Source organism: Condylostylus longicornis, unplaced genomic scaffold (genome assembly GCF_029603195.1).
Source record: "Condylostylus longicornis isolate FDR11 unplaced genomic scaffold, ASM2960319v2 ptg000004l, whole genome shotgun sequence".
In the NCBI taxonomy this organism is placed as follows: Eukaryota; Metazoa; Arthropoda; class Insecta; order Diptera; family Dolichopodidae; genus Condylostylus; species Condylostylus longicornis.
Window position 1 is genome coordinate 11,134,151 of NW_026577973.1, and position 125,006 is coordinate 11,259,156.

At 23.5% G+C, this 125,006-nt stretch overlaps 11 protein-coding genes across 20 annotated transcripts; 5 read left to right on the forward strand and 6 right to left on the reverse strand.

The window, feature by feature from the left end:
- Positions 1-1,981: 1,981 nt before the first annotated feature.
- LOC129609358 (uncharacterized) lies at positions 1,982-9,074 on the reverse strand. 2 transcript variants are annotated; one of them, XM_055521304.1, is made up of 2 exons: positions 8,912-9,074; positions 1,982-2,620 (listed from the first exon to the last, which is right to left on the reverse strand). In XM_055521304.1, exons 1-2 carry the CDS (start codon positions 8,930-8,932, stop codon positions 2,219-2,221), a joined length of 423 nt encoding a protein of 140 aa, XP_055377279.1. In that variant the 5' UTR covers positions 8,933-9,074; the 3' UTR covers positions 1,982-2,218. The 2 variants fall into 2 exon arrangements, with proteins under 2 accessions (XP_055377279.1, XP_055377281.1); XM_055521306.1 differs by lacking the exon at positions 8,912-9,074 and adding an exon at positions 4,864-5,138 and having other exon boundaries at positions 1,983-2,620.
- Positions 9,075-9,135: 61 nt separating this feature from the next.
- Positions 9,136-62,828, reverse strand: LOC129609308 (putative thiamine transporter SLC35F3). Of its 7 annotated transcripts, none has more exons than XM_055521274.1 (11): positions 62,406-62,828; positions 29,834-30,362; positions 29,199-29,607; positions 28,912-29,090; positions 27,857-27,985; positions 27,553-27,742; positions 27,376-27,465; positions 25,480-25,609; positions 22,979-23,048; positions 15,997-16,026; positions 9,439-9,617 (listed from the first exon to the last, which is right to left on the reverse strand). In XM_055521274.1, exons 2-11 carry the CDS (start codon positions 30,251-30,253, stop codon positions 9,600-9,602), a joined length of 1,665 nt encoding a protein of 554 aa, XP_055377249.1. In that variant the 5' UTR covers positions 30,254-30,362; positions 62,406-62,828; the 3' UTR covers positions 9,439-9,599. The 7 variants fall into 7 exon arrangements, with proteins under 7 accessions (XP_055377273.1, XP_055377249.1, XP_055377239.1 ...); XM_055521264.1 differs by lacking the exon at positions 9,439-9,617 and adding an exon at positions 12,303-13,732; XM_055521289.1 differs by lacking the exon at positions 9,439-9,617 and adding an exon at positions 13,952-14,061.
- A 1,508-nt stretch (positions 62,829-64,336) lies between these two features.
- On the forward strand, positions 64,337-67,573 carry LOC129610151 (ganglioside-induced differentiation-associated protein 1). Its single transcript, XM_055522560.1, has 5 exons — positions 64,337-64,388; positions 64,458-64,573; positions 65,847-66,039; positions 66,767-66,946; positions 67,081-67,573. The coding sequence occupies exons 2-5, from the start codon at positions 64,493-64,495 to the stop codon at positions 67,569-67,571; spliced, it is 945 nt and encodes a 314-aa protein (XP_055378535.1). The 5' UTR covers positions 64,337-64,388; positions 64,458-64,492; the 3' UTR covers positions 67,572-67,573.
- Positions 67,574-68,121: 548 nt separating this feature from the next.
- Positions 68,122-70,932, reverse strand: LOC129613217 (peroxisomal membrane protein 11C; the record flags this gene model as incomplete). Its single annotated transcript, XM_055527200.1, has 6 exons — positions 68,122-68,356; positions 68,413-68,481; positions 68,756-68,937; positions 69,004-69,050; positions 69,167-69,302; positions 70,870-70,932. Coding segments are annotated over 6 exons (705 nt in total), but the record flags the coding sequence as incomplete, so codon positions are not given.
- A 1,159-nt stretch (positions 70,933-72,091) lies between these two features.
- Positions 72,092-73,667, forward strand: LOC129611728 (omega-amidase NIT2). The gene is made up of 6 exons (XM_055525020.1): positions 72,092-72,225; positions 72,283-72,442; positions 72,749-72,923; positions 72,977-73,232; positions 73,294-73,440; positions 73,517-73,667. The coding sequence occupies exons 1-6, from the start codon at positions 72,207-72,209 to the stop codon at positions 73,603-73,605; spliced, it is 846 nt and encodes a 281-aa protein (XP_055380995.1). The 5' UTR covers positions 72,092-72,206; the 3' UTR covers positions 73,606-73,667.
- Positions 73,668-73,912: 245 nt separating this feature from the next.
- On the reverse strand, positions 73,913-78,558 carry LOC129609497 (CUE domain-containing protein 2-A). Its single transcript, XM_055521434.1, has 4 exons — positions 77,922-78,558; positions 77,512-77,689; positions 77,144-77,310; positions 73,913-77,079 (listed from the first exon to the last, which is right to left on the reverse strand). Exons 1-4 carry the CDS (start codon positions 78,233-78,235, stop codon positions 76,893-76,895), a joined length of 846 nt encoding a protein of 281 aa, XP_055377409.1. The 5' UTR covers positions 78,236-78,558; the 3' UTR covers positions 73,913-76,892.
- A 946-nt stretch (positions 78,559-79,504) lies between these two features.
- Positions 79,505-81,494, forward strand: LOC129609602 (uncharacterized protein F21D5.5). Of its 2 annotated transcripts, XM_055521625.1 has the most exons (4): positions 79,505-79,631; positions 79,694-79,942; positions 80,090-80,647; positions 80,710-81,494. In XM_055521625.1, exons 2-4 carry the CDS (start codon positions 79,738-79,740, stop codon positions 81,492-81,494), a joined length of 1,548 nt encoding a protein of 515 aa, XP_055377600.1. In that variant the 5' UTR covers positions 79,505-79,631; positions 79,694-79,737. The 2 variants fall into 2 exon arrangements, with proteins under 2 accessions (XP_055377600.1, XP_055377609.1); XM_055521634.1 differs by lacking the exon at positions 79,505-79,631 and having other exon boundaries at positions 79,833-79,942; positions 80,042-80,647.
- A 55-nt stretch (positions 81,495-81,549) lies between these two features.
- Positions 81,550-82,364, reverse strand: LOC129609615 (ADP-ribosylation factor-like protein 2). The gene is made up of 3 exons (XM_055521646.1): positions 82,214-82,364; positions 81,738-82,092; positions 81,550-81,684 (listed from the first exon to the last, which is right to left on the reverse strand). The coding sequence occupies exons 1-3, from the start codon at positions 82,276-82,278 to the stop codon at positions 81,550-81,552; spliced, it is 555 nt and encodes a 184-aa protein (XP_055377621.1). The 5' UTR covers positions 82,279-82,364.
- Positions 82,365-83,410: 1,046 nt separating this feature from the next.
- Positions 83,411-104,579, forward strand: LOC129613224 (homeobox protein rough-like). The gene is made up of 6 exons (XM_055527211.1): positions 83,411-83,420; positions 87,142-87,218; positions 87,276-87,343; positions 87,514-87,674; positions 102,902-103,136; positions 103,730-104,579. The coding sequence occupies exons 1-6, from the start codon at positions 83,411-83,413 to the stop codon at positions 104,106-104,108; spliced, it is 930 nt and encodes a 309-aa protein (XP_055383186.1). The 3' UTR covers positions 104,109-104,579.
- A 222-nt stretch (positions 104,580-104,801) lies between these two features.
- Positions 104,802-106,715, reverse strand: LOC129608604 (partitioning defective protein 6). Its single transcript, XM_055520235.1, has 2 exons — positions 106,599-106,715; positions 104,802-106,540 (listed from the first exon to the last, which is right to left on the reverse strand). The coding sequence occupies exon 2, from the start codon at positions 106,055-106,057 to the stop codon at positions 105,086-105,088; it is 972 nt and encodes a 323-aa protein (XP_055376210.1). The 5' UTR covers positions 106,058-106,540; positions 106,599-106,715; the 3' UTR covers positions 104,802-105,085.
- A 3,296-nt stretch (positions 106,716-110,011) lies between these two features.
- Positions 110,012-119,170, forward strand: LOC129608105 (heterogeneous nuclear ribonucleoprotein 87F-like). 2 transcript variants are annotated; one of them, XM_055519440.1, is made up of 6 exons: positions 110,012-110,229; positions 110,511-110,740; positions 110,805-111,049; positions 114,009-114,560; positions 114,625-114,738; positions 117,667-119,170. In XM_055519440.1, the coding sequence occupies exons 1-5, from the start codon at positions 110,179-110,181 to the stop codon at positions 114,726-114,728; spliced, it is 1,182 nt and encodes a 393-aa protein (XP_055375415.1). In that variant the 5' UTR covers positions 110,012-110,178; the 3' UTR covers positions 114,729-114,738; positions 117,667-119,170. The 2 variants fall into 2 exon arrangements, with proteins under 2 accessions (XP_055375415.1, XP_055375407.1); XM_055519432.1 differs by lacking the exon at positions 117,667-119,170 and adding an exon at positions 115,457-116,503.
- The last annotated feature ends 5,836 nt before the right edge of the window (positions 119,171-125,006 follow it).

Sequence of the window (125,006 nt, forward strand, 5' to 3'; positions counted from 1 at the left end):
ATAATATGAATTGCTTTAATTAGACTTACAAGTAATAAGAAATTGATTAATTTATTACGAAATTTTTTTATATTTAAATATGAATTCTTTTCTATATTATTTTATTAAATTTGATTATTAAAAATTCTTAACTAACAAAATAAAATTTATTTGTTTGTTAAAAACTAAAAAATAAATTATTATTTTAACAAATATTCAATACAAAATTTAATACTTTACAATTTTAAAATAAATTTAATATTATATTTATTGGAATTATAAAATAAATTAAATAAAATACATACATAAATGTGTAGAATTCTGAAATAATTTAACAAAACATATTTCAAAGGTAAATTTTACATTTCTTGATATTTTCATTTAAAATTTTTCTAACAAAATTATTATTTGATTTTTCTTTCTAGTTCGTAAATTTCAGCTACATGTACATATAATATTATATAATTAAAATATATATTAATAATAGGTGATCCGAATAAATTTTTTTCTCAAATATACAATTCACTTTCCATATATATCAATCTAAAATAAATATAAAACAATATAAAAATTATTAACAACAGAAAAAAAAATATTTCGAAAATATTTTTTTAAAAAACTTATAGTTTTCTTAAAAACTGCATGGCCAAAAATCAAAATTTTTTATCACTAATTCGGTAAATGCATTGAATAGTTAACTTTCGGATTTCCAAATTTATGACTATATTGGTTTTAAATTTTAATTAAAAGTTTATTGAAATTTATTATGAATATTTATTTTATGAATAAATCGCGAAAAAGAATCTAAAATTTATAGAAATTCGTTTTAAATTTGTTACAATGTTCTCGTTTCTCTTAAAACCTTTGAAAATTAGCCTAGTCTAAATTTTTTCATGTAGTTCATTTTTTTATGTTTTTCATGTAGAATTTAATATTTTATATTCATTTGTCGCATTCTTATATTCAGTCAGTTCTTTTGTGTTAATAGTAATAATGAAAATGTACGGATATTACAAGAAGTTCCTTAACTTTTCAACATAAAGCTATTAAGAACAAATTACATTATTAATAAAATAACATTGAACACAGAAAAATAATAAAGAGCTATCATAACCACCTATAGGTACTTACGTAAATTATATAATTGTACATTATCTCTATTGAAAACTTTAAAGAAATGTGAATATTATCTGATTGTATATTGTCTGCCTTAATTAAAAAAATTTTAGCAATTTCAATTTCAATTAATTTGCATATACAAAAAATATATTTAAATTTATAATTTTAAAACATTAGAAAATTGAGAAAATAAAATGATTCTTATAGAACGACGTGTATGCGACCCACAACCGTTAAAATTAAATTTTAATAATATAGAAAAAATAGCATAATTTCAGAAGTTTATATTTTTATTTACCGAAAGATAATTAATGATTACAATAAATTGTTCATTCTTTTAAATTCGAATTGCAATAAAAAATGTTTTGTATGTTTATTCAGTGTAAATATTAATTTTCTAATTATTAAAAGAGATCCTATTAAACAAGTTTAAATGTTTTCAAATAAATTTAAAATGGCATTTGACATTAAAATTTCAAAATAACATATCTATAAAATTAAGAATTAATTTTGAAAATTACAATTTTTATATTAAATTCCAAATTAGCTACATGATTTTTTCAAATAAATTAAAATCCTTCTAGAAAATCTATTGTATAAAAACAAATTTAGCAATTTATAAATAACTCGTATGTTATAAACTGAATATAAAATTATATACCTACATATATAAATATATGCATGTAATACTAATTAATATTTTTATTCACTATCAATCATTGTCGCTTACCATATAAAACTAAAATAAAACAATTACAAAATATTTCTATATTTAAAATAAATTCAATTCTACACATAAAATACATTTTCCATAATTAATTTAATTTTTTTTACCTTTGAATTTAATTATAATTATTAGTTGTAATGTTTTATTTATTATTTGTATTTAAATTTAATATTTATACATTATATACTAAATATAACTTATTAATATAATATTAAATAATTTATTAACATATTTTTTTTATAATATAATAAAACTTTTCTTTATATATTTTTCTTGTTTTATAATAAATATAATGTATGTATAATTTAATAAAATATATAATATAATATATATAAATACAAATGTAATATAATAATATATAAATATTAAATATAATTATTAATAATTTTAGATTTAATCGGTTGCTGCAAAAAATATTGTCGATTTACGTCTAAAACCTAAATTAAAGAAAGATGTTTCAGATTTCTTTCTTTCTTTATCTTCATTTCCAAAATATGACAGAAATCTAGCACCACCATGATTACTATTATTACCAGATTGTTGATGTTGTTGTAATTGCTGTTGTTGTTGTTGATTTTGGTGTTGTTGATATTGTTGATTACGATTTGGTGCAATAAATGGTATTGCAGCTGCTTGTTGTGGACATAATGATAACGATAAATCGGCCATTTTAAATTCGGTCATCTTACTCTCCCCGATGGCGAACGAAGATGGGACCGTATGTAACCCGTGCGATAATCTATAACCGTAGGATGATGACCCGTTAAAGAACCGTTGCGGGGACCTCTCCCCCATCTAAATTTTTTTTTTTATTTTTAATTTTTGCATTTTTTTTCGATTTGTTTTTTTTTGTTGTTGTTTTTTTTTACAAAATAATAAAATAGAAAAAGAAGATAAAAAAGAGAAAAAAAATAAAACAAGAATAATACAAATATTTTTTTTTTTAGAATATTAAAAAAATATTTTGATAGCATATTAAACATGTTGTCGCTATATTTAAATTTTTTATATATATATATATGTATAATAATTATTTTTATATATGCAAACATTTAAATTTTAATTGTTTTATATATAAGTTTTTAATTTTTTATTTAATTTTTTTTTTTGATTAATTAAAATTTTTTTTATTTGCAAAAAAAAAATTTTTTGTACATTGCTCTAATAAAAATAATTTCTAATATGATTTAAAATTTTTTTTTCTTTATTTAATTTATTTTATTTAAAATATTAAAAATTCAGAATAACTTTGTTTTATTTACATTTCAAAAAAAAAGGAATGTACAGTTGCTATGAAATTTAATTATAATTTTATAAAATTCGTGTAAAATTTTATTTTAAGAGTGTGTTTAAAAAATTTATAGCTATGCGTGATTTTGATTTGTTTTGCTTCTTTTTGATTTAATTAATTAAAATTTTATTAAAATAATTGCGCAAATAATTGTATATTTATCAAATTTATAGAGTTCGAACATTTAAATATTTTCTCTCAGTCATGTGAAAAATTTGTATATATTTGAAAATATCCAAAATTCAAAGGCCTTGAATATGTTCAAAATGGCAAACATATATTGAACAACATAATAGAACGTATATATTGCTAAAATATTATAGGTACAAAAGAAATATAATTTTCTCTAAATTGATTAATTCTTAAAAAAAATCTCAAATCAAATAATAAATGCATATTTGTTAAGCATACAACTTCTGACTAATGCATTCGAGGCCAATTTCAAAAAATACCCTCCACAAGATCAATAATATTATTATTATGATAACAGATTGCAAACACAGTTGCAAGGATTTTCTTCTTGCCACTGTCTAATACTTCTATAATAATCGAAAGATTCAAGTTCTATAATTATTAAATTTCAATCTTTTATTAATAATTTTTGAATTATAATTCAAAATTTTTTAATAATAATAAAAAAGAATTGTGTAAATTTTTACAAGAAATTTGCATATACAAAAAAAACAGTGCTGCCAATTCATAATTCTTTCGTTAAAACAAAAAAACAATTTTTTGTGATAATAACTTTTGTCATGTTCTTAATTCTTTTATAAATTATTCTGAATTTTTAACAAAAAAATAAAATTTAAATTTTATTAATTATTATTAATAAATTTACTTTTATATTAATTATAATATTAACAATAAACAAAAAAAAAATTTAAATATTTATAATAAAATACAATTTTTAATATTTTTTTTTTATTTTGAATAATATATATAAAATGAACTTAATACTAAAATACATAACATTTATGAAATTGAAACACAAAAAATTAAAAAATAAATAAATTTAGTTATTTTTATTAATTTAATTGCATTCCCAATTCTTATAATTATAGAACAAAAAAAAAACACAAACAAAATGAAAATTAACATTTTTAAACAATTTTTTTTATATCATAAATAAATTATACAATGAAATAAATTATTATAAATATTTATAATAAATGTATAAAGTAAAAACTTAATATTTTTATTAAACAAATAAATTTTCATTTAAAATTAATTGTGTGTTTTTTAAACAAAAAAAAATATTTTAAATATTTAACTTAAATTTCAAAAATTTAGGAGAAAAGAAACATGATAAATTAATTTTTAATATTTTATACAAAATAATACAAAATAATTTTTAATTTTTATTTTTTTAATAATTTCATTTTAAAAAATCAATTGATTCCTTTGATCAAATTAAAAAAATCAATAAATAAAAACATTTTTAGAAAATATTTAAAGACACTTTAAATATGTTAATTAAATTAAAAAATATATATATATTTTTTTATATATTTTCATGTTGTATATATATATAAGCATACATACATACATTTTCCTTTTTATTTTAATATATTTAATTGATATTAGTATATGTATATAGTATAAACAATACACGTGAAAGCAAATTTCAAAATACTCAACTACACAAACACAAACAATAAAGAAAAACAAAAAAAAAAAACAATTAATTAAGATAAAAATGAGAGTTATAATAATTAATTAAAATGATAATAAAATCAGAGATACTTACAACATCAAAAATGACAGCAACAACTATATTTTTTTATTTTATTAAAATATTTGCTTTAAGACTTATTAGCTTTCTTGTAAATTATATTTTCTCTCTATATGTAAGTATATCGTACATACATATTAAGTGTGTATATCTTTATTTAAGAAATTTTTTAAATAAACTTCTTAAAATTTCATTTTCAGTTTTTGTTTTCTTTCTTTTAAATTTCATTTTTATTCATTTTTATTGCGACAATTTACAAAAAATCTAATATTTTACTTATAGAATTTCTCTGTGCGCTTTTTTTCTATATATAAATATTTCATATACTTAATAATGTATATATATATAGTTTATATATATTATTTTTCTCTATTAATTATATATAAAATAAAGATTTAAAGTTCTATCTATGTATTTATTGTAATAGAATTTTAAAAGACATCACAATGAACTAAAAAAAAAAACAGAAAAAAAAAATAAAATAAACAACATTACATTACAATTGATTCAAAACTTCTTAGATACATTGTTTTCTGTTATAAGATCTATGTAAGAATCAAAAATTTACAAAAAACATATTATATAAATTGCATTCAATTTCACTTATTTAACATATTTTAATTTTAATAATTATTTTATTATAACGTATATGCATATGTACATACATGAAATATGAAAATGAAAGTTATAAACATTTATAAACTGCAGGCAAAATATACATAAGTATATACCATATAAAATGGAGTAGATAATAAAAAAATTTTAAAATTTATACTTAGCGTAATGAATATAGAAGGCATAGTTATTGAAGATAGCGAATAACATGTATTCAAAAATAAATTTATGTACAATTAATTTGTGTACGTGCTTAATATTAAAAAAAACAGAATTTAACGTGCTTAATATGAAAAAAAAAACAGAATTTTAGAATTTATAAAGTAGACATTAAAGTAATTCCAGAATTAAAGATTAAATTTTAAAATCGTATATAAAATCGTATATAAAAGTATGAAGTTTTAAACACAAAAATGGTTGATTACATTTAATAAAATTTAAAAATATTCATATAAACAAATATGCTCCCCGGATATGTACACAACATAGTGAAATTCATAGGGATTTGGGTGTGCCCGAAATAAATGATTAAATAAGGAAGTGCATGTAATATTGGGACTTCCCGACGAGGATTAGGACAGAAATACTGAAATGAACGGTAGTACTCTATTAAACTTAACAGAACATCCGTGTCTTTTTTAATGTAATGTAAACACAATAGCACGATAGGACAAACTTAATTGTTAGTCACTTTGACAAATTTTAGAAAGTTATAGCCTCTCAGGTGCATTTTTGCTTGAATTAAAATTCTTAATATCGATAAGTTTGGCGACAATTCGCATCCACCATTCTTTGTCTCCCGATGATTTTTAGCATTTGTATTAAAAAAATATCCATATATCAACAAAATGAGTAAATTTAATTTAGTTATTGACATAATATCAAAAGCTACGTCGTTAGTAACAAAAAATATTCTTAACCATAATAGATGTTTATCACAATCAGTGTAGGAAGTAGGGATTCTTAAAAGCAAAAAAAAAATTTTTACTGCTGCCTATGACTATGTCAAATATAACGGTATTTTTAAACATGCACTGGAATGGTGGTTCTACAAGCACTATTTTAAGACAAATTTAATCTTATTTTAAACTTGTAAATTTTTTGTAAATTATAATAAAAAAACTACTTTTATACATACATATACTTATATTATATAAATTAAACTAGCAAATTCTTGTTACAATAAAAATTAATTAATTATACAATTAAATTAAAGCATAAAATTGATTATTGAAATTAATAAACTAATAAATTTCATAAAAATAATAAAATTAAAAGTACAAAGCATACTTTACAATTTACGATATTGTAATACTTTTTAAATGTAGATGTGTAATTATGTAAGAGTATAATAAAAAATAATATTTTCTGTGAAATTTCTTTTACATACATATATCTATATAGAGTTAAAAGATTTTGGATATTTATATTATATGTTTTATATTTAATACACACCCAAATATTTTTAATACATTTTTATTTTCTTAATACATTGTATATGTACATAGAGATAATAATGCTCTAAAATAGAAATCCTATAAATATTATTTATATAAGAAAAAAAAATGAAGAAACGAATGAAGAAATAAATAAAATGTTAAAACAAAATAAAATCTTAATTAAAATGTACGTACTCGTAAAACATGTATTTAAGATTAATTATATATGTATGCATATAGTATACAGTCGGATCCGCTTTTGAACACATCGAAAATTGTACGATTTTTCGTTTGTTTTTATTCGGTTCTTTCCAAAAAAAACGAGGCCAGTTATAAGCTCAAATTTTTTTCTAACCGAGTTTTTAGCACTTTTCCAAAAAATTTTTGAAAAAAAGTGATTATTAGTTTCACCCTGTCCGTCCGTCCGTGGATATGTTTACAAAACTTCTACACATATACAAAGCTGAAATTTGATATGTACATAGATCTTTACTAGAATCTTATTTCCGCAGAACAAAATTTTTACCTATCTCGCCCTCTCTAGAAGCTATCGCCCCCAAAACGTCGCGTATAGTATGTCGCGATAGGAGAATGGCGATTCTCATATAGTATGTCGCGATATGAGAATCGCCATTCTCCTATCGCGACATACTATAGATAAACTTTAAAAAAACAAAATAGTCGTTCAAATTTATCGTTTGAAGGTTGTGGGAGCCTGAAATTTTAGCAGCTTTTAGGCATTAACAAATAGTTTATTTCGTTAGAAGAAAATTTTTTTCCATCTCCACCCCCTCTCAGGGTATCGCCAAAAATTTCTATGAAAAAGCTAACGGTAAATTCCGTGACATTAAAAAATATAATTATTTTTCTTAATTCACGTAATTAACCCTTAAAATCGACATGACAAAATAACCCCTCTTTATATTAATTTTTGCTTTATTTCAAAGACTGGCATAAATCGTTCATCCTAAATATATGCAATCCTAGAAATAGTTTCGTATATGAATGAAAATAATTTTCATAGTGTGGTAGGTATATATAGACTGTATTTAAAAGCAGTATTTTCACTTGCTGCAGGAATAAGTGCTACAATACAAACCATTGGTTTGATCCAACTTTATTTACTTCTATACGTGAAATGACAAAAAATAAAAGTGATATACAAATTACTTTCCCAGTAGATTACTTTATTTTTGGAACCGTATAAAAGGAAAAATATAATTTATGGAAATTGTAATGCCAGAATTGAGTTTTAGATGTAATTAAAAAGATGTTTACTCGTATGCTTATGAAAATCTTTTTCTTTAAATTATGACAATTTTTTTTTATAAAAGGATCTGAGTAAGAAGAGAAACAAAGAGGTAAATGTGACACAGTCATTTATGTTTATAAAAAGTTTTTGTTTGTGGTCGACATACTCATCAGTGAGTAAATTGAGGACAAAAAGTAAAAATGGTTTATTTTACTATAATAAAGGAGTTTTGCTTTTATACGAGTTCCTTAGATACGGTTCCGACTGTACACAGAATTAAATGAAAATAAAACAAAATTAGAATAATTCACAAACAATTTGTACATAAAAATACATAAATAGTATAAAAGTACAGTAAAGAAGTACAAGAATAAAGTATCAATTTGAAATATATAAAAACAAAATAATAAATAAAAAAAAATATTTAAAAATAATAAAATTAAATATTGAAAACTATATAGAAAATTTACAACACAAAAATTTTCAATAAATAACAAATAATTTTTTATTTTGTTTTTTTTTTTTTTTAATTTAATATTTAAAATTAAAATGAATTTGTTTTTAAAATTTTTCCTTTTTATTTTTTTTTCTTTGTCAAATAATTGTTATATTAAATTATTAATTCTATTTTTTATATGTTTATGTATACATTAATACACTATATATATATAGAAATGTATATGTATATTAATAAAAATTTTGTTTGTGAAAAGACAAAAAAAAAAAAAATAACTACACTGGCATTTAATTTACTTACCAAAAATGAAGCTGTTAACATTTTTAATATTTTCTGTTAGTTATAAATTAACAGTTTCTTTTATATGCAATAATTATGGCGTTTTTATTTTTTTTAATGAAAACAATTATCATCATTATATATTAATTCAATATAGAAGTATTTATATATGAGATATTAAGTTCAAAGTATATAAGTGTCCAAAATATATATATATATATATATAAATTTCTCGTATTGGCTTTTGTTTTTGTACATATAGACGACAGTAATAATATATGCATAGTAGTGGTTTATTCAAACTTAAAAATATTATAGTAAAATATTAGTCATAGTTATTTTCTTTATATACTTGGTTGATTAGCAGTGTAGTAGTTACGAATTTTTTTATATAGTTTGTTATATAATACTGTTGTTTTCGTTTTTCTTTTGGTTTTGTTAATTTTTTGTATTATTAATTTATACATGTAGGTATTCTTAAAAATTTGTGTTGAAACATTTGTTTTTTTTTTTCGTTTCCCATTGTATCTTTTATATATATAATATTTATTATATGTAATTTGCGCATTTTTATATATATATAAATAAAATTACATATATTTTTATTAATAATTTTTATTTTCATTTTTGCATTAATTATATTTTAGGTATTTGGTGGATAAACGCCTCCTTCTATCTTCTTGAAGGCGATGTTACCACAATGTCTCGTTTACAAAAGGCAGGCCGGCTGATAAAACGATTTTAAATAATGTTATGTGTATTTTAATTTATAAATTAATTTTTTTAAATAATTTTTTTTTCTATTTTTTTTTTTAAGTATAATTAATAAATAAATTATTATGATTATTTTTTAAAATATAAAATCATATTCAAAATTAACATGAAAATTAAAAAATTAAATAAATAATTATATAAAATGAGTGTATTTTAAAACAATAAGATAATAAAAAAAATTAAATTAAGAAAAAATAAAATAACAAAAATATAATTAAAAAATTAATATAGAATTTAAATATTTTACAATAGGATTTTTAAGGAATACAAAGTTTTTGATATATATATATAATATATTGAAAGATCAATAATATAATAGGATATAGAAGACATCATTACATAAGAAATTCATTTAATATTTTATATATTTAATAATAAGTATATAATAATGTATATAACAAGAGTATATATTAAGAAAATACGATTTATATTTATATAAAAATCACAATATATAATTTGAAATTATGAAAAATTTTTTATCTTAAACTCCTTTTTTTGTTTTTTAAAATTAAAATATATTTAAAATTATATAAAAAAAATATGTGTTTCATTTAAAATTTCAAATATAAATATAATATATATATTTAATTTTGTTATTATAATAATAATTTTGAAAAAAAAAAAAACAAATTGTGGTTATGTAAATAAAAAAGAATAGGAGAAATTTTATGTGTTAGAATTTAATTATTTGTTTCTTTTCATTTTTTTTTTGATATAGTATATAGTATAAGTATTATATAAAATGCACACAAATAACATTAAGAATAAAGTATGGTATTTTTGTTTTTATATCGAGAACCAAAAATAATATTGGCAAAAAAATTTATTAAACAAAAAATATTTAAAAAAAATTTTATTTATTATTAATTAAATTCCTAAATATTTTAATTTAATTTCCAATTTCATTTAAAAATATATTATCAATATTATAAAAGGAAAAAGAAAAACAAATTTCAAACTTTTTATTTCCTTTCCAAAAAATTCTAATAAAATACAAAACTTTTTTTTATATAAATAGAGAGAGAGAGAGAGAGAGATTTTTTATATAAAGAGAGAGAGAACGTAATATAATTGCAGTAATTATATAATCAAATTAAAGCGAATTTAAAATTAATTTTTATAAAATTTTATTAAAAATTTTTAAAAATTTTGCAGGAAAAACATAACAATTTGAGTGTTTATCAAAAATAAAAATAAAGAACAGGAACTCACAGAAAACAAAAACAAAAGTAAAGGACATACAAAAAATTAAATTTGAAAATAAATTTTAAAAAGAAAATTTTTTTTTCAATAAAAATATTTTTTAATGCAAAAATTAACTATTTTCAAACAATTTAAAAAAAAAAATAATTAATTAATTTTATAGTTTAAAAGCAAACTATTTAAAAAATGAATAGCATTGGCAGATGTTTCTTCAAAAATTTCATTTTTTTTTTCAAATAAATTACTCTAAATTAATAAAAAAAAATAATAATAACAAAAAAATAGATATAACAAAAAATGTGTTTTTATATGAATTTGGTTTTTTTAAGTTTATATTTTGGGTAATATAAGAGTGTAAAGCTAAAAGGTATGTGATTTGTATTTAAAAAGAGAGAATCGACATTGTATGAATAGAAATGTAAGAAGATTACAAACTGATTTTTCTAAAAACACCAACACTTTCCACATGAATTCCACTCGGAACTCCCAGAGAATTTCCATCTTTTTTTCAATTTTATTTTTTTCTACTCTTTTATTTTAATTTGTAGATTTTTTTCATAGAAAAATCTGCAAATAAAATTAAAAATATTAATAAAATACGAGTTAACAAGGCACCCTATGGTCCATGCTATCTTTCACTTTTTTCAATCAACCTATTAATAAAGTAGGTTTTCTTTATTAGTAAAGTTTTGACTTTTGATTAAAAATATGTAAAAAGCAAAAGTGTGCAGTAGGTATCATTTTCACCTATACTTATAAACTTCTTATATTATTTTGAAAATTTATTTATAATAGATTTTTATAGATTTTTATCGTTTATTCATTCTAAAAAAGGGAAAAGGACGTAATCCGAATAAAAACAAGTTTTCATTACAGGATGCCTTTAAAGTTGGAATAAAAAGAATTCGTTCGAAATATAATATCGTTATATCGATTCTGAAGTTTTGAAAATAGTGTTACCATTGCAAATTTATAATTTCTTCAAAAGAATTATTCATTTATTTTTTCTTCATTTACTTTTTTTTCAAAAATTTAAAAAATATATACAGTTCGAAATTAAAGAAAACAGGAGGAAAAAACTTCAATTTTTATCAAACTCTCATTTGCTAAGAAAAAATATCCAAACGAATTGATTACTCTTTTTTTAACGAACCAGATCTACATTAAGGTCATTTATTAAAAATACCCTTATAAAATTTAAATAACTCACACAAAAAAAATGTAAAATTTTTAAACAATAAATAGATCGCTCTCACACTTTGTAAAATAGAATTTGAAAAATCTTTTACAAAATTCCTGAATTTATGAATCTGAGAAACCTACATAACTTTAGGTAAATTATAAAGAATAATAGAGAATTTCCAAGATGAAGTTTAACATAACATTAAAGTAAAAAAAAATTTTGTTCAAAAATTTAAATCTTCTGTCAGACAAAATGTGCAAATTTGAACAGATCTAAATAATGAAAATTTCCTCATATATATTTTGCTGTTCCTATCAAATACAATTTTCTTTGGTTGTCCATAAATATAAATATATTTGTAACAGGCGCAGAAACTGACCGCTATATTATTGAGGAAAAATAAATAATTTAAAGAAAGTCATAAAACAGTTCGAAGAAGTATGGAAAAACGTGTATTTCCAGTTCTTTATTGCATTTTAATTTAAATTTTTATATAGTGTAAAATAACCCTTTAAATAGTGTAAAATTAATATTGTATATAAGTCTCTTTGGTTTTAAATCTGACTTTTAGGGGTTTTGTTGATTTAGGGATGTTTTTGGAAAATAATGAAAACTTAATTAAAGCATTTCAACATTTTTTTGGAAATAACAAACTTTTACTGCAATAAAATTAAGAAAATTATTAAAGCCATTATTACTTTAAATTTTTACTCAAATAAAATTTTTAAATTGCTTATAGGGATGTGCTAATGGGATTTTTTTTGTTTGTTCCTTTTGCATTACTGAAATACTGAAATTGCGTAAAAGAAAAATATTAACACCAAACTTTTGTTTTAACTCACATATAAAAAAAAAATATATAATTGGAAAAATGTTGAAAGAATTCAATTTTCTACAGTAATAATTTCTTAATTTTTTTATACATTTTCTTGAAAGCAAACACATTAAAAAGCAATGAGGAAGCATTTCTTGTTTTAAAATTTTCATAAATTGATTATTTGCAAAAATATACTTTAAAATATTAAAATTAGAAGTGTTACCACTCTCACAAACTGTTTTGTTTTCTTTTAATCAACAAATTGGCCACAAGTAGCAGAAGAAGCATTTTTTTTTCTTATTTTTTTTTTTGTATTGTGCACGCTTATACCACACAACAAAACAATTATGTAATATTACAAAATGTCAAATGAAAATTGACAAATTGAAATTTTCAATATTTAAATACTTTATTTAATTTTAATCATATCTATACCTTTTATTTGTTAATGTGTTAATGCATTTTTTTTTAGAATATATATGTACATGTTTTTGCATACATATATACATATTTAATTGTTTAAATAATATATGTGTATACTTGTATTTTGTTACAGGATACTATACAACTTTGTTTCAATATGCCTTTATCTTTTTGTTTTTTTGTATGTTTAGTTTGTTTTTTATTATTTTATTTAACAAATTTTAATTTGACTCATCAATTTATCATCTTTTTAATTTTTTTTTTAAATCCTTCTTTTTTAACATTTCATATATATGTATATTATATTCATTAACATTCATAATCTAATGGCATTGAATCAACAGAATCTATAAGTATTTGACATCACATTTCTTCCCCTACTTCGTTACTACTCGGTATGTAAATGTATTCGTAGCCTCGATTATATGTATAAGTTCTGAAACTGATTTAAGTATAAATTTGAAAAAACAAAACAAAAAATAAATAACTAAGCTTAGAAACTATATATATATTTTGTATTAAAATATAATTATACGTATATATATTTTGTTTTTTTAAAAAAAAAAACCAAAAAATATTTATGCAGAAGATTAAGCCGATTTTAATTAAAATAAAATAAAATAAAAAAATATAAATTATATATTTAACTACCTATGCCATCTAATCTACAAAAAAAATGAAGCGATTTGCACATTTTTTTGCGAACACTTAAACTCTTATTATATTGTAAACACAACAATATCATATTAAATTCACTTGTATATTTCAACTCTGAAATGAAACAGAAGATATTAATTATATAAAAAAAGATACATATACTATATATATATATAATATAGAAATTATTGAGTATAGTGCGATAATGAGATATATTAATATATATACTCATAAAACGTTATTATTAAGAGAGTATAATCAAAATCAATATGTGAGTTAAATGCTCATAAATTTTTTATATTTAATTTTTGCGAAACAAAAGCATTTCCTATATTTATATTTTATAATATTTTAAGAAAAATTCTCATGTATTTTATTTATCAAAAACATATACAGACAAGAATATTATGTAAGTTATGTGCTTAAAAAAAAATTTTATATAAATATATTATATATTATAAATGATATTATAATGACAAAATTTTGTATAACGAGACCAAAGTTATTAATAATTTAATTAAACTGAAAATTATGATATATTTAAAAATTATATTAAAATATTTTTACTATATATATATATATATATATATCGGTTCTAATTTTCAATAAAATGTATTTTATATATGAATTAAAGGAATTATTATTATTAATATTCATCTTTTATTGAAGTAGTCACTAATAATTATTAGGAAATTGAATAAAATGAATTTATATAACTTTATATAACACAATTTATGAAATAATTGAATTCTAAACAATATCGAAATATTAGAGATCAAAATTTCTCACGTAATTTCAATAAAATATTTAAATAAATCATAATTTTCATATTCTTTTTCTTTTTCAAAAAACGAAGCACAAAATTAAAATTTGTTTTTTATTCCTGCAATATTATTGAAATGGTGTTTATAGTTAGTGAATTCCCAATTATTTGAAATTGTGTAATTGTGTATTATGTGATCACATAGAGTGTATTAAATTTTTATAATTCCTTTCTTTCAATTCGTATTGTTTGACAATTAATTTGTTTTTGGACGAACGGAGGAGGGATTCGAATTTATTTGGTGTATATGAATGTGAATGAAAGTGTGCTTAATTCACAATTTTTATTTTTTTTTTTATAACATATAATTTTATTTTTAGTGTGTGTGTTTATGTGTAAACATCAAACATATTATTAAAATTTATATTTTAAATATATATAAATATAATTACGTTTGACATTTAAGTGAGAATCGATGTCTTTTTTTTTGTGTGTTATAGTGTATGTGTATGAATAAAAAATAAATTAAAAGAAGGCATCTACCAAAGCAATTTTAAGTTTTTTTTTTTTAATAAAACTTATTATTTCAATTCAAAATAAAATAAAATTAAAGTTTGTCAATTAATTGAGTAAAACAAAAATTGTTATTATCCAAATTAAAAAAAAATAATAATAATAATTTATAAAAAAAAAAATATTTTTTTTCACTTTTTTTTTATTAAATTTTATTTCAATATCAAATTCAAAAATGTAACAAAATGGGAAAAAAATTACTATAATTAAATGCGGATTCTTAATTAAGAAAAAAGATTATGAAAAAATCAACAATTTATAGAAAATTAATATAAAAATACGTGGCATGATAAAAAAAAACTTTATTAAAAATATTATATAGGAAATAATTAGGAAAAAATTATTTCAAAAATATGAAAATCTTATAAAAAATGTCTATAAAAAAATTTAAATTAAAAATTTGAAAAAAAAGAATCGAAAAACCAAAATTAGAAAAATCAATTATTTTAATTTAATCGAATTACTTATTAAAACTAAAAATAAAAATTATTAATTCTTTTTCTTTCTTTTCTCTTTTTTTTTTGTATATAATAAAATAAATTCTTTTTTTTAATAATTAATGAACAAATATTATTAAAAAAAAAAAAAACAATTTTTTTAACATTTTAATTAGAATTTTTTTTGTTTTTTAATTAAAAATTTCATTTTTACTTTCATAATAATATAATTTGCCAAAGAGAAGAAAAAAAAGAAAAAAGAAAAAAAGAACTCACCTCGCGTTGTGACCCAACAAGATGATATTTCTGCAAGTATAATGAGAGAACGAATTTATATAAAAAAGGCATAAAATTATAAAATTTAGCAGCTATTAATTATTAAACTAAACACTAATATAATTATTTAAAATTAACACTATTTAATTTACAATAAAAATTAAAAGAAAAATAATTTTTTTTCCTTTGTCTTATTTTTTTTGTAATTTTGATTAGAAAATAATAAATTTTATAATTATAAAATATAAAAAAAGTAAAATTTAAATGTGAGTTTTTTTGTTTTACACAAAAAAAAATCATAATTTTTATTCAATATAAAAATTAGTTTAAATAATTTATAATATTATTTTTTTATATAATAGGTTTAAAACATATTTTAGTTCTTATATTAAAATAAATTATATTATATACAGGGTGATTCAGTAATGAGTACAATATTATACACCATCATTTATGGAAAAATTTTCTTTCAGAATTTGGCGACAAAATTTAGTTTTTCGAAATACAGATATTTTAATAATATTTGATCAAATTTTTACCAGTTCGTGTTGCTTTGCTTATTGTTTCCCTTCCAAAGCTTATAAGAGGTTGAACCTGAACATTTTTAAAATGAGTTATTGAAGGCCTGAAATGAACATTATTTTTTATTTTATATTTTGTGCACTCTTGAAATATCAAGGATTCTTATTGTAGAGAAAATAAAAATGTTTTCCCTTTTCATCACTTTTATAAAAAAAAATGTGAATAAAAAGTGCTCATTAGTTTCACCCTGTAAGTTTAAATTTTCATTTAAGTACAGTCTAAGTCCGTAAAAATTTTTAAACTTTACAAAGCAAAAAAGGTAGCACTAACAAATAATTTACTTCATTAAAGGTGAATTTTTTTCCACTTCAACCCTCTATCAGGTTATCAGCTCTCGAAATTCGTAAAATTATAATTTTATAATACACTATATTTCAGAAACAATAGGCTTTTCCAAATCTATATAAAAGCGAAAAGGTAAACGGTGAATGTCATACCATTAAAAAGTATAAATATTTATTTGAACTGACTTACTTAACTGTCCAATTCAACTAAAGCTAATGATTTTTTTCACTTTTTTTTCTTTCGCTCGTCCTAAAAGTATGCAATTAATTGATATAACCTAATTTTATTTTTTTTCCTCGTTTACCTATAATATTTCGTATTAAATTCTTTTTAACTTTAAAAATTATATTTATAGAATTTTTTCCCGTTACCTAAGTTTTAATTTAAATCATAAAACGGAAAAATATCTTACTTTGTCCAGGAGATATAGCATTTTAAAATTTGAAACCATTTGCATTACAAAATTTGAAATACCTAAATATGAAATATAAACTGAAGCAATTGCCCATATTTTTACTTTTTATTCATTTTGAGTGCTATAGGTAATTATTAATTTTTATTAATTTTTGATTAAAATGATCACTTTAAAAAGTAGTTGAAATTTTTGGCAATGGTAACATTTATTAAAAAAAAATAATTTTAAGACTTTTATTGAAATACAATTGATTTTAGAGAAAAATTTGTATGGTTTTAGCTTTTCCTTCTTTCCAGGGTACCAAAAACGATAAAAGAGTTCCAGAGTAAGATCCGCCACCGTTCACTAGATTATTCAAGAACGAAACCAATGGTTCGAATCCAGTTCGAGGAGAAAAAAATTTTAATTTTTCTGTGTTTTACTCGTTCCTTTGATTACGTCATCCATCAGCTCTGCAGTTGTATGAAGAAATTTCCATTAAGTTAATAGGATTTGTAGATTTAATGTGGCTCAGATCTTATCATCAAATATTCTTAAAATAGCTATATCTCAAAAAACCATCGCGTTTTGACACCAACTCCTAAACAAAACGTTTATACATATTTCATTTTCTAAACGATTGTATATAATATTGCAATCATTACTAAATTAACCTGTATAAAAAATAAATCGTAAAATAAAATCATAATATATTTAATTAAAGAAAAGAATATTACACCATTCTATGTAATATATTTATATATATAAATATATATATATATGGATCTTAATATATATATACATGTATATAGTTATAAAAGTATACAAAAAATTTATATTAATTTATAAATTATTATTTATTAATATTATATAAAAATTAAATAGTTATACAGAGGTGAAAAAAAAGATATAAGTTGGTGAAAATAACAAAAGGTGAATTATTAGAATTCAGTTGTTTTCATCCCTTTATAAGCTTACATTTTTTTTTTGTTTTTTCTTTTACAATAGTGAAAAGTTAAAAACAACCAAAAATAAGAAGGAAAAATAAAGTAAAAGAAATTAAAATGAAAAATTAAATAAAATATTTTATAGAGTTACCAATAATTGAAAAAGTGGTGAATATAATAATTTACTTCTAGGTAACTTTTATTCCTTCAAATAGGTGTGAAGAAATAAAGAAAAAAAAATAAAATACAGAAATGTAATTATGCAATATTGTTGTTTTTGTTTTTGAAAAATGTTAATTATTCCGAATGTGGGGTAATAAAAACAATAACGTTTTTTTTTCGGACCGATTTTATATTTTTATATAAAGAAAAAAAAATAAAAAAAAAATTGCAATGTACACACATAAATATACAAGTTATAGATGCATTAATGTACCTGTATATTATATGTACATATTGAGGATATTACAGTCAAAATATGAAAATCCTTACAGAAATATTATTCTGTAGCTGTTCTTTTTATTTTTTAGAATTACGGTATTAAATTTGAACATTAAATAAATTTTAATTTTCTATTTCATTATTATAACGTATATGTAGTATTCACACAGTAAACAAATTTGAATGAAGTCAATTGGTTTGTAAAATAGCACGTTTCCATTGAATCAATGTAAACGCTTTTTGATTCTTTAAATTTAACCCTCTTTTTAAATTACCCTATTAATAAATTAAAATTAATTTACGCATATTTTTCGAAATACAATAAAAATTATAAAATATTAAAATATTGGTCAAATTTGACGAGCAATTAGGGTAACAGGGTGTTACGTTTTTATTTCTTTTTAAACTAAAAAGAAACAATTTTGAATTTTGTTAATTTAAAGCAAAGACTTTTGCAACTTATGATTATACAATCATCTAAAGACTTTTTTCTGCTTTTGCTGAATTTAAAAAAAGCTGTGAATTTTTACTTCAACTTACAAAAAAATTACATTTTTCGAATTTTAAGGGATAATAATTTTTAAATGGGTGCGAAATGCATAAAAATAATCATATGAAAAAATTAAATTTCCGCGGAGATTCATTTTTATATGAAATGTATACGTATACAAATGAAACAGCCACATGGATGGATGAACAAACGAACGAACGATCAGACGGTTTGATTGAATGGAAATTATTGGAAATGTGCTAAAAGCAAAATTTATTAATTTCAGTTGTAAAAACATTAAATTTGAAAACATTACATGTTTGTTATCTTTGTTGAAAAAAAACACATTCTTATTATAGGAAGGTACAATGCAAGTATCAAATTTTGACTGTTAATCAGACAGGTTATTTTAAATAATAATATTTATTTAAAATTCATAAAGAACATCGATTTACATATATAGTTTGTTGTGAAAAGCTTTAAATTTAATTTTATATTTTAAAAGCATTGTTTTGTTTGTATTTTTATTATTAAAATTGTTTTGTTTCTTATAAATTTTTTTTTATTAAATTTTTTGTATATTATTAAAATATCGTTTTTTTCCTTTAATTGTTTCTAATATTTTGTTCAAACAAAAAATAAACTACTTATGATATTTTGTAATGTTGTAACGGTGATGTAATTTCTGTAAAAAGCCAACAAATTTTTTTTTTTTTTGAATTTTAAAAAATTGTTTTATTTTAATTATTTCATTGTCATATTTAATGGTTTTGTATATATAAATATATTTATATATATTTGTGCAATATAATTATAACCTAAATTTAATATATATACTTTTACATAAAAGCTTCAAATGCACAATATCAACAGAAAGTGTTTAAATGTATATTTATTTTTTTTTTGTTATAATTAAACTCGAATTTACTACATTGCTCAATTTTACACTTACTCTCATTTTACTGCACTCTAATAATTTTTAGCGATACTATTGAATAATATTCTCAAAATTAAAATTAAAAACGATTTCCTTGCCAGAAATAATAATCATGTATTTTAAATCATGTCATAGTAAATTGATTTTCAGATTTATTCTATATTTTTATTGTGATTTGCTTTACAAATTATTTATCGAAAAAAGAATACAATAAATCAACACAAGCTTGCAAAATTTTATTCGAATATTCTGAAGAAGCGGCCTCTTGTGTCATATTTCAACGTGAATATATGAAAAATATTAATTGTAAATTTGTATGTGCAGTTCATTTGCTGCAAATTTCTAATATGCATTAAAGAACCTATTATTAACTACATACATGGTATAAATGTTATTTGTTTACTATAAACATTTTCTTTTTTATTTCGTATATGAACCGCAATAAATAATATTTTAATTTTGGGAACTAGTATATGTATGTATATAATTTATTTTTTAATAATTTTCTTGTAAATCAAACAATTGAAATATCTATAATGAAACTTAATAATATGATGCGTATACAGATGAATATAACAGAAAAATTCTTGTCAATTTTAAAAAAATAAAAGAAAAATTAAATTAATTTTCCAAATTTTTCCGTATACCACTCATCGGTTCCCAAAATTTTTGTTTTTTTTTAATGTCATCGTTTAAATAATACCTATTTCACGCAATTATTTTTTTTATAAATATTTTGATATTAAGTGCATCCTATTTTAAGCAAAATTAAAAATTATTCATAATGAGCCTATAATTTTCCTTGAAGCCCTTAAGATCTTATTCAACGTTTAATTATTATTTTAATTACAGATTTCTTTGCTGACGAATTTTATATTAGTTTATTAAATTTTCAATGTTATAATATTATAATTTAATAAAATTTTAGAATAAATATACATTTAATTTTTAAATATTTGGATGATTTTTTAAATAAATTTTGGTATGTATTTTATAATACTTTTTTTTAACAAAAGACTTGTTCAATAAATCTTTTGTGATTTTATATTTTTCTAGAAACCTCAAAACTCATCATGAATAATTCATTAAATATATGATTATATTTAATCAGTGTCTTATTTATATTTAATATTTCACTATATGAAATGTGAATTAAATTAGATTTTAGAAAAAAGTGTTAAGTGTTTGCTTGTATTCTGCATTATTCGATTTTATATTGTTGTACACGACCAATTTTATTTTAAAAATCCGACATTGAGTGTATATTCAGTTTTTGTCTTTTAATTGTAATATAGTTTGTAATTATATGTTAAAACATTGCTATTTACATTATGATACACAGTCGACACAATATTTGCAGTATTAAAATGCGAAAATTCTTTTTTTAAAAAAATAGAATTTTGTATAAATATATACAATGTATGGTTTTATTTTTTTAACAATAATTATATCGCAATAATGGTGAAAATTATTGACTCAGAATAATTATTATTGCAAAATTATTTATGAAAATGAATTACATTTTTAATATATTAAAATACTAAAAATTGATTTTATAAATTTAATTATTTAATTAATAAAATAAAAATTTAATTAATTGAACACATAATTTATTTCAACTTATTTTATAATGTAAATAATTATTCAAGAAATCTAAAACAATATGCGACAAATGATTCTTAATCACTTGAAATTTAATATCCAAAATTCAGAAAAGTTTGTGAAAATGCATTAGAATTAAGGCGAATTACCTATAATAAATAACTTAAAGAAATATATACAATAAAAGAAAACAAATGTTGAATTGTATAAACAAAATTAATAAATTTCAGAATTACTATATTTTTGATTTTAAGACTATGGCCAAAGTATTTAAATTTTAAGAGTATGGCCAATTGGCAAACTAATCGTGTATCTCGCTTTCTCATTCCGTTTTTTATTTACCTTCAAATCAGAATTCTCATTTTTTGTAATGAAATATCATTTTCTCAATAAAATTACTCATTTTTTCAATTGGATTTTCTTGTATTGCACTTTCTCTCAAATTTTCAATTGAACTTGTTACTTTTGAAAACAAAGTAATGTGTGCGTAATGGTGACTTTTATAATACAATTTAGAAAAACCAAGATACGCAATACGAAAAAAATGTTCTCACTCGAAAATTTATCTTTTACGAATACGTCATATATAAAATTTACTCACTTTTTTTTTGTTGAGCGATTTAACTACTAATTTTGTTAAAATCTTAAATTTTTAAGTTCAAAATTAAGGTGGAATCATTCGATTACGGTAATCAAATTAGAAAATATTTATTCGATTCTGAAATATTTAGAAATTTTGTAATTTCCAAATCCTTTCCTAATAATAATTATCCTGATTTCAATACTTTCACATATACGAGTATATTGTTTAAAAAGGAAAAAACCCTTTGTAATCAAAAAGGACCTATGTTTTTTACATTCCTTTTCAGAAAAAAAATTAAGTATAACGTAAATTTAGAATTTTTTTTAAAGAAAGTAAAAGAAAATAGTGATTGTTTTAGTTATACAAGAATATTAACAAAAAAAAAAACCAGAACTCAATTCAGGAATTTAGAAAAAAAAGAAGCGTTTTTAAATCTACAGAAATTTTTTTTTAATTGAAATTAAATTTTGTTTGAATTTTTCAACTATTTAAAATTATAATTATTTTTATAATTTATAAATAGAATTTTGTATTAATTTTTATTTTTTCGATTTTCATATTCCAAAATGAAATATTTTTTTTTTTTTAATTTTATTATTATATAAAATATAATATATATATGTATTTTTTTTATTATATTTTGAGATACTTTTTTTTTTTTATTTAATTAATAATTTGATTTTTATGTTTTGTTTTTTTAATTTATTTTCATTTTTCCTACCGAATTATCGATTTCAATTTCAGCATATTCACAACAACATTGGCAACGGAGTATAGCGTGACCAGTTTTTCTGGAAAATTAATTTTGATATGAAAAAAAATATGGAAAAAAAAGAAAAAGTTTTTATTTAATAAAAATATGCAAAATAATTAAAGTATAAAACTAAAAACTTAACAATTCATTAACAATACTTGTAAAAATACAATAAGAAAAAAAAACAATTGTTAGTTTCTTTTTTTATTCTCTTATTATAATTTTTTTTTTTAAATATGAAAAAAAAGAAAAGTTCATTACGAGCTTGGGATTTGTTAATATTTTTTTTTAAATATTTAAAAATTTTTTTTAATAAAATTTAATATAAAATATTTTTTAAAATATTTATTTCAAAAATGCAGAAATTTTTTAAAATAAAATTAGAAACAAAAATTTAAAGTAAGAAAATGTAATTAAAGTTTTTTTTTTTTATTCGTAAATTCTCATAAAATTTCAAGTACATATTTTTTAATTTACGTGTAATATTTATATTAAAAATTATATAATTTTTCTATTTACGGAAAATTGGTCCCCTAAAAATAACGTACTACCTTTCTTATAATTTCTTTTTAAATTCTAAGAATCAGTTTCCAATTGCCATTTCTTATTGTCATCTACTTAAGTATAATTACCATACTTAAATATGTCATATTTATTGAATATTAAATTTATAATTTTCCAAACGAAAATTTCATTATGTTTCTAAAAGTAAATCATTGATTTGACCCAAATGCGGCTCTTTCACTTATTTTCTTCGGCTCACTAAAATTTTCATAATGCATACAATGTGCGACTTAATATACAAATATTCTCATAAAAATTATTTTATAAAAATATGTTTTGTTTTGTTTAATTAAATCGAATTGTAATATTAAAAATTTATTCATGAACTATAAGGCTATTTGAGTTGACATTACATTTGTGGAAAAACCAATTAATAGAAAATGATTCCACACATTTTCGGTTGTGACTATTTTCGAATTTCGGATGTGATTCCACAAGAGAATATATAAATATATTTAAATTCAATGTGCACGCAAAAACCGTTTAAAACTCACGAACTATGCAATCACTGACCAATTAAATCTTTCGCTGCCTATGTATATAAATTCTCTTAATAACATAACAAATGTTATACTTTAGTGAAAGAAGTGCATCTCCAATAGCGAATATTTTACATAACTTTTTTAATATTTTTAATTAAAATAATTTTGATCGATGCAAAAATCGATGGACAAAAATTGAATTAATATTTCCTCCTTTAATTTTTCCTGAAAAATTTTTCGATTTATTTATTTTATAATAATTACAGTTAAATATAAGAAAGTTATAGCAATAATTGTAGTGTTACCATTGTCTATTTGATGACCAATGAAAATTATCTAATATTAAATCAATAAATATACAAGAATGATTTCAAGCTTCAAATTACCACAAATATATAAGTAATTATTTATGACAGATATAGCGATCGAAATTTATTTTGTTTAATATAAAATAAAAATATTTGTAAAAAAATATGTTAAGACACTTAAAATCAATTTGTTTCTCGAAGGAGATTTATGATTGAAATTTTACAACATTAAACTAAAAAAAAAATTTATAATTTTTAGCAATAATTTTTAATTTTTAGCAATAATTTTAATTATATGAAATTATGGATTCTATACAAAAATTAATTTATTATTTTATTTTTATTTTTAATTTTAATTTTTAAAGTATCAATAAATCTCCTCTCTATAAATGCTTTTATTACATCTTCCTCTTTTTGTATTATTTTTAAAAAAAATTAAAAAAAAACCCTGTATTTATAATGTAAATATGTTATTATTTTCTAAAATTTCATAATTCTATAAAAATTATTAAATAAAATTAATAAAATAAAATTTAAGATTATTAAATAAAATTTTATATAACATAGTCTATATGATAAAATATTATAAAATTCATATTTTATTAGTCTAACCAGACAAAAAAAAATTATTTGGATTATTTCATTTTAAATAAAAAAAAAGCTTATTTTTTTTAATTTCTATATGTTATTATTATTATATAATGTTCACAATATTGTATAGTATATAATAAAATTTATTTAAAACAGAAAAAAAATCGTATATAAAAAAAAATAAGAATATTTAAAATCACTATTATTAATAAATTAGTAAAAAAAAATTATTGTTATTATTATTGCAAAATAAAATTGACTGACCTCTGAATGTAAAACTTATTAATTTTATTATTCTTTTATTTTCATACTCACAAAATTATATACTTAATTACATATACATAAATGTGTAATATGTATTTTTTATTTAATGTTTTAATTAAACTTACATTATGTTTAATTAAAATAATATAATAATTATACTCTGAAAAATTATTCTTTTTATGTATAATTTATACCTATATATACGTATACGTAAAACCTAATAAATATTATAATTTAATAATATAATTAAAATAATTACCTTAAAAGTCTTGTAATATAATCAGGCCAATTTTCTGGAAACATAACAAGAAAGAATCCAACCGCAATTAATATAACACCAGCTAATTTCATACCAGCAAATGTTGCACTATAAAGGATTACATCTAGTGCTGTGATTTTGTTTATTATATATAATATATATATATATATATATATAAGTGTTTATGTTTGTTTCATTATGTCATTATTATATATAAGAATTTGTTGCATTATATTTTAATATCACAAAATAAAAAAAAAATATTATTTTAATAATGAATTATAATAGATTTAAAAATAATTGCTATTATAACAATAAAAATTACACTCAAAATTTAAATTTTTAGAAATGATATTCAATTATATTTTAAAATAATGTACTCAATTATATATAAGTTAAAAAAATTTCTTAAAAATTAAATAAATTTTGTATACAAGAATGACAAATTAACTGTATTAAAATTTTAATGATTTTTGAAATAATTTAAAAATATATCAAATAAAATTAATTTTAGCGAAATAAAATCAATTTTAAAATAAATCTTTAACGAGAAAAAATAGAGTTGACCGTGTAAACTCTGTGATACCCGTACGAATTTCCTATTCGTTATGCGAATAAATATATCATAGCTGACTATGGGACAGATGATAACTTTAAGTTACCATATTAATTTATGCAAAATTTCAGTACTAGGTTTTCTAAAATATGGCAAAACTACTATTGAAGTTGTATTGTAGCTACCAGAAAGAGCCAAGCAATTTCAACGAATTTTATAAAACACATTGGCCTTACTAATATATTCCTTTGTATGAAATTTCAATATCACAGCTTTAATAGTTTCTAATATATTGCCAAATAATTTTTGAAGTCGTATGGCAGCTACCCGAACCAGTACCCCGATCATATCCAATTTTAATAGGGTACTGGCTTCTACTATAATATATCATTTGCTAAAATTTGGTGAGCTTAGCTCAATTAATTTTTGAGTTACCGTTGGGATGGACGGACAGACAAAGCTAAATCGACTAAAAAAATTTGTTCTACAAGTATATATAGCAATACTTTCGAATGATCATATGATTTAATTAAAGGTAAACTCATGTTGACAAGTCTAAGTTAAGGCTGTAATCGCAGCCAGTTTTTATATATATTGTTAGGCAAAAATCGCAATCCGCTTTAATTTATTTAGTTCTGGGAATATTCTACAGCAGGATTTGTAGCTTCTGACTATTAATTAATATTAATTCTACTTTTGCGTTTTATTAAATTTTATTTCGCTTTGGCAAATCTAGCAATTCACAATCTTACAATACGGTACAGTTTTACTAAAAATGTTTTAATAAATTTAAAGATAAAACAATTGAGTATAATCAGATTCTTTTTTTTTTACTTCACTCGTAGGAGATACAAAGGGCTGGGGCTTGATATTGTAGAAAGCCATGAACCAGTTTCTTACGTAATTGCGTTTATAAATAGTTAAAAGAAATAAAATGAAATTCAAATATGTAAATATCAGAAATATGGACATATTGCTTGATTTGACTATGTTTTTCAATTACAGGTCCCTATATTATTTTTATGGTATAAATTTATAGATATAAATATTAAGAAATTTTATAATTGTCCATAGTACTCGTATATCTAATTCCTATATACATACATAGCATCAAAAGTTTAAAAAGTTAAAGTTTCCCGTTAGACTTTTTTAACTAACAAAATTTTCATTCTTTAACATTTTTTAAATTGAATATCATTTCTTAATTAATTAGTAGTATTAAAACTAAAACATAAAAAAAATATTTCTATTTAAAAAAAAATTTTAATTTTAATACTTTTAATTTTACAAATTAAAACGATTACAATTAAGGTACATTAAAATAAAACTAAAAATAGAACCTCCAGAAACTGGAACTGCTGTTATTAATCCCAATGTGACAAACATATTGTACGTTACTGCAGCACTAAATTGAGTTAAAATATGGAAAACTATAAGGGAAAACAAAAAACAACAAATTTTTAATATTTAATATAAGTCAATTAGAATAATTACACTTTGTAAAAGTATTATAATACCTAAAAGTAAAATACTGGCTATTAATAATATTATCCATGGCAGTCGATCAAATGGCATAACCTCTGTACCAGTTAAATATAATCCGACACATACTGGCCATAATAAGGTTGCATTTAAAAAACCTAACATTGAAAATGTAAATGCAATTTGTCCAATCGGTGGATCACCCATTACTTTTCGAAACATAACCTTGAATTAAAAAGAAAAATGTGTACATGTTAGTATATATAATTCAAAATATAATGTGTGGTTAAAATATAAATTTTTTTCATAATTATTAAAAATATTGTGTCCTAAATTTACCTTAAAAACAGCATAACCAGCTGCCGCCAATGCTGATAAAACGACACCAGCCAAAGTTGGACTACCGGTTATACCGTCCATATACGCCAATAGAGCAATTCCTGTATCACATAATATTACAGCTACAATCTATATTAATATAAAATTTGGTTAAAAAATATTTATTTAAAAAATATATAGAACGTTAAGGCGAATAAAATTTTTCTTATACCAGACATAATTTTAAAAAAATGGAAATAAAAATAATTTAGTAATTGATTCAGTGAATAATAGTAATAGAATTTAGAAAACATTCTTTAGAAAATTGAAGTTTTAAGTAATTCCATTTAAAATTTCTTAATTCAATAGCTAAAATGAGAGTAGTACACTATATTTAATAGTCAAACGACAAAATCTTTGTGATAAAAATTGATTTTTAGTTATACCAATATGATTCAAAAAGTGCAACACTAGCTAATTAATTCAGTATAATACTTAATACTTGAGTTAGGAACGGTTTCCTGCTAAATAGACAAACATCTACAAATTTAAAGCTTAATGCGAATTTTTTTGCATATATGCGTATTTAATATTGAATGTGAAGTAATACAAAAATCTTTATAAAATTCAAATTTCACATTGAAAAACATTAATAATTTTAAAAATTCATTTTAAGATTATGTTAATGCGCTTTTAAAGTGCCAGAATTAAAAAAAATAATAATAACCAGAAAAAAATAAATAATATTAAATTTCAATTGAAAAACTTTAAAACTCATTATTTTTATGGTCTTATAGGGTAAAAATAATTGTAATATTGATTGCAATAATTCACCGCTGTCGTTGTTATTGCAATAATAAAGTTCTTTTTCTGCATTTCTTTGCAAAATTTATACAACAAGTATAACACAAACACTATAAATTTACATTTACGTGCCTTACTCACAATTCAAAAAGTACATAAAATCTTTATAAATATAATTTTTGTATGTATTTAAAAAAGTATTATAGATATTTAAAACAAATTGATTATTAGAAAAAAAAAACAAATAAATAAAAAAATTATTTTTAACTTACCCTCACTCCTACAAACTGCTCATGCAAAATAACCCATGATAATAAATAGACACATGCGACATTGGTGGCGAATAATGCTAATACATCGGTAGCTAATAAAGAGCGCAATGACATAGCATATAAGTATGTTGTTAGAACCCATAGAATGCAAAATGTAATACAACGGTTTAAGAATCGGCCTTTTTTTTTTGTTTTTTGTTTTGTTAAATTTAAAAAGAGAAACGAAACGAAAAAATTTTTAAATAAATAACCAAAATTGAAAAAGAAAAGAAAATATTAAAATATACCAATCGTAAATCCTCTATCACGAAAACCTCGTAAAACGTCACCTAATATTTCACCTGGCTTATCACATTTCCGAACAGATATTCTGCCAAGAATATAAATTGGAAAGAAGAAAAAACAAAAATTTGTACAAAACCATGACGCAAAGAATGGTGCATTAAAAACTGACGCTGTAGTTTTTAATTGACCTAATTGATGAGTTAATAAAAATCCGGATGTTGAATTATCTTCATTACTGCCACCTCTTTCATCAATTTCTGATGTTAGAACAGATGAAGTCTTTTCAGAATCTCTTGTTGTTGGTTCGATTGTCGGTGTACGAAATACATTCAAATAAAGAAATTTTATACAATGGGTTGCACCAACCCATGATGCTGTTACTAAAATTGTAACACAAACTCCAAAATACATCTATAAAATAATAATATTAATATAATAATTTTCAAAATATAACAAAATTTTGTACATATTTTACAATATATAAATAAATACATATAACCTAATAATTCCCAAAAACAAAAAAGAAACTATAAAAATCATATAAAATATTATAAATTTAATCAAAATTAATATTATATGGCTGTGGTGAATACTAAATTGAATAAAACAAAAATTATAATAAAGGAGAAATAATCACCTTTTGTGCCAATTCAGAACAGCATGATTCTTTACAAGCTCTAAGTCTTCTAATATGAACATTTGGTGATTGTGGAATTTCAGTGCCAGGTGATTCAAAATCATCATTTTCACTAGGTGCTGTACCACCACCAGTACGTGGTGTTATTTGTGTATTTTGTTCAATGGGTAAACAACCACCGACACCGCCGCTTGGTGTCATCTGTAATGGTTGAGTATTACCTGTATTTTCGTTAGGTTCATTACCGCCATGACTTGATGTTAATGAATCTTGTTGCGTTAATTGTGAAGGATTATTTGCCTCAATTATATTTGTAAATCCACCATATGGACCATTCGGTGAATCACCAGTAACAACAACTGATGGTGTTCTAACCCGTTTTGGGTTGAAAATAGCGGGTATTTCCCCGTCCTTAGTCATTATATCATTTTCCGATTAACATCACTTTATTTTAATTCATAATATTATATATGTATACATTTATTTACTTATGTACATATTATACATAATAATGTATAAAGAAAACAACCTGGAAAAATATAAAATTCTGTTTATATTTATTTTTAATTTTTCATTTTATGTCATTATTGAATTTTTATAATAAAATATTCATACGAAAATATCAATATAAGCTCATATACCAACTACTACATATTCGAAATATTATTTTATTGAGTAAATTTAAGAAAAACTGAAATGTTCTTTCATATGTTATGAACATTAAAATAACAATTATTTATTTTTCTGGTTAAAGTAACGAAATCCACATACACAATGCAGGAGTATTAGAATATGGTAAATATTTTATTAGAGTCAGAACTTTGAGATTTTCAATTCAGAACTCAATCCAGATTTGATCATCAGTTTGTGACCTTAAAGAGCCTTTTATAGTACCTGATATGATCTCAAGATTTCAATTATTTTTTATAGCAAATACGTTTTTGAGTAAGTTTTGGAAGTTAAAGAAAAACTGAGTTAATAAAATGGACAAATTGATGGTAAAAAGTACATTTTCATTTTTCAAATTAGTATGGATGTCGGAATTTTTATTAACACATTCACAAAATAATGTGTAAAATATAAATATAAAGAATTATTATGAGATTTCTTATTTCTTTTTCTTAATAACTATACAGGGAATTGGTTGAAAATGAAATATTTTTTTATTTCTTTAAACACGAATACAAGAATAATAAATAAGAGAAATTGAATAATAAAGGTGTGGGTTAACTAATAATAACTTCGGCATGTATTTTAAATTATTTTATTGAATCCTAGTCATAATCACTATAAAAGTATACCAATATATAAATATTGTACGTATATATTTCCGTATATACAAATATCAAATCAAAAGATGGTAACGGGTGCGTATCACGACTTTTTGTACAAGACATTAATTTTAATAAAACAATTATCCCAGGAAAATAACAGTAAAGACAATAACAATAATTATAAAAATTTTTATTTTAAAGAAGATGGTAAAAGTTACGAGTAAAATAAATGTTTTTTACATTTTTAAAGTAAAAAATAAATTTTAATTTGAGCCATTTGAATTTAAATATTTTTATTTCAAAATATTCAAACGAATATAACCTTTTAGAAAGCTCAAACACAAATCCAGAATTACCAAATTAACACAACATTTGTAACCATTGATTCGTATCTTCATCAAATTCAAAATTCTACTCTATTTACTTAAATACGATGTATTTTCAATAAATTTACTCTTTTTATCAATCGAATTTTCTAATTTTTCTCAATTTATATAAGATGTTTGTAGTTGCAGCAGTCACATTTGGAACTAAATCACTAAATAAACGCCAGCTGCAATTGTGTATATTTGTGGAAAACGTCAGCCACATAATACAAAAAATATTGTTCTTACTCGAAAATTTATAATGGTGTTCACTCACCTTCTTCTCATTCAATAATGGCAAAATTTTATGGAAAAATTAATTATGTTTTGTAAAATTTATTAAAAATAAATTCTGAAAAAATTTAATTACAAACAAAATTTATTAATATTTTTGGTTTCTTGCATAATAAGCTCACACTTAAAAATTATTATTACCCTAAAGCAACGGTAACTTACGTTATCTTAAATTAAAGAACTTTTCAGAAAAAACATTATGTTTACCGCGATTTTACATACACACTTATACATTAAAAAAATCATATATAAAGGAACAGTTATTATTAGATTTATTATTTAAACTTTTAACATTTTTGACACAATTTTTTATACTTTAAATAAATTCAATATCCTGTGACATATTTATTATACTAAAGAAAATATTTAAAACTATATAACCTTTTACGAGTACAAAGCGTCGAATATTCTAATAATGCTATACATTTCCGCTCTTTATAAATAATAAATTCCCTAAAGTTTCCAAGCTAAAGGCAAAAAAAATAAAATTTTGAAATTTTTTTAACAAAAACACATAAAAAAGCTTAAATGAAATATAAATATACAATGTCCTCGTGCTGTGTAACCTCAATATTAATGAATGGTAGGTAGATTGGGCGGTTTTCCTTAAATTTTTGTGCAGAAAAAACAACATTAATTTTTTTTCTCTCTCTTTTGATTCCTTCTTTTCTCTTATTAATTTACTCTTATTCATCCTGTGAGAATTTTCATTTATAAAATAGCTAGGCTACTACCTATGTAAAATTTTTAAAAATTTTAACATTATTTGAATTACATGTTTCGAAAAGCAAAAAAAGAGTGGTAAGATAAAAGCATAAAATTAATTTAATTTGGTAGGGTAAAAAGTTTTTTTTTTAAATTTCTTTAACTGCATAATTCTTTAAATTTATTCTTGTTAATAAAGCTTGTATACATATATAACAAATTGTACTATATATATGATATGCATAATTATGTTACATAAGGGACAAATAAATTTATTCCTTTTTTATCTCATTCCCAACAAAGTTTTAAAAAAGGCGCCTTGTTAATTTGATTCTGTCAGTTCGTCAATGTTACGAAATTTCTACGCCTTTTAAGACATAAGGCTGAAATTGTATACATATAAAAGTAAACCTTTACTAACTATAGTATCCAAACAACAAACATTTTTTAAATTCTGCAAACGTCGAAAAGTAAGCGTGCAAAATGTGACTAACTTTTTTTACCGCAAAATGGAGTAGTCAAATATTTAAATGACAAAATTACTGTTTTTCTTTCTGGTTCAAATTTCTAACATCGCTATTCTCTTCTGAATCTAAAATATTACCGTTTAGACATTAATAAATAATTTATTTCGTTGGAAGAAATTTTTGTTCCTTTTGAAAGACTAGAAACTTGTAAGTTATCGCCTCTCGAAATTAGTAAATTTTAAATTTTCAAAACTATACTTCTATATTTCCGAAACTTTTCTGAATTTTCATGAAAGCACAGTAATAATTTTTCTATCAAAAAATACAATTTTACCAATTTAATTTAAATAAACCAATACAATTTTTTCTTATCGTAAATGTATGCAATGATTTCGGTATAATGAGAATGATTTTAAGTAAAAGATTAATTTCCAAAAAAAATTATTTACACTGTTTAAACCTTTCGGTTCTATTTTACAAAAATCATTGGTTTGATCCGAATTTATTTCTATTTGAATTATATTTAATATCACAAATCATGGCATTTGTATTATGAATATCTTATGATTTATAGAATATAGGAAAGTGATTTTTTAAAGAAAACTACAGAGTCTGTAATACAGAGTAGTATTGAAATACACCAGTTAAACATATACATAATTTTATGTTCAAGCCCTTTAAACTCTTATAGCTCCAAAAATATTTATAAAAATTATAATTAATCTGTAAAGCTAATCTGTATTAAGTTATATCGCTTATTTAAAAAGATTTTTTATTGTTTTTTTTCTAAATTTGATTTATACACAAGGTCCTATATAAATTTCAGTTCCTTATAAAAAGATTTCCGTTTTAAGTTTTAATGTTATATATGCTATGTTGTACATTATACATAATTACGTGTTAATATGGTAGAAAATTAAATAAAAATTTAAATACTTTTTTTTCCGAAAATAAAAAATTAACAAATATAATAAATAAATTCAACAGCTTTCTTCATTTTAGAACAACATTTTTTAGGATATCCCAGAGCGAATTCCACCAAAATATTTCAAAAAGTTTGTATAACATGTTACGTAGTGGCATGGTTGCAGAGCATTACATATTAAAACACAAACCTGTCAAAATTTATAAAATTTATAGACGAGCCTGTTTTTATACTGAGTTTTCAGGAAACAATTGACTAAAAGAAGTGAAATAATCAATTGTCAATAATAAATATTTCTGTTCGTCCTGTGGTTCCATTATAAATAAAATGTCATAACAATTGATAAATTTTCTATAATTAGAACTTTTGAAAAAATATATGACTTATTTCGCTATTGCATGCCTATTCCACTTGTACTTTCGTACACACTTAAAAAATAAATACCATTTTCTAATTAATACTTAAATTATTTTATAAATTTTTTTTATTTTTAATACATTAATTAATAATTATTACGACCACAAAGTCTAACATTGACCAGTACGTTTTCCCTTCTCATGAAGCTATAATTAAAAATTATATAGCTCTATATAAAACACAAACTTTTTATTTTCCAATATTTTTTTACTCTATTAAGGTGTACAAATACATTTATAAATGAAAGTATAAAACGCTATGAGTGTATTCGCAAATACTTGAGTATACACACAAAATATATAATTGAAAAAATTATAGAAAATAATTCCAAATAAGTATATATTATTATGTACATAAATAAAGAGCCATGATTAGACATTTTCAAATAGAAAAAAATAATAAATACATAAAAAAAAGAATCAAAGAAAAACTAGAAATAACAAGAAGGAAAAAGCACAAGTCACGCAATTGTAAATAAGCAGACATCAAAATATAAAAATATTTCGTTTTTTTAGTACAGTATGACATTTTATTTTACGTTTTTATAAAAAAATTTTCGAAGCTCTAATTTTGTCCTTTTACTAACACATTCCAACAACATGAAATGAATGACCTTTTCTATTTAAACTTTCAATTATTTATAAATATGATAATCGAATTTTTGAAAAGTCCTATAAGTATGATAGGTAAAATTAATCATTCAAACCCATTTTTAACAAAAATATTTCTAATTTTACTTAAAGTTACACGTAATTTTACATGACAAATTATTAATCATACATAGGAACATGACGTTTTATACCCACGTTAAATCACCAATTTTATATATACTGTATACGTATATAACTATATATACTTTGAAGTAAAAAAATTAAGCCTAGAATGTCATATATATAAGGCTGCCAAGCTAAGAAAACAAATCCAAAATAATTTGCAAATTCGTATGCAAATCACCAAGATTGCTAAAAATAGTTTATGTAAAGGAAATTGATTAATATTTTTAATCAATTACAACCAAAGTTATTGGTTTTTTCTAATAGGGAAAAATAAAAGAGTAATTAAAATATTTTTAGGAGGGTTTTGAAAACTAACTAAATTAAATGAGAATACTCAAAAGTTGACAAAACTGATTTCAATCGTAATAGTTCGGAACATAATTTGGTAAATGATAAGGTTTTGGTAAATGATGTTACTTGCACTGCGGAAAATAATTTCGGCTTTGTGAACAGATTGACATAAATGATATTAAGCCCTATTCATTCACTATTTTATATAACATTCAATGCTATAGCCCTAGCTATGTAGCTATAGCCCTAATAGTTTATAAAATATGTATAACTAAATTACTAGTTTAACTTTCCAAAGTACCTTTTTAAAAAACTTTAAAATCTTACGTCTTTTAAATTCTTAAAATTTTTAAAATTAACTAAGAACTGATTTAAAATAAAATTTGTAGTTTATCTTTCATATATGAGAGCTCAGAAACAGAGTGGCGTAAGCCGCAATGTGTGTTATGCCACTTTGTTTTTGAAAAATCAGAAAATTTTTACAAAAGCAAAAGTACTTTTATAAAAAATAAATAGGAAAAAAGCTAGTTCAATACTGGAAACTAATGTTACTGTTTTTAGAAGATGTACATAACCGACAGCACAAAAAAAAAAAATTATTTTATTTATGGTTTACGCCACTCTGCTTCTGAGATCCTCATATAATTCACGTTTTATTATTTATCATTCTTGAAATATAAGAGGATTTATTAAAATATGTATTAGTACGTTATTTAAATTATTAAAGACCAAGATTTTTTTTGAAAATAACTTTTTAGAAAAAAATTTTGTGTTTAAATTATTCACAACTTACCGACAGTAGGACACGATATCACCTATACGAACCTATCTCTCATAATTTTTTTTGAATTACATAATATACACATATAAATTTACAAAAAGATTTCTAATTCCCGAAACTCACTTTTTAAGTGACAATATTATAAAAATGTCAAAATAAAATTAATAAAAAATGAATTTATTCACTCAACCTTTATTTCAGCTTGATAACTTCAATCATGCAAGAATATAGATTGAACAAATAATTTTGCTTTAAGAGTATTTTTATAGAATTTTAGAGGATTTTCTTAAACTACATAAAAAACGCTATGTAAAGTCATAAAATATGACTCGAGGGCAATCTATCCATGTAGGTAATTCCTTAAGTTAATTATATTATGGAAGGCAAAAATAATTAAAAGTTGGAAAGTAAGAATTCTATAAATTCTTACTCTATAAGAAAACAAATTTAATTTTAAATTTTGTTTAAAACTAACTTTTGACTTCATTCTATACACAGTGAATTAGTTTATGGATTTTCAATTAGATTGAGAAAAAATATAAAAACTAATAAAATTTATCTTTCTTAATAAGTGTTTAACAATAATAAATTTTAAACTTTTCGTAATAATTACTGTCTTAGAGATTTCACACAATTTTTGAGACTTGATAACTCTTCCATGACACAAGTTTAGATATCTCCTTTGTTCAAAGCGATATTCATTAAGTTTTTAACGTAAAACAATCTCTTTTTAATTTTTTAAAACTACATTACCCATTTAATATTTTATACACGTTGAATGTAATGTGAATGAAATTAAAAATGAATAAATGGCCAGAGATAAGCAAAGCAAATTGGTTTTAAAGAGAAAAATGCCTACTTTATGCCCACGCATAAAAATATTTAATGAACCAGAATTTCTTTTTTTCTTTTCTTTATAATAATGGAAAAAAATAAACCCTAATAAACAATACTTCGCAATTATTTTATATTAGTAAAAAAAAAGACAATTTTTTTAATCCGATTTATTTAAAGAGCAAAGAAAATTTATTTTTTTATCGAAAAAAATAAAAATAAAATCTATGCTTTCGAGGATATTATTTTAAAAATGAATAAATATATTCTCATGTATAAGTTTACGGGAAAGTAATGTTATAAACAAAGAGACTCTTAACATATAAACAAGTACATACTTAGAAAATTCTATAAATTCAGAAAATGAAGGCAGCAATACTGAGTTGTACATACATATGTACATGTACTCGAATATATGTATTAATAATAAAATATTAGTATATAATTCCAATTATTTATTAAATTTTTCTTCCGTGACAATCATAGATTATTCCAATTTACACAATATAAAAATGTTATTGAAATAAAATTTACAAATGTTTGTATAAATATGTTGACATGCATATTTATACATAAAAGAATATAATATGGAGAAGAATATGTAGAAAAAAAAGAATGAGGTCGTCGTCATTTCATGTATATACCTATTAAATATATGTACATATACTTCCAAATATGGTTATATTCTTTTGTTTTTAATGACTATGTCAAAAAGTAATGAAATAATTGAGTAAAAACAAATGAAAGTCTAAAATCAAAACGAGGACAATATTATTTTCCCCTTAAAGAAATTTTTACTTTATAGCAACACTATTTATAATATCTTAATTTTAACGTGTGTAACTAAGAATTCATAAAATAAAAATTTTCAACAATACATTGGGGAACCCATGCAAAATGGAATCAAATTTTAAAAAAATTTTTTTATACATCAAGTAATTTAATGCAATTGAAATTATTTAATTTGGGTTTTTGTGAACTAGTGTATTATTGGAACATACTGACAAAATCTAAAATTTGATATGAACCTGATGAAAGCCGCCTATATAAACATTGCTTGACGTTAGACTTTGTTTGTGTCTGCAAATAATAGAAATTACTCTGTTTTTTTTTTTAATTTTCTGAAATTTTTCAATGTTGGCTATAATTTTTGTTAAAACTTGTTACATTTTGACGTAAAGTGTGATTTCCACCGGACAATTTCAATCTAAAATATAAATTTTATTGTATATGTAAATGACACCTAAATATTTGGTTTCGAAAAAAAAAAAAATTTATAAAAAAATTTTTAATTTGTATTAGAAAAAATTATACCACACCCACTGATTAACATCAATGCCTCGATAACTAACTGACTTATTTAGCTTGTGTTAAAAAAGAATTCTAACAAAAGTTTTATATCTTTCCTTCTCCTTCTTTCAGTTATGCTGCCTCAAAGTTTTTCCACCAAATTTTCAAAAACCACCAAATTTTTACATTGTTAAAGCTTACTTCGGGAATACAATCGAGTCTCTGATACTATATAGAGTCTCATATATAGTGTAATAATTATTAATTTCAGAAAATTTTTTAAATACTAACTAAAATCTACATTTAATATTTCTTAACATTTATTCGGTCCCGATGAAAATCATAAAATTCCCGGCTTATGTATATAGAAAAAAAATTTTTAACATTTGTTATACATCAATATAAAATCACACGAATCAAAATTGAAAAGTTTTATTTCAGTATTAATTTCACATATGTCAAACCTTATATCTTAAATTGTAATACAATTTACAATAAAATAAAATGATTTTAGCATGTGACATGTAATTTATTATAATATTTAGAAAAACGATCATAATTATAAATAAAATGTTTAAAGATAACCTTGAAATAAATTTTGATTCATTCTGATTCCTTATGCAAGTATATGCGTATGTGATAAATATTCTATCAAATTTACAAAATTCATGAGGTAGATTTCTTTTTTTATCTCTTGTTATAAATCTAAGATTATTGTCGTTTTTACAAAAATAAAAACTATTAATATTGAATTTCAATTTCAAGATGATAGCATTCATTTTGTATTTCTTTATTATGCCTTCTTTTCAGCAATTTTTATTATAAACCATGAAAGACAACAATAAAAAAAAATTGTTATATAAATCGTAAAAAGATGGTTTTCATCATTTTACAATGGAAAAAATTTATTATTCTAAAATGGTTTTTCATTTCATTTGATTAACATTTTGTTTAGCATTCAAATATCAAAATAAAAGAAAATTTAGTTATATGTATTCATTTTTATATAATTTATAAAAATTTTCAGAAACCTAAAAAAATTGCATATTTATAGGCAAATAATTTGATTTAAAATGTAATAGTTATGTAGCCACAGAAGCTATTTATACTGTTGCTAATTCTTTTGATCATATTTTTCGATGGAATTAAAAAATTCGAAATAAGGAAAAAATCAAAATTTTATACTTTTACTCCAAAATCAATGGAGATTCATATTTTTGAAAATAAAATTATTTAAACCTTTTTCAAATATTATTCAATATTTTAAAATAATATGTATGTGTACCTATATATTTACCTATATGTACACAAACTAATTAAAGAAAACGTGCAGAAAATTTCCAAGAAAATTAAAAATTATAAAATCAATATAAAAAAAATCTGATGTAATGTGATCAACTGATAACAAGGTGTATCATGAAAATGTCCTTTGAATACTTCTTTCAAGTTTTTAATCACGCTTTTAAATTAAAATGCCTAGAAAAATGAGAATTTAACTCTTGCAGAGTTTGACTTTATGCCATCTTAATTCATTGAAAAATTCGCCAGTTACTTCCCGTAACAAAACAGAACTCAAATATTGAATTTCAACAAATTCCGTCAATATGTTTGTTAGATATACGCTAAAAAATCAAAACTCGGCATTTGGTTAGGTTTCCGAGCCCTGGTATTTCATAAAATTCTACAATTTCATTGTTTTAATATCTTGAATTAATATATTTAATTTCAGCGAAATCGGTTATATAAGAAAAAATGTAAATTTGACCCGTAATAAACTTCAACTTGATATACATCTCTCTAAAAATAGTCTTATTACGCTTCACTAGCATAAAGAAATTCGTTTCCGCCGAAAACTCGATACGTGAAATTTAGTGATATCACTTAATTTCCCTTATTGTTTGCTTTGCGGTCGGTAATAATGTACTCCATCAGTAAAATAATGTACTCCATCCATTTCAATCGCTAGAATAATAATGACTTTTGAAATCAATTGACGTAAAAAAAAAAAAAAACAAAAATAATAAATTCAATTAGAATTTTGCAGAAAATTTTGCAGAAAAATAAAGTCCTGCTTTTAATCCACGAAATGTATGCTCATTTTTCAAAATAAATACGACTAAATCCTACCAAAAAATTTAATTATTTGACTTCATTTTTATTAATTTTTTTTTAATTTTTGATATACCTTTATTCCTATGCGAGGCATCCAGGAAAAATTATTTTCCCACAATTGTTTCTTTTACTCCAAAAAAATTTTTTCCCAATGTTGCAATAATTTTTTGAGCTATGAATATGCAAAATTATAAAGCATAATCTTTAGTAAAACTTTTAAAGAAATTCTATTGTGTACAATATATCGATTTCCTGCAACATTTAAATTCATAATTTAAAGAGGCTTGTATCATAATAAAAAGGTGAAAGAATTTTTTAAATATACTTTTTCTCATTAATTTAACCCAAAATTTTTAATTCATAACTTTTTGTTTTTTGTTTTCTTCTCTTAATTATACTTTACACAAAATTTTCAGTTTTAATGTTAATTCTACATTATTCCGTAAGGATTATGCACACACATTTATACCTACAAAAAAAAGAAATTATAATAATATGCTTAAGCTAATTATATCCTTTAAGAAAGGCAAAATGTTCTCTGCATTATAAAACAAAGAGAGAGTGTGCAAGTATGTATTTAAACAGAATTAAAGTTAAAAATCAGTTATTACAAAAAAGAAAACAAAAATAAAACTAATTAAAGGACTTAAATCTTATAAAGACCTTGAAAATTCTAAAAAAAAATTTTTTTTGGCTTATAACACAACCATTTAATATTTCCAAATATTTTTTGTTTCCTTCTTTATAAAATTAACAATAATGTGATTTTTAATATGCTTTCTGTTTCATTTTAGTTCCGCGTCAAATATGGCCAATCAATTTATATTATAAAAACTTGACAGGAAAACATTGTTGTAATTTTTTTTTTGTTTTGTCGTTAAATAAATAATTTCCGCTTTTCTAATTCTTAATTTTCAAAAATATTTATAAACATAATACGTACATATCTAATAAATAATTTAACAAACCACATACTTTCAAATAAAATGTAATTTATTTGCTACAACTTGAGAAAAATGGTAAGATCTTTTTATTTTGTTTTTTAAATTAATGTCAAAGCTTTATGTTTAAAGGAAATAAAATGAGATTTTACACACTATTTTGAGTGCTTATTGCTCCATAAGAAAAATATTCTCTCATTATATTAAAAATGAAGAAAAAAAAAATGGAAAAAAAGCACTTAAAAATTTCAAAGGAGCCCATGGGAGATGATGTTAAATTAAAAAAAAAATAAAAAAAATAAGAAAAATCTTTTATATTTCAGTAAACTTAATAAAGCATTTGCATTATCTCGTTCTATAAATACAGATATAGCGTTATATACACCTACAGAAATGAAAATAAATTAGAATCAAATCAATGGTTTGTAAAATAGCACTTTTCCCTTGAATAACTAAAAGACTCATAAATAACTATATGATAAAATTATTTTATTAAATTAAAAAAATATTGCATACTTTTCGGGGAAGCATAAAAAATTTAAAGAAATATAACGAAACAGACGAATTTTGTGATAATTTAAGTAAGATACAATAAATAAATATATTTTTTGACGAAACGATGTAATTACCGTCAGTTTTTTGCTTTAATTAATTTTGGAAAACCTTGCGCTTTCTGAAAAATATGAAAACGAATATTGAAATTTGAGTAGTTTTGAGGGAAAATAACTTTGAAAATAAAGCTTTTAAAAACGATATTAAAAATTTGGAAAAATAATGGGCTTGAAATAATTGTAACATGTGTACATGTTATTTCGCAATTCTTTAATTTTCTCAGATTGGAGAATTCAAAAGATGTTAGGAGTTTCGATACTCGTATAAATAATAATCTACCTAAGTTGCTTTTAAGATTTTGAAGATTCACAACTTTTAAATGGAGAGGAGAAGGAAAATTTTTCTCTTAACTTTCTCTCAAAAATTTTTTTGTTTGCAAGCAAATGTGTTTGTATTTCACTTTTCTATCTTAAAGGGTGTAGGAGTTTTATAAACAGATGCACTGACAAAATAAAACTAATGAGCACTTTTTTTTTTCAATTTTATTAGAAAACTGCTAAAATTTAATTTATATTTTACAGATTTTAGAATGTCTTGTGTTTCAAGAGAAAAGATATCTTATATTTTAAAACATTTCAAGATTTTACAAAACAACAACAAATTAATTACAGAGTTGATGAAAAATCTCTTCGATATAGTATCAAGAAAATTGTTGATTTTTACATTAACATAACCAAATTTTAAAACTTTTATTTATTATTAAATTCGATATGACAACAAAGTTTTACCACCTGATGATCATCTCTTATATAAAGAGAATTTTATGTTTTTACGAATTGAAATTTACATAGTAATAAATTGAATAAGGATTTGTTGTTGTATTATATAATTTAAATATATATATACAGGTTAGCTTTATACCAATCCTGAAAATAAAGTACGCTGAAAATAACACTCTAATGCAATACACACTCAAAATATGCTTATAGAATATAATGATGTATTGACGTACTATACACAAAGTTTCTTTACTCTGTTGAAGTTATATAACATTATTCATTTATTCTTATATAAAACACATTGACGTCATAAAAGAACAAATTCAATTGATTTATGTATCAAGTAATCGAATCATTAAAAAGTTTTTGATAAAATATTGCAGGTGTTAAAACTTTGAAAATAAAATATTTTTTTATTATTTTAATTTTTAAAGGAATACTAACTCATTTGATTAATTATAATTATGTTTAATCTGTTTAAGTTATTAAATTTATGATTTTAAGAGTTGTGGAATATTTTATGGTAGAAATTTGTGCCATAAAAATTTAGAATGATATCTAACTTCTTCAAGGCTTTATAACTTTCGGATACAATTAAGACTGTCTTAAGCGAGAGAATTAATTTACAGTAATTATTAAAAAAAAACCATTAAACTATAATTCATTCAATAACTACAATTATTTTTCATAATAAAATTAATATTTACGGGAAACCTTAATAAAAAATAATTATAACGTCCTCGCTATTCTAAATAATTAATATTTTACAGATTTTATATTTAAATTGAATATAAAAGTAAAGATTAATTTACAAAAAAAATAATTAAATCCTTACAGAAAGGACATTTTTTTTTATAAATTTCCGAAAACCTTAAAGGCTCCCAGGTGATCACGAATGGCGTTCTGATAAATTTCTTCCTCAACCTTTTCAAACCTAAAATGATAATACTAAATATTTATTTCTAAGGATCTAAGGTTTCGGGATCTAAGGACTGACATGGCTGATTTCTCACTCGTTGACTTAAAAGTTGTAGATTTCACCTAGAACTTTCGCTATAACCTCTGTACTAAAATTTCAAATTTTCATTTGTTTCAGAAAGCATTGCAAAAGTTTTCTAAAAAATTTCCAAAATTTTTATAGAATAATAATATTTAGAAGCGCATAACGGACACACAGATATGCATCCATTCATTTTTATATGCACATAGAAGAAGAAGAAGAAAAAGATTGGAAATAAATTCAAATTCAAAAATTAGAATACCAACATTTTCACGCTAACGAAAACAAAAAAATTTTGTCTTATCTCATGTACTCGTAAATTGTTTTAGAGAGATAGGATCAAATTTTTATTTCATCTATAGCTACAAAAGCTTCCGTACATACGTAAGATTTTTGATATACATATAAAACCACAGAATCAAATATATGTATTCAGACTTACTACAAATTTCTTAAATCATTGAATGGGAAGAGTATAAAAAACAATTTTCAACACATACTTTTATTGTGATTATATTTCCTCAACACCAAGTAGATTTAAAATGTATTAATAAAATATTACACACATACCTACCTACCTTAAAAAAAATTTAATATAACAGATATTTTATTTATTGTATATTTGTGTACATTGAATTTCTAGTTTATTTCTTTTGAAAAAAAAATTTTTCTGCCTTTTGCTTGCTTGCGTCATTGCTACTGTAAATATGTAATGAAATTTTCTTTACTAAGAACTTTTTATATTCTATAATATTCAATGACATGAATATGAAAATAAATCCATTAGATTATAATACAAACTTTTATACAATTTTTTTTAAACAAAAACAAAAAAGTTTTTCTCTTAAAATTTTACCCATCATACTACTACAATTTAAAATTTTTCCGGTTCCGGTGTTAGTATATATTTGAGCGTATTAGAAAAATAAATTATTATTGGCAGGATACATACAGCGTACAAATGTCTACAAAAAATTTATGAATTTATTATAAATTTTGATTCATTTAAATTCTGAAAAAAAATTATATTTAAATTGATTTAGTTTTATTATTTACATGATCAAAATATTTGCAATTTACATTAATAATGTAACATAATAATAAAATATATATATATATATATAATATTCACAAATGCAAACTTATATACTGAGACCCTCTAATTTCAAAATTTCGGTAATACGGCATTAGTATGTACGAAAATCAATCTATTACAATATTACTGAAATTTTCAAGTGACTGGAAAACGGAAATTTGTAAAATTTATAACAAAATATTAAAAATATAAAAAAAAATATTAAGAAAATAAGTAAAATTTCCTTTGAAATTATGAATTAATTGCATTAAGACAGATTTCTTCAAAAAGAAACCTCAAAGATTGAGACTGCATTTAGTCGCATAAAGAAGCCTTTTATCGAGACTGCAGAGTAGTCGAAGTCGAACTTTTTTCTTCTACACAAAATCAGATTTAACCAGGGGTTTAATGCTCTGTTAATTATCATAATTATATAGATATTTATATGGATACCAATATCGAGATGTCATTCTACAATTTCTTTTTTACAATTCGTACACAAATAATTTGTGCACTACTTAACTAACTCATTTAATCATTTTCTTTTTCCTTCTTTATTATAAATGAAAGTGATTTGAGTTGCAATCGAATAATTCTACTATACTGAATTCATATATTATAAATGATCACTAATATATTCAGTTGTATGAAAGTCTTAGATTTAAAATTTTAATTACCTTTAAAAAAAATATTTGAGGCCAAAAGAACAGTATCTAATACGAAATTTCAATTTAATTCAACTTGTTATAAAAAAATTTTTAAAGTTCTTAAAATAATCAAAAAAACATTCATTTTTGAAATTTATTAAATCAAAACCGTAGAGTAATATAAAAATTTTAAAAATATTTTACGAATAATGTTTCGATTGCAACAGCAAAATTAACACTACATTATTTTCCCAAAAGGAAAACGACATAAAACTGTAAATTCTACACCCAATTAGTAATTTTCTTAATAATGTGATGATAAACTTGAAACACATACATATACATATATAAAATATTTATAACTTTCAAAAAAATTTATTCTAATTCTCTTTTAACATTAGTTTGTATATCTTTAATTTAATATTCATTTCCTTTTTACGTATACGTTCTTTAATATTCATATTTTCTTTTTTTTACATCCTATAATTCTAATATTCTGTTATACATTTTATATTCATTTGAAAATCAAAACATAAAATCATATCAGCCCCGAAGTAAAGCCCAGTTAAGAGATCACTTGAAATTTTAATGTCAATCAAATTTTTGTATATTGCACGTACATATGTATATGTATATATGTATGAGTATACATAATCCATATATGTGCACAAACAACAATGAATGAATCTTTCTAACATTGTAAGAGGTTCGTCATCTAAACTTGTTATAAATTTAATTAGAATTTTTTATAATTCACCATTTGAAGGGTCTTAATTTTCATTCGAATGCAATTTTTTAAGTAAATTTCATATGAAAATAATTTCCATACTAGAAAATTAATAATAATGTTGATTATTTGAGCAAAAAATAAATTTTAATGTTCGATTCGTTGCCGTTGTTATTCGCCACTCGTTATTAATTCTACTACTTTAACAAACTTATCGAATGTATTAAGATCTTCCTTTTGATACAATATATGGCTATAGTAAAATTTTATTCAGGTTTAAAATTTGAGGTAACCTTCGCTTCAGGTCGTTATAACGAATGCCGTCTGATAAATTTCCTTTTAGTTAAATAACATCTGTACATGTGCATAAACCACTATTAAGGTTGTTTTTTCTTTCGAAATCCATTTATTCTAAAAACACGACTTTCGCAGATAATGGCTTGGGCCCATAACCTGTTGAATTTAATACTTGTGCTTTATTCAAAAAGTTATAAACAAAAGAGTGATTATGTATAACAATATGTAAAAAGAGTCATATATATTATATATGTTAATGTAATTAAATGTCAAAAAAGAGTTGGCGCTAATGTAGATCGTATTACGATTGATCTCCATGTAGTTTATTTAAGTATTTAAACTCCGATTTCCAAAAATCTCCTTTTGTTCTAAGTGGTTTGTTTTGCCAAAATCTTTGAAACCACACCCAACGTATGATTATATTTAATGATTTTCAATTTTAAATAATTTTTTTGTAAAACTATAAACTATACACAAAATTTGGTTTTACCTTTTGCTAAAAGAGAATGGATTGAGTTAAACCAATAGAAAGAAAATAATTTTTAATTCATCCAAAAAATTTTAATTCTGAAACAAAAATTGTATATATTTCTTATTCTCTTATGTTTCGAAAATTTTTCTAGCACTCAGTGTTTCCAGAAAAACAACAAAAAATTAAATTTAATTTGTCAAATTTCCAAAGAAAATTTTGTTTTATTTTACACTGAAATTTATTTTTTGAATTCCTTTGATTTTGCTACCTGAGTAGAAAATTTGAAGGAAACCGACTGTTGTTTTTCTATTTTTGTTTGATTGAATACTCAATTTACCTGTATACTTAAAATGAGACATATTCAATATTTGAAGAAAATATTTTTCCATAATTTTCCTATCGAAAAAATTTTGTATAAAAAAATCTATTTTTCCCCAAGTGTACTGCCTTAAATTAATATCTTTAAATTTGAACTGAAAATAAAATTCCAAATTATAGAAGTTTTCTATGTAATTGTAATAAAAATATGGTTCCATCAAAAAAAAAATTGACATACAAACATACATGAAACCTAAAATAATCTATCGGGTTTTTTAAACATTGTCACTTCCCCTTTATCCAATTTTCTGTTAATTCACCTGACTCAAATTCATTTGAAAGAATTCTTAACAAATTGATCTATGTATATATAAAAAATTGAATATAAAATATTTTGTTCAATCAAAAACTGTTACACTATACAAACTTCAGTTTTTCTCAATTTCTTGCCCATGCGAATTACTTTCAATTTATAATTTATAATTCTTCACATTTAATACACCAAAGATTTTCTATATAATTCAATCCTTGTACTATATTCAAAAACCTTGCATACATGTACATACATACATACATCCAAATTCTTACATTTTACGAAAATATTTTATATCTAGTAGTGTTTTATATATTATAGTAATTTTTTTTTTATTTTTTATATTAAATATTAAAAAAATATTTTATTCAAAACATGAATTATAAATATTGTCAACATTTTTCTTTCATTTTCAGTATTTTATTTCTGTTTTCGAATTTTAGGCATTTTGTGTTCTAAATACACATTCAAGTTGAATTTTGTGACGCTTTATGAAAATTCACTTAAAATATTAAATCTGTGATATCAAGTATATTAAAAAAAAACTAAAGTTTTTATTGCAGCTATATTTATTTTTAAATTGAACGACAAAACTTAAAAGTATTAACCTAGATTTTATTCTTGAACATATGGAAATATTTTAGTATACGGAATAAACACAAATTTATGTATGTAAATGTAAAAATATATATTTTCTTATATGGAATTTTTAATAACATTCTTTTAAATTTTAGAGAAGGAATTTACATATTTAAGAAATTATTCCTTGGCTCAGTGAGCAAATACTTATGCAAGTGTGCAGCTCTATTGTATGTCAAAAAGAAAAGACATTTTATACTATAAATGTCCTATTATAATATGACCGTTATAATTCGATTTTAAATAAAACAACTATGTATAACAGTCTACATTTGTGGAAATTTTTGAATTTTTGTACAAAATCTTTTTTAAGTTTTCATTTGGCCAAAAGCATTTCCAAGGTAAATTTTAATATTAGGAAACATGTTATAATGTTATTCTCCACTTGAAATTTATTTTATGTTTGACAAAAATTATTATGATTTATGGGAAATGCAATTTATTTGGCTTTAAAAAAGAAAAATCCTATAACAAATACTAAAAAACTTTTGGCAAAATGAGAAAAAAAAAATTGATGAAATCAATTTTTAATTTTTCAATAGATTTTTAATAAATTTGAATCCAAACTAAAGCAGTGTATCTAAGGCAACTAGTTTGATCTAGTGTATCTAAAGCAGTATTTCTCCCTCAATGTCATTTTAATTTATGTCTTAATTATTGTATGATCCCAGAATAAGTACAAAATTAAAAGAAGGCATCAATTTGTTTTTTGTTTAGTCAAAAATGAAGAAGCCACAAAAATTTCGGTTAATTGAATAATTTCGAATTTTTAATTACATTTTCTGATTAGAACTCATTTGTCTTTAATTGCTTAACAGATATTCGATAAGCTTAAGATTTCAACGAAATGAGTTTCAGAAAATTGAATTTTTTATAATTCTGAGAGTTTAAAGAAATTAAAAATTTCTAAATCGTTTTTATCTAATTTTATATATCAAAATATATAAAATTAGATAATATTAAGTTAAAAATAACGATAAATTTTGATGTTCGCTTTATTATTGTAATCTTTTCGAATTTAGGATGGTATACAACAATATATACTATCAGACTAAAGAACAAAAGTTTTACCTATTTTTGATTCTCTAACCGATGGCTTATATTTTTGTATACCTTTTTCTATATTATTTTCAAGTACGTTTATGGAATTTAGAAGATATTTGCAATTTCGACACAGAATAATAGTAAGTTTTTGAAGTTTGATAGATATTATAACAACTGAAAAAGGATGTTGTTGATAAAACAGTAAAAAAAAGATTATTTTTAATGTTATCACCTTAAGAAATTAGTTTTCTTATAAATCTACTTTAATAACTTTTATAGCTTTAAGTTGCGACCGATCCTTTAAATTTTCCTACTTATAAAAATTTTGATGGAAATTAGAACCAACAATTTTAAAATTTTCCTAATATATTGCAGTGTTTTCATCTCAATTATTAATATTCAATATATTATTACTAATATTCCTAATTTATGTAATAACATTTTCAATTTGAAATACATATACGACGTTGAGCAAGTCAAATCAAAAAAAAAATCAAAACAAATCTTTATAGGCAATCATCGTTTAAATACAAAGTATAAAGTATATTTTTCTGCGATTTAAATAATAAAATAATTCCTAAGAAAAATAAAATGTGATTTACATAATATTTATATTATACAAGCAAAATAACTTGGATGACGTCAATGAAAAAGTCTACGCAATAAATGAAAATAAAAGGTTTTGAATATTACTGAAATAATTATGTAAGTTGTCATATACTCTCATCTAAACGTGCTTCTAAAAAACTAGAAAGAAAAATTTGACACATAAAGCAAAATCGTGTTTAGGAAAATATTATTCTTCTGCAGTATACTATATACTTGATAATTTTCACCAAGTATAATGGTATGCTTGACATAAAAGAATATTAAATCTAGCAGAAATCAAAATAAAAACTTTATTATAGCTAGACTTTTAAAAATTTTTGCGAATTAGTCATAAGAATTTTCATTGTATTTATAAATAAGAGAGAATATTAAACAATTGTGATATTGTGATACAATCTTTAAAACCTATTGCTCCTTCTTGATTGCCATATCAAGAAAGAGCAATAGAATAATCAGTTTGCAATATGAAATTAAAGAAATTTTAATTCTTCATGAAATTTTGCATATGTGCAGGCGAAGTTATTTATTTTGATATTTTAAAGTAGCTATTCATATGAATAATTATTATTGTACCATTTTGTATATTAATTTATAATAACCAAATTTTCTGCAATTTCATGTTACATACATATATGTATATAGTTTTCAAATTTACTGATCATATTGTTATTACGATTCATAAAATTATTAACAGAACGGGAACTCACGTTTTTTTGTTCAAATATTACTTTCCATTGTAAAATTTTCTGAAATTTATTTAAACTTAGTTATTAGAATAATAATAGAAATTTCTTATTCAGGTATATATACATATATATATATATATATATATTTACAAACACATTAACATTGTCTTGTTCAGTAAATATTTTATAATCTATTTATTTAACATTATTTGTACATTCACATTACACATACAATTCTGCGTAAATATTTACTTATCATTAGCGATTGCAATTGTACAGGGCAATATGATTGATGAATATTTGATCACATTTGAATATTTTTCATTAGCTATAGTAATTTATCATTTGAAATTAAAATTTTTATTTTAAATATGTACTTCATAAACTAAAAGAACTTTAAAACCTTTAATACCAATAAGACTTGAATAGAAAAATTATTTTAAAGGTCTTAAAATTATCCTAAACTCTTTCTAATTGTTATATTTCTCATGCTGTATAAAAAATTCGTATAAAAATTGATTACTCATTCAAAACTTATTCGTTAGTTTGAATGAATAATTACTCATTCAAACTAACTTCAAAGCCCAATTATTCTCAAGTAACAATGGAAAAACAAAAATTTCTCGATTATTTTTTGTTGATCTGTACCGTTCGGAAGTACCATTGAATTTCGAACACCCTATTTTTATATTCATTGAGATGAAAATTACAAAGTTCCAAATTTGTTACTTCGATTTATTCTTATATAACATTACCATTTAAGTAAGAACACACAAATTTACATAAATTATTAAAAATCATTTATAAGTATCTATTAATTTCTAAACTAGTGGCATATTGATTATACAAAACTATTCCAATATCTTACTAAATATAGAAAAATTGCAAATTAAATAAATTTTTAATTTAAGAAATTGGATTAACGGTTTTATTAAAATATGAGTAAATTGGATTTCTGAAATATGTACATACACATTATACATACACATATTATAATTCATTGTTGAATTCATTCAAAATTTATTAAATGGCATTTTTATGTGATTTTTTATTTCATTCTATACCTTACTAAACGATTTCGATTATCACTTTTGAATATCTATTATCTTTTCTAAATTAATCTGTTAAATAATAAAGTGATTTCAATTTCAGGAAATTAAGTTTTTTATTAAAAGTAAATATACATTGAAACAAAATAATCGCTATTGTGATACCCAAAAAACATAACTGCAACCTTATATCAGAAGTTGCTAAACAAAATTACAAAATTAACAATATTTCTTCCTCAATATTGAATATACATTTATTCCGCAGTGACATACATCACTGATTTGCAACATACAAAAAGGTAGCGGTTTTATGACTATATTTTCAATTTAACTTGTGAGATTTTTCATGTGCAAGTGACAATGAAACATTTCTAAAATTACTGCGTAACATTGAAAATTTAGCTAAATATTATGACTGTTTCTGTAACAGAACATATTCAATTACAACTCTTACTGTAATACTAAAATATATGTTGACATTTTAGTCGATTTATATAGCTATCTTTTTCCATATACAAAAACTGGAAAGAGAATGCTTTAGTGTAAAGTTGCAGAGTCTTAACTAAAATAAACTATTACGAAAATAATTATTTACTTCAGTCAAGACTATATTATCGACAGTAATGTGTGGCTCTGTGTAAGGAAAACGACTTGCATTTTTTAGCAGCATAAGATAGAAAAAGTAGCAACTAATGTTAGGAATGCAGAGCAAAAAAACAAGACAGAAAATGTGTTTTTCCCACAGTATCCCGATTTCAACAAGGTTTTATAACTAGGAGCATGCAAAACTATGGCAAATGTAGTTTTTTTTGTTTTTTTGAGTGTAATACAAGACTGATGTTTAAAACTAAAATAAGATGAAATCAAAATGAAAATGTTTCATTTACTATAGTTATTCAAATGTAGCTATTTCACATTGAAAGGAGCAAAATATTCTTATATACCAACACCAAACAGAAAACTTTTACAACTTCAATTAAAATTATTTGTCTTTTTTTAATGAAAATTATTATTTTGAATATAGAGTATAATAATAAGAATTTTTATTGCATTTATGAGTAGAAAAAAGAATTTTAAGTAGATTCCAATCAAATATAACTTTCTATTTATTCTAACTTAAAAAAACAACACTAATTTCCTTGTAATAAAAAGTTTTAATTGCATATTAAATATAAAAAAAACTTTCATGCTTCAATAGTACTTAAAGATAAAATATTTATTATCAAAGTTTTAAGCAAAAAAAAAATTGATAATCAGGAAAAACATAATAAATTTTTTCCAATTTAACTTTAACCAGCTTTATTATTAGAAAAAATATGAAAATTAAAATCACATAAAAAGAATAATAAGGACAAATTTTACAAAGTTTTACTAAAGTGAAAAAAATGAATAAGACTGATAAACTCTGAACAATAAAAATGGTAATCCATACCATTTTACTAAATTAAATCATAAATTATTAAACTACCAAATTGTTTCTTCAATTTTTAAAAAATATTTGACATTTTTGCTTATAACCTTTACACCAAACAAATCATCTTGTTGGGTAACAAAATTTCTCAAAAATTCTAAATAAACTACACCATATTTAGCAACGTAAAACAATATTAAAGATTTATTCATTCATTTTAGGACCTATCACATACATTTTAAGCTTAACGTACCCCGCACACGCTCCTAACAAACTAATTGATACTGAACTATGACTGGACTAAGTTCACCAAATTTTTACTTATATTTTAGGAAACTATTTACATAAACAATAAAAAATGTCTAAATCCGCTTTAATTTGTTACGAATTGGTATACTTGAAAACAATCCCGAAATTATTACCCAAAAAAACTACATGCTGGTTATTAAATACTGGGGTCCATTCTCAAAAACTTTTGATAAAATTATTTAAGTTCTTCAGTTAATTACTTCAAGACCAAGTATTTTATAAATCAGGCAACTTTTGTCGAGCATATGGATAAATTAAGGAGGTAGATCTAATGCAGCTATTGAAATCAAAAGTCCTGTTCTGAGTCGTTTTTGTTTTTTTTTATTTTTACTAGTAATATACATTATTAATTTGTGCAGCATTGTACTTAGCTATAGGGTTGATTTTAAAAGCAACATACAATTAAACTAAATACATTTAAAATCATAAAATTTCACTGTAGATACAAATATTTTACTGCAGGCTGTATACTAATATATTTTTACTTATCAAGTATTTTTATACGACTGTAAGAGTAGTTAACTTGCAAAATGCTTATATTTCATGTCCTTCACGTAAATTCTTACGTTTTTAATTAAAAAATGTTATTTATATCTTATTTTCGTATTTTAAGTAAAACTCTTTTATATACATAGCTATATATATATGCATAATAAAGTTTACTCTCAATATATATATATATATATATATATATATGTATTATATGTATACAATCATTGAAAAAGTTCTGTAATAAAATGATGATGCAACAAACGGAATAAAATAAAATTGTAAATTCACGTTTTTTGCCATATTGTTAAATTTTTCTCCTTTTAGGTACCTCACATTTACTTTTCTATTTTTTTTTTTTCGTTTCTTCTTTTTGATTATTTAATACCAATGAAAGAATTTTTATTTATGAATAAGGTTCTCCTTTTAACTTTTGCCATTTTTCTTATTCTTTATTCATTATAGATTTCAATTTCCAGAACAATATTTTCTATCTTGTTCCAACAACAATTTATTCTATTTCAATCTTAAACGAACTTTTGAATTTCGCATACATATATACAGGGCGATTCTGAGAGGTATACAACAACATATACCATTCGTTTAAGGATCGTAAATGGGTAAAACATTTGTTCCGGACTGGGTGCCAAATTTTAAGCATTTCCGAGCTCCAGGGGTTTAAACGAATTTTCACGAAATTTTTACTTGTCCAAGTTTTTTTGATTTGGGAACTTCAGAACAAACAGTTTCTGAAAGGGCTAGTAAAGGGCTTAAAATAAACATGTTGCTTAATTCTGTACTTTATGTATCTTCGGAATACAAATGACTCGAACTTTTTTCAAAATCAAATTTTTCCCTTGTTTTATTTTTTTTCAGTTTTTTCTAACTATTATAATAATTTGAAAATTTTTTTATAGAATTTTGTCCAGCCGTTTAAGCTTTAATTTAAGTCGTCAAGCATTAAAAAACTTTTTATGGTACAGAAGATATAGCACAAAAACCTCAAATATTGTGAGCCAAAAATTTAATTAAAATCAAAGTAGATGTTGATGAAACTAAAATTAAATTCAATTTAATATTTCTTTAGCAAAAAATTTGGAAAAATACGAATTCATTAATTCGTTATCCTAAAATTTTACAAATTTCTCAAAAGTCTCCTATAGAATTCACCTAATTCGCCAAAAATTTATTTTTTTCTTCTTTCAAATTTACGTTATTTCTTTTCAATCGCATATTTCAAATTAATTGCTTCACTGGAATTCCTCTTTAGTTGCATCAACTGTGTACCAATTTTAGTTTTTGTAGAAATATCTTGAAAATTTATTAATTCCTATTAATTATTAGTTTGATAATTTTAATATCATATCATTTACAAACTTCATTTTGTTAAAAAATTAAATTTTCCTATTAAAAAAATTTTTTTTTGTAATAAAATAAATGTCAAAATTTATATGGCATGTCTTTAAAAATTCACTCCAGCTGGATAATTTTTATAACTTCAGATGGCAAATGGTACCTAGATTCCGAAAAATATTTTTTCAAATTTTTAAATTGCACCCAATACGAGAAAAATGCATTTAAAAAATTCAAACCATATAGGTACCATTTCTTATAAAAATTGGCAAAAATAAAAAACCTATTAATTTTCTTTACCAAGAAAAGTTTCGAAAAAAAATTTTTGATTACTAGATTTTTTTTTGTTTTTCCTAATATAAAATTCTATTTTTTTTTTTTTCAAAAATTTCAAATTTTTCAAAATCATTTTTTGTAAAATAAAACATTTCAATAAAAACATTAAAATTCAGATTCTTTATCAAAATAACGGCTCTTAAAAATGTCAACTGTTTTTTCGAGTGGCTCTCGTTATCCAAAATTAATGCTAGTTGATTCCAGCGCTTAAAATAAGTAAAAATCAAAAATAGTGAAAAATAGGGGCTTTAAAATCTTTAGATTGAAATGGTTTTTGTACTAAATTTTCTGTACCATAAAGATTTTTTTAATGTTTGAGGACTTAAATTAAAGCTTAAGCAACTGGGCAAATCTCTATAAAAAAAATTCTTGAGAAATTACGAGTATCTACTCGAAATTAGAAAAAACTGAAAAAATAAAACAAGGGAAAAATTTGATTTTGCCTAAAGTTCAGATGCTTTGTATTCCGAAGATACATGAAATACAGAATAAATAAGCAACATGTTTATTTTAAGCCCTTTACTAGGCCTTTTAGAAACTGTTTGCTTGAAGTCCCAATCTTTTTTAGAACGGAAGTTATAATCAAAAAAACTTGGATAAGTAAAAATTTACTGAAATTTCGTTAAAATCCCTGGAACTCGGAAACCCTTGAGATTTGGCACCCAATCCGAAACAAATGTTTTACCCATTCACGATAATCAAACGAAAGGTATATGTTGTTGTATACCTTTCAGAATCACCCTGTATATATATGTATATCGAGGAAATATACTTTGAGTCGTTAAAGAAAATCTAGATTTTATAAGAAATACAATTAAAAAGGAAATAAAAAATTCACGAACAATAAAAAAGTAAAACTTTATAAAAGTATTTAAAAAAAACGTTTATTACAAGGTGTTTTATTTTTCATTACAATTATAAAATTAAAGAGATATATTGGGAAAAATTTTTTAGAAATTTTCACTACAGGAAAATTTCAAGAGCTATTTACTATATGAATTAGCAAGGCTTTAAAAGGACTATGCAATTGGCGTTTGGAGCTTCGGGAACAAAGAACTCTTAGGTAAATACACTCGAGTGCGCCTTAAGGCGATCCTAAGGACTCCGAGAAATCATATGAGTATTGTCACAGGTTTCCTTACTGCAAGAACACCAAAACTGGGTTTAGAGACCCTTCCAAGTTCTTTGGGGAACGGGAAGACTTCCATATAACTTCCCAGTAAGGGTTGAGTGTTGTTTTATTAGAGAAGTTGAGTGTTGTTTCATAAGAGAATGAATTATTGAATTAATTATCAAATAATAAGCAATGGAAAATTTCTCCAATTTTTGACAAAGTTTTGTATTAACAAAAGTAATAAAATTGAATAGGTCTACTACTATTCATTCAAACCTAAATTCTACGGTGTACTAGAACTCTCATATATAAGGACGAACAACCAAAAATGTAGCACAAAGTTTTTTTTAAAAATTTTTGATGAAATTGAAAAATGTATGATACATATTCCATATACTCAAAACAATTCATTAAGTTGGCAAATTAGACATAATTTGCTATATCGAAAAAATATTCAATACCATCATACAACAAAAACTTTGGTAATCCAATATGAAAACCACAACACAACATTTTTATCAATATATGGAAAATGTGATGCAAAATCCAATTGGAAATCCTATCAGTTTGGTCAACTGGAACATACCTACTTGTAATGGTCTTATTTCAATCCAATACACTTTGTATGTCCTTCAAACTTCAATTTAAAAAGATAATAGAAAACAAGTTTTTTTTTCTTCTTCTCAATTTGAAACAATTAAGCGCTCATGTATTTCATCTAATAATAGAATAAAATTTCCATAATATTTTAATTAAGTTTTTGGAATTGCTGTATTTTAATAAGAACATAATATCATCTTCTTACAATTCATAGTCTTATTTTAAGAAAAAAAAAGGGAATTTACTTTTTAATTAAGAAATTTCAATATTGCAACAAGATTTTCGAACATTCAACATAACTATTTTTTTCTTAATTAGTATTTTATCGAAAAATCTTAATTTATTTTTATATTTCTATTACTACATTTATTATGATTTATAAATGAAAATAACTAAAACAATGTTTTAAAAAAGTATGTTCGAGTTTGTATAAATTCAAATTATATTTATTATTTAACTAAAAGCAAACTCAGTAAATCGTAAGAATAACACAAATTTATCATTGTCAGCTCTATGTCTATTCTCAACCAGAATTAGGCGTAGTAAGAGAAATTAGATAAATCATTTAAATTTATAATCCTAGTAATTAATTCTAATAATCAAATATCATATTCATCACTAAAAAAATTGTAAGTCATTTACAGAAAATTTATTATGGTTAATAAAACTTAATTATGTTGCCGTTCATTAATGATTTTATCAAATCAATATTATGCATAAAAGCAAATACTAAACAAATGAACATACCATCATAATTATATCTCAAATTTTTATCCTTAACAAATCCACCCATTAAAAATCTTTAACAAATTTTATAAAATGAAATTTAAACGTACATTTTCCATATATATTTTAATTATTTTGTAAAATTGCATAAAACTGGGCGGAACATCTGTATATAACTCATACTAATATATGAGCTGTTTTTTTTTTAAAGTGGTATAAATTCATTTTTTTCATATATTGTGATATTTAAGGTTTTCCATTTGAATTAATTTAAAAATAGACCATAATAACATATTTTGTTTGTTTTATTTGAAATTGTGATTGTAACTGTGGAGGTAAAGTGTCTATAGCTCATCAAAATCACCATTAACTTAGTCTTTTTAAAAAGTGGACTTATACCACTTTCAAAAAACCAGCTCAGATATGAGTATGAATTATATACAGATGGCCCAGTATACATTATTCAATAGATAAAAGAAAATACATACATTATGTATTTCGATATTTATTTTCACAATCATTTATGTGTTTATACAAATTGGTATAATATATGTATATCCTTTGTATGTATATACGGTTTTCGTGCTTTCAAAAACAAAAATTTTTGTGAACTAATATAAGTGAACTTTTTATATTAACTGTATATTTTGCATGTTATTGAACTAATGAAAAATAAATTCGAATCAAACTAATGGTTTGTAAATCAGCAAGTTTCCCTTGAACAAATGCAAATACTTTTTTTAAAAAGCACTCTGGACAGCTATTTTTATTGCATATATTGCGAATACCAAGGAAACTTTGAGAAAAGCGTATAGTCGAATTCGACGGTTGAATAAGGAAGTTAAAATAAATAATTAAATTTTTGATGGCATGAAATTTACAATTATTTTTTTTTCTATTAACCACCCAAAATTTAGATTTTACTAATTTCGAAAGGCAAACAAGTAGAGAGACAAGTGGAAAAAATTTATCAAATATAAAATTTATATTTCTGTTTTTCTTTTAATGAAATAAATTATTTAATGGTTTCCCAAAGCTGCTAAAAGTTTCATAATTCTACATATTGTCGTCTAAAAGGCAAACAATATCAAATAGTTGAAAAAGTAACGGGTTTCATATAACAGTTATTTTAATCGTAATGTTTGACTTTGCGATATCGCTGTAGAAGAAGCCAGTCACTGCTTTTTCGCTCTTGTAAATTTTAAAAAATATTTGTTTCGATTAATAGTCAAAAAATAGCTTTTTTACGAATTTAAAGAGCTATTACTTTAAGAAGAGGACGCGAGGTAAGAAAAATTTATTCTTCTAGAGAAAAGAGTTTCTAGCAAAAATTTATTTTTATCTAAAATTTCTCTCTTCTGCCTTGATGTGTAAAAATTTTGTAAACAGTCACACGGACAGACAAACAAAATGAAGTTACTAAACATTTTGTTTTAGTACTTTTTCGAAAAAATTATAAAAATTAAGTGTACAAAAATTGTACTCAAGTATACTCAAAGAATAAAAATGCTAAAAAATATAGCAACGACACGCAATAATTTGTAAGCATAATTTTTACTAATAATAAATTAGAGAAAAAAAAATACAATAACTGAAATGACATGACTATGCTTAAAAATAGACAATAGATACATTTATGAACAAAATCCACAATATAATTTTGAACAAAAAATTTAATGTAGTAAAAAAATTTCCAAGTTTGTATTAAATATTTTTATAACTTTCATAAATTAATGATTATCTATTTATACTTCGAATAATTACAATATTAAAAATGCTCTATGATTTCTACTTTATAAATATTGAGCTACAACAAAATGTCTTCTTTCATTATAATTAATAATAATTTATAATTAATGGAAATCGATCTATAAAAATTGAATATTTTCATATTTTCCATATTTATAGATTGTATTCATCTCCCTTAAATTTGGAAAAAACTTATTAAGACAGAATAAAAAACGTTTATATAAGAATTAAAAAATAATGTAAAGAGTAAAACGCTTTATAGAAATCCTGTAAAAATCCCGTATGAATTAATATTGGTTAGTTGGACTGCACCCTAAATAGCACAAATTTCCCGTTTTTCTACACTACCCCTTGATTACTATGCCGTTATTGAGCGAACAATTACAATCTAATTCACCCGATTCCCTTAAAGAATCTATTAAAATCCAAATCTTCAATTTAGATGAATTCGTATACCTTGTAGAGTTATTCTGTATGTAATTAGTCTGGTAAACATGTTATTAAATGGAACTAATAACTTAAAGTGTTTACGTAACCCATAACTATTTTCTGGAAAAAAATAATTTTTGCTCGAAAATTTCTTTGCAAAAAAATATCTAATTAAATGGATTAACACCTTTAGTAATCTTAAAAAAATTTACATTTTGCAATAAAAAGAAATTTTGCTTTTGCATGTTTTTGTCAAACACGTCGATTAACCATATTTTATTCGATATGTTTACACATTGCAATATATATAAATATATTTGACTTAAATATAATTTATTTTCACTATCTTTCACTTTTATTACATAAAATATCGATACTTAGCGTGTTTCATAGAGAAAAAAATTTAAGACTATATATGCGTGTCTTCTACTTTTATAAACAGTATATATAGCAAACAAAAAAAAAAAAAACAAGTTAAAAATAAAACACGTTCTCTAAACCGAAAGAAGCCCTTTAATTTCTGGAAACGATTAAAAATTCTCAATTAAAGAAATCTGAATATTAACATGTATAAAATACTAAGGTAAAAACACAATCGTTTTATAACGTTGTAAATACAATAATTGTCATAGAGTATGAACTACATCTCTACTTAGATATATTTATACATGGTGCCCGAAGCTCTATTTGGTAATTCGGAATCAGAGTGATGGGATGCATCTTAATGGGTATTAATAAACAAATTTAAATTTTTTTAATCAATTATATTTTACAATGTTTTGTTAAATATTTTACACTGGCGACATTATAATGTGCTATTCTTCTAAAATTTGCTTTTTAAATCCAAAGAAAAACAAAAAAAATCCAAAACTTTCTGTATAATTTTCGTTCAAATCGATAAATCAATCGTTGGTATTAATTTTTGAAATACAATTTTATATAAAAATTGTGGCTACGACCACGAAAAATTGTGGCTTATCTTTTCAACCCTGCGGTCACTTCTTCAAAGGTTACAACTTTGTGCCGCTTTTTGCATATTTCTTTTGTTGCCATATTTTTTGAAAGCTATAAACGTCAATACTACTTTTAAAAGGCGCAGTATATATCGACCATACCAAGAGATTTCCCATAATTTTAAATAATTTAGAAGATTGAATGAATTGTCGAATATAAATTAATGAATTTGAAAATATTATTTAAGTGTTACTTTCTCCATAGTGAAATGGTAAAGCGTATTGAGTCGACTAGACGTTAACTACTCATGAAATGTTAAGAATGAAAACTAGACAAATCAAAAAACAAAAATCACCCGTTATACTTAATTAACATTGTATAATTAATTTTCTCCCTCTTACTTTAAATAACAAATACAAAACATAAAAGAGCTAAATAATTTCAATGTTTGTAATGTTTTTTAAATACATATATAATTATATATTACAAAGTAACTATTTTGTAGGCCAGTATTAAATATTTACAAGTTAATGTAAATTATAATCGATAAATGTTGTATTTATTCTGAAATAAAGAGAGTTAGAATTAAAAGAGTTCGTTTCATCAGTTTTATGTAGATATACAATTATGGACTTGGTAAATACACGATACATATACGATACTACATATACGATAACAAATATTTTCATAAACAGTTCAATTCTTTTGAGCAAACCATAACTGCACTTAATGAGATTGAGATGGAATGAAATACTTTTATTTTGATCAAACACATTTTCGATTTGAAAACCTTATTATTTATTCATATTTAATTTGTAAATTTTTTAATTTTATTTATTGAAATACCAACAAATAATCAAAATAACTAGTTAACATAAAAATTTATACAAACTAATACGAGTTTCGACTTCATAGTTATTAGGATTATTACGAAATTAATTACAAAAATTCGACGACAAAATTTTTGTTTACGAAATATCAAACCATACTTTGTTGAAATATTGAATTTTATATATACATATGAATATATATAAAAAATTATAAATATTTAATAATTGAGTAAAAGAAGCAAAACAAAAAATAAAAACTTTCTCAAAAACTTTTGTTTTCTAATACTACTCGTATAATCCGTTGTATACATGTAAAACTCCTAAATATATGCAAAATTTTCGATTTTTTTTTTGTTTTTATTGTAGATAAAGTAAATGGGCAAACTTAAGTTTTCTCATCATCTTATTATCCTTTTGTATATAGAGCGTTATCTTAAGAAAAGTTGTTTTTTATTTTTTTTTTTTTTACTAAAATACTTTAAGTGTCACCAAACTGTCTGCTTAACAAAATCTACATTTCACATCAATTATTTTTTTTATTTAATTTCTTTTTAAAAAGTAAAATATTTGTACTTAATATATAGTGTACTTACCTTTTGAAAATATAATAATATTAATAAAATATATGTATATAAGAATAGCACAATTAAAAAAGGATAATTTTTTAGAAAAATATTTTGTATTAAAATTAAATTTAAAAATTATTTTTAATTAATCATAAATTGAACATTAATAAATGCAATTATATTATTATTTAAAAATTAATAAATTAGTATGATTTAAAATAATTTTTTGTTAAATATTTTAAAATTTTATTAATATGAAAATTATGGCCACAAAGAAAAATTTTATTTTTTCTTCACTTTAATGTTATAATAGTATACACTTTTTTTCAGGATTTCATTTAATTTATTTTAATTAACTCAATTAGAAAATTTTTGTTATCTAATACATTATTTTATACATGTATGTGTATATTCTTTTCTTTATTTCAATTTTATTATATTTTCGATTTTAATTATTCCCTTATTGTATTTTTTTCTTTCAAATCAAATAAATTTAATTTTCTTTGTTTAAATAAACTTTTAAAATCCTAAAGAAAGAAAATGAAATTTAGAAATTTTTACACAGCAATTATGTATATATATATATATATATTTTCTTTTTCCGTAAACGTTTCTTTAAAATCGTCTAACAAATTCTATATTCCTCAAAGAACTGGCTTCAAAAAAAAAAATAATAGCGCATGAATTAGTTTTTCTCTAAACTTTATAAAGTTTAAATTAAATATTTTTAAAGCTTATAGAAAATATAAAAAGCTTTCGAAATTTTCTTAAATTAAAGAGCATGTCCAAAATAAGAAAGCATTTTAATATTTTTGTTTACAATTTTTGTTTGTATTGAACACAGCACATGGTTAAATTATAGAAAATGATTTATTATTATGACAGAAGGCAGTAAAATGATTGTTTACATTTTTATAAACAGTTTATGTATAACAGTATGTAAATAACTATGAACGTTACTATATGTCAAAATTGTAAATATATTTTCTGAAAAATAAAAAAAACAAACAATTGTTGTATGAATACATTTAATTACAGTGTGTGAGTACAGTAAACTTTTTGTGTAAACCTCCCATATTTTCAAATTACACTTGATTCTTTATTCTTCAGTATTAAATTTGAAAATTTGAATATTATTTTAAATTTATACAATAAAATTAGCAAAACTTTTTCAAAACAAAACTTATTGTTTAACTCATTTTGATTAGAATTATCTTATATTTTCTGCTAGTATTCGTTGAAGAGTTTGCAAATATTTTAAAATTTTTTTTTATTTCAATTGCCTAGAAATGTCTTAAAGGTTTGAGTATTAAAACTATCATTTAATGAATTTTCTTAATTTGCCGGAATTAATTACCTATACTAAAATGCAAATGAATGCGATTGAAAATTTTTATATTTTGTACTACTCTCTGTTTTCTAATGAATTAAAAAAAGTTTAATTCTCAATAAAATAAATTTTTTTTATAAAGTTGTAATTTAAAGTTGTATATGGCCTAAATTAAAATAATTGTATAAATTCTTGTTAACCGATTGCAAAATAAATATTTATTTCTTAGATTGCTAAATTTAAACAAAAAATATTTATACTCAAAATCAAATATTTATTTTGAAAAACATAATATGTATATAAGGTCAGATATTTCAAAAAAAATATAACACTAAAGACACTTCTTGACTTTACTTCTAAATACACATATTTGTATTATTTGAATATACACATATTTACTATAACGGTACCAATATTTCAATATCGGTACCAATATACCAATATTTCTTTTCGATATCAAATGCTTAAATTGATTATTTTTCTCATTTTTAATAATTTTTATATCATTATAACTAATTTTATAATTTTCACAGTCATTATCACTGAAAATTTTTTTCAGTGGTACGAACTCGAATATGACTATTAAGGTTTTTATACATTTGAATATTAATAAAATCTCAGTATATAACGAACATTTAAATGAATCACATCCCTTTAGAGTGATTTTTTACTATATTATTGTTAGTTATTTAATATTTATATTTTGTATAATTAAATATTTGAATTTTTGATTTAAAATTTTGGAACAGATATAATACGATTAAAGGATACTATTTCCGTTGCTATGGATATTTTTAAAAAACCAGAATTTACAGAAGAAGGGCTTATTTTTTATTTTCATCCATACAATTTTTACTCTCAAAAGGTAAAGTAAAATTTATTTCATTTTTTTATACATACACTTACATATAATATATTTTGTTAGTGTATAGTGCGATAGAATTAATTCTATTTATGTTTGATTATGAAAACTATTATTAAAAAATTTATACAAAGTAATTATTTTCATATTACAAAGCAACGAAATGAAAATTTTTTTCTTGACTATATATTTTCACGTGACATGATCATTTTTATTTGATTTTTATTATGATATTAAATTAAGGCTTACCAAATCTACAATAATATTCGCATCGAAAGTTTAATTATAATTCTAAACTTAATGTGTTAAATAAATAACTAAGAATATTAAACATTTTCTTTGAAAAAATTATCAAATTTTAAAATTTTACCAATTGTTTGGTCATATTTTTTCTTACTTCATAACAACTCCTCTTTTCCGATTTTTAACAAAAATGAAATCCATGAACAATATTTCTATGCACTGTGAAATTTATTCCACTATTTGTTTTAATAGAAATGTCACACTTAATCTCTATACCTAAAGAATAGATTGTTTTTTATTAACCATTCATTTTTAATTCATATTTTATATGTTAGAGCTACACATATTAGGTACATCGTAAGTTTTTTTATTTATTTTATGACGGCAAGCTCAACCATAAATTTAATTACAAACACACACTTTTTTTTAACATCACAAAATTTAAATTAGATTATCTAACGTGATTAAACTAGATATACATATACACATATTTGGAAAATTAGCACTATTAAAATAATATAAATTGAAGATTCATATGATATACATATGTATGTTCGTATTACTGCACATAAACAATTTAATGATTTTCGATTTAGGCAACAAAAGTTATAACTGGATGAGTAGTTAACATCAACATTAATCTTAGATAAATAGAGTAAAAGATGCATTAAGTACTTGTAAATCTGCCTCCAAATTATTAATAAACATGTAAAAAAATAAATGTAAAATTAATTTCCAACACGTAATTCTAGATTTATTAAATATTTTATAAAAGCTACAAATCTTATTGTTTATTATTTAATTTATGATACAATAATAAAAAAACATATTTAGAAAAATTAAGAATCAGACTGTAGTTAAAGTTTACATACATATGTATAAATATGTAATTGCATATCAAATACATTTATAACATAAAATTGTTCATTAATAAAATTTAACTCAGAATTAAGTGCACAATATTTTACTAAATTGTTATTTTAATTTAGAAAATAAGTGATTGTAATAAGTGATTGCAAATAATTTATTTTAGGTGTTATTTGTTTTAAATGAAAAAAATATTCCTTTTATTCCATACATTGTTGACTTATCCCGAGGAGAACAATATTCGGACTGGTTTCTAGATTTAAGCCCGACAGGAGATGTACCAGTATTGCAAGATGGATGTTTTGTTATACCAAATTCATCAAATATAATTAACTATATACAAGTTAAATATCAAACAGGTAACTATGTTTCTCGAGGAACGTACATTTTTATAAACGCAAAATATAGATAGTTCGACATTTTATATGTAACATTGTAACAAAATAATTGAATATACTGAAAAAAAAGAAACTAATTTCTATTTGTCGAAAAATTTATATCGTTTCATCTCCGAAGTTGTTAAATATACGCATCGTAATAAACACAGAATTGTTTTTAATACAAATTATTTAATTTGTTCATCTATGAAGATATGCGCAGTGCTATTGGATAACCTTTACCAAAATCTATATTCTAAATCCGTATTATTTATAGGTATACTGTGTATACCTACAGATACTGTGTATTACATATGAAGCTAAGCGATGGGTAAGCTACAAGCGCATAAATCCAAAGACAAAGCTAAAGTTTTTTCATTATGTACAAGCTCGCACTTTAAAATTAGTCAAATCGGATTATAATTTTTATTATTTTAAAAGTTTAATTTTAAAGCCTAAAGAAAAATACATACATATGTACATAATGTACATATGCATGTCTTTCGCCCTTTCTAACAATATAAAAAGAAACGATATAAAACGAATAATACATACCGCATGTTTGCTGTTTGCAACAAACTTAAATCATAAAGCTTGAATTATTGCGTTACCTTCTGGAATTAGCAAATAATTAAATAAATCTGTAAAAAAAATGTAGAAATTTATCGCTGAAAAAATGTATTATTAAATTATATGTCTTTTATTTTAGACAAAAACTGTATGCTGTTTCAAAAATCCCCTACTGTCCAGAGCGAAAAACTGAAAGTTGTTAAAAATTTATTAAAAAATTTACCTATTGGTGCTTTAGCACTGGGATCTTTCATACATGAAGATTTGCAACTGAATCCCAAGCCACCTTTCATTGGACCAGCTAGGAAAACCTGTTTAAGTAAGTACCTATAATTGCTAGGTAATGTAAAACATATTTTAGTTGAAATATAAATTAATTTTTAGTAAAATATACATTTATGAAAGTTTTTTTCAATCTCTTGAATATATTTATTTCTTTTTAAACTATTTTAGACAATAATGAAAGAGTTACATCTATTTTAAAGTCTTCTATCGACAACGAAAACATTTCATCGACTGTATTATCAAAAAAGCTAGAACAACAAAATCAACGCCGTAAAATATCAGAAAACCGCGAAGAATTTCAAAAACTATTGGACTGTGTAAGCCACACTCTGCAAATCATTGACAATGAGTTAGGAAAAGACATAGAAAATCAGTTTTTATGTGGTTCTTATTTAACAATAGATGATATAAATCTGGGATTATTTCTTTATCGTTTATATACTTTAGGTTATGAAAACTATTTTTGGGGTAATGGAAAATTACCTTATATCGAAAAATATTTAAAATCTTTTAGAAATAGTAAGTCATTTGAAAAATCTGTCCCAACTAATATTGATATACTGAAAGAAGTTTGGTCAAAAACCCCAGCCAATTATAAAATTGGAGCTGGAGTTCTGGGAGTTGCCATGTTTGCTGCTGGTGCTCTTATTCATAAATAAGCATAAGAGAATTGAAAAATTTGATATATTAAAATAGGTATCCATTTCAAATATTTAGACGAAAAATTTATAAAAGTTGTTTAAACCCTTAGTATTTCATTGATTCAAAGAATATTACATTTTATTTATTCTTCTACGGTTTAAAAAATAAAAGAAAATAATTTAGTTATTCAAACGCCTTTATGCTATAAATTTGTAAAATCTAAACATAAGTTTTAATAGTTCATAATATTGCAACATGTGAAAAGTGAGAAGTTATTAAAATATTAAATTTTACATAAAATTCTAAACATACATAAACTGTAATAAATTTTCCATTACATAATACAATACAATTTATTGCATATGTAAACAAAATTCAAAATAAAAAATATTGTATTTGGACAAACAATTTGATATTATTTAAATTTTATGAATATTAATTTAATAAAAATATAATCCAGTTTACAACTTTTTTTTTTACAAACATAATATACCAGAGATAAAATTTTATTTTAGATCAAGAAAAATGCGCAGTTACTCAAATTAATCATAAAATTCTTAAACTTAATAAGTAAACTTTTAAGCAAAAACACTTTTAAGGCATTTTTTTCTTCTTTATATACTGATAAATTCCTATTACGGATGATAAAGTTCCTATTAAACCAGCTTGCCAAACTTCTAATTTTCCTCCCCATAAATAGCCCTTCGGTAATGTATTTACAGCATACGTAAAATCTAACGATAATCTAAGAGCAGAAAGAATTTCCATTTTTTGTTTTATCATAAACTTTTCCAGTAATTCCCTTGAACAGAAATAAATATAATTTTAATTTCAAGAGACTGATCAAAATACACTTACTCTGCATTTTTATCATTTTTTTTCATGCATATGAAATGGTCCTCCATATTTGAAATATTTCGTAATGTTCTGAAAAGAAAAATAATAAAAGTTTTTTTATCTAAATAGATAACTACTCAAAAAATATTAAAAAAAAAATATATGCTAATGAACGATTGAGCTTAACTAAACTTAAATGACTTAATTTTTATGGCAAATGTACGCAACACTTTTTTTGATCCAAAGGTAAACAATCAAAACACTATAATTAACATAATTTAAAAACTTAATCCCCATTTTTATCATAACTCCGTTATTGTTACTTTCGTTTGATTAATATACGTACATATTTTATTTTTATTACCTTACTAAATTTAACCAAATTGATGAAACCCAGAAAGTCGAACTTATCACATCCCATTTATCTGGATTTTTTACATTTAAAACTTTATGTTCAATTAACCAACACATTTTTTCTACAGGATAATAAAATAAATCAACAATATTGCTCAAAACTCCTAAAGCTGCCATGGTTTTATCATGCTCCTAAAATAAAAAATGAAAAACTGTAAAAAAAAATGTTTTACAAGGATTACAATTTTGTATACTCACGTGTTCTCCTAATCCATATTCCATGATATATTGTAAAGTAGGAACATCTGTTTAATGGAAATATGAAGAAGTAACAAAATTATATTGTAGTAAATTAGAAAATTCAATACAAAAATAATTTTAAATGAAAAAAAATTAGTATAGAAAGTTTTTGTTTTCGTACCATCTATCAGTCTTAATGTCGCTCGAGCTCCTGATATTTTTGAGCTTATTATTGCAAATTTTCTTGACATTTCTGGATTGTTTTTTATTTGTACGCCAGAAATTAACTTGGCTGAATAACACAAAATTTTCATTACCTAAAAAAAAAAACAAAATTAAAACTAATAATATCAGTATACGCAGTAAATAACTCTAAAGATGCTTTCTAAAAAATTTTGGAAAAAGATTTTTAGAGAAGTTTAAAAGAACCTACCTACCTATTTAAATTTTTAATAAAAATTTAAAAATGTCATAGTCATTTTCTATTTAAATATTAAGAACTTACAAAAATTAAAACGCTTTGGCTATAATTTTATAAAAAATTTATAAATTTATCGTTTTCAAAAATTAAATATTAACTCAGGTTTTTACTTGTATCGTAACTTATAGTCTAATAAAATCAAAAATTATGGAACTAATGTATAAAATTGTAATATCAAGCTTTATTTAGTTTGTATTATAAAGGACATAGGACCTATGCATCTACCAAATCACAAATTATTGAAAATTTATTTGATTATTTTAACAGTCTAACATACTATTACTTATAATAAGTAAAATTTATAAAAAAATTATTTTGCTCCTAAGTCTATTTTAGAATTGAAATTAGAAATTCTCTACTAAATAAGTTTAATATAAAATTATTTTTATTGAACCTAAGTACTATTCTTTAATTGAAAATTTGAATTTTTCCAATAGCCTTATTTGTGAAAATACATACATACATATTAAAAATTATCGTAGTCATATTTACTTTGCATTCCAATATAAAAGGTTTTCCTAAATAATAAGTTCAAATTAGGAAATTTCTTCTTTATCAATTTTTATTGATAAGATAACATAGTTTAAATGTAAGCAAACTACATAATCCAATAATAACACCATAATATATACATATATTAAAATATAAACATATGACAAGCGAAAATATAAACTATTAACTGGTTAGCATTTTTTCACTAATGCAAAAATATAATTTAAAGCAATTATAAAACCTATTTTCTTGAAAACCGAAATCGCAAAATTTATAGTATTGTTTAATATTCAAAATTATTCAAATGGCAATAGTAAATTATTCAAAAGATTGTATGAAATTCTAAAAGTCGTTTTGTATTTACAATTACAATAATATGCGCACATAAATCAAGTTAAACATACATAGCTACATACATATACACGTGTATATTATGCAAATACACATTCTTTAATTCCAATCCTACTTTGAATAAATAAACTAAATGTGAACTAGAATCTGGTTCAATATTTAACAAACTAGGTACGTGAAAATGTAGATATGTACTTGAATTTTACGACTTTTTCTTCTAGACACAATATAATACTTAAGTATAGAAACCCGATTTTTGAATAGATATTACGTAGACTTTTCTAGTTAGAAACTACATTTTAAACATTTAAAATTTAGCTTGTTTTTCTACCTGTTCTGGATTATCTAATATTTAAAATTTTTTTATTGGCACATATAATTATGCTTTAAATTTATAGAAACAAAAAAGTGAAAGTAATTATAAACCCACATAATACGTATTTAAGAATGAATTTTTTACGCCCGTCAATATAGCACTTCGAGGGTATTTGTTTTTAATTAATTGTTTTATATTCTTTGAACTTATAGCTAAGTAAGTGATATTTTCCTAAAGTATTTACCTTATCTCTTCCACCATAAGTGTTGATCATATCACAAAATTCATCCATATTTATTATTTCCAATTTTAACACAATAATTTACGTGTATTTAGGTAGATGTATGTGGTTATGACTATTATAATAGTCTAATTTATAACAAAAATAAATAAATACTTTTAAAATTAAATATAAAATTAAAATATTAACTATTTACAGATTTATAGATGACCGATAATTTTAATTAAACATGATTAATCTAAATAAAAGCAAAATTAATAAATATGTACATTAATTTTAATTAAAATTAATACTTTATCTGTTAGGTAAGACAGCACTAACAGAAGTGTTGTGTTGATAAACAAAAAACAAAATAAGATATATGACATTTAAAAAAATTCACTCACTAAAAAAAACTCATATGATAAGAATAAATGGCTGGGTTTATGGTGTAGCACGAAAACACCTGTAACGTAAAGTTTAAGCGACAGTACAGCTATCTCTTTTAAAACAATACCAGTTACATCAATAAGTAAAACTAAAATTTATTATATATTAATTATAATTAATAACACTAATTTTATTATTTATGATTAATATAAAATTAATTTGCACTCGATTTGTTTTCTCTTAACTTATTATCTGTTAAAGGACAGTACCAGAATATTTTTGACACTAATTCAAGAATGGTTAATACCGTTGCATCCTTATAAAGTGCTGTTAAATTTAGCAATTATAATGAAAAACATTTAGCTGTTCCATCTGATTTGAATTAAAATTTCTTAATGTAATATCTCAAATATCGAGAAAAAATATGTAAGAAATTTTAAATTGAGAATCCGCATATTACTTTAACTCTCTTACAAAAATTTTAAAGTAGTTTATTTAAATTTGTATTTTTATTAAATTCATTGACGATTCATCATAGATAATATAACAATAAGTGCGATTCATCGAGTTAGTTCACGAATTTATTTGGCATTTTTAACAATATAAAAAAAATTACAATCACATATCTCACAGGAAAAGTTTGCTACACTTTCAAACAAATAAAATAAAACCATTGTAAAATAATCGATTTATTAAAAAATGAAAAGCCAGCAAATTTAAAACTTCAATTAAAAAATAACTGTGTTATTTCTTGTAATATGAAGATACAGACGAATAATAAATGCAGTTTATTAGATAAATAAATTAAGACTTTTCTGGGGCTGGAAACACTGTGAAAAAATCTTTATATTTTGGCATAATCAGCTGATTCCATTTGTTTGTTATCACAATTTTTTTTTTTTCATTTTCAAACATTCAATTAATAAAACTTGTAAAAATATAGCAATATTGTTTTCAATTTTTTGTGCAGTATGTCTAAAATTCAAAATTGTACGTAAGTGTAAATCAATCGAAGATATAGATATATTATTGTATTATCGCTTTCAGGTTTAAAAGTAGCGCTTTTGCAACTTCAAGGTGGTGTTGATAAAATTAAAAATGTCGAAAATGCCGTATCTAAAATTAAGGAAGTAGCCTTGAAACATAAAGCAGAATTAGTAGCTTTGCCTGAATGTTTTAATTCACCTTATGGAACCAAATATTTTGCGTAAATACTAAAGAAGATTATGTGAAAATATTTTCAAGTTACAAAATTAAAAATTTCAATTAGGTTTATCACTTAGAACAAAGTGTAAATTGAAAGCATGTAATATTAATTTAACACCTAAGGAAGAAATGTATGTATTATACATTACATTATTGTATAGTTAAGCATTGCGATATTCCCATGTAGTAATTCTTTTTACGATGTTTTTTTTCGAAAATTTTGTAACTTAAAATGATTTGCACGAATCTTTTTTTTAAATATGTGATCAAACCTATTAACTTAAATAATTTAATTTAAATATATCAGGGAATACGCTGAAACTATTCCTGACGGATATACTAGTAAAATTCTTTCTCAAACTGCTAAAGAAACTGGAATATATATAGTTGGTGGAACTATTCCAGAAAAGGATAATGAGAAATTGTTCAATACCTGTACAGTGTGGGACCCATCTGGAAATATGATTGCAAAACATAGAAAAGTAAGATTTTCATAATTAGTCCATAAACATTTAAAAATATTAAAAATTTATAGATACATTTATTTGATATTGATGTTAAAGGTGGAATACGATTTAAAGAATCTGAAACCCTATCTGCTGGAAACAATTTCACTATGATCGAAATATTCGGCAATAAAATTGGTATTGGAATTTGCTATGATATTCGATTTGAAGAAATGGCTCGAATTTACCGAAATGAAGGTTGTAAAATGTTAATATACCCAGCAGCATTTAATATGACTACTGGTCCGATGCATTGGGAATTATTGCAACGCGCTCGTGCAAATGGTTTACTTATTGAGCTTAATTAGTAATTAAAATTTTTTATCATTATCTTAAAATATTTCAGATAATCAATTATTCGTTTTAACTATATCTCCAGCAAGAGATGAAAATTCGAGCTATGTAGCGTGGGGTCATTCTATGGTTGTTGATCCGTGGGGAAAAATTTTAGCATCAGCTGATGAAAATGAAAAAACGATTGTTGCAGACATAGGTAGTTTTATAATAAATATTTTAATTTTTGTATTAAAGGTGCACATATTTTACATTTGTATTTTGAATTCTTATAGACTTTAGTATGGCAGATAATGTCAGACAACAAATACCTGTAGGATTCCAAAGACGTACTGATTTATATGAAACGATAAAAAAAAATTAATCTGATTTATATTTTGTAAATTTGTACATAATCGCAATGAAATATATGCATGTTGTCTTAAAAAAAAACAGTCTTTAATGATATTTTTTCGTATTTTAAGAATAATATAGCCAGAATTTTTTTAATTAAAATCATAAACTTTACTACTAATTCAAAAACAATTATATACCTGCAACACTAAAAGTTTAGGACGAAAAACATTACATTAAAGAATGGACAAACACTTTCAATGCAATTTTTTATTTATGCGTTATTTCATGAAAAGTACATCAAATATTTAAATTAAAATTATTAAAATAGGTTTATGTAACTATTACTTACGAAAGTTTATTGTTTTATTTGAAATACAATATGTAGTTTGTAGAAATGAGTAATTTTTTTTTTACAATAAAAATATATTAATTTATATTCTTATTAACATAATTAAACTATTTTTTTTTCATAAAAAATAAGAAAAGTTCCATAATATGCCATAATTATATAAATATACAATATCATATCGTAATTATTAATTATTTGAAGAATAATTTACATAAATTTAGACGATGCATCCTATGAAAACGATACTGACCGACTTTGAAAAAATTTTCATCAAGTGCCTATACTTTCTATGTAACCATATTTTTATTATAATGTATAGTTTTGCACAATATTTATGAACATGTATTAACTGTTTTATTTATTCATTGAAATCCACTAAAATTTTAATTAAATTCATATTATCTAACTTAAAAACTATTTTTTTTTTTAATTTTTTTCCTTGTTTTAATACTAAAAAGAACGAAAAAAATACTGACAAATTAAAATAATCTATACTACATTATGTTGTATGAGCATTCTTTATTAAACATTAGCTAGACTAGACATTTTTTTTTATTTGATAAGAGTTTTATGTCTCAAGTTCTTTAACTTTGTGTTCCCCATATATTGTTTCTGATTTTATTTGGGATATATTTTTTAGTGCTTCTTATAAGAACTATTTTATAGCATCATTTTCCATTTTTGTGTCAATGATAAGTAAATATTTTATAGCTGCAATTATTAGATATGGTGCAATATTAATTGATTATATCGGTGTTTAACTATGGTGAAAAAGTTTTATGTGGAACAGTTTTTATTCAATGGAAGTGACAAATCAATAAATAGGTTATGCAGGTCTTATGAAAAAAAACCTATATTTTCATTAAAAACACAATAAAACTATGTACTTTCAATTTGAAATTAAAAACAAAATTAATAATTAGTGTAGTTTAAAAGTAAAAAAATCAATACTAAATGAAAATTAATTTATTTTCATCACTTTCTCCTATTGCTCCCTTTATAAAATTTCTAACAAAACCCTATGTATAGTGCGTACATATATATGTACATAATATATTCTAGGTATTTACATAATGGTAAGGTAATTTAAAGTCAATTAATTTAAAAAGAAAAATATTCCTTAATTTTGTAAATTTCAAAAATGTATAAATAAATTTATATAACTCCTATACATCATGTTGCTTTTCATTACTTTTCGGATAAACCAGCATATATGTATATAAATAAGAATGTGCTTATTAGTCTAAAAATACAAATATGTAGTTTAAATGCAAAGGGAGTATTTGAATTTACAAGTGCATTTTATAAAATTTTTAATAATGTTTTCGAGATTTTTATATATCTAGATACATACTTATCTAATTTTTAAAAAATACTTTTAAGATGATGTAGAATATAAAGCAGAAACTTCTAATAAGTACAAAATTAATTAAATCAATAACAAATATTAATTAATTATCGATTGAAAATAAATTTTCCTTATCATTTTTGTCACTTGTTCTTCAAATATGCTAGAATTAAAATCTGAAAAACCATGCTTAACTAATATTTTTCATTTTTCCTCACAAGAACAAGAAACTTGATTTTATAAGGAAGAAAAAAAAAAAGAAAACTAAATATAATTTCTTGAAAACTAAGAATAAATTTGAATTTTCGTACAAGCAGGTATGTACACAATAAAAACAAACATCCAATTTTCTTGTTTTCCTAACTTTGAAGAGCTGTATGTCTTTATAAATCACATTCAATTAAAAAACTTACGTACTACTAAATTTACTTTGCTTTTTTTATTATGCTTAAAATTCTTAATTTTAGAATATTTAAAAAATACATAAATAATTTCGATTTTCTTTGTAGAACAAATTTATGTTTTACTCTTAATTTTTAATTTATTAAAAATAAACAATGAAAAGCCATGAAAAGATAAATGATTGTTTTTAATAAATTAAAGATCTGAATTTTATTCAAAACTTCTTAGGAACTTGCAAAAAATAATAAAAGAAATAATTTCCATGGCAAAATTACAGAAATCATACAAAAATTTACTTATTTAAAATAAGACAATTTGATTTAAAAAATGAATATTAAATTAATGAACAAAAATTGATTACAAGCTAAATACTGCAAATTATGTGTGTGTGTATATCTGAGAAAACAAATATTTGTTTATAAATTTTGTTTTTCCTTTAAATTTTTGTAACTTATGCAATAAGCATAGTAATGATGATTTTTTATTATTATGCAGATTAAAATTTCATTTAATTTTATTTTATCATACATAATATTATTTAGAGACTTATCATCTAAATACGCATATACTTCATAAAAAACTAACTAAATTATTAAGAGAGCCACCGTTTATCAAAAACTAATGTTAATATATTGTATTTGAAAGCTTTTAAATATTAATTCAATAATAATAATATGTATTCTAATTGTGCATTAAGCATTTCAAAACTTATTGAGGCTTAGAAAGACCAAATATGTTTTGAATCAAGAAACGAATGACTATAAAATACATAAAACAATGAACATTTTTATTATTTTTGTTTCAGTTTTGTGAAAATAGAAATTTTTGTAAAGTATTAATTATAACTACTTTTGCGTTAAAAGCTAAAATTTAGTTGGTAATGAATAAATTTAAAAGCAAAAAATTGGATCGTAAATAAATAGTAATAAGACTATTTATAGCCACCTTTTACTTCCACTAACTCTGTTCCAACGGAACTAGATATACTACTTAAAAAAGTTTTTTACCTACACAGAACTACATCAATACTTTTAATTTTTAAAATATGTTATTGTTATCTATTTTTTAATTTTAAATATGAATGAATCGTAAAGAGAATTACTTTCAAAGGGAAGATAAATTGCCACCTAATAGATAGATACTATACTATTTTAAATATTATATAATCGTAATGTCATAACGAAACTTCAGTTTTGAATACAGTAATTGCCATTAATTACGGATGTATAGGTTTCTTTGGTTTTTTCAAATCAGCTTCATTGTCACCATGAACTTCTGTATATCTTTCGCCTCTTAATGAAACGATTTTATTATCACGATATCGAACCAATTTTTTTGGTTCAACCTTAGGGGCAACTGGCTTATATTCTTTAGTTGCCGCATTTTTATCAACATAGGAGTATCTGTAAAAATATTCAAAAGATTTGCTAGAAATATATATTTTTTGCATAGGCAATGTATACCTACCTCGCAATTATACGATTTTTTAATTCGGCATCATCAATTACGTTACGTTGCGGATTTTGAAGACCACAATTGTTCTGATTTAAACTTTGTCCATTTTCTTGTCTGTGCAAAAGAATTTGAGTAGCCGTATCTATGTCCCCTTTTGCAATTGAAATGCAATGCTTAACCTTAAATGTAACAATTTTAAATTTTAATAAAATCAAATTTGATTGGGAAGATTAAATTTTAACAACTGAAGACTAAATTAGTCATTAAAATAGCATTATATACTATTAATTTCCAAATTTTTCCAATCAAACAAAATTGTAAAAAAAATGAAAATCATGATCTTGTAATGGTTAAGCAATATAAAAAAAAAATAATCTTACCTCCAAGTAACAAGTATCTGGAAACATTTCTTGAAGAATGTCACACTCTTCTGAAAAGAAATCACAATTTGAACTGTCTGTTGAACCGCCATCACTAGTTTCAGACAAATGCTTAACTCTTTCATGCTTTTGGTTAACCAATTTTTCTTCAGGAATAATATCTGATAAACTCAAAGAGCTATAATATAAAAACATTTTGGTTCAAATTTGGCCGTTTAGAGTGCAATTTACAAAAGAAAAAAAAATAGTAATTGTAATAAACATATAAAAGAAATAGATCAACTCTAGCAATCTTTGCTGTTGACTATATAATTTATTGAAATGTAATGAACTTAAAAAAAAAACGAACCTAAGCTTTAAATATATTTATACATACCTTTAAATGTTATATTAATATATGTATTACTTACGTTAAAGGAATGTCAGTTGAAGAACGATTTTCAATACTTTTCCTTTCTTCCGTTAATTGCTTCTCTAATTGAAATATCCATTCACATATAATACTCGAATTAATTTCAGAAAACTTTTCAAAATATGCATTCATCATTTCGATAAACCCGTCAATATCAAATCCTGGATCGTTGGCGGCTTCTTCCAAAATTGAAATAATGTAAGATAAAATAATTTCATCCACTACACTAAAATCGGCTTCCGGTATATGACCACTAACAAACTTTATTAAAGATTCTTTAACAATTTGATGTTCTTTTTCCACAGTAGCCATTCTGTTTAATAAATTGTTGAGATATGTTCCTAGTATCTTATACTATATATTTTGTCCTACTTTTTTTTAATTAATTTTTTCTTACAAAAAAATTTTCTATTATTTATGTATACCGAATCCCAAAATTTTTTGCATTGATTTTTCCTATTAATTTATGTATTATGATGTCAAATTTTATTTACAAACTCTATAAATCTTTTTTAAAGAAAGGTAAAAATTACTTCCTAATAGCGATATCAGTAAGTTAATAAACAATTTTAATTTAAATTACAGCTTAATCCTTTTTAAAATTATTTTTATTAAATTGTCAACAAATAAATCGATGCAAAAACCAAAAGACAATTCCCCTACTTTCTTCTAAACAAAAAATTACGAAAATTCGAAAATGTAAATGTCAGTTGTTTTCGAATAGGGAACGTTTTAAATTTAAATTTGTACTTTTGTGTAAATGAATTTGGAACACTCTCCATTGAGTTAAAGTGGATTTCCACTTAATGTCCAAACGCCCTTTAACACAAAATAATACTTCTGCATACTAACAAAAATGTTGATTTCCACTTAATTCAAAGAACTTATCTTTAATCAAGTTATTTAACAAATAGTCTCGAGTTTTATAACAAATTTGTTGAAATTTAACTTAATTATTTTTTAATTTCGGTCTTGTTCTGAAGGCACTTATAAAATGACGGAGTAAACTTTACAATATCCGTATTAAAATCTGAATTTTTGGATTATAACTATTTTTTCATTTGGTTAGAGTATGCTCTAACAACTCTGAGTCTAATTACATTCAACGTTTGAGCCAAAAAAGCCCATTTAAAAAAAAAATTAATGTTACCTATATGTTCTTTTACATAATATAAACTGTTGATTATGTATAACATAGAAAACATAGTCTGTCATATTGTTCCATGTTCTTTCCCTCAATTACTTTGTTTTAATTTATTTAAGCATATTATGTCAAGTAAAATTAAAAACACCGTTTTTTACTTAAATTATCTTTAAACTACATAGCTTTTAAAATTTGGAACAATATGACATTATATTTCGCATAATAAGCATAATTTACTCGACCAAATCAAAATCACAAAACTGCATATTATGTCTGTTGTTCCTGCTAAGGAAGCTTCTTCGAATTAATGCTTAGGGACTTAATTCAGTTGATCCAAAATTTCTGCATGAATTTGATGGCAGATATTTTTTGTAAAACCAAGGGCTGTCAAAATCATACGTCTATTGTCAAAAATAGGCTTATATAAATATGTACATAATCATATATCTTTTTGAACATTCGTGTTTATTCTTCAACCGGGTTAAAGATCATGATATCATACAGATGCAATATCTAAATAAGAGGTTCTCCTAACTTAACATAAACAGAAATTAGTACAATTAGGTAACTTGTGAAAATACAATATATTATTGACCATATTAAATTTTTAATAATTTCGTTTGAAGTTTTTAGATTTTTGAAATATAAAGGAAATATAAAGAATTGTAATATGTCAATAGATAAATTTTTTGGAGCCAAAGTTAAACGAAAATGCTTGTTAAAAAGCTTAAGTGAAAATCACAATAGTATTGTGCTTACAGAAGGGAAAAATATTATTGGCCGTTCACGAGAAACGCAAATTGCAGATGCATTCTGCTCTAAGAACCAATTAAATTTGGACGTTGACTTAGATGAATGTTGTGTAAATATTTTTGGTAATCATTTTCATTATTATTCTTTTATAAGGTCAAATATTTAAAATTCTAGCAAAACTAGAAATTTAAACTAACTAAATATGTTTTATGCTCACTAAGTATGTTTGAAATGATAGTTGACGCTTTCATTACCATTTTTTATGCCAGTTAACGGAGCAAACGCTAGTGGTTTGAATGGGTTTATGATAGAAAATGGTAAAAATGTTAAGGCTGTGCATGGAGATATTATTGAAGTTTTATACGGAAAATATAATTATAAAATAGACTTTGAACCTCCTCCTGACACAAGTAAAAGCAAAGATTCGTCAATAAAGGATACATTAAATTCCGAAGCAATCAGTAACTTTTGGGAATGTATTGATAATAACGACTTGGTTGTATACACGAGCTCGTATTCCGTACCATCAGAAAAAGTAGCTGGATACGATCTAGATTGGACTATTGTTAAAACCAAATCTGGAAATGTTTTTCCAAAGGATACAAATGATTGGGAAATTATGTTGCCAGAAATCCCAAAGAAGTTAAAACTTTTGGTACAAGATGGATTTAAAATTTGCATTTTCACAAATCAATCGGGTATAGGCAAAGGAAATTTTCCGTTAGAGGATTTTAAAAAGAAAATAGAGGCTGTACAGAACAGATTGAACATTCCTCTTCAAGTGTTTATTGCGACTGGAAGAGGAATTTTTAGGAAACCATTACCAGGTATGGATAATTTTTTAGTAAAATGTTGATTTTGAAATTTTAATTCGAAATTTAACTTAAAGGAATGTGGAACTACTTACAAGATCATAAAAATGGTGGTGTTGAAATTTCTAAAGAAAGAAGTTTTTATGTTGGCGATGCGGCTGGCCGTCCTGAAACAAAATTACCAGTAAAACGAAAAAGAGATCATTCCTGCGTTGACAGATTATTCGCTTTTAACATTGGAGTTTCTTTCTTTACGCCAGAAGAGCATTTTCAGGGAAAGAAAAAGTTCGAATGGGTTGCACCCGAATATAATCCAAAAACTAAAATAGATTCCTCAAATCTTTATGAGCCAAAGACAACTCAGGTTCCTTCTGAAAATTGTGAAATCATAATTATGGTAGGGCTTCCTGGTTCTGGTAAAAGCACATTTTCAAATGAATATTTAGAACCAGCCGGTTATAAGATAATTAATGCAGATATTTTGGGAAATGTACAAAAATGCCTATATGAATGTGAAGAAAGTATTAAGTTAAAAAAAAGTTGTGCTATTGATAACACCAATATTGACCTAGAATCAAGAAAAAAATTTATAAATTTAGCCAGAAAATACGATGTTGATTGCAGATGCTTTATAATGAACACAAGTTTTGCACACATAAAACATAATTTGGTGTTTAGAGTATTAACCGACAAAGATCACTCAAAAATTAATGAAATGATACTTAATGCGATGAAAAAGAAATTTGTCGAACCCTCCCTTACAGAAGGCTTTAAAGAAATTGTGAAAGTTAATATAGTCGATGGAATCATAAAGGATCCTGAGCAACAAAATTTATATAATATGTATCTTACCGAGAAATAAAAAATGCTTTTCAAAAATATTTAAAGTTTAGGATTTCTTACAAAAAAATATTTATTTAATCTAAAGTAAATATTCGTTTTGCAATATCATCTAACATCCAATCTACAGCTGACAATAATTTATCACCAGTTACAGCACTTACTCCAACTACTATCCAGTGATGAGTTACAATAGCATCTAAATTTAATATCTGTAATATTAACATTTTAAAATTAAAATAACTAATTAAAAATTTTTCGCTACTTCTTTAATTTCTTGCGAAGATAACGCTCCTGGCAGATCTTGTTTATTAGCCAAAACTAATAAAGTAGCCCCAGCTAAACGCTCTTCTTGTAAAAGTACTTGTAATTCTGCTTTACATGTTTCAAGTCGCATTCTATCAGCGCTATCTACCACCCAAACTAAACCATCGGTCGACTCAAAATAATTTCTCCAATAAGATCTTAAAGATTTCTGACCGCCCACATCCCACATATTTAATGTATATCCCCTATGTTCTAAAGTTTTAATATTGAAACCTAACGTTGGAGAAATTGTATCTATAGGTTCGCCATTCAAACGCTTCAAAATAGTGGTTTTTCCCGCATTATCCAAGCCTCTGAAAATATAAGAAATTGTGTAATTCAATTTGCAATAAAAAAATATATAAGTAGGCATATATTTAATTTCATAAACTGAAAATATTATCAAACACAAATTTTTGATTATGAAAATCTTACAGGAGCAAGATTCTAATTTCTTTTTCTTTTTGTCTCATTTTTTTTAATACTGTTAAGAACCCCATTTTAAAGAAATTTTATTATTTTAAAAAACAAAATACATATGTTACTATGTTAGTAATGCAATTTAAAGTAAAATTTTTATGTTTTGCTGTAAATGTTGACAATTTCAGGAATTGTCAATTCTATTATTGCCAGAAATTAGAGTATTCAAAATAAAACAATTCACAATAGATTTTCAAATATGTTACCTATTGTGAAAAGAAATATTCTGATATTTGGGAAAATTTAGGACATTGATGAAATTAAAATATAGTTGCACTTTTTCGAATTGAACAGTTTTCAAATAATAATTTAAAGGGGACTCGGCAAAATATCAGTTGTATTTAAAAAATATTTTTGAACTCTAATAGGTTTCTCGACGTTTGCGTCAATCCTTGGCACTTTTAAAGGGTATGTGAATACATAAATGTACATAAGTTAATATGTTATTGTTTTTCGCTGAGTTTCATATCTGCTTCTAAAGTATTCGACTTACCAAAATGTTTTATGTCCCTTAAGCTGTAAAAATATTTGACATTCTTATTTTAAGATATTCATCTGTAATAATGAATATTTTGGTCAGCAAATATATACATACATATAAGGTATATACTCGTTTTGGGCCATATTGCCATTTAAATTGAGCCTATAAAATTTCTACAATTTTAGAAATACGTAATGAAAAACGAAAATAGTTTTGATTTCTTTTATTATATTTATAGTTTTATACATTCAAATAAGATAATATAGATAATGGAGTGCTAACATATGTACATATGTTATATATTATATAATATTTCGTATTAGAATATAAAAATGGTTAACACATGTAACTTTTTTTTTTAATTTACATTAGAAGAACATTGCTTATGAACTCATTGATTATAATCTAAGGGGTCTACCAGTTAATAAACGATCTTACATATATAAAACTTCAAATTACATAACATTCAATAGTACCTTATGGTTACACACAAGTACATATTTATTTTGAAACAATTTGTAATTTCAGAGTTATGAATTAGATTGATATGAATTAGATACATACATAGTGTACTTATCTGATTAAAGTTGAATCTAAATAAGTATATACCTATATATATATACATATACCCATACCTGCATTATTTCTGGTTCTTTAATCCTAGAAACGGAATGGACCTAAGTTTGTTTTATTAAAATTATTAAAAAAAAAACCTATTTTAGTAAATTTATTTAAATTTCGCAAGAAATTCTAATATGTGTTATAACAATTTCGTTATAATAAAAAAAAAAGCTGGGTCAAACCAATGGTTTGTATTGTAGCACTTTTCCCTTCAACAAGTGAAAATTCTGCTTTTAACTACACTATGTACACCTATCACACTATTAGAATTATTTTCATTCATATACAAAGCTATTTATAGGATTGCATATATTTAGGATGATGCATACATGCAGTCTTTGAAATAAAGCAAAAATTAATATAAAGAGGGGTTTACATAATGTTCGATTTTAAGGGTTAATTGTGTGAGTTAAGAAAAATAATTATATTTTTTAATGTCATTGAATTTACCGTTAGCTTTTTGCGTTTATAGAAATTCGAAAAAGCTTGCGGTTTCGAAAATATTAGGTGTCAAAAATTCAAATTTTACAAATTTCAAGAGGCCATAGCTTGAGAGGGGGTGGAGATGGAAAAAAATGTTCTTCTAACAAAATGAAGCATTTATTAGTGTCTAAAAGCCCCTAAAATTTCAAGCTTCTACAGGCTGGGGTCTTGAAGAAAAACGACATCAAAAATTTGGAAAAAAAGGACTTTAGATAACGGTAAATTTGAACGACCATTTTGTTTTTCTAAAGTTTAACTATAGTATACCGCGTTAGGGGAAGAAAGCCACTGCCATTCTGCGTTTGCAAAATTTCAAAAATGCTTATGGTTTCATTGCAACAAATAGTTAAAATAGGCTATTTTTAGTGCTTTGGGGGGGTATAACTTCTAAAGGGAGGGAGATAGGTAAAAATTTTGTTCTACGAAAATAAGTTTCTGGTAAATATCTATGTACGTATTAAGTTTCAGCTTTCTATCTTTAAGAATGTAGAAGTTTTGTAAACAGACACACGGACAGACGGACGGACGGACGGACGGACGGACAGAGTGAAACTAATAAGCACTTTTTTTTCAAAAAATTTTTGGAAAAGTGCTAATAAAAAAATTAATTATAAATAATTGTTACATTTTGTTATACAACAATTATTTTTACGTACATCCTGCAGTAGAACTTTATTTTTATTAGAAATTTTTTATTTTTTTTTTTACTTTTTCGATTTTTTTTTTATTTTTGTGTTTAGTGTAAGTTTTATTTTAATAAAACAAGAATTTGTGTAGAAAACTCCGACAAAACAAGAGTCAATCAATCAACGCTTAAACTATGTATATTGTATACATATAAAGCCATTATATGTATAATAGTGCAAAAATTATAAATATGTTAGTTCAAACTTGCTTTATTCTGAGTCAACCATCGGTCCAATGCAGTATTCCAAGCAACAATATTAATAATATGTTGCTTGTATAACTGTGTAACGTATAGGTACATATTTCTACCTTTTTTAATATCCTTCAGATTCTAAAAACTGTTATAAATCTATATACCTAATATAAACAAGGAGAATAAGGATATGAAAGATAATTATACCCTTGCGCAAAAAGGTGGAGTTTGCATATATGTATGAGAGTGTATATAAACCTATACATTCACATTTTCAACTTATAACTTAAAAAACATATCCATATAAAACAATCGTAATTCGTAAGTATTAATATGTTTATTATCGCCATTTTATATTACTAATAAAGGTATTATTTACATATACGGAATTATATGAAATGTTATTGGATTCAACCAATCCTGAGCGGAACGCATATATTAGAAGATTTAAAATTTATATTTTTAATTAGAAATTTTTGCAACATAAATGATTTTTATCAATAGTTGAATGATTGTATTTTTTTCCTGCATATTTTGGTTTTCAGTTATGAATTTTGTCGTATGCGTGGATGTGTGTATCTTGTATTTTTTCTTGTTCCGACAAATTCTTCTATGAGCAATAATATATTGGTATAATACACTTTAAAAGTTGTTACAAAAGTTTCAGATTTCGCAAGGTACAGCAAAAATACCTATGGTTATTAAAAAAATTTTTGAACAATTTAAAATTTAAGCTCATAAATTTAGCATAAACATAATGCTATATCTATATATCTAATATGTATCTAAATATTAAGACAAAAGTTTGTTGAGAACTCAAGACTATAGTTCTTATATTATTTTAATATAAAAATTATGGTATTTGTTTATAAAGCATAAAGATTTGCAAAGTTACCACATAAAAAATTCTTAATTGCAAACTTATAAAATTTTAAAGGTAACTCTCAAATTGTATCCAAATGCTATCCATATTAAATTTATTGATTTGAACAATATGTGAAATGGTATTCCTTTCTATGTTTTACTGAAATAGAGATCTCATGAATGCTATATGTATAGTATTAAACCTTTAAAATATTTATTTTACTCCAAGAAAATGTCTCTTTATAGAACTTGAAGATCTTTCAGACAGAGAAAGATCTTTCAGGGTCTTTGCGAGGAAACTTTATTTATTCAGAAGAATAGGTCTATTTTTCTTTTCCACCATTACCCTCTACCCTATCACTCCTTCTCCATCACTCACCTTCCTAAAAGTTGTTAACATGAAAATCCTAAAAATACGATTTTTCTCTCTATAGGACGGTAAGTTATATTAGTCTTAGATTTTAGCGGTTTTGTAAAAATTTCCAAATTGCGAGCTTTTCCGAATTTCTAAAAAAGTAAAACAGTAACGGTAAATTTATTTCTTGTATTTAAAATTGTAAGCATTTATCGTAACTCAACTAATTAAACTTTGTTTTTTAATTTTTATTTTTTTTTTCCGAAACGTATGCAATAATTTCTCAAAATATAAAATATTTTGTTATTAATGACTAAAAAAAAATTTTTATCTTATGTTGAAGAATCAAGGGAAAAATGCTTCTTTACAAACCATTTGTTTGATTAGAATTTATTTTATTTTATTTTACTTTATAATTATTAATTTATTATTATGATAAGTTCTACTTATTAACTCAGGTTTTGTTAATTATATAATATGTTAATATATTTAATATATGTACTTAAAATTGTACTACAATCATATCTAAATACAATAACAATTTACCAAACTATTTTTAATTACCAATGGCATCAAAAGGAAACTAAATTTTTTACTTCTCTTTTGCATTCTATCACCCTATCAATGTATATTAAGATAATATCAAATAATATACGAATATATCTATATATAATATGTCGTTATGTATATAGGAGGAATTTAAAACCTTTAAGCTTTATTAACCATAAAAAAAATATTTTTATACACGACATTGAAAATGAGTGATGAGCGCATATTATATAAATTAAGGTGATAAAAAACAATACACACAAAGCCCGTTTTTTTCATCATAAAAATATTCATATATACCTTAGTTTTTTATGTCGCATGATCACGCTTTATGTAAAAAAAAAAGAAAAGAGGAAAAGAAATTTAAGGAAAAGGATATGAAGGACTATCAATAAAAGTGTCAAAAATCTTTTAGTATACTTATATCTTTTTATCAGTTACGAATTGTTAGTCTTTCCGTAAGGACTTTATCGGTTAAGAATATCGGAAATTTTCAATGTGCAGATTTTGAAAATTATTTAAATATATTTATATAACAACATTTACTTGCAACATAAATAAATTTTAAAATTTAATTAAAACTTAATTAATTAGAAATATAAAACTAAAAATGTCAGACACTTCAAATTCAAAAATTATTAAAACAATAGGAATAAATCGTCCATCTTCGCCAAGGCAATTTTTTGAACGCCTTTATGGGCATTTGGAAAATACAACAACTCATTCGGTGAATGAAAATAATAATGATTTTGAAAAGGATAACAATATAATTGATATTCAACAGAAAAATTTTCATGAAAATTCTTCATTACAAAGTGAAAATAGTGTATCTCCAATTAATGAAGATGAAAGGTGCTTATATTTAATTTAATAATTTTAAAAAATATAAGGAGTTCTTAATTTTATATTATAGATAAAAAATAATAAAAATTTAATTGTATAATTTAATGTATTAAGATTAATTATTTCATTATGTTTATTACTGATTTATTATTATACATATATAAATATATATATTTAAGGCAATATGATATCGAGCGGATTTATAATTTTAATCAAAATCATTTTGAAGGAATTGGTTTTAATTCGAATTCTGGAACAACTAATTTTCAAATATTTCCAAATCAGAAAGCATTTCCAACTTTTCCAGAAGGACATTTTCCCGCCGGACTTTCAGCATTTCGTAAGTGTAAAAATTATGATAATATTATTATTTTTTTATATAGCCAAAGGATTCACAGTCAGGTTTTCACATAAATTAAATAATGAAAAATACAATTTTTTTAACTATGTAATATAAAAATTAAGTTTTTAAACTCAAGTATAGCATTCCGCTTAAGTATTCAATTTATGGTTATTCTTTTTTTTTCTGCAATTATTTTTCATACGGTGCAAAATTTGTTATATTATTATTAATTATTTAAAAAGTTTGAAATCAACTCAAATATTATTTATTCTATCTATAGTGGATTTAGATTTACTCTTGGATTTTTACCTTGCTGTGCATATATACTATATAGTAAATGAGCTATTAGAATTAATATTTTAGTTAATCATTTAAAAAATTTTATTATTCAATTTTCTAATGGTCTCGAACTAATTCGCTATAAATAAATATAATTTAAATATAAAGAAGATTTTGTGCATTTTAACAATAACATTTTTTTAATTCTTATGAAAATAAATTGCCTGTTTAGGAGTGATATTATACTAATCATTTTATGGGGAAATAACACCATCTCTAAGAGACTATATACATAATGCTACAGAGACTATATACATAAATAATATTGCGATAAATCAAAATGAAAGCTTTAGTCACTGTTTCGTGGTCTAAATTAAAATTTTATATGGAATATGAAATTTATTGTATTTGTAATCGAAATGTGTTTTCGACTCCAACGCAACGAATTAGTGAATTTAATTTGAATACGGTTTTATTATTTTAAGTCAAATCTCTATAATTTACAAGTTATTCATAAAAATTATTATTTCAATATGTATTTGTTTTTCAGTTTTATAATACATATTCAATATGAACTATGCACTTCAATCTCTGTACATAATTTTCTCGTTTAATGTTTAATGTTTACACAAATAACTGCATACATATGTATATATATATATCACTTATTTGTATAAATAAAAAAATCTGATAAATTCATATTATATAAGTATTTGCAATGAGAAATTATATTTTTTGAATTATTTAAAAATTTTCAAAATATAAGATACAGGATTTTTCCCATTAGCCCTCGATAAGCTAATTTTCACAGAAAACCTTTACTGGTTTTCGCCTACACCATATATAAATTTATGAATTTGGAAAAGATTTTATGTAAAAGTTATACTTAAAGTAATAAAATAAAAAAATTTAAAATTTTTTCTTGAATAAATTTCCCACCAAATATTTGTTATTCAATTTCAAAAATATTTGTTTTTTATTGTTTTTTTTTAAATTTGGTTCAAAAATTTTCATAAAATAAAATACAATATGTATGTAACTATTTGGTAGTGCCCAAAAGCTGCTAAAATTTCAGGCTCTCACAATCTGGGGTCTAGAAGAAAACCAACATCAAAAATTTTGAGAAAAAAAGTGATTTTAGATAACTGTAAATTTGAACGGCAATTTTGTTTTTTATGGTTTTGGGGGGGTATAACTTCTAGAGGGTGGGGGGGGGGAGATAGGTAAAAATTTTGTTCTACAGAAATAAGTTTCTAGTAAAGATCTATGTACGTATAAAATTGCAGCTTTCTATCTTCAAGGGTGTAGAAGTTTTGTAAACATGTCCACGGTCGGACGGACTGACGGACAAACTGAGGAAAATTAATAAGCACTTTCTTTCAAGAGTTTTTTGTAAAAGTACTAAAAATGAAGGCAAATCCCTACAAATTTTAACATTTAAAAAAAATTAAATCAAAGAGGATTTTCGAAAAGTCCGTTTCAACTTGGATGTTAATGTAAAGCATTTTTGAAAAACTAAAACCACAGAATCTTCAAATACAGTCTGAATTATCACTTTGTTTTCGTGACAATTTGTTTTCTTGTAAAAATTTTTAACTTAATTTTGTTACCTCAAACAAAACGCCAATTTGAATTGATTTCATTTTATATTATATTCTGCAAATAGAACAAAAATTCAAAAAAGTCAAGTTAACATAAAATTTTTATTTTGGTAAGCTGCCGTGGTCCTTTTTAAAATTAAACCTTAAGATTTGTTCAAAATATATATGTTTATCTGATGCATTATATTTTGAATTCAAAAATATTGAAAACATTTTTAACATTAAAAAGTAAATTAAATCTTTAAGATTTTAAGGGCAGGACAGTTGGTTTTTCCATAATAAAATCAGAATCTTAAATATTGATCAAATATTCCCAGGTTAATTTTTTTTACATAAAATTTAAGCAATACTTATAGATATGTCCATTAAGTACTTGTATATTTTATGAAAATTGTCGATTCTCAATATTTTTACTATTTATTTTAAAGCATACAAATACATATTTTCTATAAAAGTAAATTATTATCGACAAACACATATATATACATGTATATTATGTATGTGTTTCAGTTTATGTCGCGAGTTGTGTCCTTAAAAATCTTTTATATAACTGAAAGCATGTCATATATATCGCAGTCATCTTTATAGATAGGACATTATAAGAGTTTATGTATATATACAAATTTTCACATTGTATATATACATATATATATATATGTGTGTGTGTATATATAAGTATTGTAAAGATTTACAACTTTATTTTATTCATTTTTATTATTTTTATTAATGAGAAATTTTCCAGATGTACAAAAATTCGAATTTTAAATTTTTTGTCCGTTTAAAGAAAAATACACTATTTATTTAAAACGGACAAAAAGTTAAGGTTAGTATTCTTTTGTAAAAAATATATATAAACCGGACAACTTGTAGAAGGAAATGAATATTTTGTTTTAGAGTACAAAATTACAGTGGTATTGTGCGCTTGCCATAGTTGTGCAACCATGTTGTTCGCTCGCAAACACTCCTTTGGGTACCGAGCCACCGACAATATAGCGTGAAATGTACGGGCGAATGACTTGGCTAGGTGTGGCTCAGCCATGGATATTTCCGTGGAGGAACGGATTTTTGTTCCCATCAACAAAGTGAAAATGAATAATTGGTCAACCAGTCAACCAACAAAATTGCCTCCAAACATATTTTGGTATCAAAATTATTTCCTTTTTCAAATTTGATTTCTTAAGAAAGCTTAGTTATCATTGGACTCCACAACGTACACTATATTTTTGAACCTGATTCTGAAATTCCCTGGTTTCAAAATTTCAAAATTCAGCAATAACAACTAGTGAGTTTTATTATACCGCATTTCTGAAATTTTTGGAAGCAAATATTTTATATTCAAAGCTCAGCTCGGGTTTTAAACTCAATTCAATTTAAAAATTATTCTGCATGAAACTGAAATATTGTGGTTAAAATTATGAAATTTTTTTATGACCCGATAAAGTGATTTCGAAAATAACCCATATATTTACATAAGTATATACATATAGTATATAAAAGTAAAAAATCCAATGGAAGGAAGATAAATACGTACATTAATATTTTTTTTTAATACAACATCCCTGGTTGGTTAAGAATCGATAGAATTAGTACGGATGAATTGATAAAATTTATTTTCGAAATTTTATTTTTACTTGATTTATTACCTTTTTTTTTATTTATTGTGGAATTGATTTAATCTTTTGATGATAATTTAATATAATATTAAGAATCCGGAAAATATTTATTGAAATTTTTATTTACATATTTTCTTTCATAATAAAATTATAATATGTTTTTTTATATAATGTTGTATGTGTATGTACAAATAATACAATATTTTCTTAAAAGATTTCCAATTTAATTTTTAACGTCATATAGATTTAACTAATAAATATAACTGTATAAAATATTGTATAATAACTTTGGCTTATATAAAACACAATAATTTAAAAAGAAATATCCCTAAATTTGAATCTACTAACAAAAAAAAATGTGCAATTGTTTACACATTACTATGGATACAATTTTTTGAAATTTTAACTTTTTCTTGGTATTTTAGTTTGCAATTCTAATTTTAAAAACATTTTCAGATTTGGATCTGAAATTTTTTCTAAAATAATATTTATTGCATCATCCCCTTCGATATTGCACATTTTAATAATTTGCTCCGCATAATCAATCCATACACAATTAGCACAGCCAGACATGCAGCATGTTGTAGGTTCAGGTGGTAGCTTTTTTTTCAACAGCACATACATACATGAAATTCAAAAAATAAAAAACAAAAATGTTTTAATAATTATATATGTAAATTAAAGAAGTTTTGAGAATGTTAAAATAAAAAAAATCCATTCACTACTATAGTAGTTTATAACACTTAAATTACCAAACATTTCCTTGTTACAGAATTTTATTGCATATTGTTGTTAGAAATTTTTATGTTATTATTGCCTGTCTGTAATAGGGTTTTACTATTAATAGGAGGATAGGATTTACAAGAATATATAATAGATTATAGAAACTTAAATTTAGAATTTAAGTTATGTGCTTATATAGACTTATGTTTAGAAATTTTAACTTATGTTTGCAAGAAAAATATTTGATTTCTATTCTACAAGAAAGTAAAATGTTTCTATAGTAAGCCTTAATCATATAAAATAAAATTTATTAAATATCTAAAAATGAAACTTCACACAACTAAAGGTTAAATATGAGAAATATTTCAAAAAATTTGTACAAGTGTTATACAGTTAACACTTTTCTTATTTCACATGAAATTATTTATATAAAATGTGATTATAATCAAATTTAGTGGCGTAGAACTAACATAGCACTATCGGTACTATCAATAATTATCAAATATCTAAACTAAAGAGGTTTTTAACGGTACGGTCATTCTATTTAAAATCATATCATGGCATACGTTATTATTAAATTTTTTAAATAGAAAATTTGAAAATCAAGAACGTGTAAATATTTCTATTAAATTTTTTGTAAATCAATAACAACAATTATGTAAACTTATATCTACACATAAGTTTATATACAAGGTTTTATATGTTTCCCGTTTTAGTTAATGCGAAATTTAAAATTTTTTTTTCTCCAGTTATGTTTATCTCACTCACTATGAATATTCCATGAAGCTCTTGCATTGACTCTTCTATCATTTTTTTTTTCTTTTTTTTTGGAATGAACAAATGAGCTTGTAAAAGTCATGCTAAAACTTAAAATTAAAATTTAATACTCTATAAATCATTTGAGTACTAAAGTTAAGTTTATATGCTAACATGATTCGACTTTCGGTATAAGATATTGTGCACAAAAATTTTAAATTTAAAGAAATTCAGTTTGTGTTTTAGTATTTTAAAATTAGCTTCATGACATTTATGAAATGCACTAAAGATTATACTATCCAGTTTGCATATTGTAAAAGTATCGATAAAATAACAATAGTTTTGCAATGACATATCGAAAATATCAAAAACTAAATATATCGACAGTTCTCCAACATTAATCAAAATCCGAAATTTTCTTTTGAATACCCAATTGCTATAATTTTTAAGTTTATATACTTATTGGTTTTTTTAAAAAAGCCATGAGTTTTGTTTTTTTTATTTTCATTACATATATCCATAAAATGTGATAAATTTAATGCTCTATTAAATTACATACCTCGATATCATTACCAAAAATATTTTTTTTATTATCACTTCCATCCGGATTTTTACAAAAAAATCTTCCTGTACTCGACAATACCTTCAATTGTCCAATATCCAAATGTTTTTTCATTATTTTCATAAAAAACATCCTCCTATAAATAAAAAATATAATTGATTAATTACACATAATTTAATTTTTTGTTGGAGGCTTCCTTTTTGAAAAGGGAACAAAAAAAAATATTTTCAACAAATTTGCAATTTAGAATAAAAGCAAAAAACAACAATTTTTTTTTTATAATTTAAAATACTTGCAGTATCACGTTACTTTGAAGTACTTAAAAAATGATTCAATCAAAATAAAATCAGGTGGACAAAAAGGACGAAAATTATTTTTTCGAAAAGAATTGTTTGAAATTATCACAGTAAATGATTTTGTTTTATATATACATTCTTACATGCTCATATTTATGCGTTAAGTAAGTTAACCAAACCAAAAACATTTAGATTAGAATACAAATCTGATCAGTTTCAGTAGCTTTAATAAAAAAAAGGAAAATTATAAAAACATAGCATAAAACTTGAACCAATTTACAAAAATTGTAATTGAAAACGAGAAAAAATAGAGTTGACTTTGTCAACTCTGTGATACCCGTACGAATTTGTTATCCTATGTGCGAACAAATATGCCATAACTGACTATGGGACAGACTATTACTTTAAGTTGCCGTATTATCATATTACTTTATGTAAAATTTCAGTACAATGTGTTTCAGTACAAAATACTGTGTGTGCCAAACTATTATTGAAGTTGTATGGCATTTACCAGAAAGAGCCAAGAAATTTTAACGAATTTTATCAAGCAAATCGGCCCTACTAATATATTCGCTTAAGTAAAATTTCAATACCATAGCTTTAATAGTTTCTGAAATATTGTCAAATAACTTTTGAAGTTGTATGGCAGATGCCAGAAGGAGGCAAGTAATTTCAACGACTTTTATGAGACACATTGGCCCTACTAATATATTTGTTTGTGTAAAAATCTCAATACCACAGCTTTTATAGATTCTGAGATATAGCCAAATAAATTTTGAAGCTGTATGGCAGCTACCCAAACCGGTACCCCGATCATGCTCAATTTAAATAGGGTTCTGGCATTTACTACAATAAATCATTTGTGAAAATTTGGTGAACTTAGCTCAATTAATTTTTGAGTTATCGCTGGGACGGACGGACGGACGGACAGACAGAGCTAAATTAACTCAGAATTTGACGCTGATCAAAAACATACACTTGAGTCTATATCTAAGACCGGTATTTCTTAGCGTTACAAACGGTAAGGCAAATTTAGTATACCCTTCGAACATACGTTCGTACAAGTATAAATAGTGAAAATAATAAAACTAATTCTTTATTCAATTGTCTTGTACTCACTCAAAATACATTAGTTTTTTTTATTTTGCATAAGACGTACATAAAAAATTAATTTTCACTATATATATGCAGAGAGAAAAAAAACTGATCTTTCAAGAGAGAGAAGCAATTTAGGAAGTTTATAAAAGCGTTCATAATATCAGATTTTGGTCGCGTGTAAAAAAAATACTAAAAATTTCTTATATGAACAGATGATAAAAAAAATCATTAAAAAAAGTGTTCTGTTTTTTTACGATCATTATTATGGTATTGTGCTTTTAATATAATATCAAAGCCTAATTTAAATGAGTTGCTTAACTTTTATATTATGATAGTATCGAATTTCAATATCCGATTTTTTCTTTTTATATTTTTTACACTTACTTTTATTTAGCTCATAAACAGAATGTTAAACTTAGTAACAACTTTTTTTATATACAATGTTTGATTATAGCAATTTAAGGGTATATTAATGTATTGGCAAAATCATAAAATTTTACACAAAAGATATTTTGCGTTTTTTTTTTTTTTTTTCAAATAATTTGATCAAATAATTCGTAAACTAGTGCAAAATGTCACAAAATGAAAAATTTTACACTTCTACAACAACAATTTATAAGTAAAACAATTTCTTTAACTAATGCATATTAGCTCAACCAATAACTTTTTAAATATTTCCAAATAAACTTCTTCAAATATTTTATTAATATAATCTAATAATTTTCATCAGTTGCTCACTAGTTGCTACTCAATTATTATTTGTCCGTTTTTTTGTCACTAATATGATAATAAGCAGAAAAAACTCTAAGGATTTCAATTCAATATTATAATTAACTTGATATTGAATTATGGAAAGAAGCAGTTGTTCTTATTTTAAACTTATAAAAATTTTCCTTAATTTCTCTTCGATTGCTCCCGAAATGCTGATCTAACGATAATTTAAATTGTTTAGCCATCAAATTACATTTAGACGTAAAAAGTCTGCATTTTGGTTGACTCCCTGATATACGATATCCAATTGTCAACAGTTTTTTAAACTGTTGTTAAATTGTTGTTTGCTTTTGTTTATTAAAGTCGTTTAACGTACACATTTTTTAATAAATTGTGTCAAGTAGAAAGTTTTATAGGTGAACTGCTGCATTATAGCCAAATTGTAGCAAGAAGAAATTCAACATCTGTAGTTCTTACACAGTGGAATATATGCAAAATACAAATGTATTTACGACGTTTTATATTTTTGATAGCTGTTATAAATGAAAAATGAATTTCACACTTTTATTATTAATAAAGAATTTTGGAATCATAAAGAACAACATCTAAAGGTCAACATCTCTTATAACATTTTTTAAATAATTTTAAAATATTTATTATAAAATCGCAAAAAAACAATGAAAAAAATTTTATAATTATTAAAAAAAAAAAAAAATCACCAACAACAACGAATTGAATTGTTATAAAAAAAAATTGACCACATGGTGGCAGAAACATTTAAAAATCTTTTAAAAAATTTTTCCAGTTGTTGAACTTCTTTTAAAGAAAAGAAAACAAGGAAAATTTAATGAAAAAGAAAAACAAAATCACAACAAAATTATTTTTTTTTTTACCTTTGATTTGCGCAAAAGGATATCCACAATTTTGTTTTCGGTTTTCCTTGTTTTTTTTTATTTACTATAAATATTGTTGTGTAATTAATATGGGAAGGAAACCTTTAAATTTACTTAATACGAAATTCATACAAAATCAAATTCACATTTCTTATATACACAAAATATATGTATGTTTCTTATGAAGACATTTTTTTCTTATTCATACAAATTAGAAACAAAAAAACATACTATCAAAAGTGTAATTTGGTATGAAAAGGATTATACTAAACCATAGTAAAAGAAAAACACAACATACTAGAAGAAAACACAAATACAATATAATAACAATTTGGCCTTCATATTTAAATAAAAAGTTAATTAAGCCATAGAAAATTCTATAACATTATTGTATATTGAACCAATAACAAAATTTAGAACTGTTTAGCTAAGCCTTTCCGCTAAAATTCATGATATTTTCAATTATTGTTTAATGAAGCCTAGAAGTTTAGAAGTCTATGCCAAGTTAGGTTTCTGTTAACACTATAAAATTTTTTTTTGAGCTTTTCATTCTTAGATTATTTCGAAAAAAAATATTTAGATATAATTAATAGTATACCTTTGAAGTATAATAGATATTTTAGATTTAATATAGATTATTTTGATTTAGAGCTATTTGATGCCATCAAACCTTATAATAAGTATACCTTGAAAAATACTAATTTGACTTTAAAAAAAGGTTTATTTGACTGTAAGTGGATGATCCAATTTTTCTAAAAGTTTTTTCATTTTGTTTCATTGAGAAACAGGACTCGAAAATTAAATTTCAAGAAATTTCGTTATTTCATTCCTTAAGTAAAAATTATAAAAAAATTTAAAATCAGCTTCTGATGAAAATTTGGTTCCTTAGATGTGATATATTTCTGGAAAATAAGGTAGTTCATTCTCTTCATTTGTTTTTTTTTTTTTTTTGCAATATCTATACACAATTTTGCAGATTCATTAGTTAGTCTTTTATAGGGATATATATATATATATATACATATATATATTTGTACCTAAAATGAAAAATAGTCATAATTCTTTGTGTTTACACAGTTATTTAAGTCCTTTAAAAACTAGACATATAGAAATGTTTTTTTACTATATCTCTTGTATCATAAAAGATATTTTAACCTTTAATAGCCTAAATTTAAGCTTAAGCAGCTGGAAAAAATTCTGTAAAGAGTTGCAAGTTTCAAAAAAAATTAATGAGAAGTTGTCGAGACACAAAAGTAAACAAATAAAATTAAATAAAATAAAATTGAATTAACAAATAAATTGAAATTTCCCTAAAGTTCGAATGCTTGTATTTCAAAAAAAAAAATGTAAAACAAAATAACCCGCTGTTCTTTATTTAAAGCCCTCGTAAAACCCTTTTAATAACTATTTGTTTGAAACTTATATCTTTTTTGGAACGTTAAAATTTCGCCAAATTTTCTTAAAATCCCTGTAGCTCGGAAACGTTTCCGATTTAACATTATGTTTCGAACAAAAATTTTAATTATTTTCGACCCACTACCCACTAATATACAGCTCCTAACTTGTTGGCGGATCACTCTGCATATATATGTATATAAAATGTATAGTTAAATAGCAAAATTCCAAGTTTTGTTTAGAGTTTTTAATTTTAATCCTTATACGCACATTTTAATACAAATTAAATAAAAATTATCGCTTATTTATTTTTTTCTTGTTGAATCTGCCGATATTCCGTGGTACTCGTAGAGATGTTTAAATAAAACTTGAATTTTCGTTTTTTTCTTATGTTAAAGTATTAAAATTGCAAATTTTTACTAAAAACAGAAACATAATTATAAATAATTAAAATATAAATTATCATTGATTTTAATGTTAAGTCTTGCAAAATTATCATATACAAATTCGAACACATCAATAACTGCATTACTCAACTGCACCTTAAGTTTTTTGCTTCCAATTTTCATATACAATTATCCTCATTTGTGTATAGTTATTAAATATATATATCTTATAATAATATTTTTTTTGAAATATGAAACCCAGAATTTTAATCACGGTCGTTTCTTTAACGGTCAAATAAATCCTTGTAAGAATTTCTTATTTTTTTCTATTTCTAAATTTTTATATAACGAGTTTTCTTATTTTAATGGTTGAATAATTTCTATTACTCTTTCATTTCTTCATAATTATCGTTTTCAATTATTAAACCAAGAACTTTCCTTTTTGATTGCTTTTGTTCTTTTATAATATTTTATGGTTTTACAGAGTACTACATTCCAATTTTTAGTTTTTAGATAAAAACAAATCAGAAAAAAACAAAACTCAATATTTTCCGTATTTACAATATCATTACCGTAGTCCACTAATTTCAATATTCGCCCTTAATAATTTTCAATTTAAAGAAAATAAACGTGTTTTTAATGTACATACATGCCTACATTGGGTTCATTTCTCTTTATTTTTATGATAATATTATAAAAAGTTATTCAAGTATTCTTTATTATTATTATTACTTGCAGGGCAATAATTGAAAATGGGATAAAAGTAAGAAATTTTCTTGTTAATAGAAAATGAAAAAAAAAAAAATTTTTCGTAAAATTTTAATTTTTTAAAATATTTTAAGTCATTGCCGAATCATATCTGTCTAGCTTGCCTGAGAAAGTAAATCAAAAATAATTCCTAAATTTTTTTAAAAATCGCAAGGGGTGTTGCAAATTATTTGTGTTATGGGAATCGTATAATATTTTTAATACATTTTTAGTAAAACGTGTGGAAAAATTTGTTATACTCGTAGTTAAATGTATTTGAAAAAAATTATAACAGCAAATTAGAATGCCACCCGGACCTTTTCTGTCTTTCAAATAAAAGGACAGCATACTAAACTACAGATAAATTTTTGATTTAGAATTTAAGAAAAATATTCAAACACCCTATTGGCTATTGTAAGTGACCTTGTTACAATTATTTTCATTAGAAAAAATAGAAAAAAAATAGTTATAATAATTTACTACCTATATTACTAATTTAGTTTCAAAATACATTTTCTCATATTAAAATTTACTATTTTCATTTTGAATTTTTTGTAAATTTTGCTACTTTAAAATATGTACTTCAGAAAATAATTTCAGCTTCATATAGGTGCTGATAGATATACATATTCGGTATTACTAAAAATGATAAATAATTCAAATAGCTAACGCTATCTGAAACCACGGCACTATTGGGCCAACCACGTTTTCTTCTTCTTTTACTTTAATTTTTTAAAAAAATGCATTTTCTATTAGATACGATTCACTATTATTTTGAGCCTTGGTGTAACTGAAATTTTGCCAATTTTTTTATTAATTCATTAACAAAAAGAAAAAAATGACTGGTAAAATAGAGCCTAAAATAAACTCTTAAATATTCTATATTTATTATTATGTAAAAAATAAAGAAGAATAAAAACTTAACATCCTAAATATATGCAATTTTATAGTAATAAAAATTTAAATTAGTAGTGTTGATGAAGTATATTGGAGTCTATTAATAAAAATGTTTTAATAAAAATTTCCATACTTGAATGTAATACTTGAAATGTAGAAATGTAATTACTATATCGTACATACATACATATATTTATTTATTAATACTTTTTAAAAATTAATTATCAATCGTTTCAAATATTTCTTCACATAAATCTAGTGTATGCAATATTATTAAATATTCATATAACATTGTTTGTATGTATTCATATATAGATATAATAGTTATTTACATTATCCTTATACACATTGTGTGAATATTTTAAATTAACAATATAGTTTTTATTTTTAATCTTCTTATTATAACAAAATGTACTTGAAAAGGAAGACAAGTGAGTACTTTACTAAAATGTACATAAATTTGAAAAAATATGTAGAAAAGTATAATATGTAAACATATGTATACTTTTTTATGCAGATATACTCATATACAATTTATATATGGATACACATTGTATGTTTATACCGATATCCTTATATATAATTGATAATAAAAAATAAGAGCGGAATATAAAAATATTGTATGTCTCTATTTAAATTGAATTATAAATTTAGAAAATTTTTAAAAATTATATAAAACAGATGGGAAAATAGCAAGTGAATTTTTTAAGGTGCATTTAAAATTTTCTGTTTAATTTTTTAAAAAATTTTCGTAAATTCTTTACTATTATTTTCCTTTGTCATTTTTGAATAAGGGAATTCGTATCCCAACATAAATACATACATATGTTTTGTCTGAATTTTTAAAAAATTTCTAACAGTATTATTTCAATATAATGCAAAATCAAAATATTTATTCTTTCAGCATAAAATTTGAAAGCTATACGAAAATATGATGCGAACTTTTATATATTAAATGTCAATAAAAATAATAAATTCTCTTAAATATTTACGAATTACAAAATAAAAACAAATAATTGTAAATTTTTTACAATTTTCAATCGAAAATTTACTTCCGTCGCTCACTAGTTCAAGAAGTGTTATTTACTTATAACCTTTTTTTTGCAATAATGCATTATTATATTTCGGAAAATGAAGCAATGTGAACATAGTTGCTATTTTGAAATTAAATTTTTTTTGGCGAGCTTCCATAATATTTTATTCGGAATAATAAATATTTTGATAATATCATACAAATTTTATATTTTTATTAATATTTTTCATCTTCTGAAAATGGAGTTAGTTATGCAAAATTCTAAATAATAAGCTATGTACATAAATAACAAGTAAAATTTCAGTTCAACCAAATTAAAAATATTATAATTTTAACCGTTCCTTAAATTTCCATTTTCATTCATTCATAATTTTTATTTTTTTTTTTGATACGAAAATCACATAACAATTAAATGGGTGTTAAAAATAATTTTTAACAATAAAATCATTATTAATGTTGTTATAATAAATTCTGACAATTATTATATTATCATTATAATATGTATTTACATAAAAAGTATCACATTATATAAATACACATATAAATTTTTTTTAATTTGCGGTTAAAATTTAACATTGTTTTGTTTATACATACATATATACATATTATGTTAAATTTTCCGATACCTATGAAAACACATTCATTTTTTTTTTGTAGAATACAATCATAAAAAAAATCCTTCCTAACAGGATATTTTTCTTTTTTTTTCATGCAACTGAATGTTAAGCTGTTATTGTAATTAGGGATATATGTATAGCTTACAAAAAAGAAATTGTTTTTGCTTCTTTCTGAATTTTTTTTTTTATTTTCCGTTTGTTTGATGAGTATTTATCACGCATGGTTCGTTAACATTAAATTGATGAACATCATCATACCACACATAATAATAATATTTTTTTTTTTATGTGTTAATAAATCATTTTTTAATAAATATGTTTTGATAAAATTATTTAAAGAGAATTAAAAAAAAAAGGAAGTTATAAAAAATAAAGATTTATTATACTTACATAAATATATAAGTATATACAAAATATATGTATAAGTATGTATAAAGAAGTGGGTGCAAATGTTGCGATGCAAGTTATACTTAATACATGTAATAAAAAATATAGAGTAAAAAAAACGTATGCGCTTATTAATTTGATCAAATATTTGTATAAGATGAATTAAGAAATTATTTATTAAAAAATATTCAAAAGAGTAATATTAAATGGATACGTACAAAATATACATCCTTTATTCAGTTTTGTTTAAGGTGTCCTGACGCATTTATACGTCATATATAATTTTATATAATTAATATAATTTAAGAGCTAATCCCCATTTTAAACACACAAATATATAAATATACATATATATAAAGTTGTACAACTATGAAATTATTTTTCTGAAAATACCATATTATTATATCATATGCATTACACTTATGTATGAAGATACATTCCAATACATCAATTTTGTGTTTATTATTAGCAAAAACCATGTATAAAATATATATAATAATATATAGGTACATATATTATAATAAATTCTTCATCAAGCTTAGAACTAGATAAAGAATATATTCCAACCAAAACTTAATTATAAAAAATTCAGAATTACAAAATCAATATTTTGGACCAATTTAATAATATAAAATTAATATAATAAATTTAAAATCATACAACATGTAACATAATATAATTTTAAAAAGAATACAAAATGCAAATGTTAATTAAAACTGCAAGTTATTATAAAAATATGTATATGATTTCAAGAAACATAACATTCTAAAGTAACAACCTAACAGTTCAAGAGATACTTATTGAATTCTTATTACCTAGCTTGAAGATTTTGATAAAAATAGTAAGAGATACTTTATTGTTCGAGGGGACAAGTGTTTAATTCAACATCACTAAAATATTATGCGTAAGCGTAACTTTTGTTTAATTTTAATAAATATAATATACATACAAATATATATATAGGGTTTTTGCTTATAGTTAAGAAAACACATTTTCATTATTTCTTTCAAGTGTAAATTACTAATTATTAATTTCTTTACGTTTTACGTTATTTTATTTACATTAACAATATTTCAATATTATATATAAATAATATTGACAAAACTATAAACAGTTAGTTTTTTTAAACTATTTCAAATTATTTAATATTTTTTTTGTTTCAATTTTCAAATCGTACGTAAATATGTACATATATATAAATTTTTATTAATTGTATGGTGTAATTTTCAGTCGCAAGACGTCGCCGAAAAGAGTCCCGTCCAAGGCGCCAGCGTACAACCTTTAGTAGTGAACAAACTTTAAGACTTGAAGTTGAATTTCATAGAAATGAATATATATCAAGAAGCCGAAGATACGAATTGGCTGAAAGATTACACTTAACAGAAACTCAAATAAAAATTTGGTTTCAAAATCGAAGAGCAAAAGACAAAAGAATAGAAAAAGCTCATATTGATCAACAATACAGGTAAAGCAATTTATTTAAAATATTTAATAATCTGAAATTCCAGAAAGCCAAAAAAGTAATATGTGCTTGCATTGAAAAACCAAATGTGTACGTACTTAAATTGAAAATATGATCTATATAGGAAATTATAAACCATTTGTAGATTTTTACCAAATTTAACTTTAATGTATATACTTGTTTTTCTTTATTAAATTACCACGCAAATGTAAGCAATTACGAAAGCTATTAAATGAAAATAGATGACAAAATGAAAATAGATAAAATGAAAATAGGTAGTTATTTTCATTAGAGACAATTTTTGTTTTTAATTGCAACAATAAAAGACTTCTTTAATTTTATACATTCACTCTTATTTAAGAAAATGAGATATTTATATGAATATAAATTGCTTTTTGCATATTATAATAAAAATAACACTTAAAATTTTTTTTTAATAAAAATTACATCCGTTAAACGATATTTACATATTTTTATTTATAGAACAGTTTTACTACGTTACTTAAATGTAAAAACGTATAATCTGGTATAATATAAAATATTCTGTTTATGTTCATTTAGTGTATACTTGTAAAGTACATATTTTTCCATTTCAGAAATTTTGTGGTGGCAAATGGCTTTATGACATCTATTATAACACCTAGTAGTTGTTACCCACCGATAGCATTACCCAATTTGCAGCAATTTAGTTCTACCAATAACAACTTTGCAACTAATAATTTCAATGCTGTTAATGGAGTGTTGTTAGAAAAGCATTCTACACCATTAGTATCCGGAAATAAAACTCTTCAAGAAAAACCTGATGATGTCAACCGCATAAATAACACCCCATCAATTGGTAATTGTACAAATAGTTTATTTAGCAATCCAAATCTTTTCGAATGTGGATTCGAAAAAGGAGTATCAAATGACGTTAGTTACAATGAAATTGACGGTTATTATAAAAGCTCTCAAGACCAAGTGAATATATGCTAATTTGTTTGATTTGTTAAAATTTTTAGCTAGCTACATTTAAATATTATATACAAGTGTACGCCTTTGTGTATATACATTGCATTGTCATTTGCCTTTAAATATAAATAAAATTTGTATTGTATCATGAATCTAATAAAGTGTCATGTATTGTATTATGTATTTCAAGTAACTATCATTAAAGTATTAAAAAAGTTTGGCGTACAGATGTAAGAAACCAGATTTGATTTTTCACAATGGAAATAATAAATAAGAATAATTGCTTTTCATTTATTCTCTTTTTCTAATTTTATACAGAATTACAATGTTATAAGTTAAATGACTGGATGAAAAGATGTGTTGACATATAAATTAGTATATTCATATTTTAAAATTTAACTTTTCCATAAAATTAGTTTAAACCGAATAAAAATGAGTATGCATACTTCAAAGTCTTTAATAATTGTTTCTTCGAATTTCAAGTTTTAGCTTAAAATCTGTATAAAATTTCCGTAAATTATAAATGCAGAACAAATATAATTTGATGTAATATATAAAAAAATTATGTCCACTTCAAAAAACATAAACTTATCAACTCTTTTAACATAATTATAGTTTTATTAATAATTTTAAAATATGAATTATGTAATGGTATAATAGTTTAAAATAGTTGAAACTTAAACTTTTAACATTGGAATGCAAAATGTTTTCAAATTGAATATAATACTATTTATAATAAAATAATGTGTGTAAAATGTGATAAATTTAAATATTACAAAACAACCTTATTATAATTAAAAATGTTTTTTTTTTAATTAAGTATTTTACCGTTCTTTTATAACAATTCAATCTAAGTAAAAACATTTTTTAATATTTCTCTGGAATGATTTTTCTTTCATCATACGTTATATAAGTGCACTTTTCTGCATTATTTTAAATTTTTATTATTTTATGCTTTTTTTATTGAAAAATCTAGTTTCAAAAAATCTTGCAATAAAAGTTTATAAATGTAAAACATTGTCCTTCGAATTGGAAGTTAAAGAATTGTCTCCCGTAATTGTCCCCGTTCCCCCAACCAAATCAACAACTTCATCTTGATCATCTTGTTCTGCTTCATCTGAAGTATTTGTGTGATGAGATTGTTGCGAACCGCCGGATAGTTGACTGGCTCTAGACATTGAACCACGTAAATGAGTAGTTGCATTAGTTGTCGAAGAAGACAACGCCCTTTGATTGGCCGGTTTAACAGTAATGATTAAATTTGAACTATTTGCTACCATCATATCAGTTACTTGATCCAGTGTTTTACCAGCAACTTCTATACCATTAACCTCAAGTACTTCATCATTGACTGCCAATAGACCTGTACTTTCTGCCAGACCTCCTGGAACTAATCTTGATATGAATATTCCAGGCTGCTTTTCTAAACCACTTGCTGTAACTCTAACAGATGTTCCATCTCGTATATAAAAGCCTAACGGTTTGTCACTGCCATGTTTTAAAAGTCTTACTCGGCGACATGTTTCTGGTAAAATATCTACATCTATAATGGCAGACACTTGTCTAAAGTCATGAGGATTCGATATTGTAGGGCCTTTCGCTTTCATAGGAGTTTGGCCAAGTAAAATACTGCTAATTATATTACGAGATTTCATCGTTCCATAACCGGAATAGTCTTGAATACAATCACCTTTTCGTTGAACAATAACACGTAACAAAGGTTTTGCTGTTTTTAAAGCTCTACCAAAATTGTCGTCATTGTTTATTGGTAACAAATCGTTATCACTAGGATCAACGTAAAATATTTCGAATTCCAAATTATTAAGCCTATGCAACTGTTCAACTAGAGACTGAAAAAAATCAAAACTCGTTCGATTTCTGCTAAAACCCCATCTACGAAATTCAGCATCAAACTTGGACTTTATTTCGATCATTTCACTATCAGCTCTGCAACTAATTTTACTTCTAGACATTTTCAAATAATATTTGTATTTGTTAAGTACACTTTAAAATATTTAAATTAAACTTGCGTATTCATCAGTTAAGATATTAGTTAAATTCTTATACAATTTTTTTCAACTTTTGTCAACACTCATTCATTGTTTTATGTTATTGAATTTTTCTAACTTAAAATAATGTAATTATGGAATGTAGTTTACTATTTTTAGATGGATATGTAATTTTTATGGACGGAAATTTGTATCGTGCTGTTATCAGTTCAACTTATTTATACCTAAGGCACTCATGTAAATAGGACTCGCCCTTTTCTATATAAGGAATATTCAGTTGACATAAAACAAAATAAATCTCGATAATTTCCTTTAAAGTTTCATTAAATATAACAAATTGAATCTCGAAATCAAATTTAAAACTAAAATATAATATTTTCGAAGGCAGCGGATAATATTCTGTGCGAAATCTATAAATATGCTAGTGTAGAGTTGTAATCATTAAACCTTAAATAGAAATAAATAATGAAATATCTGTCACATAATAATGAAACGACTTACTTACTTGATAACTATATTTTCTTTTTTCAAAATTGGGGATAAATTTTAGGCGAAATAAAACATTTACAAATTTAATTTCTCAAAGACTATTTTCTAATAATCAACCAAGTCAATTTTTTTATGAAATGTCAAAACCGTCAAAATTTTTAACCTAACGAATGGGGGTGCGTTCAAAGTTTTTTCAATCATAAGGTAGTGATTAAAAAAATTTACCAAATCATTTCATATAAAAAAGCGGAGTTTTCGTTTAGCAGTATTTTAATTTTTCTAGCTTGCAATTCCATTTCTTTATAGTTAATAGAAAAGAATAATTATTAGGTATTACGTATCTCTTTTTTTCGTGTAAATGTATACAAAATTTATTCACCTTGTTTTTGACAATTACCTCGTTTATATGGCAGCTTCAAGCTTACTTGAAACCTATTTTATGTACATATAAACACTGCTTGACTTGAAATCGGCTTCACTCAAGTCAATCAAAAAATTTTGCCTACTTGACTTGAAATGTTGAAGTAAAAACACCGCTTGAAAGCTTGAGAGCTTGAAAATGACAGAATTTAATATTTTGTCCTAAAATGACAGTAGAAATAGAGTGCTTTATGAATTTGAAACTATTAAGTGTCAATACAAATGAAAGGTAAGTTAATTTTTGAACATATGTACATGATATTTTGTATTTTTATTTTGATATTTATTATTATAAACTTATAATTTTTTGTAGAATATGTCGAAAAGAAATATTTGGAGCAATGAGGAGACGCGGGTTATGCTGGAGCTTTTTAAGGAACAAAAAATTATAGAAAAAATCGATGGCAAAAAATATCCTTCATCCATAATTTTCTGCTTCTTTTCTGAGAATTTTGTATAATTTCAATATTTTTCTTCATGTTATCACTATGTCTTTTAAAATTGATATTTATTCTATTTTTTAATCTTCTTAAAAATTTCACTCTATTTCTATTATTTTTTTTTATAAAAACTTTGATTATATTTTCCTGATGGATTTTATAATTTTCCATGCACTTTATTAAGAGTTTTTGTTTGTTTTTACAATCCATATTTTCTAATATTAATTACAACTTCTTTTTTTTTGAATTACTTTGTTTTCTATTACTTCAAAGACTGTCAAACTCAAGCTGATTTCAAGCTAAATGTCATTTTCAAGCTTTGAAGCTGACATATTAAAAACGCTGCTTGAGTTTCAAGCTGATTTCAAGTCAAGTACTCAAGCTGCCATATAAACGAGGTAAATGAGACCTGAAAGCGAATAAAAAAAGAGATGAAAAACTAGATAACACTATTAGGTTGTAATTTGTCATATTCAATTTTTCAATCAGCGTACAGTCGATTTTCAAGTCAGTTAGTGATTTCTTTTTCAAGTCATTTAAAATTTCAAGTCAAGTAGCGTTCATAAGAGCTCGAATTCCACTTGAAGCTGCTTATAAACGTAGTATATAACACTATACAGTATATAGTGTACATATTCGGTTGTTTCACGAAACAGATTTTAATTTCAGCTCAATTACCTTATTAGAGAAAAATAAGCTTTGTCTCGTTATTATCATTTTCATATATTACAAATGTAAAAAAAAAAGGCAATAAAAAAAACATTGACGAAGTAATTTTGATATGATAATAGTCTTTCCAAACAAAATTAAAAAAAGTACGTAAAGTAAAACAGAAGAATTGTTTCCTTCAGGCAGTAAAAAATGTAAAAATTTGTTAGTCAACCTTTTAAGCTTTTTAATTTATCAATTTTTCTTTTTATATAGAGTTCGTTATTTCTATGGATATTTTCAATTTTGACTTTTTCTTCCTTTTATTGAATAAGAATATTGTTTTTTACATTTAGTTTTGAAATATCTAACTTTCAATTATGTATAATTTTTAATTATAGCCTGATCTTGTACTTCGCTTTTTTACTCACTTTTTATTCACTTTCAAATCAGAATTCGCAGTATTTTCTAATGGATGTTTCACTTTTTCAATAACCCAGCATTTACACGTACAAGTTACTTGCAAGAAAGTTGCAATACATACAAAAATTTTACTAACACATTGAAATATTTCTACTTGCTTGTTTACTTGCAGTTCAACTTGCAAGAAAATTTTGCTGCCAGTAATTTGAGCAAGTAATTTGACATATTGAGAAATTCACAAAAAAAAATTTGTTGTTTTGATTTTTTTTTAATTTAAAATTTTTGAATTTTGTTTTGAAAAAATTAAACTTAGCAAACTTATGGTTTCTAAAATTTATAAACAATTATATATATTGCTAGTTGTTTTCTTCTCAAAGAAATTTTCAAAAATTAACTTGCTAAACGCCTACGTCATAATAGCAAGTAATTTGACATTTCGAAAAACTAATTGACAATTAATATTATACAAACTTGCTTGCAAGTAACTTGTATGTGTAAATGCTGGGTAAAATTACTCATGTTTTTTAATTGAATTTTTGCATTTTTTCTCAAATTATCGAACGTCTCATTTTCAAAAACAAAGTGAATAAATTTTGTATACATTTCAGAAAAAACGAGGTACGCAATACCAAATAACTCTACTCCCTCGAAAATTGCATTATACAAGTATATGATAGTTACTCACTTTCTTCTCACTTTCCGAGTAAACAGAGGAAAAGGTAAAATTCAGAATTGAAAGAAATTTATTCTTTTCAAACTGCTACACACATAATTACATATTTTTATTATAATTGGAAAGCTAATTATGTCATTTTGATAATTCCTATCATGAAAATTTTTTTTCAAGTTTTCTGTTACTGAAAGAAAATAAACTTACTTTTCTCTAACCCAGCATTTACACATACAAGTTACTTGCATGCAAGTTTGTATAATATTAATTGTCAATTAGTTTTTCGAAATGTCAAATTACTTGCTATTATGACGTAGGCGTTTAGCAAGTTAATTTTTGAAAATGTCTTTGAGAAGAAAACAACTAGCTAAGTTTGCTAAGTTTAATTTTTTCAAAAGAAAATTCAAAAATTTTAAATTAAAAAAAAAAAAAAAAAAATCAAAGCAACAAATTTTTTTTTGTGAATTTCTCAATATGTCAAATTACTTGCTCAAATTACTGGCAGCAAAATTTTCTTGCAAGTTGAACTGCAAGTAAACAAGCAAGTAGAAATATTTCAATGTGTTAGTAAAATTTTTGTATGTGTTGCAACTTTCTTGCAAGTAACTTGTACGTGTAAATGCTGGGTAAATCACTTTTTATTATGCAATATTTTTTAACCTCATTCTATTTATTAAAATTTTTGTTTATTGATTTCACACATTTGACGTTTTATAGGTTGTGGGAAAAATTAAGTCTTTAAATGTGAAATTTTAAAAAACAAATCTGGCAATACTAGTCATATGTCTTCAAAATAAAGATTGCCATTCGATTCGTTCCATTCTTCTTGCGACCGCCGTTGAGTTAATATATAATTTAGGTGTGTGATTATTATTAATTAATTAAACTTTCAGAAAAAAAATTTTAAAGTGAAATAGTACATAATTAAAATAGTGTTATAAGTTTCTTTTTTTTTGTAAATTTTAAAGTATTAAATTGAAATAAAAATCTTCAAAATGCCCGCTGGAGACAATCAAAACGGAAATTATCACAATGATGAGGATGACGTAAGTACATTGGACTAAAAAATATTTTTGTAGTCTTTTAAGGCGCAATATACATTAGGGATAACTCTATTATTGAATATCGCTTTGGTTTTTAATCTTATTATATTTAAATTTTGCAAGAAAATTAATATATATTGTTAATTGTTAAATATTTAAGTAAATTTTTCCTCTTTGCTAAATATGGCGTCTATTAAAGCCGCGTGGGTAATATCGATTTTTTTTCCAATATGGCGTCGCTTTTTTTTCTTCTTTATAATATCAATTAATTTCTAAATTTATAGGATATTCGTGAGCCAGAACATTTGAGAAAGTTATTCATTGGAGGGTTGGATTATAGAACAACTGATGATTCTTTGAAAGGACACTTTGAAAAATGGGGTAAAATTGTTGATGTGGTAGTAATGAAAGATCCTAAGACAAAAAGATCTCGTGGTTTTGGGTTTATAACTTACTCCAGGGCATATATGGTGGATGATGCCCAGAAAAATCGGCCACATAAGGTTGATGGGAGGTAAAAAGAAATTTCTGCAGAACGTTAAAATATACTAATACATATATTCCTTAACTTTAAACAGAGTGGTTGAGCCAAAGCGTGCAGTTCCACGTCAAGACATTAATCGACCAGACGCAGGTGCATCTGTTAAAAAATTGTTTGTCGGCGGATTAAAAGATGAACATTCAGAAGACGATTTAAGGGATTATTTTGGGAAATATGGAAACATTGTTTCTTGTGTGGTTGTAACAGACAAGGATACTGGGAAAAAAAGAGGATTTGGTTTTGTTGAATTTGATGATTATGATCCAGTGGACAAAGCTGTTTGTGAGTATAAAATTAATTAGTGTAGAAAAAAAAATCTTAAATATTTTAAAATAATGTTTATCTGTCAATCTATTTATTCGCCTGGAACATTCACAATGTGCAAATGTTGAAAAGGATATCAGTATAGCCAAATAGAAAATTGAAATAATTTATATTCTTTTCTATAATAGGTATTGGCTTTTATAATTATAATATATACCTATACTTATACCTATCAGTCATACGTACAGTCTCAGCTCCACTATATATATTTAATACATATTAGTGGCGTTATGACTGTGATATTAAAGCATTTAGGTCTGAATTTCATTTGTCTAAATTTAGTTCATAATCGGACAAAACCTTGAGATTTATTGCTACAAGATACAGCGGGAAAATAGAAGTGTAATAGTTTTATTTTACTTTTATAACTGTGTAATTGGCTTTATATTTTCAATATATGCTAAATAATTAAAACTTTAAATTTCAATGTGTTCAACAGAAAAACCTTTACATAAAAAAAAATTAATGCCTGGACCTTTATGTTTTTGTGAATGTATGTTTTAAAAACTGCAAATGTATTTTTTAGCAAAACGATATTTCTAAATGATTTTTTTTAAATAATTTTTACCTGTTTTCATTTCGAGTTTTCTATGAAAAAATTACTAAAATCTAACAATTTTTATATTAAAATGAAATTTGAAATTTTCTTAGACAAACAAAAAAATTAAATTAACTAAAATTTTGATTGAATTTCATACATATTTTGAAGTTTTTTCGCATTGTTTTTGAACTACCATGTAAGGCAACATGCCTGCCAGAATTGAGAGTAAAACATAATACACTGAATAAAAAAAAATTTGGTGCTATATTTTTTTTAGTCCAGAATACTCGATATAAAATAAATATTTTATTAGATTTTAGGTAAGAATTTAATTTTGTAATTATTAGATTTTAACTTGTAATTATTATAATACATACTTTTAAAATTCTATAATGATTATAAAATATGCGTCGTTTCAAGTTACCCTCTATATAAAAACGAATATAAGAAAAAATTTCATTTTATTGCAACAAAGAAAGTAATTCCTATCTAGCAATCTTTCTGACTTGAAATGGGGTTTATGGGGGCATCATTTATTGATGCGTTCCCTGTTACAAATGTTGTTTTGTTTAGCCGATGAGTTCAAGAGGTTTCGTACGTTTAAATCGTCTTGACACTTGACCAGCATTCAAAAGTTATAGCTAATCTTAATTAATGATTGATCGCTTGTTTTCTTATTCCCTCTTTGACTGTTCGCAAATTCAGGTCTCGGTGCAAAGTATCGTTACTTACGTACCATGTCGCATTAGCGATGAGTTTGAGAACATTGTTTCGAAAGATCTATATGACTTTAATGTCACTATTTTTGGTACAGCTCCAAAAACTAAATGCCCTAGGTTCATACAGGCTTAAGAACCCGGTTGTAGAGGAAAAGCTTAGTTTCACACTTTTATATAATCTAAATCAAAATTTTTTGCAAAAAATTTTAACTTTTTGCATAAACAAAAAATATAAATAAATTTTTCTCCTCTTTATTTTTTTCTTTCTTAAATGAGGAATTTTTTTTTTTTACAATTTTATACCTAACCTTTGAGGAATTTTTTTTTTTACCAATTTTTATACCTAACCTTATATGTTCATATGAATATTAATCTTAATAAATTTGAAATTGACATTTTAAAAAATAGATTCATGCTTCATCTTTCAGAACGGTTTTTTAAAGTTTTTAGATTTTCTGTTGCAAGATCTGCTAACTTTAACTCACCTATAACACAAAACTTTAAGAATGTAAGCACTAGTAAACTAGAAAAAGATTGAATTAATTAAAAATTTTAAAAAAGTTTGAGATTTTGCGACAGTGTTGATTTTAAAAAGGACCTGCTATAGCTTGTGTATAAGAATTCGTGTTACTATAACAGAAATTTGACAACTGTAAACTGTCAATCTTTTTTAGGGTCCATGCCTGATTTCTGTCAGCTATGGTAGAAATCGATACATATAAGCTTAGTATTTTTTAAATATTCATGTTTGTTTGTTTTGAACTTTAAAAGAATATGCGCAAGTTGAACAACTGCATGCGTTTAATGTGTTTTATTTTAAAACAAAAAAATGAAAATAAGAACAAATTAAATTTTTAATTTGTATATCATGTATATTTACATACCTACTTAAGGTAAGTGTCTCTAATACTGACAGTGGCGGTAATACAATATTACCATTTTAACCATTTTGAACTATTATTCATATATAGAATATAGATTAAAGCATTTGAAATTACATTGTCAGTATTAGGAACACAAACTTTCAGTAATAGACACAAACATTTGTGCATAGGTCAATAGGAACATTATTTCTGTTTATTCATCTTTAATCGAAAAATCATGAATTAAAATATATTTTTTATTAAATAATTTTATAAAAAACATCATTCTCAATTTTCTAAATTATTCAAAAAATCGGAAACACGATCACTTATTGTGTCTAACATATGAGATATCTCACGCCAAAGTTGAATTTGTTGCGAAATATGTCAGTATTAGAGACACTTACCTTTTCTGAAAAACGCCATTTTTAAATTTTTTTTAGTAAAGAATGATTGTAGCGCATTTTAATAATAATAAAAACAGGATATAATAATAAAAATTCTATTTAAACATTTTTGAACAAACACCTACAAACTTATTTAATTTTAATACAAAAAAATTCAAGTGAATAAGTGATGCTTACAACTTTTTCTGTGCTAACTTGAAATAAATGTTTGAGTTAGTTATTCATCAAGTTGTAAAAAAAAATTTGCTTCGTTTTAAGCTATGTTACTTTGAATATAAATAAGTTTTTCATTGTAACACGCAGCGTTGCTACAAAAGTATACACATTTATATAATATATGTATATATATTCTTATTTTTGTTTATATTTATAATATATTTCTTTTAGTGCAAAAAAATCACACTATTAAAAACAAGCTACTTGATGTTAAAAAAGCACTTTCCAAATCTGACACCGATGGAGGACGTGGAGGAGGTGGTGGCGGCAGCCGTGATATGAATAGGGGAGGACCAATGGGTGGTAGAGGCGGTGGTGGTGGTGGCCGTGGAAGTGGTGGAAGCCAAGGTTGGAATAGTAGGGGTGGAAATGATTGGGGTAATAATAACGGAAATTTCGGTGGTGGGGGCTATAATCAAGGAGGAGGAAATAATTGGAACGGTGGTGGTGGAGGTAATATGAATCCATGGGATAGCGGAAATATGCAAGGAGGCGGCGGAGGCGGTGGCTGGAATCAAAATCAAGGGGGAAGTGGTTTTTGCGGTCCTATGGGGGGCGGGGGAGGTGGTGGAAACCCTGGAAACAATTGGGGCCCTAATGATTTTGGATCAGGCTATCAACAAGGATATGGTGGAGGTCCTCAAAGGAATCAAAGTTTTGGCACTAATCGTCCTGCCCCTTACAATATGGGTGGTGGTGGATATGGCAACAAAGGACCAGGTGGTAAGTAGCAAAATGTTATCTTACTGTAATGAATAAAATCTACGTAAAAACAATGTGCTCATAGGTCCCGGTATGAATCAAAGTGGCGGAGGTGGTGGAGGATATAATCAAGGTTACAATAGTGGTCCCGGAAACATGGGAGGCGGAGGGGGAAATCGCAGATACTAATTGTACTAAGGTAAAGAAATAATTATTACTTAAGACTGTAGCTACTACCCAATATAAAATGGTTTTATAGTTGCTCTTTAACCCGAGTTATTTAATAATTTTCTTTTTTTTTTTTTTTTTTTTTTTTAATATTTTACGAAATAGAAATTTTAATAGAAAACCATAATGCAAAGCCAAACGATTTTTAGTAATTTATGAGTTGTTACAATATTTACACTTCTTTGATCTTCCTACACAACTTCACTCTGCTGATATCAGAAACTGTCTGAATTAGTTATTTGTCAAGTTGTGATATTAAAAATTTAGGCTTCGTTTAAAGCTATGTTGTTTTGAATTAAATCTTATTCACTGTAACACGCATCGTTGCTACAAAGATCTTTATTTGATATAAGAGGAAGTCAGTAATAAATTTTTTAGTAACTGAACTACTTACTTAAAAATCGTAAGGTTAATGCTATATGAAACTTGTTGTCTTTTTCTCTTATTTTTTTATAATTAAAATTAAATAACATGGGATAGAAAATAATATTTTAGGTTTGTGATTAAGAAATATGCAAAAATAACTAAATTATATATACATATTATATAATATGTTACATTCATAATATATGCATTACTATAATAAAATATTATATTTTAGACTAACTTTTATTTTCTTAACAAAGAGTACACAAAAAAATATCTAGAAAAATCTAATATATTTTTCATTTCATTTTTCCCATTACTAGGTAAAAAACGTTATTCGTAAAAATTTAGAAAAGTATTTAGTTAAAAACAAAAATAAAATAAAATAGTAAGATGCGAAAATTAAAGGAAGAAAAATATTTATAGAAATACCTAAAAAAAAAACTTAGCCAAAGTCCTTTTATTAAAGTAAAAATGCAAAAATCAAGAGATTTCTATAGAGTGCAGTAAGTAAAAGTTTTAGAAACAGGATTATGAAAAACACAGTTAACGATGAGAGGCAGTTTAAATCAAATCAATATATCAGCAAGTAATACCCCCAGGACTAAATAAGAAACAGGCAAAAAATAAATTTTTAACTACTCTACTTCTATTATTTTTATTCGTAGTTTTGACTAAGCTTAGCGTGTAATATTTAAAATATATAAAAAAACAAAAGCATTGTTTTTGTTTAAAGAAATTCCACCTTTAAAAATATACAAAAATAAGATAATTTAAAATTATAATTTTAATGACAGAACCATAATTTTCATTTAGATTACTAAGATTTTTAGAATAAGAAGCTTCAAGGATTTACTAAGAAAAATAAAATAAACTATGTCTTAATAATCTTTAGTTAATTTTTGATTCTTTCTAATAATATAGAAAAAAAATTGAACATAAAAACGTAGCCATACTAAATGCTAATGTATGTATGATGTATGTTAGATATTTAATTATAAATAAAATCGTCCAAAAAAGAATTTCAATATATTAAAGAAAAACAAATGAATTTAATATAAATACATAATTAATCAACTTGAATGCACACAAAGTGTACGTTTAAAAATAAAATACGTTAGCAAAATAAATAAAAAAGGATGTTTTAACTTTATAATTTTTTTCACAAAAGAAGGAAAAAATAAAACTTTTTTAAGTTTTCACAGTTTCAAGTCACCCTATCCTTAACTTTTTAAAAAAAATTATATACGTATATGCATATGAGTATGTATATATAATATACATAAATATATATATATACATATATTTTTTATATTCTGTTATATTTCGCAATATTGTCTCTAATCTGTACATAAAGTATTTCCTTTTTCAATATCCTTATTTATTTAAGCTATGTAGCATACCAAAAAAAGGAAAGAAAAAAAAACATTTTTATCTAAAATAATATTGTAAAATTAGTTTTTAAATCAATTTTACATTTATGGAAAATTTTGTGTAATTGAAGGTTTAAAAATAAAAACACAATTTAAAATTATTTTCCTCTGTTTAAGTTTGTTTTCTTGTAAAAGATTTTATTTAGGATTTTCCATATTAGAGTACTCATATTTTTTTGAAACTGTGAAGAATATACGATTAATAGACTTTTATTTGCATTAAAAAAAAGTAGAGTTAAGGAGTTTTTGTAACTTAGTTATTTTAATAAAAAAAAAAATTAAAAACAAAAAAACTATTAAAAAAGAACACTTTTTAAGCAGATGTTTTTAAAAAATAAGTGATCGATTATAAAAGGAAATATGTATGTGTATTTTCATAAATTATAGATATACATAGAATGTAAAGAACCATCGAAAAATAATTTTTAATTAATTAAGAAAGTAAAACTTTCTTAGATGTAATACAATAAATGCAAATCGAGAAGTCAGGAAATCTTAAAGAAAATTTTTGAAATCTACGCAATCATAACAAAACAAGAAGTAAGGTGAAAACAAGAAAAAAAAATGCTTCTAAAGTTGGTTGTATATAAGTAAAAATTTGAAATTTAGGTTTTATACCTACCAGGAAGATAAATTTTATATCTTAAAGTGGTGTTCCAGGCAGAAATATGACATCAAAGAATATTTAATAATTATACAAGAAAAATAAAAACAAAGAAGAAGGTTAAGTAGAATTTTGAATTATTTTAAGATTTGAAGTTAGTTTCAAATAAATGTTATTCTTTTATTATTTGTCACAAAATAATGTTTTAAATTAGGTTTTGTTTTAAATATATAATTTATTCTTGTAGATCCAAGGAAAGAAGAAAAACTTGATATAGGTGTTGAAAGTATGGATTTTTTTTAGATATTTATTTTTTTGATAGATGTATATATATATATACGAATATATACATATATTTTGTTTTATTTATTATTTGTTTTTACCGAAACTATAGCTTAGACTGATACATTTGAAACAGTTCGCAGTTCGTTATTTTTTTTTTTTTAATTAAATATTTATCAAATAAGTATTATAACAATTTACTTTCTTTCTAAAGCTCTGTTTATGCGTGGTGGGAAACAACATTCGTTCACGAAATCTGGATTATATTTCGCCGAAACTAAAGTTTAATCTTACTAATGGAAGAATACAACATTGTGGTAAGTGCACATAAAATTGAAGATGTGTTCATAAATAAGGAAACGGTTACTTGCAAATCAATTGCAAATATTTTAGTTATCACTTGTGTATGCGTATTTATTTGTTTCTTTATTTCGGTCACGTTTAGATTCTTTATCAAAGATCTAGAAACGTAATTTGGTTGTTTTTTTTTCTTCTGTTATTAATGAAAAAATAGTATAAAACATTGAAATAGCGTGAAGTAAAATTTTACTTATTATTAATATCAAAAAGGGTATAATCGAAAAGTAATCGATGTATAATCATGCAAAAATGTCAAAAATGCACTTCTTATTAAATCAGCTGTGCATCAATTTTTTTGCAAAGTTTTTTTTTAAATGGAAGCTCAGAAGTTAATAATTTATTATTTTAACTCAATAACTTGTAAATTTAATTATTTCTTTATGCGCGGTATGAATATTTTTAAATGTTCCATTATATTAAAATCACCAAAACTTAATTGAAATTAAAAAAATTTTTTTAATAGATTTTCAGTTGTTAGTAATTTTAATAGTTTTACGCAAAACCTTTTCGAAATAAACACATCATATCGGTAGGTATCAGCAAATGTTTTTGCAATTTTGCAAATTGATGCACATTTTTCATTACTTTCCGATTATACCCAAAGTTTTAGTTAAACATATATGTATGTATATCAACTTTAGTAGGGTTCCCAATTTTCTATGGACCACTCAAAATTAGACAACCCGAAATAATTTAAAGATAAAACTTGTTTCATATAAAATCTTTCTAATAGAATTAAATTCTAATGAATTATTGAAAAATATTTTTCTGAAATATTTTGCATTTGTAACTAATAAAAGGATAATCAATTTTTGAATCTCTAACCAATATGAGATATATAATTTCTTTTTTATTATTCACACATATAAAAAAGAAATTAAAAACTGGCAAAAAATAGTTTATAAAGTATGAAAAAGCGTAAATTGGAATCTATCAAAAAATCAGTAGTAACAGGCTCATAATATATCAGTTACATTTATTAGAAGTGGTAAAGAGTTATTAATTAAAGTTAAGCTCGTTAGGATTTACATGACATTAAATAATTTACGTTTTACTAATTTTTTTAATATTTCACAAAAATGCACTTTATGAACACATTTTATAAAAAATTTTATTACAAGTATTGAATATAATTGATGAAACGCGATGGTTGACAGCAACAAAATATTAAGAATTATATTTTGCGTGCTCTGAATTTTTCTGGTTGAAGACAGAATCTTCAAAAATGAATAAACTTTGTAATTGTAATTTTGACTTCCTTTTGTATAAAATTTAGTCAACTTTACATTTACAAACTATTTAAATTAACCATAAAATTAAACACAAAAAATACATTGTATATTATGTTATATAATATATTAAAAATAAAAATGGTAAAAAAAATAATTTCAGTCTTTTATTATTAAATACATTTTTTTTTGGTTATGCCGTACTATGACTTTCTAGCCCATAACAATCCATATATGTTGAAATATTCCTTAAAAATGTAGCTATGTACAGTCATCCCAAAAATTATTTTTGTAGAGACAAATTTCTTTCAATAATCAGCTTTTTTTGATTTGTAAAAAAAATTAATAAAATTTCAAATATAAATTAATAAAAAAAAAATAAGAATTATAAGTAAGTGTTTTCAATTACAATCAAAATATAAATCTCAATAATTACTCGTGGGTTCTTTTTAATCTCAAAATTTATTTGTGAACAAAAATTTGAAATAAATAATGTTGAATCAAACAAAATGATTTGTAATGTAGCACTTTTCCCTTCGACCAGTGAAAATATTACTTTTTAAAACTACATAATATGTGGGTACTACAACATTATTAAAATTACTTTTCATATACGAATATATTTCAAAGACTACATACAGTGGTACAAAAAATTATTCGTACAAGATTAAGTTCCATGTTCTTTCTCGATTTCCAGATATATTAACTTATAAAAAAAAATTATTTTTAATAAAATTTGTTCTTCATTTATTTCTTTTTAATTATCAACAAAATAAAAAACAAAAAAATAACACATAAGCAAAAAAAAAAGAACAAAAACAAATTTCGAACACATTTTCGAGACAAAATATTATTCGTACAAAAATAAAATTACGAGTTTTTTGAAAATAATTTAAGTATTTAATATTTTGTATGATTCCCTTTGGATTGTATTATGGGTTTAAGACGATTTGGCATAGATTTAATTAAATTTAAAGTTTCATTACGGTCGATTTTTGACCATTCCTCATGTAACCTTTCCTTTAACTCATTTTTATTTGTAATTTTAGGTTTTCGGATTCGTGTTTTCAAGGTGTTCCATAAATTTTCTATACAGTTGATGTCTGATGATTGTGGGGGAGTGTGTAATTGATGTCTAACATTGTAAAGTAACCATTCTTGACAAAGCCGAGATAAAATGTGATTTTCTTTTTAATATTACCTGAAGTGTGGTTCGGGTCGTTATCTTTGTGGAAGTAGTATTCGTCGGTCAATCCTAGTTTTTCTACACTAGCTACCAAATTACGTTTTAAAATATCCAAGTTTCCAAATTTATCCATTATATTTTCAATAATATCCAAATTTCCAACCCCAGAGGCTGCCACACACCCCTACAATAAAATACTTTCTCCACCATGTTTAAATTTGCTGGCAAATTTTTTTTTTTCAATTCAGAATTAAGCTTTCTCCACACCTTTTGCTTTTTATCTGATCCAAAAATCATAAACTTTTATTTGTCAGAGAAAATTACTTTTTCCTAGAACTCTGGGGGCTTGTTAATATAAGTTTTTGCAAATTCCAACCTTAGCTTCCGGTTTTTTCTGAAATAAATGGTTTTCTTCTAGGTGCTCTGGCGTGAAAATCAGCTCTCCGTAAAACATTTCGCACCGTTTCTGAACTAACAGGTTTTTCTATGATTTCCCGTTTCTGATTAGTCAGTTCTGGTATGTGAATCTTGGGGTTTGCTTTAACTTTACTAATAATTAAATTGTCTGTCGCTTGCGTGAAAAGTTTTTTTCTACCTCTGCCTGCTTCATTTGATAATATTCCCTCGTGTCTATATTTTTTTTATAATGGACTGAGTGGACGAGTGGCTTCTTCCAAGTATTTTACCCACTTCCTTATAAGTTTTACCTCCAGAGATAAGTTTAATTATTATTTTGCGCTCCTCAAGAGTAGTTTCTTTTTCTTTAGACTCGTATTATTAAATTATGGATAAAAACTGCACCAATCAATGACTTATGTATGAGAACACTTGGATATTGACTAATTCTTATTTATTAATATTGGCAACGAATATATTTTTTAAGATAACTGTAATTATCTGAACTTGTTTGAATTGTACGAATAATATTTTGTCTTGAAAATGTGATCGAAATTTGCTTTTGTTGTTTTTTTTACTTATGTGTTGTTTTTTTTTTTTTTTTATTTTGTTGATAATTAAGAAGAAATAAATGAAGAACAAATTTTATTAAAAAAAAATTTTTTTTATAAGTTAATATATCTGGGAATCGAAAAAAAACATGCAACTTAATCTTGTACGAATAATTTTTTGTACCACTGTACCTTTAAAACAAAACAAAACAATTTGAATTTACGAGTATTTGCGTGAGTTGAGCTTTTCGCATTTATAAAAATTTTGAAAAGTTACAGTTTCGGAAATACAAGGTGTCGAAAATTGGAATTTAACAATCTCAAGAGGGGGTGGAGGTGGAAAAAATTTCCTATAGAAATAAACTACAATCTTAGATGTAGAATTTGAAAAAAAAACGCATTTTAAATAACGGCACATTCTAACGACAATTTCGTTTTTTTAAAGTTAAATTTGATATTTTACGGTAGAGAAAGCCAGGCGCTACTTTTCTGCGTTTGCGAAATTAAAAATACTTGTGGTTTCGCTGCAATAAATAATTAAAAAATTACGTTTTTTAAAAAGCCAAAACTTTTAGAGGAGCAAGATGTAGAGGGACAAGAAGTGAAAACTTAAGTACGTATGAAATTTCAGCTTTCTATTTTCAAAAGTAATATACATATGTATATGTATCTATCAGGCCATCAAGCTCAGAGAGCAAATTGAAAATAAATTCAATGTAGTTTAAATGGAAGGGGTGTCAGAATAGTTAAATAGAAATAGTCTGTTCAATACTTCTTAATTTGTAGAATATTTTAGTAAGTTTATAGTTAACATACCTAGAAATATGTAAATTTGGCTCTTAATAGAGTTTCACTTTTTGCTACCCGAATTCACTGAAATGCTCGCCAGTTAGTTTCGGTAACAATCAGAACTCAAATATCAAATTTCAAGAAATTCCATCGATTCGTTCCGTAGATATGGTGAAAAATCTTTCCAAAAAATTTATATATTCATTGTTTTAATACGAAGAATTTAAATATTAAATTTCAATGAAATCGGTCGATTATTTCTCTTTATATACGCAAAAATGTATATTTGGCCCATAGTAAACGTGTAAAGCTGACGCCTGATTTTTTCCAAAAGTTAGGAGGTTTCGCGGACGTTCGAGCAAAGTTTATATATAAAATTTCAAGCATTTCAATATTTTCTTTAAAATGGCCAAAAATGTAAAGTAGACCCGCTGAAAAGTGCAGTTCCCCAGACTTGATATATCCCAAAAGTTGATCAATCAGCCATGGTCGAAATAAACTTACATATAAAATTTCATCAAAATCGGTTCAGCCGAACTTGAGATACACGCGTTCACACAAACCGACAGACCGACAGGTTGCTAAAAATAGTTTACTTACACTTCCCTACTATGGAGAAGCGTATTCCCACCGAAAACTCGATACGCAAAATTTGTTGCCATCACATAACCTACCTACACGGTCGGTAAAAATTATAGTAGTGAATTACAGAATAAAATTTTTGAATAAGAATAAAGTCTATTTCTTTATAAAGAACTTAAAAAAAACAAAAAAATAATCATTATAATCCAGATGGCTTTTAAATACTAAAGTTCTATATAAAGAGAGAGTCACAAAGAATACTCAAAAATTTCACAAAAAAAATAAAAAAATATTTCAATCGGCATACTTCGAAAACATAAAGTATTAAGAATTGTTTTTGTAATTTTTTGAGATTCAAAATTTCGGAAAATAATTTCAGCTTGATCGTCTGGTAGATACATATGGCATTATTTAAAAGTATCGAAGTTTTGTAAACCAGTCCATGGACGGACGAATAGAGTAAAACTAATAAGCACCTTCGTTCATTTCAATTTTTTGTAGAAAAGTGTTAAAAAAATGAATTCATCGTAATATCATACAGAATACAACATCATAACGAATACAATACATATAATATCATCAATATTATAATCTATATGTACGAGTATGTACATAGAGGCAATGTTCATTTGCTTGAGTCTTAGAGTAGTTTCTTTTTTTTGAATAATATTTTCTATAACATTAAAATTATGGGTTTGGGGACTCTATGTATAGGGCTAGTATTGTTCTGTAGTATATTTTTTCGAATTGAGTAAACACATGCACGATTTTGTTTTTACTTGTACAAAATTTGATTTTTATAAATAAACTATACATATGCAATATGTATGTATTTTGTTTTTTTTTTTTTTTGTAATTCTTGTTTTCTATTTTTTTTCATGCCCTATTTTCATAGCGTCATAGAGTTAACTAGGTAAGTGACTAGCCTATTGTAGTTTTATTTATATTAAATATAAAAGTTTATTGATATTTACTTTTTATTTTTCTTAGTTTTTAATATCGAATATTTTGAATATTTGAAAATTACTTGTATAATATAATATTTATTAGTATTTGTGTATTAAATTATATATAATATTGAATGTAATTTTTATAGAGCCCTGACCAGGATTTGAAGCCGAGACGCTTCGGTTAAAGTACCGGTGCTATAACCACTGACTTCACCAATGGTTAGGTTGTTTTCTATTCATTTGTGTACAATTAATTACTCATATTTGAAATTTGTTAAAAATTTTTTATTTTTACAAAATATCATCTAATTACTGCAATACAATATATTAAATTTTTCCTATGCAAAAATAATTACTGGGATGACTACATATAATTGGAAAAAGTTTAAACATTAAGCGGGGAGGTTTTATTAGGCTTAAAATTTGTTAACAATTTCCCTTAAATTAATACAAAAAACTTAGTGACCTTTTTATAAAATACGAAACATTTATGAAATTTTCAAATTAATAAGTATATGTACTCAAATTAAACAGCATGCAGGTAAATATTTAAAAAAAAAATGATTAAAGTTTATTTTAAATATTTAATCTTGAATTAAGAAAGCAGATGAAAAACAAAATATGTCTCCAGTTCTAAGCAGCATTTTAGGATCTTTGAGCGGTATATGTTCAGCTATTGTCATCAATCCAATTGAGGTGGTTAAAACAAGAATGCAAGTTCAAGGAGAAGATGCGTTATATAAAAGTTCAACGGACTGTCTCCGAAAAATTTTGAAACATGATGGTTTAACGGGACTGTACGTCGGAGTTGAAGCAGCTTTATTGCGACAAATACTGTACTGTAGTGGACGATTTGGTACATATAGTTTTTTGGAAAACCTGTACAAAAAAGAATTTCAAAAAAATTCATCATTTACAGTACGATTGGTGAATGGATCTATTGCCGGTGGAATAGGAACTTTTATATCCGCACCGACTGAAATTGTTCTAGTGCGAATGATGAGTGATAGCAGATTTCCTAAAGATCAGAGAAGAAATTATAAAAGTTTTATTGATGCTTTTAGAAGAATTTTAAAAGAGGAAGGTTTCACGACACTCTTCCGAGGTCTTGTTCCAACAATGTATAAAGGGATTTTACTTAATATGGTACAGTTGGGTCCTTATTATAAATTAAAAGAATATTTAACTCAAAATTACAAATTTCGGGACAATAGATCATTGCAATTGTACTGCGGTTTTACAATGGGGTTTTTTTCTTCAATTTTAACGTCCCCCATAGATTTTGCAAAAAGTAAACTGCAAGAAATGAAAACTAATAAAAAAGGAGAGCTTGAATACAAAGGAACTATTGATGTGTTAGTTAAAATTTGTCGAACTCAAGGAATGGCAAAAGTTTTTTCTGGTTTTTTTCCATATTTCATTCGGATAGGTTTGTGCAATGTAGTTACTTTTATATTTTTAGAAGAATTTACGAATATTTACTTTAAATATAAAGTAAAGTAGTCAATAAA

Bases quoted from the DNA above. Each gene is read 5' to 3' on its own strand.
- LOC129611728 (XM_055525020.1), top strand. The intron at 72,924-72,976 runs GTAAGATTTTCA...AAAAATTTATAG, and splicing joins TGATTGCAAAACATAGAAAA to ATACATTTATTTGATATTGA. The intron at 73,233-73,293 runs GTTTACTTATTG...AAAATATTTCAG, and splicing joins GCAACGCGCTCGTGCAAATG to ATAATCAATTATTCGTTTTA.
- LOC129613224 (XM_055527211.1), top strand. The intron at 87,675-102,901 runs GTAAGTGTAAAA...TGTAATTTTCAG, and splicing joins CGCCGGACTTTCAGCATTTC to TCGCAAGACGTCGCCGAAAA. The intron at 103,137-103,729 runs GTAAAGCAATTT...TTTCCATTTCAG, and splicing joins CATATTGATCAACAATACAG to AAATTTTGTGGTGGCAAATG.
- LOC129609308 (XM_055521264.1), bottom strand. From the start codon at position 30,253: ATGACTAAGGACGGGGAAATACCCGCTATTTTCAACCCAAAACGGGTT. The intron at 23,049-25,479 runs GTAATTATTTTA...TTAATTTTCCAG, and splicing joins TATATTACAAGACTTTTAAG to AAAAACTGGTCACGCTATAC. The intron at 13,733-15,996 runs GTGAGTTCTTTT...TACTTAAATCAG, and splicing joins TTGTTGGGTCACAACGCGAG to TTTCAGAACTTATACATATA.
- LOC129608604 (XM_055520235.1), bottom strand. From the start codon at position 106,057: ATGTCTAGAAGTAAAATTAGTTGCAGAGCTGATAGTGAAATGATCGAA.
- LOC129609358 (XM_055521304.1), bottom strand. From the start codon at position 8,932: ATGTTAACAGCTTCATTTTTG. The intron at 2,621-8,911 runs GTAAGTAAATTA...AAAAAAATTTAG, and splicing joins TGTTAACAGCTTCATTTTTG to ATGGGGGAGAGGTCCCCGCA.
- LOC129609602 (XM_055521625.1), top strand. From the start codon at position 79,738: ATGTCAATAGATAAATTTTTTGGAGCCAAAGTTAAACGAAAATGCTTG. The intron at 79,943-80,089 runs GTAATCATTTTC...TTTTTATGCCAG, and splicing joins ATGTTGTGTAAATATTTTTG to TTAACGGAGCAAACGCTAGT. The intron at 80,648-80,709 runs GTATGGATAATT...TTTAACTTAAAG, and splicing joins TTTTAGGAAACCATTACCAG to GAATGTGGAACTACTTACAA.
- LOC129608105 (XM_055519440.1), top strand. From the start codon at position 110,179: ATGCCCGCTGGAGACAATCAAAACGGAAATTATCACAATGATGAGGAT. The intron at 110,741-110,804 runs GTAAAAAGAAAT...AACTTTAAACAG, and splicing joins CCACATAAGGTTGATGGGAG to AGTGGTTGAGCCAAAGCGTG. The intron at 114,561-114,624 runs GTAAGTAGCAAA...ATGTGCTCATAG, and splicing joins TGGCAACAAAGGACCAGGTG to GTCCCGGTATGAATCAAAGT.
- LOC129609497 (XM_055521434.1), bottom strand. From the start codon at position 78,235: ATGGCTACTGTGGAAAAAGAACATCAAATTGTTAAAGAATCTTTAATA. The intron at 77,311-77,511 runs GTAAGATTATTT...GTTACATTTAAG, and splicing joins CAGATACTTGTTACTTGGAG to GTTAAGCATTGCATTTCAAT. The intron at 77,080-77,143 runs GTAGGTATACAT...ATATTTTTACAG, and splicing joins AAAAATCGTATAATTGCGAG to ATACTCCTATGTTGATAAAA.
- LOC129610151 (XM_055522560.1), top strand. From the start codon at position 64,493: ATGGATATTTTTAAAAAACCAGAATTTACAGAAGAAGGGCTTATTTTT. The intron at 64,574-65,846 runs GTAAAGTAAAAT...AATTTATTTTAG, and splicing joins ACAATTTTTACTCTCAAAAG to GTGTTATTTGTTTTAAATGA. The intron at 66,040-66,766 runs GTAACTATGTTT...CTTTTATTTTAG, and splicing joins ACAAGTTAAATATCAAACAG to ACAAAAACTGTATGCTGTTT.
- LOC129609615 (XM_055521646.1), bottom strand. From the start codon at position 82,278: ATGGGGTTCTTAACAGTATTAAAAAAAATGAGACAAAAAGAAAAAGAA. The intron at 82,093-82,213 runs GTAAGATTTTCA...TTATATTTTCAG, and splicing joins GAAATTAGAATCTTGCTCCT to AGGCTTGGATAATGCGGGAA. The intron at 81,685-81,737 runs GTAGCGAAAAAT...TTAATATTACAG, and splicing joins CTTCGCAAGAAATTAAAGAA to ATATTAAATTTAGATGCTAT.